Here is a 144179-nt window from a genome sequence, read left to right as displayed (position 1 = left end):
CATTTTTCCAAATTTACAAATTGCTAAAGATGTTGTCTATAGGATTTAGGTTCAGTAAGTGGTGTGGCTGTAAAAAAGAACAACTTATCATGAGCTAACTTGTAAATCATGTTTTATAATAAAATTGTTTTATTATGAAAAATAAAAAAAGGCTGGGTAAAGTAATTCTGTTTATGATTTAAAAAACAAATAACAACAAAAAAGACCGCAGATAAAATTGAGAATACATTTCTGCAGAAGTGCAGATCAGGATGTTAAAACACAGCTCACCCACCACAGAGATCCCACTCAGTTCAGATACCAGGTGTCTGCATGTCTGTCACTGCTTAATGTAAGGCTGGAGCTTATTTGGGAGAATACATCAGAATTAGCTTATAATTATAGAATAGCTAAACATACACAGAAAGAACTTATTTAAAAATAAGTGAAATATTATTCCAATGAATGCAAAGCATCAGCTTTTTTAAACCCCTATGTCAATCATGTCTGTCACTGCTTAATGTAAGGCTGGAGCTTATTTGGGAGAATACATCAGAATTAGCTTATAATTATAGAATAGCTAAACATACACAGAAAGAACTTATTTAAAAATAAGTGAAATATTATTCCAATGAATGCAAAGCATCAGCTTTTTTAAACCCCTATGTCAATCAGTTAACGTGCACTGAGGGACTAACTAAAAGCTTGGACTGCCTAAACACCCTTGTGTTCAAACTGTATTTTTTAAACAAATAAAAGCCTGTATTACAATACTAAAACTGACCAAGGAGAAAAAATGCAAACAGAGACTGGGTAAAGAAAGAAACCGTGGCACCTCTGACCCTGACTGGCTGTACTTGTACTACTTTAAAATTGTAATTTGATTACATTACTAACTATTACAGTACATGTGAAAAAGTAATCAGATTACTAATTACTTTAAGTTGATTCAAATAAACAAAAAAACTAAAGTAATCAAATAAACATAAAATGTAAAAAACTACAAAGTGACTACAAACTACAAAGTATGAAAACTGCAACTTAATTTAAAGATGTAATCGATCTCTAGAACTAAAACGAAACATTCTTGATATAAACCTGCCTAGCGATGAAAATTGTATTATCTTTAATGTGTCTGTACTATATATTATATTTATACAACATTGTTTGCTAGGGTGTATGCATATGCTATATCTTTACTGTTTGTGAACATTAAAGACAAAAAACAGATATTGATACCATTTCCAAAATTTTAAGCTGAAGCGCTTAGTAATTTGCACAAAAATACTTTATGTTGTAAATAATAATGTACAATATCATGTAGTATAAAGTTCATGCTCTATCTCAGCATAACACTTATCTAAGTACCTTGCAAATGTCTTTCTGTCCTGCAAGGACGACCTGTCCATCACGAATACCAACAAAAGTACTGTATGTCTCTGAATGACTGCGATTCCACAGTGGACTAGGGCAGCATTTCATCTACGACGTATGCTCTCACACTCCTTTTCATTTGTTCAGAAGTTATTTTCCTTCAGATCCTGAACAAAAATCCAGTTTAGCCTGTTTAAGCTTGGTTGGGCTGCTTTCTTCTTGGGCGCGGGCATCCTCCATGGCGACGGGTTTTGTCGTGGATTGCTCTTTGTTTAAGCGCGTGCTTTAATTGCTCGTGGAGGTAAGAGTGGTGCTGCACACTTTACTTTTTAACACGTTACACCCAACACTGGTTATAATCACTTAAGAACTTTTTATATTTTAATAAATGAAGCAGTTGACTTAAATAAGAAGCGAAATCACACTCTGGCTTTTCACATACTAGTGCCTTTATATGATGCTCACTTACAGAGAAGAGCATCTCTTCTACAGATGCAGTGTCCTGTAACAAAGCAAATGAAGTAACAAATGATAAGTGCACATCAAACAAGGTGAGAAATCACATTTTTGTGTGATATTCTTAGACCCAATATGACCAAAGTAACAGATTTCCAGTGTAATAAATATATCTGACAATGTTGGAGGTTGTCCAATCCAGTTGACTGGTCATTTAAATTCAGTGTTTCTAATCCAAACCTCACTATGAGGTGTATAAATAAAGTCAAGTTGAATCTTTAATCTGCAATTTAAATACAGTGAAACTTTGGATTGCGAGTAACGCGGTTTGCGAGTGTTTCGCAAGACGAGCAAATATTTTTTATCAATTTTGACTTGGAAAATGAACAAGTCTTGGTTTAAAAATACAGAGTATCACTCATGTGCTTTTTGTTTTGAAACCGAGCGTCACATAATCACAACTGAGCCAATAGTTTTTCTCTCTCTTGTGCTGCAGAATTGTGGGTAATCGTCTCCCCTGCTGGGTCTTAGTGCGCGTCTCTTACTGGTATTATCAACATCCGTGCACGTGTGTACTGTTTACTATAACACTGAGATCATGTGTGTGTGTGCATAAAACATATTTTATTTTGTGTCTGTATGCGTGTGTGTACAGCGCGTGTGTAAAGCAAAAGCAAGTCTCAATAGAGAGGTTAAAAATCCATTTACTCTCTTTGTATCAGCCTTCTCTTTGTGTCTGTGTGCGCGCGCATGTCATTGGACACCGTGCTACACACACACAGTCCCCTCCTACTTTTACTGCTCTGCCGTGATTCTTTTCAAAGGTAAAGTGCAGGTAAATTTTTTTTATTTTTACTTTACATTACATGTGTCGCTCAATTGAGTGTCATTAGAGAGATTTCTTGTTTATTTTTCTGATAAAACAGTGTTTCCGTTGTGTGTGTGGGTGGGTATGAAAAGAGTGGAGTAAGGGTAACTGTGTAATACAAAAAGGGGGAGAGGGGAGCTTACTTTAGATTCACACACAAACACTTACACACATGCACAGCGCCTGCGCGCACAAACGGAAAACACTTATCTGTCGGTTTTCTTTAAAAGGTAAAGTGCAGGTTAGTTGGTTTTATTTTTACTTAGTTTTTTTATGTTAATTATTTTTATGTATTAATTTTTTATTAATTTGAGTTTCCATTATTTCTCATGGGAAAATTACATTTGGTTTACAAGTGTTCCGGAACGAATTATGCTCCAAGGTAATCCAAGGTTCCATTGTAGGCTAATAAAAAAAATTGCTTTAAATATAATACAAAGTGCCTCCATTTATATACAATTTAATATCAAAATGGTTTAAAGTCAGGCCCATATATTTTGGAACAGAGAAATTGTAGACCACCACATTAAATTAAGCTTTAATTCAATGGGTTTGACAAAAGTGTGGCATTAACCATTTAGAAATTATAGCCATAGACAGGTGAGTTTTATTTTTTTAGTGTTGGAGCTGAAATCTGCAGGACTGCTGCTCTCTACGACCGAACTTGACTAACCCTGCCCTAGGAGGAGTACATCAAGACTTCCTGTTAAATAGAGCCCATGACATGCGAAAGTTGTTCAGCTCAATGAGCGATAAAGGTGTACCAGGTTTCATGTGCATACATGCAAGTATGTAGGAACTATTCAGTAAAATCTTGTGTGAGCACCCTGTGTCACACCTGGGGCCCAGATGGCAGCAGACTCCAAACTGTCTGACAATTTACTTGACTTTTTGATTATGTTTAGACCCCAAAAGTCCTGGATGCTGGAAAAAAAAATTCTTTCTCTCGCTTTCTCTCTCTCTCTCTCTCTTGCTTATCAGCCAGATTTCTGACCCTCAAAGACCAGTTATTTTTATTTTGAATAGTCCATTGGCTTCTTACGGAGACACTCCTTGCTTTTACTGGCTGTGTGCTTTGGGTCATTGTCATGTTGAAAGACCCAGCCACGACCCATCTTTAATGCTCTGACTGAGGGAAGGAGGTTTATGCCCAATATATCGCCCCGTTCATCCTCTCCTCAATACAGTGCGGTTGTTCTGTCCCCTGAGCAGAAAAACACCCCCAGAGTATGACGCTTCCAGCCCCATGCTTCACTGTAGGTATGGTATTATTGGGATGATACTCATCATTCGTCTTCCTCCAAACACGGCGAATGGAGTTAAGACCAAAAAGTTCTACTTTGGTCTCATCTGACCACAAGACTTTCTCCCATGACTCCTCTGGATTATTCAGATAGTCCTTGGCAAACTTCAGACGGCCTGGACATGGGCTGACTTAAGCAGGGGAACCTTCCGTGCAATGCAAGATTTTAAACCATGACGTCTTAAGCCCTATTCGGACGGGACTAGTTTTCCAAATGACGTTTGAGTTTACATTTTTTTTCAGACGACGCCTGTCGATTCATGTATGCATTCGGACGGGACTTACATCTCCGTGTTTATTACGGAGGTAGGAGTATCTGTGTTTTACATGTGGGCGTTGCACATCATCACATGTCCACATCTACAACCATTATTGGTGTGAATACCGGCGCGCTAGTGATAGTACGGTAGTTCACGTTGACCAAAACACTAAAGAAAACGCGTTTTGAAAAAAAAAAAAACGGCAATCAAAGACATTTGCATTCGGACAAGATTAGATTTCTCAGAGGACCTTCGAGTTTGCTGAAAAAACAGTAGGTACTTTGCTCTGGAATTTTTACAGAGGTCGTGTGAGAGAAAGACAGACATGGCAGATTCGGACGGGATCAAAATCACAAAGTACGTCAGTGAAACAGAAATTTCTCTAACAATCCCCTGTAAAACTAGTCCCGTCCGAATTGGGCTTTAGTGTATTACTGATGCTAGCCTTGGAAACGATGGTCCCAACTCTTTTCACGGCATTGACCAGATCCTCCTGTGTAGTTCTGGGCTGATTTTTCACTATTCTTAGCATAATTGATACCCCATTTATCCACTTAGACTTTGGCTGATTGTGGGGTGCACAGGTGTCTTTTTGACAGCTAATGACCTTAAACAGGTGCTACTAATTTAGAATCATGAGTAGAGTGTAGCTGGACTATTTAAAAGCAAAATAACAGGTCTTTGAGGGTCAGAAATCTGGCTGATAAGCAAGTGATCAAATACTAATTTGACACAGTAACTCACAAATAAATAATTAAAAAATCATACAATGTGATTTCTGGATTTTTCTTTTTAGATTCTGTCTCTCACAGTGGAAATGTACCTATGCTGAAAATTGTAGACCCCTCCATGATTTTTAAGTAAGAGAACTTGCAAAATCACAGGGTGATCAAATACTTATTGACCTCACTGTAAGTGGTGGAACAAACTTCCTCTAGATGTCCATACAGATATTTAAATGACAACTCAAGACGTCTCAGTTTCTTCAATACTTCGACTAACCCCCACTTAAAAAAAAATCTTTCAAACTGTGCTGATGGCATTTATACTAGTTAGTAACCTTAACCCGGTGTAAGTATCTACCCAGTGACATAAACTTTATAGCACTTTTTGTAAGTCCCTCTGAATAAGAGCGTCTACCAAATGCATAAATATAAAGTTATGTTGACATGGTTCAAATATCGCCAAGATGTTTAAGTTTTTGTTCTTTAAAAGACAGGGGATGAAATATTCAGTGAACATCTGGTTAATGATGTAGAATGGGCATACCACAACGTGCAAGGTGAAGCCATAAATGTAAAAAATCATAAGTAGAAAGCAGCTGTAACTCATTGACTGTGTCTTCCTTTGCCCAGTGTGCAGTTATTTTGTCATGAAAGACAAAACATTATGTAACACTAAAAGTGATAAGACCTGATTATGCCACCTATAGGTTGTTTCTCTACCCAGGAATATACAGTAAAAACCAGAGAGATGAAAATACATTTATACGATTTATTTCACACAAATATATGTTTTAAAAAATAACTCTTACAGTTTGCCAAGTAAATATCCACAGAAACCACAATACTTTGATAGCAATAGAAGGGACAAAAATCACACTACAAACCAACACAAAATCTCTTAAAGCAAATAAACCAAAGAAAGAAACAAAGAAAAAATAATCATACACTCCCTTCCATTAAGCTTCAGTATCACAGCTACTGTAATTAGACATTAACATGTGGACAAATGCTCTTAAAAAAAAAGCCTAACAAACAGTCAACAAGAAAAAAAAAAACACCACATTTAGATAAAAATTAGTCTTAAAAATAATTTATGCTTGCCTCAATGATCCTGAATATAGACGAGGTAAATTGGATATAATAGCGCAAATAAACAAACAGTGTGCAGTACCCTATCACACATATACAATACAATAGGGTAAAATAGCTCGGTGGCTGAGAAGTGCAAAACAAAATAACAAAACTGAAAACACAATGATATATCACATTCTTACATCAGTAAAAATGAACAAGCCAAAAGGTAGGTGTGGTTTGTGAATTATATTTTTACCACTGACTGGACGAGACATCTGCCACTAAAGATCAACGATAATTCAAATTCAAATAATTTTTTTTTTTTGCAAACCACTTCTCAGTCTACCATGAAATAGCACCCAGCACTCTCAAGACGCACTTGACACGCAAATATAAAAAAAAAAAAAAAAAACACCCCACCCACAAATCTTACGATCAATACGATTTCCCCCTTTCCAAAAAAAGAGACAATCCCCGAAATAAACCCTTACCAGTAAAACTCCACCATAGCAAGCTTTCTGCTACCAGCACTTGGCACCCATGCACACACTTACCTAATGACAAAGGCATATTTAAATTGTGACTTGTGACTATATGAAAAACGAATACTCATCGAAAACAAAACGCAAAAGAAGAGAAAAAAGCAGTCAGGTGTGCTCAATTTCCTGATGCCAGTTCACTGCCAATAGGCCTATCTTTCCACGAGACATACAACAGCATTACAAACAGAAAAAAAACTCCAAAGCTCTTAAGCCAATAAAAATAGCAAACAATACCCAACTGGTTACAATTACATGACCTTTAGCTTTGATGTGCACAGTTTCTTCATGTGATAGCTGGCTTTGTCCTCTGATGAAGGACCCAGTGTCTGTCTTCTCCTCTTGTGCAGCTTTACATTGATACATGCCCTGATCTTCAGCCCTGACTGGTTGGATAGTGAGGATGAAGATTCTATCCCCCTTCTTTACAGTTCTTAGTTCACCATCATTCTCTCTTCTCATGTATGTGTTACCTACAGACACCACACCAGTGGGACCAATTTGAGACACTTCTATGTTGTTTTTTAGCCAAGTCATGGAAAAGAAACGCCCTGGAAGATTCTGAGCTTCTATGCTGCACTGGATCTTCATCACTCCTCCTTCCTCAAGGGCCGGATTCAGAACACGGATTTGAGGAACAAAAGTTCCTACTTCATCAACTGTGTCTAAAACATGTAAAAATCAAACAATAAAATATTTTTTTATGTTCCATGTTTAAGGATAATCGTTGATACAACTGCCTGATACAAGCACAGTAAAAGTACAATACAAGTGTCTTCATTCAAATAGTAGAAAATTATATAAAAAATACCTAGAGCTTTGACTTCTATGTTGGAGCTTGTGGTGTTCCTGTGGCAAATCCTAAACCAAGAGCGATCTGGGTCTTGGATCCACTCCTCAGCCTGGCAGTAGATCTCACCACGGTCAGACTGCTGTACCTGACTTATCTTAAGTCTGTAGGTGGTGTCTTCTATCTTCTCTATAGCTATGAGCCCTAAGCTGTATCTGTCTAAAAATTCCGTTCCAGGCCTCACAACTAAATCTCGGTCCAAACTGATGATGGGCCGAGTGTCAGTGGTACCACGTAGATACCATGTGACAGAAAGATGAGTATGTTGGAAGGTCTGACTGGAAACTTGGCATTCTAGTTGAAGAGATTCACCTTCAGAGATGCTATAGGATGCAGGCCCAGAGTAGGAAGCCATCAGAGTATCCTCAATCACTGTGAGACGTACAGAATTAATCACACTTGGTTTTACAGCTTGTTTAGTGTCACGCTAGGAGGGAAAATGCTTTACGAAGTATTTTACATTTTTAGAAAAATTACTGGCCCAAGACACACATTCTCACATTTGTTAACAAAAAAAGCAGTAATAAAACAAGTTACCATTCATTGTTGTTTCTGCATTGTAGGTTCCAAAATAAGTGCTATATGTATTTGGAGTGTGACAGTCATATTTTCCAGAATCATCCTCTTTTACAGACTTAATGTGGAAGCGAACTGATGTCCATGACAGCCTTTCAATCAGAATGTCATTCTCAAGCACTCTTTTAGAGTACACTGCATAAGGATAACCTGGGTCCTTAGTGCTAATAATTTGGATTTGATTTGATTTCTGTGGTTTAGTGACTAAAAACTCAAATTCTTGTTCCCTTGAATCCTTAAGGCCACTGACATTGCATGAGATGGACATTGGAAATCCTTTCACACGGTACAGTGGACCTTCCTGGATCTGTACTGAATGCTGACCTCCACAAACATCTGCAAGGGAAAGCCAAGCATTGTTTAGTAAACGACATTCATTTATTTTAATGTTGCTTTTGTAGTTATTACAAGATTATATAGAAAAAATTTAAAGAATTCTTGTGTTGTTATAAAAATTTTACATATTCATTAACAAAAGTTCCAATTATGTCATCAAGTTCTTTGTTCTAAGTACCCTTCTTCCACTGAGATGATTCTTCTCTTTCCACATTCTTTTTTACTGTACAGTGGTTATAAGAAACAGGTTTTGTGCAGTCATTTAATGCAAAGACATTGTGTATTTTTTTCTGCTTAAAAATACTTAAGTAGGTACACCTGTTCAGCTGCTCATCAAGTCACATATCGATCTAATCAGCCAATCAATGCATTTAGGCATGCAGACATGGTCAAGTCGACTTCCTGTAATTTAAACTGAGAATCCAAGTAACCAAGTAACCAAGTAAGGTGATTTTGACCTTGGTATGGTTGTTGGTATCAGATTATTTGAGTAGTTCCAAAACTGCTCAACCACTGGGATTTTCACACATAATGCCTGTTCTCATGGCAAAAATACCTTGTTGATGCCAGAGGTCAGATGAGAATGCCTACACTGGTTCGAGCTGATAAAAAGGCAACAGTAGCTTAGATATCATCATGTTACAAGTGAGTTAAGCCAAAGTGCATTTCTAATAACACAACACATCAAACCTTGAAGCAGAGAAGCTACAGCAAAAGGTGATCACACCAGGTTCCACTCCTCTCAGGTAGGAATAGGAAACTGAGGAAACATGAGCTCTTTGAAATTGGACGATAGAAGTTTGGAAAAACATCACATAGCCTAATGAGTCTTGATTTCTGCTGTGACATTTGGTTGATAAAATTGGAATTTGGCATAAAACTCTGTTTGAAAGAATGGATCCATCCTGCCCAGGGTAAATCTGGAGGAGCTGAAGAAATAAATAGCTCAGGTGAGAGAAACTCTCCACAGAACAACTATTAGTCGTGCATTCCAAAAATCTGGCCTTTATAAAAAAAAAATGGCAAGAAGAAAGTTATTGGTAAAATAAAGCCATAAGACGAGATGAGACAAAAACGCTAAAACCAAAACGCTATGTACTAACGATAAATTATCACTATGCATGGTGGTGGCAGCATCATGTTGTGGTGATGCTTTTCTGCAGCAGGGACAGGGAAGCTGGTCAGAGTTTATGGCAAGATGGATGGAGCCAAATACAGGGCAATCTTGAAAGAAAACATGTTAGAGTTTACAAAAGACTTGAGACAGGGGCAGAGGTCCTGACTCTTAACTAGACAATGACTCTAAGCATACAGCCAGAGCTACAATGGAACGGTTTAGATCAAAACATATTCATATGTTAGAATGGCCCAGTCAAAGTCCAGACCTAAATCCAATCGAGAATCTGTGGCAAGATCTGAAAACTGCTGTTCACAAACGCTGTCCATCTGACTGACCTAGAGCTGTTTTGCAAAGAAGAATGGGCAAGGATTTCAGTCTCTAGATGTGCAGAGCTGGTAGAGACAGACCCTAAAAGACTGGCAGCTGTAATTGCAGCAAAAGGTGGTTCTACAAAGTATTGACTCAGGGGTCTAAATAATTACGCACACCCCACTTTGCAGTTATCATGTATGATTTTCGTTCCACCTCTCACGTGTACACCACTTTGTATTGGTCTTTCATGTGGATTTCATTGATTCATTTTCCATTTTTTATATATATATATATATATATCATTCCTGTTACCTTCCTGGTGCTGTTACTTCCTTGCTGGTGCTTGGTTGTGACATTTTGCTTAAATCTTGAGTCTCTACCATGGACATCTTCGTCTACTTATCACAACCTTATCAACCGAAAATGCTATTTTATTCAAACGTCCTTGCTGGAGTGTGTGACCTCATGTGCAGGTGCGATGGATCGCGTACCAACCAATAGGGTGTCGGAATGGTATGTTTATACTTCTCATCCAACCACAATTAAATTCGCTCCATCCAGATGTCGCGATTTATCTGGATGCTTTTTTTTGTTTGTTTTTTGAATGACAAGCTGAAATAAAATAGGAGTAACGAGGCTATTTTTAAAATTTAGAAAGTACAGATAATTGCATGAAAATGTAAGGAGTAGAAATAAAAAGTCAGCTAAAAAATAATTACTCCATTAAAGTATAGATACGGTAAGTAAGTAACAAAGTATTTGTACTTCGTTACTTGACACCTCTGTGTGTATGTTATGTTTTATGTGTTATGTTATGTAATGATATGCTATAAAAACAATCTGTCTCCTGTCTCCACTGACCTCTGCCATCAACAAGGTATTTTAACCCAGATAACTGCTGCTCACTGGATATTTTCTTACTTTCTGCCCATTTTCTGTAAACCCTAGATATGCTTGAACTTCAGCAGATTCTCTTCACCATGTCTACATGCCTAAATGCATTTGGTTGCTTTAATGCCATTTGCTTACAGCAAAGCAGATGAGGTTAGAGGATGAGGTATAGAAGGTGCAACTGGTTCTTAACATGACAAACATATTCAAATAAAAAGTAGGACCAGGTGGGAGTGTTGTATATAATGCTTGTATCAAATGTCATATTAATGACATGTTATGTAATGTAATATTACACAACAAACTTGTACAAAAAAACTCTGAGAAACAACAAACTCTGTATGCACAAGCAATACTATATTGTAGTATACTACATACTATAGAGAGTGTTAGAGGTAGCAGTATAGGAGGGGCAGACTCATTCTTAAGAAGACAAACATATTTAAATGAAACTCTGGCCACATTATGTGTATGTTGAGGAATGTATCATATGAAACTAACGTAAAGTAGACCAAAACACTTTTCACATTTCATTTAGTACTTGGGTTAGTAGCATTAGTATACTATAGATGTGATCTTACCAGTCTGAAGGAGTCCTCCAAGGCACATCAGCAGTAGGAGCCGCCACAGTTGAGGCTGACAATGAACCATTTTAATCTCCACAGGCTCAGTTTGTCACCATAAGATCATTAATACATTTGTGTATAAATTAGAAGTTATTTCAAAGCTTTACGCACAATTTCTGTTGCGCAAAATGTATTTATGAAGTATCTGAAAACCTTACACGTCAAGATAAAATCAGAAAGATGTGAGTTTCCGGGGGTTTATCTTGTGCATGCTAGATTTATAAGTTACTGACCTTCTTTAATCAAATCATGTGTGACGCATTGAAGCACTAGTTTAAAAGAAACTAGAACGTTTAACAGAACATGTGGGTTTTTTTGTTGAAAAAAAATGTGATTGCCTAACTGCTTTCTACCACAGTAACAGGACACAATAGCAGACAGTAATTATTACACCACACAAGTTCATACAGTAAGAAGTTCTACACTATTGTTGTAATCATCTGAATTGTAACCTGCTGCAGTAACTTGATGTCATTCAGCCTTAGTTTCACATCCTTACTGCAGAATATATTATGTCAGAATATATTATATGCATGTTTGCAAATGGAGATAACCGTAAACATTTGTAATAAATAAATATATTTTTTTTAATTGATACGGTTACAGAATAGGACAAACCTGTCCAATGGCCACTGCACACATTATAGTGTGGAATAGATTTTATACAAATCAAAATGTTTTACATAACATTTTGAGTTATATTATGTCGCCATCTAGTTTTAAAAGGACTTTATTTAAAAAGAAAAAAGAAAAATGCAATGTTGGACTTCCTTGTCTGTCTTAGGTTAGGTATGTTAGCTTTGCCATGTTGGATGCTCATTTTTCCAAATTTCCAAATTGCTAAATATGTTGTCTATAGGAATATAGACACAAAAAATAAATAAAAAAACTTTTGAGCTAACTCGTAAGTCATGTTTTATCATAAAACATGTAAATCATGTTTTATCACCCCTGGGGGTCAGAGGTAGCTCAGTGGTTAAGGCATTGGACCACGGTTCAGAAGGTTCAAAACCCCACAACCACCAAGTTGCCACTATTGAGCCCTTGAGTAAGGCCCTTAACCCTTAACTGCTCAGATGTATAATGAGATAAAAAAGTCGCTCTGGATAAGAGCGTCTGCCAAATGCCTAAATGTAAATAAAAAAAATGATTATGAAAAGGCTGGGTTAAGTAATTCTGTGTATGATTGCAAATAAAATTGAGATCACATTTAAAAATAAACAGACAGAGTGTGTTTGTGTGTCTGTGTGTGAGCACGGTGTCAAATTACGCGCACACACACACACACACACTCTTTCTCGCTTTTACAGCTCCCCACCATCCCCTCCTCCTCTCGGCTTCCCAAACACACACACACTCTCTCTGCCTTACACGGAAACTCTGCTCTGTTGCGATTCTTTTCAAAGGTAAAGTGAGATACGACAGACTGATACAGAGAGAAAAAATGGATCTTTACCCTCTAATGAGACTTGCTTTTGCTTTATACGTGCGCACACACACACGCACGCTGTACAAATACGCTTACAAACACAAAATAAAATATGTTTCACACACACACACACACACGTAGTCACAGTGTTGTAGTAAACAGTACCCGCGTGCACGGATGTTGATTATACCAGTAAGAGACGAGCACTAAAACCCAGCAGGGGAGACGATTACCCACAATTCCGCAGCCCAAGAGGGAGAAAAACCATTGGCTCAGTTGTGATCACGTGACGCTCGGCAACAAAAAACAAGAAGCGCATGCGTGAAACATGATACTGAAGCATTCAATAATTTGCACAAAAATACTTTACATCATAAATAATAATATACAATGTCATGCAGTATAAAGTCCATGATCCATCTTAGCATAACATTTATCTAAGTACCTTGCAAATGTCTTTCAGTCCTGCAAGGGAGATCTGTCCATGACGGGTACCATCGCAGAAGTATGTCTCTGAATGACTGCGATTCCACAGTGGACAAGGGCAGCATTTCTTCCATGACGTACGCTCCTATTCAGTTGTTCTGAAGTTATTTTCCTTCAGATCCTGAACAAAAATCCAGTTTCATTTTAGCTTTCTGATGATTGATCAAATGCATGCTCGTTAACTGATGTTGCCGCACAAAAAGTGTTTTTTTTTATACATTTGTAATGCTAGCAATATTGTTGACATTGGTAACTATAATTAAATTACATTAAAAATGTAATTTGTGCCATTACTGCATTATCAGAAAAAAAAATAAAGTAACGTGTTTTATTGTATACAATAATGCATTATACTCAACTCAATGCAGGTGGGCCATAATATACACTAACATGAATAGTTCTTGCACATTGAGTCCAAATACAAATGCACCTCATCAATTAAATTACAAGCATGCGTTAAAATAACATGGGGCAGGGGTAAGAGGAGCTGGAGAGATAGAGGTCTAAGTGGCATTATCAATAACAGCATTTGAACAGCATTGATCACTACATGTCAGAGAAGGGCAACTTACTGCTCAATGGTTCTCAAGTTAAAGTTAAAACAAATACAGTGGTGTGAAAAACTATTTGCCCCCTTCCTGATTTCTTATTCTTTTGCATGTTTGTCACACAAAATGTTTCTGATCATCAAACACATTTAACTATTAGTCAAAGATAACACAAGTAAACACAAAATGCAGTTTTTAAATAATGGTTTTTATTATTTAGGGAGAAAAAAACTCCAAAAACTCTAAATAATAAAAACCATCATTTAAAAACTGCATTTTGTGTTTACTTGTGTTATCTTTGACTAATAGTTAAATGTGTTTGATGATCAGAAACATTCAATTCAATTCAATTCAATTTTATTTATATAGCGCTTTTAACAATGGCCATTGTCCCAAAGCAGCTTCACAAAAAAAAAATTTAAGGTTTTTTTTTTTTTTTTTTAAGAAAAGAAAAGAAAAGAAAATATTTGGAAGTGTGTATGTGTGAGAAAAATGTGTCTAGATAATAATTAAATGAATGAATGATGAATGAAATGTCTCTGATGAGCAAGCCAAGGGTGACGGCGACAGTGGCAAGGAAAAACTCCCTGAGATGGCAATAGGAAGAAACCTTGAGAGGAACCAGACTCAACAGGGAACCCATCCTCATCTGGGTGATAACAGATATAAATAACATCAAGTGTGTTGTGCAGGTGAAAGTTTAATATATCAGAAGTTGTGTAGATTCAGTTCAGCAGTAGGTGCAGAGGGCAGATGGGGTCAGGATCACTGGAAGCACAGGAGCAGGATGTGTAGCTCCAGCCATCATAAAGCAGAATCTAGCTGGAGCAGGTCCTTCTCAAGATGCCTTAGAAACCTCGCAGGGTTGGCCTTTGTCTACTGAAGCTGGCACAATCTCCAGATGTCTCAGGATGGGTAGAGAAATACAGAAAAGATGGAGAGAATTAGCGTAGTTGCCATTCAGGATAGGTGTACTGGAGTATGAGGTTATGGGATGAGTTACGCGTATGCCAGATTAAAGAGATGCGTCTTGAGCCTACTTTTGAATTGGGAAACCGTGTCTGCTCCCTGAACAGTGTCTGGAAGGCATTTTGTGTGACAAACATGCAAAAGAATAAGAAATCAGGAAGGGGGCAAATAGTTTTTCACACCACTGTATATAATTAATATATGTTTGTGTGTGTGTGTGTGTGTGTGTGTGTGTGTGTGTGTGTAAAGATTTCTTGGGAGCAGACACTGATACTGAACACTGAAGGTCTTCATGCACACACCCCAAGATGTACCCGGCTTCTTGAAACACAAGAAAAGTTAGCACCAATATACTTAAAAACAATATAAAAGACAAAAGTTTTGAAATTCTATTATATGGGCTGATGAAACAAAACTTGAGCTTTTTTGCCCTACTGTATGAATCCGCGGTAACTTTGGATTAAAAAGATTGAAGCATGTGCAGAAAAGTACACCGTCCCTAAAGTGAAGCATGGCGGTGGCTTGGTGATAATCTGGGGCTGCTTTTCTTCCTCTGGCACTGGAAACCTGCAGCGTGTAGAGGGCAAGACCGAGTCAATCAAGTATTAGAATATATTTGAAGAAAATCTCATGCCATCTGTGAGGAAGCTGAGACTTCAGCGTCCACCAAGTCCACCAAGGCTTGGTTTCAGATCAAGTCCTGAAGGTTGCTAGAGTGGCCTACACAGTTGACTGACTTGAATCCAATAGAAAATCTTTGATGCTGTTTTAAAAAGAAGTTGCAGCATGCAAGCATCTTACTGAACTAGAGGCCACTGCCCATGAGGAATGGGCTAACATCCCTCAGAAACACTGCCAGAAGCTAGTGTCTGGGTATACATCACATTTGCAGCAGGTCATAATAGCTAAAGAGGACTTTACAAAGTACTGAAGATATTTCCCATTAAGGAGTTGAATTATTTTGATACTGTAGTGGTCATTAAAAGTTGCATTGTGTGTTATCTTCGGGGAAACCACTTATTATTAGTTGTTTTGAGATATTTATAAAATAATTTGAACTGTTTAATTTAAACTGCTGAAAGTTTACATTTTCGTAGTAAACCTAATTTTAAATGAGGGTTAAATAATTTCCTGTGTAACTGTACAATTATACACTGCTTGATGGCTACAACTGGTGTTACCTGGCCCCACCGCCCCCTAATGTAGGCCCATAATGCCAAAGGAAAAGACAGCATGTTTACAGTATCCAACAAAACACTCACACCTGGGGCCCAGACTGTCAGGCATCCTAATGGCAGCAATTTTTATGACTTTTTGATCATGTTACGACCCCCCAAAAGGCCTGGATGCTGAGAAATAAATACTGTGCATATGTATACAGAGGGTATGGAAAGTATTCAGACCCCCTTAAATTTTTCACTCTTTGTTATATTTCAGCTATTTGCTAAAATCATTTAGTTCATTTTTTTTCTCCTCATGTACACATAGCACTCCATATTAACAGAAAAACAAAATTGTTGACATTTTTGCAAATTTTTAAAAAAGAAAAAGTAAAATATTACATGGGCCTAAGTATTTAGACCCTTTGCTGTGACACTCATATATTTAACTTAGGTGCTGTCTATTTCTTCTGATCATCCTTGAGATGGTTCTACACCTTTATTTGAGTCCAGCAGTGTTTGATTATACTGATTGGACTTGATTAGGAAAGCCACACCTCTGTTTATAGAAGACCTTACAGCTCACTGTGCATTCACTTATTGCACTTCATTGCTGTTATTTTAGAGGTAAAATAATAACTAACCTTAGTAAAAATAGTAGGTTTACTTTTTTAAATTCGGACTTACAGACAAATTTTTCTGAGACTGGTTTCGGGTACTTCAATGTATGAAACAAAGATATCATTGAAATTAAAAACAGAAACTGTGGTGTGCTAATAAAAAGCAGCTATGTGAAGTGAGATAAAACAGGACAGGCTTCCGCCGGGCCAGTCTGCCATAAAGCCCCGACTGGTAAAGAGCTTCAGATCTGGCCAAGGTTACAAAAAAATTCTGGTGCACTTAAGGTTCCTAAGAGCACAGTGGCCTCCATAGTCCTTAAGTGGAAGACGTTTGAGACGAACAGAACCCTTCCTAGAGTTTCCGTCCGGCCAAACTGAGCTATCGGGGTAGAAGAGCCTTGGTGAGAGAGGTAAAGAAGAACCCAAAGATCACTGTGGCTGAGTACCAGAGATGCAGTCGGGAGATAGGAGAAAGTTGTAGAAAGTCAACCATCACTGAAGCCCCTTTACTAGTCGGGGCTTTATGGCAGAATGGCCCGACGGAAGTCTGTCCTCAGTGCAAGACTCATTAAAAAACACCCTAAAGGACTGGCACATAACACTGGGCTCTCGGTTCAGGAGTTTTATATGTCCTCACCTCGGCCTGCTGAGGATAGGTTTGCTCTAATGACCCTTGTTTTATCTCATAGTGGCACTTCACATAGCTGCTTTTTATTAGCACACCACAGTTTCTGTTTTTAATTTCAATGATATCTTTATGTTTCATACATTGGAGTACCCGAAACCAGTCTCAGAAAAATTTGTCTGTAAGTCCGAATTTAAAAAAGTAAACTTACTATTTTTACTGAGGTTAGTTAATATTATTACCTTTGAAATAACAGCAATGAAGTGCGATAAGTGAATTTTAACATGCTGGAATTGCTTAAAAAACAAAATGTATTTATTATCTGTGATTCAGTTTCTAATTACCAAACAAAGAGTGTATTTGACCGATGAAGTAGTATGTAAGAAGTAGTAGTAGTAAACAAGGTTTAATGTATTCAATTTTTATAAAATGTATTTTAGAGAGTTCTGCCATACTGAAAGACAGGCAGACATGTACTTAGGCTTCAACCTAAAATAATAATATCACTGATTATATTAAAGCTGATCAGCTTATTTTATATCTTTAACCTTTATACCATTTTCTAAAAACTCTACTCACTACTACTCACACTAGTTAGTAAAAGAAAAAGCACTACAGTAGGTGCTTTGACGTGATCTGGCACATATCTGCTCATAACTTCAGGCAATTATCTAAGTACTGCTAAAGTTTTATAAAATTCTATCCAGCCAGTCTTGCGTGATGATGTGATGAAATTTGGCTGGACAGACATACATAAATAGATACATACAGACAGACACAGAAAATTGGTTTGTGTCCTCCAATATACGCTTTATTGCCAAAAGTAAACACTTGTGTAAAGCCTTCCAAGAAGAGTTAAAGGTATTATAGTTGCAAAGGGTCGGCCATAATAAACCCTATGGATTAAGAACTAGACATCTAATAGCTCAAGCTCATATGCGTGTGGAAGCAGGCAAACGGATACGTTTGACAATATACTGTATAAAATAAATTAGATACCTCAAACATCTAAACAGAGATTTGTTGATGGAAATGTAGGAGACTTTTCCATAAAGGTAAGAGAAGAGGCCATTGCACAAGCAAGGACAATGATATAAAAAAAAATAGCAAAGGCTCCAAATCTTTTTAGAAGTACAGTTTGAAGTTGAAGTTTGCAAGTTTAAAGGTAAAGAAACAGTGACTACACTACCTGAACGTGGCACAAAGAGGACATCATCACAGTGTTGAATGAAAATATACAGATATTTTTCTTTATGATTATTCATATTCTTTTTGCTGAAATATTCATGTTTGGAAATCTGAATTTTTTAATATTGACTCAATAATGAATTTATAAAATAAACAATTTTGTGCAATACACCCACTTCCCTCTGAATGAGAATATTTTCCCCAAAGTCTTGGCGATAATCAAAATGTTTTTTGGCAAATGTGAGAATCAACATTCTTAAGGGACAAACCATAAAAAAATGCAAGTGGAATATCATTAGTAAAACAGAATCTTGAATCTTTTTGGTCAGTAGTGGCTTTTGCCTTGGACGTCTTCGATGGATTCTATTTTTGCCCAGTGTCTTTATTAGTTTTCAAAGTCATTTAAATCACCTTTCTTCCCCATGCCGATGCTCGATTTGAACTTGAGCAGATTGACTTGCCTAAGTGTATTAAAGTTGTATAAAGACAGAAGTTCTCTGATGACTGCAGCCACTCAAGAGTTAAAGACTAAAATTCCTACAAACAGGTCGCCCTTGGCTTGTTCATCAGGGACAAACTGATCGTTTTGGCTTAAACATATTTTCTTACAGATTTCATACTTATTTTCCTAATTTTCTTTTGATCCTGTGAAGCTGGAGGTGGCAAGGTGGCTTAGAGGTTAGCACTGTCACTTTGCACCTGGGTTTGATTCCCGACCAGGTTTGATTGGTGTGCTTGGTTGGTTTCTACCAGGTACTTTGGTTTCCATCTCACACACCAAAGACTAGGCTAATTGGCATTCTCCAAATTGCCTGTAGTATGTGTGTATATGTGTGTGTACCCTGCCTCGTGCCTCAAGTCTCCTGAGATTGGCTCCAGGCCCCCCACAACCCTGTACAGGATAAAGCGGTATAGTTGATGAGTAAGTGTAAAGTTGTTTTGCGAAAGTGAACATTAACATAAGTGGTATATGAAAAACTTTATTTTACATTAAAGATATTTGTGCTAATGAACAACTGTGCCAATGTATACATTCAGTTATGAACAAATATGATTGAGTCAATCCACCGCATGCAAGGTAGGAGGTAACCAGAGAACCCAAGGACAATCCATGTGCACAAGCTTTTGTTCAGGATTAAACCAGGGAGGGATGAGAAAACAGAAATTTATGCAGCATCACAGTCCTGCCCAATTTTATTTTCCTAATTACTAAATGTATTCAATTATTCATACATTTACATTATGTGTATGCTGTTGAGAAATGTGTCAGGGTATATAAATGTAGCACAAAGTAGACCAAAAAGTCCTCCAAGGGACATCAGCAGAAGGAGCTGTCACAGCTGACAAAGAACGATCTTAGTCTCCACTGGCTCAATTTGTTATACCATAAGACTATTGATACACTTTTGCAGAAGGTGTTCATGAATTATCTCAAAAACTGATGCTTATCAAGTGGAAGTGAGAAAAGACACGCGTTTCATGACATCTAGACTTGGACTTAATTTCGTTAAATCATGTGTGAAGCATTGATGCATGACTTTCACAGAAGCAAGGGCATATCTTAAAAAATGGGTTGATTGCCTAACTGCTTTCTACCATCGTAGCAGGACACAGTAAGAAGACAGTCATTATTAAACCACACAAGTTTATACAGAGAGACATTCTACACTGTCGTTGTAATTATATAATATATTATTACCAAATAGGACAACCCTAAAACCCTATCCAGTAGCCACTGTACACATTGTAGTGTGGAATTGCTTTTATACAAATCACAATGTTTTATACAAACTTATTTTGCTAACCAACATTGCCATCTAGTGGGACTAAAAGAACTTAAAAAATGTTTGCAATTTTGGACTTAATTTTCTATCTTAGGTTAGACATATTAACATTGCCATGTTGATTGGAAACATTGGAAGAATAAGCAAACTGCTAAAGTTGTTGTCTATAGGAATTACGTTCAGTAAGTGGTATGGCAATATTGCAAAGCAGACTCAGTAGTGACACTCATCGCCTGAGAAGTTGTTTGTCTTTTCCCAGCTAAGTTTTGCTCTAATGGCAAGGTACTATCATCGCCTGAGAAGTTGTTTGTCTTTTCCCAGCTAAGTTTTGCTCTAATGGCAAGGTACTAATTCTAACTTTTAATAAATTATCTACTTGATAGAGAGTGGCACGATTGTGTAGTCGTTATCACTGTTGCCTTTCAACTCCAGAGTCTGGGTTCTATTCCCGGTCAGACTGGATTCACGTCTCTGTGTGCATGGAGTTTGCATGTTCTACACGTGCTTTGTGGGTTTCCTCCCACAGTATAAAGATCTGCAGATTAGGCTAATTGGTGTTCGCAAATGGCCCATAGTGTGTGTGAGTGTATGCTCATTACCCTGCTGGTGGTGGCTTACAGACAAACTGTTTGTTGAAAAGACCAATGACTTTATGACGGAACATAAAGCAAATTGATTAGTGTTACATTATACTGGCTGCTACCTAGCCTGATAGGGCCTTTGATGCAGTGTTCAATAAAGAAAGCAAAGTAAGAACAGCAAATAAGGTGTGAAATCGCATTCTCATATGGTATTCTTAAACACAATAGAACCAAAGTATTAAATTTCCAGTGTAACAAAATATTCAACAATATTGAAGGTTTTCCAATCCAATTCATTGGTCATGTAGTCCCCTTAAATCTCAGAGCATTTTCGCCATTATTTTTTTCCCTTTAAAAAATAAATAAATAAATAAATACAGTGGTGTTTAAAATAATAGCTGTCCAACATCAGTAAACAGATCAATAATTGTTTTTGGGAGAAATTATATTTTTCATGGTAAATATTTTACTTGTAAGTGTAGTGGAGTAATAGAAAACAACAGACCCAACAGTCATGACTTGCATGCACCAGATTCTGTGTAAATGAATCATTAATTAAAAAAGGGGCATGTTCAAAATAATAGCAGTGTGGAGTTCAATTAGAGAGGTAAATTATTCTGTGAAAAACAGGTGTCAAACAAATTCAAGGATTAAAAAAATAAATGCAGAAAAGGTTGTCCTGTGCATTTCTCTCTGAAAATAAAATGGGTCATTGCAGACATTGTTCAGCAGAACAGCTTATTTTGATTTAAAAGTTGATTAGAGATGGTAAAACATACAAATAAGTGCAGAAAATGATAGGCTGCTCTGCTAAAATTATATCAAATGCTTGAAATGGAGACCAAAACCAGAAAGCTATTAGCTGGAAGCCCCTGCAAAGTCTCGTTGTTGAAAAAAAGACGTGCTGAAGAACACATTGACTGGCCTAAAGAGAAATGGTGTAATATTATGTGGACTGATGAAAGCAAAATTGTTCTTTTTGGATCTAGAGGCCGCAGACAGTTTGTCAGGCCCCCAAACATTGAATTCAGGCCACAGTACACTGTGAATTAAGTTAAGCATGGAGGCACAAGCGTCATGATATGGGGATGCTTCTCGTACTATGTTGTTGGGCCTATTTATCACATTCCGAGTATCATGGATCAATTTGAGTACATCAGAATACTTAAAGAGGTCACGTTGCCTTATACCGAAGAGGAAATGCCCTTGAAATGGGTGTTTCAACAAGACAACGACCCCAAACACACCAGTAAGCGAGCAGCATCTTGGTTTCAGACCAACAAGATTAAATGTTATGGAGTGATCAGCCCAATCCTCAGACCCTAATCCAATAAAAAAAACTTGTGGCCTTGCATTAAAAATGTCTTGGGCTGGAATATCTGTTTAAAGGTGCCAGAAGTTGGTTGACTCCATGCAGCACAGATGTGAAGCCATGGTTATACAACTAAATATTAGTTCAGAGATGCGCAAGAAAGATTAAACTTCAAGCATTTTTGTTTAAACTATAAATTCATCACTTTGTAAAGATGAATGATTATTTTTTATATTTGTTTTTCTTCAATTCCTGTAAACTAATAATACATTTAGCCCATTTTTCTTCATGTTGTGATTTAGAATAAAATGTGCAGGGTGTCCAGTGTATTTGTGTAATTTAAACGAAAAGTTCATATATGGATATGGAGCTTTACTTACTTTTTTCAACACACTGCTATTATTTTGAGCACAACTGTATATAGGGCTCAGGATTGTGCAGCACAGAGTGATATATCCTTTTTTTTCCAGCACAAAATTGGCAATATTATTAACTGAAACTACCCAAACATGGCAAAGAAATAGCATAATGCAACCACAGGGGGGCACAATCCAGTGCCTTGTGCCAGTCCTGAGTCTGGATAAATGCAGACAGTTGTGGCAGGACGGGCATTCAACGTAAAACATTTGCCAAATCAATTATGCAAATTATTAACAGGACTTCCATACCGGATTGGTCGTGGCCCTGGTTAACAACAACAGCAAACAGTGCTGTTAACCTACAGGGTGCTGGTGGAAATAAGTTTGAATCACTAAATTTGAAATTAAACACTTAACATGTGAGGGAATTCAAGACTATTAGCTTTAATTTACTAGATTTGACAAAAGTGTGACATTAACAAAATTCTGAATTTACAGACATTTGCTTACAAACAGACCCATTTTGGGGGCTAATAAATAATGGAACAAATGCCTGACAAGCAGGTGTGACCTATTCCCTCAGTCCAGGAAGAGGCTCCGACTGAGACATTTACATTTGGTAGCTGTTTACTTAAACTCTCACCATAAGGGCTGAAAAAATAAATAAATAAACCCATCAGACATATACCAAGAACAGTGGAAATGGCAATACAACAATTTGTAAAATTCAAAAGATGGAATTTCAGGAAAGAAAAAGTGGAAGACCACAGAAGTCTGTCCAAACTGATGAAGAACCGTTTTACAACATCTAGCCAAGTTAAGAACACTCTTGAGGAAACTGATTTGGTCCTGTCCATGGGTTGCAGACTTCAGGCAGTCATTGACTGCATAGAATTTTCAGATTATTAAAGATAAACCCTATGTGTATAAGAATGTTAGTTTATGTTATTTATGAGCCCCTAAGTGGAGTGGTTGTGTGTATAAAAAATAAAAAATAAAAAAATAAAAAAAAATCACTCATTCCTGATTAGTAGTGCCACACTTTTGTCAAGTCTTGACTTCGTGTCTTAAAGGTTTCATTTAATGTGGTGGTGTAAAAGGGCCAAATCCCTAAAAACCTTTTTATGTGGGAAGAAAAAACATGAATAAAAAGTCCACAAACAAAAACCACAGTGCACTTTTCTCCTTACCCTGACGCTCCTATTGCTCCAGAATAAGGGGAGTCTGAACCCAGACCACATCATGATCTTCCATTGTTTTAAAGTCCAACATTTATGCTCCTTAACAAACTGAATTTATTTTTTCAACCACACAGCTGTTGAGTCCCTGTTCTTGGTGAATATTGAATGTGGAAATGCTCTTATTTCAATATTAAATGTAGTTGTGGTTTCTATTAATGTTTTTACAATACAACGTCAAGTGTTTAAGTGATCTTCGATCTTTATTTTCTTTGCTTGATGCAGGCCAATAACTTGACTCTTGTGAAACAGATTAACATATTTCCATGTCGAAGGGATACATCTTTCAACATGGTTGCTTAAGCAATGAGTAGCTACTAATATTAATTTACTCAGTCAATGCAGAACACGTTCTGAGGAGCTAAGGAAAGATTAAAAAATTTTATTCACCTTGTAATTGTTAAAAACCTTTATTACGGTATAAAGTTTTGGAGGAATTATTTCCTGATTTATGTATTAATCATTGTTTACAAACCATTTAATGAAAATACAGGAAAGTGCAAAGCTGCACTCAGTTGAGTATCAATTTAACATAAACCCCCAAAATGCTACTTAAAACAGAAATAAAAAAATAAAAAAATCCTAAAAGTGAGTTTCCACAATGCAGCAATATAGTGCAGAATGTTGTGTTCTGGGGTCGGCTTCATCCTAAATAACTCTCTTTACCAACAAATACATAATCTTACTTTAAATCAATAAAGCAAATATCAACCTGTAGACGTTTTCTCAGTCACATAATGGAGGACTGCAGGACAACAGCAGCTGCTTTTAAAGGAGACACTGCTTGTAATGGACAAGAGAGCAGTTGAGTGCAGTTTGAGGGCAATGACAGTGCAGCTGTCCTATTTTCTGAGAAAATAAATTTTGCATTTTAAAATTAGTGGTTGTGTGTGTGTGTGTACATGCATTGTGTGTGCATTGTGTGAAGAAAGGGAGCATTTGTGAGCATAAAGTGGAGGATGATTTATAAGGGCTTTATGCAAAGCCACCGTGTTGAATACTAGCAGAGCAAGCAAGACACCCTTTCTCTCCTAAAGTGCACAGTTCTAGTAACTGATAGCAATCAGGACAATGGGCTCTAGATTTTAGCCAAGCATACCCCAATAGATAGCAGTGTGTGCACAAGAGAGAGGGGTGCATTGTGGAAGCAGATCGGGAAACCATGCCCCTGGCCATTAGTGACGGTCAGCTGGACTCCTGAATAGCACTCTTTCGAACAGCAGGACTCTGACTGACAGGCAGGCTGGTTAGATGCTGGACATGCAGGGCTGATGTCGTGAATTGACGGGGGCTGAATCTGGAGTGAGACTGGGGTAATGAATTGAGAAAGTAATGCTTCCCTACTTGTCCCATGTGTCTTGTCCTATGTGCTTTCACAGCTCTCACAAGTATCCTTCATACTTGAATAAAAATCTGCTCCTCATTATGTAGGGTTGATAGGCACAATGCAATTTTATGTCTTAAAGAAGTTCAAAATGTTATTCCTGATGAAGTGTCTCCAAAAACATTGAAACTCAGGACAGGGTCTGAGAACAGTAGTTAAGGTGGATGGGGCCACTGTTTGCAAATAAATCCTGAGATACGCCAACTGCATCTCCCTGTAGTGACCACACCCTCCTGTGTGCACATAAGTAGTAAAGATTCTCCTTTTCTTCCTTTAAACAGTGCACTTAACATATCTAAATACTTGTGGCTCAATACAATTTTAAGGGACATTAGCAGCCATGCTATCTTGAAGTGGGTTAAAGTAAAATGAGGTCTCGTTAGCAGGAGCACGTGGCTCAGTCCATCTCCATGTCCATGAGCTTGCTGCGTGGTGTGTGCATAGGGTTTCTGGAAAAGCAGCAGCGGGAAGTAATAAGTCCAAGAACAATGGACAGCAGGCCAACAAGTAAAGCTGCTGCAAGGCCATAAAGCACTGGGTTCTTGATGGAGTCCCACACTGGAGAGAGACAAAAAAAGTTGTTGTTTTTTTATAAAGACACAACACATTTGCATTTTTTTTCTAAATATTATATATAAAGCTGCAGCATGGAAAATAATCCTTACATGCCAAGTTGATGGAGAGAAAGACTGGAGTAGATGTAAGTTGCTTTCCCTCATTCCAAAGTCCAGTGTCAGAAGAAAAATGCCAGAGCTTGGCCGTGCAGTAGTACTCGCCCATGTCCCGGTCCTGAACATGGTAAACACTGAGCACAAATGTGTCCCTGTCTGTTCGCTCTATACTACACTGTGTGCTCTCATTTCCTTTGCTCTTCTTCACCACTCCCCACCGGTCCATGCTGATGAGGAGCACAACACCATTTTTGAGTGCCTGTGTTGGACTCCGGGACCACTGCACATCATACGCCACTTCATAAGAGAGACAGGGAAAGAAAAAAAATTACCATTAAAATGGGGGGGACTTTCAAATGTACTCAACACCTTTAAGAGAAAGAGTGCAAACTTCTTTAGGATCCAAATCCTGCGAGTCTGTCAGACAGGCCCCTGCACGCATGCCCTCTGCTATGAGTGGAATCTCCACAAAGATCATGGTGTAATGCTAAGGGTTGAGCTGCCACACCTCTGTGTATCTACCAGAGACAAGTCATTTTTGACACTACACAGAGTTATAAGCTACATAAGGTTATATGCGTATCTGCCTCCAAAAGTATCGGAACAGCAAGGCCAGTTACTTAGTTATTCCTATTCATTGGTTTTCATTGACATTTGTGTTTGAGATCAAGGATCAAAATTTTAACATTAATTTCCTGATATTTATATCTAGATCTCCTAAATAGCTTAGAACATGTTAAGTTTAGTTTTAACCCACCCATCAAGTGATTAAAAAAATACTGGAAAAGATAAAATAGATTTTTTCTCTTGTTGTCCAGGTGTGCCCTGTTAAATTTATGTTGCACGGAGTGTCTCCAACAACAATCATTTGAAGCTAAGAAAAAAGGGAATATTTATCATAGCCTCACTAAAACATTGGGCATTGCCAGTACAATGTGGAATGTCTTTGGGGAGGGGAAGTAAACCACCGCTGTACTCACAACCAGACATCTGGTCGCCCAAATAAAACTGCAGTAGTTCATAACAGCTCTCACAATGTTTCTGTCATAAAAAACCCAACACAACAGGAAGTGAAATCAACAACACACAAAATATAGAGGTCATACCACAAGACAAAACAAAACAAACAAAAAAAAACATTAAGGACAGTGAGAATCAGAGGGTCTGATTGGAATTTAATAGAAATAGTTTATCAAGAGGACAAAAATTTTACCTCTACCAAAGTGATGGCAAGCCCAGTGTGTGAAGGTAAAAAAGGATCTGCTCATGACGTAAAACATATAAGGCCATGGATCACATATAGTACTTTCAAAAGTCTACAGAAATGTTCACTCATTGCCTTGCCTTTACCACTTCATCTTGTATACAGGGTGCTAATACTATGCATAATCCATGAGATATGTTTTACATCATGGGCAGATCCCAGGAGGGGTACACTCAATTTGGAATTTGCCTTTGGAATGTGGGAGCTGAAAACTAAAACTGGAGCACACGGAGGAAACCCACCAAGCATGAGAAGAACATGCAAACTTAAATCAAAGCAAGATCTTGGTGTCCAAGGTGACAGCACTAACCCCTAATCCACTGTGCTGCCTATAGAAAGATATTTTTCTATAAATAGGCAGACATTTCTCTTACCTTAACACTAAATGGCCTGCGTCCAATGGGGATATGTTTACTGTAACGCCTATATATACTGTAGATGTAAATACCTGGAAATTAAAGCTGAAATTCTGATCCATTGTCTCAATCAGCTTTTGAACTCTAATCCATGTTATTTATAATTTTTCCCCTTCAGAATGTAAAACTTGGCCAGGTGAAAAAAATCTATTTTATAACACTTTTGGTCTAAACTCATTCCATCATACTATTTGAAGGCAAATGTATATGGATCACTTCCTATTGGTAAAAGTACCGGTTTCTTAGATCTTTGAAATGTTGTTACTGTAACTAAGCAGTAGGAGACCACAATCAGTGGTTTGAAAGTACAGAAGGCCTTGACTGACCAAGTTAAAACACAGAAAATTACTCTACTGCCTTATGTACAGGAAATGATATTAAAATCACAAAGCAACATTACAACATTGCCCTACTATAATGCACAGAATATGATTTTTCAATATGGCTGTTAAAGTATTATTTCACGTTATTCTGCAATTTTAGTTTTATGGAGTGGTGAGCTCACTTATTTCCATTACAATGTACAGTCCTAGTAACTGAGTGGGAGCGAGTATGGTGATGACAGCAGGGCAGAGCACTTAGACAGGAATAGCAAGCGCTTTCTATGAACCAAAGATAATTTCAGGGCCTTAGGGGAGAACAATGGCCCTTATTCTCAAACCATGAATAACAACTAGGCCAATACTAGCCTTGAAATAAGTGTGCAATTCTTTATAGAGTGCACCTGAAAAAAGATATACACATGTACAGTATATGCATACAGAATATATACATTTAGATCTAAATTAATGTATTACACTCCACAGCAGACATTTACAATTTTCCAAGTAAATAACTAAATAATGCAAATAGGTTCCATCATATGTTAAAGCTGCGAATTGTGTAATGCTAATATCATAAGCCCTGCCCCCCCACCCAAAAAAAGAAAGGAGGGATAAAAATGACTTGTGAGTTTACACACCTGGTGACACAAAGATTGATGCAAAGAAGGAACATTGCCTTGTATTACCTAGCAACGCAATATCCTTACAACAATGAACCTTCTGCAAACACATTCTAACAGCTGGCTAAGGCAACAGGACGTGGAACAGGAGCCCTGAAAATTACTCCATGCTATTTAGCTATAGGACTAAAACTGCAAAGGGTAGACAAGATGCCTTTTATATATATAAAAAAACAAAAAAACAAACAGCCTAATGATATGGTGTTATATGAAAAGATTTGGATACGCAATATTCTATTCTATCCATCGTTCATTCATTGTTTTTTTTTTTTATTCTGCTCACAAGACACAACACAGTACAGTTATAGAGTCAACATCACTCACTGTATTTAAGATTGTATCTCTATATCAGGTCTACTCACCATGTCCACTAAAATACAAATGGCAGACTACTTGCCTGTGTTTGATGTAGCCCCCTGTACATCCATAATGCACTTCATTTTGACTGTGTCCCCAGGCTTAAGCTGACTGCTGTCTGAGTAAATAGACACATTGAATACTGGACCTGTGAGGAAAAGGGACACACACACACACACACACACACACACAGGATTTTAAGGCCACATGCTTTCATATTGACCTTCCTTAAGGAAATTAAACAGTCAGATCAGTGATGCAGTGAAGAAAATTGTAGACTGGTATGTCTAAATGAATAAGAGAGCGACTGAAAGCCTATATAAGCTGCAGTAGCAATTTGCCCTGAGGGAGTTCCTATCTAGAGATAATCAGGGCAATGCAACTGACAATGAACTATATAAGCTATAAATACCAGTAACACTAAGGCAGGCTCTAAACTGTTCTATATGTAAAACAAATTTGTAAAATGATACCTGTGTCTATAAAGGCAAGCTGTATTTTATTTGATTCAGCACTGATTTCGCTGTTCCATGTGTTGCTCTGATCACGAGTCCAAGCGGTCACATGACAGTAGTAGGAACCTTGGTCAGAGACTTGAGCTCCATTTAAACGGAAGCGGTACTCTTGTGGACCCGTCTTCTCCAGAGCCACACTACCAGCGCGACTGGGCACCACTCCCTCCTCCTGCTTCAGAATGGAGTCCGCACTCAGAGACAGAAGCTTCTGTGACTCTCCACCTGCCGTCTTTTCAAAGTGGATGAGCACTGAATAGCTGGGGTTTTGTATGTTCTGACCAGTCACCAGACACATCATCTCAAAAGTAGAGCCGACTGTCGAAGCCACATTTTCTTGTTTGGCTGCCACACTGAGGACTGGTGCTGCAAATAAAGGTCTACACATTAACTCCAATACGTTCCATTTATTTTCTACTCTGAAGTACACTGAAGTTTTTTTTTTTTTTTAAGATTATTATTATTATTATTTATTACCTTTATTCTTTATTACCTTTTCTTAGTTAACAACTGTGAGCACCTGTAACCGAGCATAAGCAATTTCCCTTTGGGATTACCGTAATAAAGTTATTTGAATCTTGAATTGAATCTTGAATCTTAAAACCAAACCTACTACCAACACGACAAAAAGCCAGCAGTAATTAACAATGGCACTCCATAGCACTGAAATTGGAAGCTTATTAAAATGAGCAGTACACACTTTCCACTCTAACAGAAAGATCTTTGTGTGTATAAACTGTTGTGAAAAAGACCTAATTATTACAGCAATTAAAAGCCACTTATTCATGTCTGTATTATGAAACAAAAGTCACATTCATGCATCATCTGCTGTCCTGTCAATGACTGCGACCTTGGGGATGTGACTAAATTTGCTGCACTGAGTAACTACCCAAAATGTGGGAATATCTCATTCATGTATTTTAAGATCTCATTCTGCAAAAATTTAACCTTGGCTGTATTTTGCGTCGCCACGTGAAGCTATTTCGGCATACGAATGATCAAACCAGATGCACTTAATTCTGGCAGTCTAAAAACTATACTCAATATACCAAATCCAAATGTGTATTATACAAAACAGACACTGTAGTGACTTTGACATGAAGTACTTTAAGATGGTTCAGTTGGAAATAATCAACTACACAGAAAGAAAAAAAAAAGTTGCTTACTCTTTGAGGACCACTGTACTGTGACTGGAGTAGACTTAAGCTCTTTGGCTTTGTTCCAGTCTCCCTGGCGGCCACGGGTCCAGACAGCCACACTGCAGGAGTAGAAGCCCATGTCTTTGTCCCGAGTATGCAGCAGTTGTAGCCCGAATTTGTTCAGACCACTGCGCGTCACTGCAATATTTCCAGTAGCCAGCAACTGCTGATACAAATCTCCTGGAACGAGTACCCCAAGATTATCTAGGGAAGCAATGGTTACAGGCTGAGATGTGCCTGCTTGCATGCTTGCATAGTACCAGGTTACACTCAGACGACCATCCTGCATGTTCAGTAGATTGGTCACCTCACAGAGCAGCTCGGTGGGGTCGTTTATGAACTGAGGGATTTGACGGGCTGTGAGACCCAGTTGAAAATCTGGTTCTGTGATACAGAGAAGGAAAAAAACAACAACAATATTTATTTAATGTCATTATAAAGCATTAACCTTAAGCAAGTTCATATTTTGACACAAGTCCATATCTGCTTTTCCTACTTGCCACTGCAATAAGAAAGGAATGCAGTGTCATACACTCGACCTATGATCAAACAGAACTATATTAAAGGAACAAATGAAAGGATTTACATTCCTTCTTTCTTGTTCCCAACTGCTGTTCAGGCTTTGCACACTCACAGGCACACCAATTATAGATGATTTAAGCCACAAGAAGTGTTGTATTCTCAGAATAAATTGAAATTCTGCTGTTGGTGGGTAAACAAACTAATTTGTGTTTCGTACATTTGAAAAGCACATTAAACTAAATAAGCACAGTCAATCAGCTTTAAAACAATCACTAGTTATACAACAGGTATTTACTAAAAAGGGCTCAACAGGGTGGCTCAAACATCTGGACCAATAGGCAAATAAGCAAGCGCTGTGAAATTTGGCAGTGACTTCTATGCAAGGAATCTTGTCTTGACATGAGAACGAGTTCAAGTCAATCTTCTTATTGTTCGTTTATAAGCCGCCTTGGGTCTGGAATAAAAAGAACATTACATAAGACAAAATGCCTATGGATCTAGATTCTTGGGCCACGCTGCAAATCTAGTGCCCAAACACAATAAAGACTAAGCACACAGACAATCATAGAGCATTTAACACACACACACAGATACTGATAAAAACTTTGAAAGGGGACTAATACAGTAAAGAGCTTGTCAGCACAGAACACTTCCTTCTATAGACAGATAGAGAAACCAAACCACTGAAACAGCAGACAGTTGTACTCTTTGTTCCTCTAACCTTCATCACAGGTGTACAGGAAAAAGAAAAGCACACAGTAAAGGTCCATTAGGACAGGGATCACAGACAGAGAACAGCGGATTAGTGTAGAATAAACAGCAAGTATTTATAACAGCAAAAGGTAGGAATTACATTTTTGTTACCATCTATTATAAAATAAAGGAGTTGTGTGACTTTTGAAACTTAAAGAGTGCTATGCCATTACTTGTTTATTGGCCAACTTCCAGCAAGGGCAGAGATAGCACCATATCCAAACCAAAAAGCACAAACAAAAAAAAGATACAGTATAATTAAACAGCATACTAAGCAGAATAATTAATTGTTAAACTTTAAAAAAGTTCTTTTGCACTGTAAATAATAAAAAAAAAATGTCAAAAGTAAATCCCATATTTCCTACACCAAACCACATAATGTGTCATGCAATCTGACTCTTTCAGGAGTACAGGTGAATTATTCAGCAATACAAACAGAATGCTAAATAATGTTTAAAAAGCATACAACAAAATGCTCCACAGGGTAGGCATTATAACAGTTAGTCTGTGGGAAAATAAAAGGAAGTTCTTGGTCATGTTTGGGACTTTCTACAGCCTCTGGCAGTTTTGCTGCCTGATGACGTATGAATAACTTTGGCTAGTTTTTTTAGGTGTTCAAAAACAAAACAAGGTAAATCATATCCAAGACCTTCACACTGCTGATGCATGGTAACAACAAACAGCAAACCGTTTTATACAAATTATGATATCTTAATCATAATCACCTGCTCACAGTTTTGTAATCCTCAAGAAGACTAACAGGTTTTTTCAGAATGACGATCATACAAAACATTGGTGAGGCTTGTCTGAACACTTCCTACTACATGCACACAGTGTTTCAACGTTCAAGCTGCAAAAGTAAAACTGTATGTGAAAAGGTGGCTGTGGATGAGGTAAACACTTGACTCAACAGTGCTCTAGGAAAAATGCCAGGAGCGAGAAAAATAAGCAGGCAGGAAAGAGAGTGGGAGGAGAGAACTGATTAAAAAAAAATGTTATAAAATCTTCTTACCCAGCTGTGTGACCTGGACTTGGACAGGATCAGAGGTTTTCTCAGCTGCCTGATACCATCCTCCATTGCCCTGTGGCAACCAGAACTTCACCTTGCATGAGTACAGGCCGGAATCTGAAGGCTGCACTTCGGAGAGGAGAAGCCTGAACATGCCTGGTTGAACCCTGCTCATGCTCACCAGCTCAGAGCCAGTCAGCACTTGGCCATCACGTCCAACGTGGAGCAGTACTCGCTGGTTGTTAGCGTTGTTAAGTTCCTTGACCAACCATATCACCTCTATACCCAGAGAACGCAGGCTCTTTGCAGCAACTGAGCAGGTCAAGTTCAGCGTATTCTCCACACTGAGAGTAACGTTTTTCTCCACAGAAACCATCAGTGACTCGGCTAAAACAACAGAGATGCATCTCCATCACAAAATGCTTAACTGGAGAAGAAAATAGTGCCTAAATAAGAGTTAATGCCTTAAATCAATTTATTAAATCAAGGCCATATTTTCAAGAATTCTCTATTATTTTTTTTTATATACTTGCTGGTTTTGTACCGCATAGAATCCCTGTTAATAAAGGGCTAATTTTAATAAAATGCTATGAGGTCATGTAGCTTCCTTGTGCACTTTGATTTCATAGTGCTTGATTAAAGACATGATTTGCAAAGAGCTCCTAGTTGAAATTGAGAAGTCATTTAACATTTAAATATCATAAAACACTGAACAGCAGGACACAGCAATACTTAAAGACAATCAATAAACAAAGCCTAAAGTTAAATTTTTTCAACAATAACTACAACATATAAAGACTATTTTAACAGTGGTTATTAGTATATTTTATTCAACTAATGACTCAGATACAACAGTAAGTAAAAAAAAAAAAAAATTAACTGAAGAAGAAAGAAAAAAACATTGCGTTACTCACCTAAGGGTGTGACTGTAATTCTCCCCATGTCTTCACTTCTTTCTAGAATATTCTGCCAGCCCTTCCCTCCCGCAGGCTGCTTCGTCCATTCCCTTCCTGTGCATACATACACACCCTGATCCTTTGGTTTCACCCCTTTTAGAATCAATCCATAACTTCCACCACCAGGGAGCACCATGATGAGTTCACCATCTGCGTAACGCTGGGCAAATGCTTGTCCCACTTTCATCCCATCATCTGGTCCAAATGTCAAGATCTCTTCCAGTGAGCTAGACCCTGTTCTAATAGACCAAGTGACTGACAGGGAAGTGTGAGCTGTGAAGGCTCGACTGATGTTGCACAGCAGGTTTACCGATTCGCCTTCTGAAACTGTTGGCTGAGAAATGACTGGAGCCACTTTTAGAGAATCGCCAATAACTGTGCAAAAAGAAGAACAATTAATTTATAGCTTCAAATTAATTATTTATAGAAACTTAAAGTTAGAAACTTAGTTAGTAACATTTACTGATTAAATACTTTACTACTTAATTAATTAAGCAACAATAATAAAGTTCATATTACTGTTTATGATAATCTTGATTTTCCATGTTTATCAAAAAACGTAAACCAAATATAACAGCATTTCTTTTCTTTTCTAGAGTTCCACAGATGTTGCTAAAAAGTATTCTGGGATGTCATGTCACAATGTACAGTGAAACCTTGGATCGCAAATAAAGTTTGCGAGTTTTCCGCAAGACGAGCAAAGATTTTTAATACATTTTGACTTGGAAAACAAACAAGTTTTGATTTATGAGTACAAAGTATCATGTATCACTCATGCACTTCTTGTTTTGAAGCCGAGCGTCACATGATCCCAACTGAGCTAACGGTTTTTCTTTCTCTTGCGCTGCAGGATTATGGGTAATCATCTCCCAATCATCTGCTGGGTCTTAGTGCGCATCTCTTACTGGTATAATCAACATCCGTGCACGCGTGTACTGTTTACTATAACACAGTGACCACATGTGTGTGCGTAAAACAATTTTATTTTGTGTCTGTATGCGTGTGTGTACAGTGCGCATTATGAATAAAGCAAAAGCAAGTCTCATTACAGGGATTAAAAATCTATTTTCTCTCTCTGCTCAAGGCTTGCCTGCTCTGTGTGCGTGCGCATTATTGGACACTGTGACCCCCCCCAAACACACACACACAGACCCCTCCCTACTTTCGCCTTCACAAACACTTTTTCTCTGCTCTGTCGCGATGCTTTTCAAAGGTAAAGCGCAGGTTAATTTGTTTTATTTTAACTTTACAGCAGTGATTCTGTTAGTGTGTCGCTCAAGTGTCAGAGAGATTTCTTGTTTATTTTTTATTTTTTAAAGTGTTTCCGTTGTGTGCGCGTTTTATTTTTACTTAATATTTTGTGTTAATTATACTTATGTATTTATTTATTTGGGCTGTGGAATGAATAATTTGAGTTTCCATTATTTTTTATGGGAAAATTAAATTTGGTTAACGAGTGTTTTAGAATACGAGCCCGCTTCTGAAACTTAAAAGATTGGCTGCTGCATAACTCAGTACTTTAACCAATCCCGTCATTCCACTCTTCTGATTGGCTACAGCACATCTCAGTACTTTGACCAATCCCCGCGTTGGTTTGACAACCATATGCAACATCAGAACTTTTATTTACACTTTGCATAATTACACTTTGCATGATCACTTTAAGTGCTACCCTTCTTACCCTGACATCCCCATTGCTCTGAAATAGGGTAACTCAGGAGTCCTCAGACTACATGACCTCTTCCCTTGTTCCAAGGTCAAATCCTTATGATCCCTAACAAGCTGAAGGCTGTCTCGTTCATATGTTGGGACATATGTTGGGATTCTGTGCTGTAAGAATACTTTAGAGCACACCACCAGCAGGATTATAGAAGAACCGCAACATTTTATAACCTTAAATGCAAACATATGTAAACTAAAACTGAACTAAAATTTATGATTCTGCAGTCAGTGTGGTGATATATGAATTGCCACACACAAACACACACACCAAAGAAAATAATCTCTATTAAGCATAGATGTGATGAACTTTAAGCCACCAAGTCATCTCCAGTCATGGTCATTAAGGAATTTTACCAACCACAATTCTGCCACAAAAGGTTTAGCACTATGCTTCCAGGTATTAACAATGCCTTGGACAACACAGTCTCATTAGTTATTTACTTTGCTTGATGCAGTGCAGTAGTTTGAACCTTTTGAAAGTAACATCTTTTTCATGACTACTAGACGCTTCCTTCGACATAATTTAATAAATTGTACTAAAGCTACTTGCTGCCTCAGTTAGAGATAAAGAAATTGGTGCCAGCTAAAACATTAATAATAATCTTAATTAAAATCTTAATTGTAGTTTGTTTATAACTGAATTGTGACTTTTTATTTTGGGCCAGGAAGTACATATTACAAGTAAAATAAACACACAACATATCTTTAATACAGTAAAGCCACATACAAACGCATCCGCCCGCCCCACCAATCATTGAGCTAGAATGAACTCTTCATGCCATTTCCTCTTAAACTAAAGTTTCCTCTTGAGGAGGTCAAAGCCCCAAACCCTAGGGCATCACTAAATTAGCAAACAACTTCAACAACAAGTTTACAATAAAAAAAAAACCAAAAAAAAAAAAAAAAAAATTTGCTGTAAATATTACATAATGCTAGTTCCAACAAATTTTTCTTTTTAAATTTTATATAAAATTGTATTATTGTCCCCCCCAATTTCATTTTTGTTTCATGGCACAAAAATAGCCCAATAAAAACATCAGTGTAAGGACAGGAAAACAACCCACCTTTAAGTTCCACATCAGCAAAGTAGTTCCCTTTGACGACTGAATCAGTGCTGGGTGTGCTGCATCGATAGACAGCAGTGTCTGAGGCTCTAACCTTTCTTATAGTCAGCTCTACTGCATCATCTGCCAATTTCTTAACGCTGATATCGCCACTGTTGACCCGGTCCTTCATTGAGGCGTCGGTGTACGTCTGATCAAAAGTTGAAATGAGTGGGACTTTTTCACTCAGGATCAGGCTCCAATCAAAATCCTGTTCAGGTGGCCCTTCATAGTCCGAGACATCACAGCGGATCGACACAGACTGGCCCTCGACACGCACCAGTGGACCAGCGGGCACTTTCACCACTCTGCTCTCACCCTGGAAAGCTGAATCAGAGAAGAAAGGAATTTATTCACATGTATGTCTTTTTTGCCTTTTATCACTCTGCTGCCATCTTTGAGCTGTGTCTACTTATACTAATCCAGTGGTTCTTAAAGTGTCTAGTGAGGAATACAGACATGACAGGTGGGGCGCAATTAACGGGAGGAAATTAGTGAAAAATAATAGAAAGTACCTATTATAATTAATGCTTTTCTTTATTGAAAATAAAGATCGGACACTGGAAACTAAACAATCACACGCAAAGAAATGGCTCATTAATACAAAAAAATTAAGATAACATCAGAGACAAAGTGGAGTCATAGTGCAACAATAACGGTTTAACGTCGGCATGTTAATTGCAGTGGAACTGCAATATAAGGAAACATTCGGTATTATATATGTAATTTCATTTATTTCAATGTGTATGCTGATGTTTCTGTATTTTTGTTAAACATTACTATTTTATCAGGCAGTACTAGTCTGGCATTCCCAGTTTCCAGTGTGGCAACAAAGTAGCTTTTTGATCCTTCAGGCGCTGAACAGAAGGGAAGACCAATATTGTTCTACGCTTTTTGTTGGTGTCCAGCATTTTGCGATGATCCCTAAATTATTCGTTGCGCCGTAGAGAATAATGGTGTTTATGCTTTTAAACATGTATAATTTAAGGTGGATGTAGCTTAAAGACAATGTAGAGAGGAAATATATGAGGGTATCTTATTCGTGGGTTTATTTACGCAGCTATTGAATTCGGAGATGCGAATATAAAACTAACTTTACCGCGGACACAAACCGGTTATGCGCTAAAATGCCCCCCTGCCACGAATTGCACCTCCTACATAATCTTTATCAAATATTATATTGGGACATTCAAAGGTTTATTATTATCAAATATATTATTACTTTTATAATTAACCCTAGGCACGTGACAGCTGTCGAGAAGATTAATACAAATCACCAAAAATGATTAGGCTATTTTATGGCTCATTTATTTTGCAGGGGTTTGTCAATCTACAAATAAAAAATTATTTATCACAAATTACACTATATAAATATTGTTTGTGGTGAAAAATTACAGGAAATAATTTTTATTATAAAATAAGCAATATAAAAATATACATTTTGTATATGAAAAAATATATAATTTATATTGGCCTATTTTCCCCCTATACAACATTTTTTTATATTGCTTATTTTATAATTACATTTGTTTGTTATAATTTGTAATTTGTGAACCATAAACCTATGAATTTAAGTTCTACTATATTATTTGAAAAAGATTATGTAGGGGGGGCAATCCGTGGCAGGGCGGCATTTTAGAGCATAACACCGGGTCAGTAGCGTACTGTATGTAGTGAGCATAATAACGCCAATGGATACATTTGTTACATGGACCACAAAAAAGCAGGTGATTCAGCACTATCAGCCTTATCAACCAAAAATCCAGCCGAAAGGAATACATGATGAAGCCTATGTTGCGCTTGGATTCATGGTGGGGGTGGTGGGACAGAGGAGAGACCCGTGTGTGTTTTGTGTCTTAAAACGCTGGCAGCAGACAGCATGAAACCCAACAAAGTAGGAATACACTAAAAGACAACATACCCAGTCACGTTAATAAGCCACAAGAGGTCTTTGAAAGAAAGCTCTAGATAAGTGACAGTTAGCCTGTTAAGTTCTTTATTACCTTTCTTAGTTAACAACTGTGAGCACCTGTAACCAAGCATAAGCAATTTCCCTCTGGGATTAATAAAGTTATTTGAATCTTGAATCTTATAACTATTGCACATGTATTTTATCTGTTTTGAACTTGGTGTTATTTGATCTTATTGGTTTAGAAATTGATATTTCAATAAATAGTAAAGTTTTTGTTATTATTATGTTGACAAGTGGGGCTTGAAAATTCGCCCACCGCCTTAAGTGGGAAATGACAGAAAATGTTTAAGAACCACTGTACTAATCGCTAGTGATGTGGAAATTTGTTTTTTTTTTAAATTGTGAACATTTACAAGGAAGATGCACTGGTCGTTCAGCCCACGACTGGAATTGCCCATTTTTCAGCTCGATTAGCCATGACTGATCATGTTGGACATAAACGATTCTATGCCAAGTGTACCAGCCTCTAGGTGGTGCAACAGAAAAAAAAAAATTGTTACATTATTAAAAGTCCCTGATCAGCTCTTTTCTCCAAACACTGCAAGCAAATTAGGCTTAAAACCCACTCATTACACTGGTCTTCAAACACCATGTGCTTCAATTTGTCTCGAGATATGCATGTTAGAATCTGCCCGTGGCCATGTAGTCACAATTGCTCAACACATGCTCAAGACTTGAGGTGGTAAATATTCACCATTTCTTTAGAATTTCTTTAGCATCCCGTGAATTATTTGCCAAGCTTGTTTAGATATAATAATTATGACGCCGAACAGCAGGTCAGTAGTTTAATTTAGTTTTAGTGAAATGTTATGCTATTTGCAGATAGTTTGTATTGCTTAAATGGTGCCCTTGGATTTAAATGAGAAAACTATTATGAGTAATGGACTACACATAATTAATCATGTTCCATTCAGTTGTGCAATTCATGATCAACTCAGGAATAAAACTTTTGAGCCATGACAACTTTTTTCTAAAGGTTTAAAGTCCTAAAATAGTAAGAAAATCTGCGGATGTTGTGTTTTTCTACTAAAGGTTTTGTAGATTGTCAGGCAGAGGCTCTGGGCCCCAAACCAGCCTTTTCTCACCACCTCTGACCTTAATAATCCCAAACTCCCTTTAGAGGATGAGACAAACGTATTGTTAAGTTTGTGCCGATTTGTTTTAAAAGAAAGAAAATGGAATGAAATTCCACTTAACTCTCATCAAGCTCCCAACTATCAATACACAACATAAACAGCAAGGCCTTTAGCTGGCACTTTGAAAGTTGGTACCAGACCTGAAAGGCATAGTTTCAACACCACACACAAACACACACCATTTATGGAAGTGTTAATTGTAAGTATCCTTTTTTGGTCCTCATCCTACTTTAATGACTGAATCAAGAAACACACTACTACAATAAATGTTTAGATTTTTCCACTCTATAGTTATAAACAAGTGAAGGCAGCAAGGAAGCCACTGGGTGGAAATTAATAACATTAAATAAATCAAGGACTGAGAAAGATCATGATAATCTGAGGACAAAAAATAAAAAAGGGCAGTGAAACAAAAGCATGCAGAGACAGAATACACGTAAAGGCTTGTCTCCACATGTACTGGAAGCAAGTTTCGAGCCAAAGGGAACAGATAGATCAAGATAAAAAAAAAGGAACAAGCTTTCAGTCAAATAAAGTGGGAGGAATGAGGAAATTATTAAAATATGGAAAAATATAAGAATTTTTATTACTGTAACTAATACAGCTCCCTTTCTCCTAAACAAGTGTTATAACCACAAACACATGCACACGTTTACACACACACACCCAATCCACCCACACATATTAAACTTACTTAAGCAACAGATCATGATTAAAGAACAAAGAAAAACTAGTATAATACAAAACATCGTACCAAAATTCTTTGTAGACTACAACTTGAATCTAACAAATGCAAGTGACAAGTGATGACAAATGTGATGAAATAGATAATGATCAAATAAACTTGTGAACTTTTTTTGTTTGTTGGTTCCCTAGTAAGTGAATACTTTCTCTCAAAGAAGAAGCAGTTTTGCTTAACACAGAATAAAAAAAAAAAAAAAAAAAAAAACATGACAAGGAAACAAATTCTCATTTAAAATATACTGAATTAAATACTAAAACAAATTTACAGTAGAAGTTCTAATAGTGCAAACACAACACACTGGACATTCATGGTTATAATGTGTTAAACATTTGTGCCAAGTTTCCAGCTACTTCAAATCAGTCTGGCTTGTTTCCAAAACATTTCATACTTGCAGTAAGAACTTTCCTGATTTATACATCAAGAAAAAAGGAAATCTATTACACGACTTTAAATTAACATAGAAAAGAGAGACGTTTGTATATCTTGTTGTTGTTGGTAATTATTTTATTGATTAAGGCTGGTTAATCAACACCTAAACAAAGTCGGAGAGAGGTGAGGTCAGGCCAAGATCCCCAACCGGCTTTTTTTTTTTTTTTAACTCAGATACACCCGAGTATCCGTGGTATCAGAATATCGAGAAAGGCGTACTTCAGTCATAAACGATATAACTTACCAAGAGTCATGAACCAAATAAAAAGACCAAAGGCTCGTTTTTCTCTCGGCATCCTGACAAGGCGATTAAAATTTTCCCACGGGATCGCCTTTGTAAAACCAAACCGCGCAAAGATCTGCTTCTGTCCTGCGGGTAAACTCTCCTCAGTCCGCTCAAAGCTTCGAAACTCCTTTTAACTTCTTCCTGAACCGTGGTCCGAAAAACCTTTCTCACAACACAAATGAAAAAGTCCCGTCGACAAAATTTCGCGCATATTTCGTGCGTATTACTTAGACTCGACTACGTGCATGGCGTGGCCGCTCAGCCCGGAAGTTAAGTCTCGGTGCTGTTTTTTAATTGGACGAGATTGGGTTTGAGACAGAGCACTATCCGCCGCAGGTGAATCACCGCGCGCCTCGGGCACAAAACGTTCGCACCAATAGCATGCGCATGCGCAGCACGCAGGCTAATTAGCTCTCCCGAAATAACTCGAAACCTCCGGAGACACTCTTCACGTTGTAGCACCGCTCCAGGTTCTGTTTTCGTTAAGACTAAATGATCCAGTGCTTATTTTTTCTCAAATATTTATTTGAACGTCAAATTTGTTATAAAATGTAGTGCTAAAAAAACGCCAGTCGTTGTAGCAAAAGTCTGGAAGGTCAAGCTTAAATGTTTAACTTAAACGTTTCTAATAATTACTCAAGGTTTCACATTATGAGTCATGTTTCTGCTCATACTTTCGGGATAGTTTCATTTATTTATTCATCCTGAGTAATAGTTTTATCATAGTCAGGGTCTCACAACATCCAAAGCCTCTCCCAGAACTGCTAGGTGTGGTGCAGGACACACCCTGAATTGCCACCATGCACACACGCATTCACAGAGGCTATTTTAGCACAGCTAATCCACCTCTTGGCACGTTTTGTGTATGTCAAAGGAAACCAGATAACCAGAAGAAAACCCACACATGCTAGTGACACAATTTGCAGAAGCTCCACACAGACACCAACCTGAGCTCAGGACTGAACTAATAATACGAGACACCATCACCCAGCAACATAAGTACATCACCACAAATCTTGTCTTACATAATTCAATCATCTGTTTAAGAAGCTAACATATTTGTGGTATTTGTCTTACTGCTGCTGAATACAACCACATTTTTGTTTAAATAAGTGGTGGTTTTTTTTCTTTCTTTCAAACCTTTCCAGCAGACTGTATGCAACAAAAGGACAGCTTGCTTAATTCTGATATGATTACAAAGGACATCATGCATGAGTTTGCGTAAGGGGTAAACATGTGGAATTTAACATGCTGGTGTAACTAATGAGTAATGCTATAGATCATAAAATAAAGGTTGATTAACCTAAAGCATATTGTTAAGCTAAGAGTTATCCTCTAAACTTAGCTCAACAATATACTTCAAGTTAATCAGACTTTACAGATCATGAGTAGCATCTGTAATATTATGACTTTTCATCAAGTTCGCTGAAATTAATAATAAAAAAAGCAATATACAGTACTGATATTTTCTAAAGCATAAAAAGAAAAAAAACTTCACATGATGAGTGAAGCGGATGAACTTATTATGAAAATGATGAAGCTAAAAAAGGAACTTACAATCTGTTCCTGCCACTGAAGTTCTCCTAGCAGTCATTGACTACCCTGATTAGGTGGTATTTCCAACTATTGTACAGGTGCTGATCTTGAGTTGCTGACTCAATGTAAACTGAACTGTTTATATTGTTTTTAATTTTTCTCATAATGTTTAACAATCGTAAAAAAAAAACGTGTGCAACACAAACTCTTTTACTTGTTTCAATTTGCTGCAAGAACACTAAGAAGTGGATTTATAGCATTTTGCAAAATCATAAAGGTCTCACTCATATCAACAAAACAATTAGACATGCAAGTATTTTAGCATTTGTCCCTTTTAACACCATTTTGACCTAAACAAGTCACAGACTAAAATCTATTTTTGCAGTTAAGCCCTTTATGCATATTTCAACACAGAGATATGATTATATAATTAATATTATTGAGGTGTTCAGACACAATATCACACACACACACACACACACACACACAACTGCTCAAAAGTTTTGGATCACTTGCAAATTTTGAAGTGATTCATTTTCTACATTCTTCAACAATAATAGAGATTTTAAAACTAGAAAATAACATGTAATTAGGTAATTATATAACAACAGCAACAACAACAACAGTCAGTTGTTTTTTTAAGACATGGAGGTCGAGCTATCTGTAATATGTCTTGTAAAAACAGTGTTGTCAAGTGCATTTGCCGACCCATTGAGCACCTGATGAAACTGACTCTCATGAAGACCATTACAGGATGGCAAGAGCAAAACTTACCTCTGCTGCAGAGAAGTTCATTTAGAGTCTCAAAGCCTCAAAAATCTCCAATTAACACACCTCAGATTAGAGCCGTTATGCAGTTTTACGGATGAAGAGTAGCAGATATATCTCAACATTAACTGTTCAAAGAAGATTACTGCATATTTCATAACTGTCCTTCTTAAGCTCTTTATTCATTCTGTGTGGATCTGGTGTACAGATGTTTGCCGTGCCCCCTGTCATTTTTTTAAATCTGTCTTTCTTCCATTGAAGTGATGGGTCAAACTTTTCCCAACTGTGACATTATTCTCTTTGCCAGTTGTACAGTGTCCTGTGCTGCTGTTTCGCAATCACACTGAACATATAGTACCACATATAAATCACATTTATTTCTTCTTCTAATATAGAATTATATATATATATATATATATATATATATATATATATGAAAGACTTTAAATTTGTGCTTTAAAAAAAGAGAGTAGCTCCATCTAGCGTCGAAGACTTGTAAACATCTTTAGAACTGCAGCTTTGATCAAGCCACCTTGCTTCCTCTTTAACTCTGTGCTTTGTGGAAAGCTTAAGTGGTGTTACAATTTGAAATGTATCGTAGATTGGATTTACAGTAGTTTACAATTCTACTACACCATTTAACACAACTGATTGAATTAAGTGAGGTCTTCAAGTATATCTTCTCCTCAAGTAGGATTTAAAATAACAACAATAGATAAGATAAGGAATACTGTATGTTTGTCATAATCCTTTGTACAATGACATTTTGCATGACAACTCTATTATAAAGACCAAGAATGATAAATACATGATAATGAAACCGAGATATGTAGAAAAATAGCTGAATCGAGAAAATTTGGAAGGAAATAAGGATAATAAAGAGCAACTTGTAGCAGTCAATGCTAGAAAAACATTTAAAAAATTAAGAGACAAAATGCATTCGGATAATTATATCTGTTCTGCTAACTAACTCCCTATAGGAAAACAAATTAAAAAGTGTAGAGTTGTTTTAAATGCATTGGCATTTGAAATCTGTTGCTGTCAGTATGAGGACCAAAGAGTTGGAATTTCCAGTGAATAAATTCATCAAGCTAAAAAAAGCAAAGCAACTTCATCTAAAAAATAGCAGAAATTAGACATGGCCCAATCCACAGAAGCACGAAAGGAGACATCACACTGCATTTTCCTTTTTCTGTACTGCTGTTCTTATCTAGTTTATCTTTCCAGTCCAATATATTCTTGCTTTCTACATGTTCTTCCATTTAGTCCTTTTAATCTATAAATTACAAATAGTGTCTTTAATTATATGTGGTGGCAGGGACAGAAACAAGAATAATAATGAAAAACAGTAATGTGAGAATTGGTACAACAAAAATGTCATTTCATTTAAAGAGATCCATAGTGTTTAAGGCAATGGCACAGAGTGTGCAATGTCATTAGTAGGGAAAGTTTTCATAGCTATGTTAGTCCTAGAGTGGAAATAATTTTTATTAGGATGTCAGGTGAAATCAACATAAAAGTACCAGAGCTAAAATAAGGTAGGATTTTAATTGTGTAAGCAGAATTTAAGAGGATAAGGTTAACCCTTATAAATGTTTATGCCCCCAGTAATGGTAGTAAGAGTACATCTCTTTAAAATAAAGCACACCCTACAACCGGGCACCAAGAAATTCGTATAGGTAATGGAACTGGAACTGCTCTACAGATTTCACCGTAAACAGATATAAAGAGAAACCTAGGGTTATACCATAGTCTGCTATGCGCTGCGCTCCAGGCGGGTGTCTAGATGAGCTTCTGGGCTGAACCCTTTTAGGCTACAAATACATTTTTACATTGATGATTCTGATGATGGGGGAAGAGAATAATATTATTGCAGTTCTTTTTTGGAGTGACAGTTTTCCTTTGGTAGGTTTGATTTGTCCCACTCAAGAATACTAAAAGAATATTTATTTCAAGAACTTTTAATGACTCACATACCCGCCCCCCCCTCCCCCTAAAAAAGGAAATCCAATGTAATCAGGCCAACAAAGTACTCAGCAATTTTTTTTTTGTCATTTCTGATATCCATAATTTCATATACTTTAGGAAGAAGAGGATCTTGCTACAATTTTGATGAATTTCCAAGATCACCTTTCTGATGACCAGGTGTCCACCACTTGTATCAGGAGAAAAAAAAGCTTCTGGAGAGTGCCATTAAAGCAATCTCCAGAACCAGTTTTTGTTGGACCTATTTAAAATAAACTGAGTTTGTAGGAGAAGATGCAGATGATTTGGGAGACCCACAGTGAGAGTTTTTCAGGTCACAATGACACAAAAAAAATAATTGCTTTAAAGATTACCTTTAATTAATATTACTAACTACAGGTGTTTTAACAAGTGTGTGCATGTTTTCAGGTAACCTGCACAGTAGTACAACTTCATCTATTTCTCTTATTCTAGACTGTTGATCATAGAGGTGCAGACCACTCTTGGTATTTTCGAGAGAAGACTGCCCAGGTCTTTCTTAGTTATGACCAGGCAGCATTAGACCAGGATAAATATTTAAAAGGTGGCAATCTTATCGCTTGGTCGGTTGCACACGGAGATCCGTGTATCAAAGCTCTGGACCCCACTCTCTTCCAGCTGATGTATGGCCAGGAGCCACCGCTGGAGCAGTGTGCTGCCGGACCCAGATGTGCAAAGCAAAGTCAAAAGGGTGCTTATTAACTATCATGTTAAAGGGGTCATACAGGCCTACGTGCACTTTTTTGAGCTGTTTGGACTGAACTGTGTGTTAGGAGAGTGCGTACACAACCACTGTACGATGATAAAGAGCCGCCCAGTGGTTTTCTTTTCATTTATTACAATAACATGCCCCTTCTGAAATCAGGCCAATCGCAAATGCCTGTTACTGTGACGCCACACCACAAGAGGCCGCTTCTACACTAGTTGATTGACACTGGTGTTTTAGTAAAGACCCGCCCCGAGTGAAGCTGAAGAAGCTGTCGGCCATTGTTTTTTGCCACTGGAGCAAAATGGCGCCTAAGCGAGTGTTGTGTACAGTTGTTGGGTGTAATAGCAAACACAGCAGTCGTCATTCACTACCTAGGGTTAGTGACCTAGGGTACCTACCTAGGGTTATGTATCTGAGCCGCTGAGGACGCAGTGGCTGAATTTAGTTTTTGAAGCTAACGTCCCCGCCGATTTACCTAAATGCGTTCATATTTGCGCTAATCATTTTTCACCAGACTGCTTTATAAATGCGGGTCAATATAAAGCAGGTTTTACTAGGAAGCTGCTCCTAAAAATGGATCTGTACTAACGCTTCGTGTTCCTGCTTCATCTTCACCAGGCTCAGTGAGTGTAATTCCTTTTACTATGACTCTTTGCGGATCGCCTTTTCTAATAATCACAATGAATGTGGAGTGTAAGTTAACTTATACCCTCATAGAACATGGTTATGGCTTCTTCTCTATGTACATCCGTCTCTATATAATCCCTAATCGCCCGTTTATAATAAACAATGCATTAAGGTGATTTTCTAGTTGCAAACTGTGTACGTAGTCGGAAAACTATATTATGCTTACCTTTGTTACTTTAGATGGTTTATAACGATGTCTGTCGAAGATTAAGAAGTCATGTAAACACATCAGTAAACACATCGCGTCCGTATCTCTCTCAGTAAGCTTCTCCGCTTTATGTTGTTGTTGCTCGCGGCAGCGCAACAGCCCGTTAATTTATGCCCATGCAGTGATGAGAAAGACAAAACGGGTCGATGCATGTCCATTCTTTTAATGTCTGCGTTGTCAGGCGATATTACAAACTTCCGCGTAGGTTCTGTACTTAAATCAAACCAAAAATGACTGAAGAAAGGCTCAGGCTCCATATTCCAGCGTTTTCCAGTTTGGACTGCATTAACCACAAAGCACTGCGTTGTGGGCAATGCTTTGTGGGTAATGCAGTCCAAAGCATTGCCCGCACTGGACTACACTTCCGTGGCTATACCCCACGTGTGTTGTGAAGACACGCCCCACAGAACTGGGGGGGGGGGGGGGGGCGGGCTCAGCAGAGGTCATGAGCATTTAAATTAGCATGTACTGAAACAGGTTGCTGAGAACAGAGCTAGTTTTTACCAGGTAAAAGTAGTGTTTTTTTTACACAATCCTTTTGAATTTTTAATTAACGTATAGTACAAACTTTTCATTAGGACCCTAAAGATCATATTAACATTTAATGAAAAATGGGATGTGTAGGACCTTTAACACAACTTAAGACAAAGCTACTGTATGTCAAAAAAAAGTCAGTGTCCCGCAGGAATACAGATGTAGATGGGCAGAACTTTAAAGAAAACTGTCTTCCTGCGAGGGACAAGTTTACAATTGCCCTTGGTTTTTACATTGATGACTTTGAAATAGCAAAACCTCCATAGTCAAAGAGTGTGACTATACAAAAGTATTATGCATAGCTCAAAATTTAAAATAATGTTGGTATGATGCTTGCTACAAACACCAAAAAGCAGTAAGTTACCACCTTTACTGTAGCCCATTTTTCAGGTCAACAATGGAGATGGCAAAGCTTACCTCAGTTTTGCTTGCCTCATTCCATTTGCATTTTCAAAGGGAGATTGCTGAAAACATTACAAAGCAAGGGTCAGTTCTTGATCAAGTATCTAGACAAGTACTGGCTCCTGCCCAGGTCTTCCTGAAATGGCTCAGATTAACACTAAAAGCGCCGCACCAGTGTCACCTACTTATAGTATGATTATACTCATAATCATGGTGTTTGCTTCGGTTATGACATAGTTTATTATTATAAATCTCCTTATAAAATATTGCTGATTATCAACGCGGGAATGAATGACAAATTTTCTATATTTCACGGAAGCATATATATATATATATATATATATATATATATATATATATATATATATATATATATGCAGTTTATATATGTTTTAAAAATGTAAGCATGCAGGGTGATTAAGCTCACAGATCTTGGAAAAGTCATAAAAGGAGGGTCCTGGAATTTGAACGAGTGTAAAGTTGTTGTTTTTTTTTCACCCATTGCGGTCAAAATGATCGGTGCTCGGCGCTTCTAGTGTTAAAAAAATTGCTACAGTAAACACAGAAATTCTGTTTGTGGAAGAAGTTCGTCAAGCCCGGGTCACAGAAATGATGAAGATAAAGTCAAATGGTTTCCTAAGAAAGTAATGGATATGACGTTTGCTTTTCGGGATGAAAAGAATTTGTCAAAGACAAGCCTGAAATCAGATGGCCTGGCCCCTGATGTATAAACGTTGCGTATCCCCAAAATGGGCATAGAAATTTGCGTACGCATTTTTCCACGCACCTAGCGATATTTATAAAAAATAAACTTGGTGTAAATAAGTGCGCATTGTAAGGATGCTTTTGACTGTGCTTACTCTCTCTTTTAGAAGAGTATGTGTTTTGGCGACACCAACTGGCCCAAATAGCAATAACTATTTTAAAATGAAAAACTTCTAAATTATCCTATTACATCACCCAATAAATCAAATTGCATCAACCTGAATTATCATTATCAGCATTCTTAACCAGGTGCAAATACTTTGAATTTACAATTTTTTTTTAAATGAATGGGCTATAAAAAGGTATGTGCGTATATAACATATCATCATAATGGATGCTCTAGCACTGTTAGAAGACCTTGGTAATGACGCTTTATGGAGGGAGCGTGTTTTTAGAGACCGTAAAGATTTCCTTGCCCATGATGATTGGCTTATGAGCCGTTTTCGATTCCCAAGAGCCATCCTTTTGGAATTGTGTTCTGAATTACGGCCAGTATTGGAAAGACCCTCGTGGAGAAACCACGCACTGTGTGTTCCTGTAAAAGTATTGACCACATTAGGCCACTTGGCCACTGGTACTTTTCAGCGAGAGTTGGCAGACCGATCAGGTATGTCGCAGTCATCCCTGGGCCGTGTCATGCCATATGTATGGGATGCCATAGTGGGGATGGCACCCTGATACATCCGTTTTCCTTACACACAAGCTGAACAGGCCAACATTAAAATGCAATTTGCAGCAATCGCCGGTTTTCCCAATGTAATCGGTGCTATTGACTGCACTCATGTTGCAATAAAGGCACCATCTGAGAATGAATTAGCTTTTGTTAACCGAAAACATTTTCATTCTTTGAACATGCAGATCATATGTGATGCGCATATGTCTCTGACAAATGTATTTGCGAGATGGCCTGGGTCAACTCATGATTCCTACATTTTGTCCAACAGCAGTGTAGGAAACAGACTGCAAACAGGAGCTGTGCGTGATGGATGGCTTCTTGGTAAGTCGGCAGGAATGCGCATGTAATTGTAATTGAGTAATGATGCAAATGTGTTTAAAGCATACCTTTTAAAATGTTTTTTCTTTTAGGTATAATTATAATCTCCAATGATAAACAAACCCACACTTATTAAATTTTTTTTTTTAAATAAAATTTCACATTAATCAATGCACATTTTCAGGAAACAAAACATGTTTTATAGCATTTAAAAATTAAGTGAAATGTTATATTGAATCAATATTGCCGTGGAATAAACAAAAAGCTATCTGTAGCCTATTTTACAAGCATGTACTTTCTTTAAAGTATTCTTATAATATTGTTTATAATTGTTACCTCTGCCTAGCACTTGAAATGTTATATTAATTGTCCCATTGTATTTACATTCATTGTTTTGTTATAATTTCTTTAAAAAAAAATAGAAAATGCTTTACCTCTCAGGAGGCAGTGGTTATCCCCTTAGAACGTGGCTGCTAACTCCACTAACTAGACCCCAAACCGAACAAAAACGGCGTTATAACGAGAAGCATTGCCGGACGCGTTCAGTGTTCGAACGCACTATTGGTCTGCTAAAAGGATGCTGGAGGTGCTTGGATACGTCTGGTGGCACAGTATTGTACACCCCTACAAAGGTTTGCCGCATTGTGGTGGCTTGCGCAGTGTTGCACAACATTGCTCAAAAGAATGGTATACCTGTTCCATCGAACGCCCATACTGAAGATAATGAACCCGACCCTGGCCCTCCTAATGCAGTGCATAATGCTATGGCAATACAGCAGCGTATAAAGCTAATAAATGGAATGTAAAAAGGCAAGTGAATTCAAACTTTTTATTTTTTTAAAAGTTCTTTAAGTGAACCACTTATTTCTGACAAAATAGTTTTTATTTCTTTCAGTTCAGAACACACTGCATTAACAGCATGAACCATGTGACGTTGGGTCTGCATGACTTCTTCCGTCAGTACACGCCTTGAGTTACCAGCGCTCGGTGGTGGCACAAAGGATGATGATGATGCACTGGATTGCGCACAGGATGGGGTTGCTTGGGCATTTGATGATGGCGGCACACTGGCTGTTGGTGAAGGCACACAAGATGCCGGTGGTGGCACACAGGATGGTGGTGGAGGCACACAAGATGCCGGTGGTGGCACACAGGATGGTGGTGGAGACAAACAAGATGCCGGTGGTGGCACACAGGATGGTGGTGGAGACACACAAGATGCCGGTGGTGGCACACAGCATGGTGGTGGAGGCACACAGGATGGCGGCGGTGGCACGTACGATCTAAGCCTACATCCCTTGTCTACCCCACTTGGACCACTCACCGGGCTTGAAGGCATTCCAGGATTAACTTTTTCTTTAATCATTAAAAAATGTTTAATTAAATCAAGGTTGTATTGCATAACTGTAAATGTGTGAAATAAAATGTGCACTTGCTTTTGTCTTTTTAAGTTAGATTTTTTTGCCTATGAATAAACAGGAAAATCGACTATTTTAATAAACGTATATCTTAAGGGCAGCTGCATCTATTGCTAGATTTGTCACTTGGATATTTTAGGACTTTCCACTTCCACAGAATTTGAATTGGTTGATTTAAATTATCCACAATAAAAAAGCTGAATTTTAAACAGACAAAAACTTATATAATGTGTAGATAAATCAATTACTTACTATGGTCACCGCAAATCACATCCGTATCACCTTGGAATTCTGGAAGAACTCCACTTAATCCTGTTTCCCCTATAATCGCACCCACCCTTGCATCAAAGGCTGAGAGGTCAGTGATTCCTTGACCACCACCAGTTGTTATGACACTGCGCCTGTGTCAGATCATTTTTTTTTTGTCTCTTGGACTGTTGGAGGCACCAAGGTAACAGCATCGACTGCTTCTGTTACTTGCTCCCATTCTGATTTCTTTCTTTTATTTGAAATGCCCGCAGAGAGCCCACCAAATAAAGCTTTTTTTCGGCCCTCCACCTCAGACAGCAGTACCTCCATCTCGCAGTTGGTGAAGTTTCTTTTTTTTGCTTTTCGTTTCTGTTCTTTCATCGGTTCTTTTATCGAAACAGATCGATAACAATTATCAGTCGTATTAATATGCAGGGAGATCATACATATTCATAATAGGCGGTCTTAACCTCCAAATATGGTTATTTTGGGAGGAGATAGGGGTAAGCTATAAGCACGTGCATCTGACAATCACAATATTCAGATAATTGTGATTTATAAAGTGAACCTTGCGCAGGTTCTGGCATAAGGCAGAATTTGCGTACGCACAAAAGTTTTCAGATTTATAAAACCGTACGTACGCAAATTCTGCCTTATGTGCGTATGCACACTTTAAGGATGAAATCTACGCAAAGTTTTATACATGAGGCCCCTGTTTTTTTTTACAGAGACCCAGGTTTGTATGATTGTCGGGAGTATTTACTAAATATAAGCAATATTAAGTATTGGGAGTGTGTTTTAAATATGATGTTAAAACTTTTTAATTAAGGTTTTTTTTTTGACTGCTTTGCTATCTGATTTTAAAAGATGGCTCTGCCATGCTATTACTTGCATGCATCACTCCCATAGCCTTAGCGTGTCATCAAGGACAATGAAAAGAGCACAGAGGCAACTTTTAAAACTGAATAATAAAGCAGGCACACATACTTTCCCATCTGTAGAAAGTATTTGACTATTTGTGTCTTCCTGGATAATTGTCACGCCTCCAAAATTACATCAAATGTTTACACCCATGTGGTCCAAAAACATACAACACCTGGAAAATAGGTATATATGGCCAGCTGAGTGTGGTTAACATGACGTAACCAGAAGTGTTGAGGGTCACAGATTTTGATCATTTGACCATGGGCTTATACTTGTTTGCTGTGGTTTGTGCTTCAGGTTTATTACGAGTTCAACAGGGTGCTGGGGAAAAATCTCAGAGAGAGACTTCTTTGATGCACTTGACCGTTTTTTTCCAAGCCTGATGGACCTGTTTAGGGAAAAGTGAGGCCTCACTGCAAGCTTTTTCACTGGGCTTTTATGTCAGACAAAGGTGGGTTGACTTGTCTATATTAATCAACTCTCTTTTTCTCTACATACTTTTTCCTTTCTTCTCTCTCCTTTCTGCTCTTCTGTTCCTTCCTCGCCATTCTTTACCCTTCTGTCTTCTCCATTTCTCAGTTTATATTATACCATGCTTTTCATTATAAAAAGGTGAAGGTAAATAGAGGTACAGTACTTTTTTTGTTGGACAAGACCGCATTATCTAATTGTATAATTATATCTTCTCTTTGTCAATCTGTTTTTTCTCTCTTATGATGTAACTAATAAGGACTTGTACAGTAAAACTCCAGTGGAAATTTTCTGCATAGATTAAAAAAAATCAGGTTTCTGAGTAGTTCCAAATATCAGTGATTAGTTTGTAATATTGGACTTTAGAAATAGGATTTAAAAAATTTGCTATTTAACAGCTATTGCTATTTCAGGTGTTTTACAATGTTTATGGTATGTTTTATATCCTGTTTATGTCCTGTTGGCAGTAGCATCATAATGTCATTTGTTAAAAAAAAAAAACCCATAAAAATATAATTTTGTCGCATTTCCATACAAGTGGAGCACGGTCTCTGAGTTAAAAAAATGTCTCCTATCATACCAGAGTTTTAATGTGATTTGTTGTGATTCTACGATACGGACTGTAATCAATCAGTTGAGCATTACCTGCTGTAATAATTCACAAGGTAAAGCACCAGTAAGATCAGTCCTTAAAATTATGTTGCTAGACTTTCAGGTTGTTTTATGTAAAATATGTTCTGAGGACATGACTTACAGCTTTTGCAGCAGACCAAACATGTCATTTAAGAAAAAAATACTTAAACAAGAGTTTTTACACTGTAACTTGTCCACCATGCACTTACATTTGATTACAAAGTGCTAGTAGTTTAATTGCTAATGATTAAACCTCTGTTTAAATAATAATAAACACAAAAAAGGTTTATAAGACATTTTCTAGAATTCTATTTTTTAAATAAAAAAAACAAAAAAAGAATATACTGTGTTGCCTTTTTATTTTTATAATGTAAATGCTTTAATTAAATGAGTTTGTTAGAAATAAAATGTTACTCACTTTAGCTTAAGATATTAAGTGGTATGATTGGGTAAAGCAATTGATATTGCAAATGATTTTAAGTTAAATCAACTTGAAATTTAGTGAATTGAACTTTAAGTTTCTAAGCGGAATAACTGGGCAATGAGATTGAACATGGGAGACGATTACTCATAATCCCCCAGTGCGAGAGAGAGAAGAATTATTGGCTCAGTTATGATCATGTGATACTCAGCAAACAAAGCATATGCATATTACTCTTCTTGCAAAATGCTCCCAGACCAAGTTACTCGCAGTTCAGGGTTTCACTTTGCAAGATTAGTAATTATAATTCATAATAAATAAAAGAGCATAATTATTCATTAAATTGTTAAGTAAAAAAAGCAGAAACCAGGATAAAACTGCAGATATTTTTTTTACATTTCTTGTTTAAAAAATAAAACAGGCAACAGGATAAAACTGCAAAGATTTTATTACATTTCTCCTTGAAAAGTAAAAAAAAAAGCAACAGGATAAAACTGCAGAGATTTTATTACATTTCTTGAAATTAGAAAATGAAAATGCAATCACACGATTAATTAATGACTTTGTAAAACACAATCTTGCGCCGTAAAGAATACTTCTAAAAATTTCTTTTAAAACTACTCTTTTTCCACTATCTCACAAATCATAATGATTTTGCTATTGCTCAACTGAACAGATGTGGGAGAGGATCAGGTCAATCATGTTTTTGATGATGGGTCTAGGTGGATGCAAGTCATGTGGGAGGTGATGGGCCAGTGTCATCTCCCAGGCATCCAACAGGAGCACATTAAGTCCTCGGAACATAGCACGTAGTACAGCATCAACCTGCAGAGAGAACCAGTCACTGCCAAACAGACAGTTTTTTTCATTCAACCTCTGTGGGTTAGGAGTGCGGATAACTACCAAAGTAGCCGGCTCACGGTTCAGCAGGCGCACCACTGCCATCCGGATGTGCCTGAGGCGCTGTATGTACACTTCAATAGGGAAAGTGGTAAAATGAGCCCACACACTCAAAATAACTACCGTGTCTGGCCCACCCTGGATTCTGTCCAGCTCATTCGCTATATAGCGCAGCTTGGAGGAAAACACAGGGCTGGAACGAATGGGGGGCCCATGAAGGCGAAACTGTATCAGTATGTTGTTTTCCCTGTCCAAAGCGATGAACGGCCCCACTTTTTTAGCGCTGTGAATGTTGAACTCTGCAGTTGGCATGACAAAAGAAAAATAGGTAATGCATAAAAAATAGGCAAAATGTGTTGAAGGGAAATAGTTTTGTTTAATAATCTACTCTTACCAGGAACAAATGCAGTGAGGTACTCAAACCACTGCCGTACTGTTGAATCTCCAAACATGTATACAAGCTTCCCTCTGAGACAATGTGTTATGGCTGCTGAATCATTAAACTGATGCATAATTGTGCCATTCAGAGGCCTCCAGGTATTATGATAGTAATATCCAGCAGCAGTGTAATTTAATTGAATTTGTCCTTTGAGAGAAAAGAAAATTCAAAACACTATACCAATAGATTGAGTTTGTTAGTCACATTCAATATTTTAAAATACAATTTAAAGTATTAAAATATAAATGTGTTATTCATAAAAGACATAACTGTGCAAAACACTTTACTGTGCATTACATAAGTACTCTTTGCTATTCCAGTTGCTTACAATTGCAGTGTAGCTACAATTAATTTTCTTTCAATTATGGTTTCTTTCCTTCCTTTCATAATTACAGCATAGCTACAATTAAGTTTTGATTGATTGATTTAATTTCTCTTTCTTTCTCTCTCTCTCTCTGTTGGAAGGTTGCCACACAATAAATAGTACAAAGGTACCATAAAATTTACCCTGTTCAATAATCTATGACCTACAAATGAAATAAAAAATACCTTTTTCTGCAGGTAATATAATCACCTTTTCCATCCCAGATGCAGGTATTGGAACTTTGATATTTACGCCACTATAAAGCACACAACAATGTAGATACTTTTATGCTTTGTAGCATTTCAGTTTCTGTCTTTTTAAATATTACTACTTGTATACAGTGGGTATAGAAAAGAATCATCCACCTTTAAAATAATCACACTTTGTTGCTTTGTAACCTGGAATAAAGGCAGACAGCATTTGTTTTATGCAGCTGAACATCTAAGTGAAACATAACACCAACATGTCAGAATAAACTAGAAAAAAACTGAATCACTGAGTTGGAAAAGGATTAGCCCTTGTGTCAGTATTTCGTTGAACCACCTTTGCTTTAATTATAGCCTTTAGTCTGTTGGGATATGTCTCTACATTTAGATTTTATTTGCCCACTCTTCAGTGCAGACCTGCTCAGATTGAGCTAAATTTGATGTTAATTCATGATATTGTTGTTACATGCACACAATGAATGCTGTCATAAATTCCTGTAATGCCTCTTGATAGCCTCTTTGACCAGTTTCCTCCTGCCGCTTTCATTCAGTTTGGAGTGACATCCTGATCCATTGAGGGTCTGTCAAATTCTCTTGAAGAAGTTCTTCTACTTCTTAATAATAGACTTAGATGGTTTTGTGTTGTATTGGGTACGTGATGAGCTTCACCTGATTGAGTGTACAAATAATTTTTAGATGGGGGTGATCTTTTTCCAACTTAGTAATGTTAGGGTATTTTCCCTTTTTTTTAATTTTTTTTTATTTAAAGTTGGTGTTCTATTCTACATTTGGTTGTTAAAAGTAACAACAGGAAACTGCCGGTTTTCATTTCAGACTGAAAAACAACAAAATGTGATTATTTTAAAGTGAGGTTCTATACTCACGATTTATATATATCGGTCATTCTTGAGAACTGGAACAAAGTATGTTTTTAATTTGGAAAAAAATAGATTTCTTATTTTAAAAAACCTTACTACCGTGTAGGTATATTGTTAAAAAGTGAAGTGTGGGTTATCAAAGCCCAGTTTGGACCAACCTCTATGTTGTAATATTTTTTTTTACAAATAAACCTTTCAGTGCATTACACACACTAATTCAAATTCAAATGTTATTTGTCACATACACAGTCATACATAGTACGAGATGCAGTGAAATGCTTAGACAACTGCACGTGACCTTAAAATAAAAGACTATGAATGTAAGGATTAACCCCTAGAGGGCGCCTAACGCCCAAGAACTATGTTTATGTTTTGTTGTAATTTAGTTTGAGTTGAACTGCATGTCCCTGACTGCACCTTGGTCAGGTGAGGGGAGCACTCACCTGAACCAAGGAGAGTAATTAAGTTAATTATTATAAATAGCCTGACTGAAGTTCAGTCAGGCGTCTAGCATTTGTTTTTATAGTTTTGGTTTGTTGTGTTGATTGTTTTCTTTAAAGAGAGTTGTCATATTAAAGTTTACTTGGTGCTCTGGAAGAAGAGCTTATGTTTCTGTTTCGACTTTAAAGACAACAGTAAAAATAAAGAACTTCTTAAAAACACTCGTCTCAGCCTCTGCAGTTATGCCATGCCGCACGCATAGAACGTAACAATGAATAGGAAATAAATTTAATAAAGAAAATAAAAAGTACATTTAAATTTAACTAAGGAAGAATAAAATAATATAAAATAAAATAACTGTACAGTAACAAATATACAATATAAGAAACATGAAGAAATATAAAAAAATAAGAAAAACAGCTGTACAATGTAGAAATATAGAATTTATGCATTTTTTTGTGTGGGAATGATATTGAATGTAAATAGAAATGTCCAAGGGGTGTGCAACTGTGCCTGAAAGTGTACTGATTCACATATCCACATATCTAAAGTGACTTTGTGCATCAGGGAAACAGAACTTTTAAGGGGTGTGCAAATATGCTTAAAAGTGACTTATTTAAAGTGACTTGTGATAAAGTAATTAATTAATGTCCACGAATGTGCAGTTGTGCAGTGGACACTAGTTTAAGTGAATGTCCAGAACGTCCAGAGTGAGTGCAAGAAACATGTGTGGATGTGCAAAATGGATCAGTACTGTGTGGTGTACTGACTAAGAGACCATATCGCCTGTGGGAAGAAGCTCCTGCTCAGTCTCTCTACAGAAACAACCCAGCATTTTTAGATGTTAGATGTTAAACACATTGTTGGGGTGTTTATTCTGGGTCAAAATTCTGGGTTATTTCTTTAAACACACTGTTGGGTTGGTCCATGTTGGGCCAAATATGATGTAGTGGGTCATTTACAAATAAAAACCTGTTTGGGTTATTTTGACGCAACAACTGGTTTAGTCTTTATTCTCTGGTTTCTCAAATGGCAGCCTGCAAAATGTTAAAAATATTACTGTTATTGTGTCACAAAGTGTTGTTTTAACAGTTGTTTAAGTGAGAATGTATGTGTATACAGCTCAAAACGTCCATATGTTATTGAAGATAGTGTCTATTTAAAAAAATTGCCACAATGATTTTGGAGATTTAAGCTCCAGGCAGGCAATCCAGGTGCTCTGCGCTCATGTAGCCGCCCAACGCTGCCTTACCTCGGCAAGAACTCCTAAAAACTACTGCTGGCTGTGATGTCTCTGCAGTGGTTAACGGCGGATTTATCTCATTTTGTGTATTTCTAATAGAGTTTGAAAAGGGGGGAATGTTTCATATTAAATCCAGACGGCGCACCGTGTCCTGTTATCACTCACATATTAAATAGTGAGGTACATTAGACAGAAATACACACTAAATTCATGTCCACATTATATATTTACAATATTTTTTTTGTCTTTGATGTTAACTACACAAAGCAGTGTCTTCCTATCTGGGAGTTTCTCCAGCATACTGTAGATTAATGGACACGAGTTCAGTTGTTAAACTTTTGAGGACAGTTTTTTTGGCCCACATTTAATCAATATTTTTTAATGGTTTTGTTTTTGTTCTATTTTTGTCATTTTTAAGGAAATTAAATAGTAATAGTTAAATAACTAATAGTTCAAATAAATAGTTAAAATATTGAGATGGGGAATGTTTGATGTCATGTTGGCATTATAATATTTGTATTGAAAACTTCTATATAAAAAGTGTTTAAACATTGTATTAAATGCCAAATAAATGCATTTTTTTACAGAGTATGTTTTGTAGCACTCACCGCTATAGGAACCACACCACAAGTACAACAATACAGTTGTATTAACTCAACTGTTGTCAGCCACAAAACAAAAACAACAGAACCGTAACAATATCCTGCCTCTCAAAACTCAGAACCGGACTTGAGTCACACACAGAAAACTCTTGCGCATGCGTCTCCCCATACACAGACCCCCACACGCATACACCACACATACAAAATTGGTCTCTTTCTCTCTCTGCTCTACCCTTTTTCACAAACTGTGCAGTGATAGCCATACTTATAACTATACTCCTCTGCTACACTACTCCTCCTTGTTGAAGTCCTCGAACCCAAGGACAAAGTCTTTAAATCTTAAGGGGGCTCTTCACTGTCTCTTTGATTGAACATTGTTCTTTGTAGCTCTTACTGGATCCCCCTCCCCCGTAGATGTATCAGGCATATATAGGCATGGGCGATTGGGGCAGCTGCCCAGGGTGGCATTTTTTCATGACACGTTGGGGCGGCACACGAACTTGGAGGAAAAAATTATAATTTTGGAAACGTCTGGCATATTCCGGCCCAGCATGAGTAGCTGGTGTATCTGGGGAATGCCATAATTCCCTGCCTAACATAAGGAGTGCTGGAGTGCATAAGGTGGAGTCTTGAACTGCGGAGTGGCAGGACATGAGAACCAAGTGTAAGTGCAAGTTCAGCTGATGTTTTGATGTAATAATAGATAACTGCTCAGGTACAGTGCGGTTAAATCTTTTAACCAAGTCATCGCGCCAGTGTCACCTACTTATAACGCGGTTCAGCGGTCATTTGACCGCCTATTGTTTTGAATGGGAAGCTGTTGCTGACACACAATGATCACTAGATGGCGCTTTCACCCAAAGCAAATAGTTTAGCTCCAAGATCAACTTGCAATGCGCCATTCATTCCTGCGTTGATAATCAGCGATATATAGAGTCTCTAAGGGGACAAAGGAAGAGGAAAAAATGGCAGAAGAAAAAAAAAACAAGTCATGTTTTGCATTATAACCCAAAGTTTTTGGCATTACTTTTTTCTCCCAATTTTTCTCCTCCTTTGACCATCTAGGGGCTTCGTACTATAACAAAAAGGAAAGCTCTACTTAATTTTATATCGTATGGAGAAAATTTTTTAGTTTGTTCATTCTATTTAAAGCTTCTGAACGTCTCGGATGGAGCAGGAGCAGCAATTTAGTTCTAAACTCGCTTCCGGAAAATTATCGCTAAAACAATATTAAATTTGAATAAATCAGATCTACCACAGCAGATAATAAACTAGGCTATGTCATAACCAACGCAAACACCATGATTATGCCTCGTTTCGTTCAGTGTTGTTAGGCAACGGACCACGTGCCTAATCGGCGGGAACATGGTTCACTTGGCTGCGGTGTATTATAAATCTGCAAAATATTTCACTGTTTATGCTCACATACGAATCATTTAATAAAAGTGAGGGAAATGTGGAAGTGATGTGTGGCCACTTAATGAGAACTGAACCAAAGATTTCGGTAACTACACTGAGTGTAACATCTGCATAGTGACACTTAACAGCTAAACAATGTCCCTTTCCCGTTTACCTCTGAAAAGAAAAAAATGATTATGTTTGTTTATATTTAGAATTTTTATAACAGTACAAGAAGTACATGCACCCACGCACACACACACACACACACACCTTTCCTGAGCCCTAGGTTAACATTAAATCACCTTCACCGAATTTGACAGACAGAAGACAAATTACTGTTGTCTGACAGACCCCTATGTAAAGCCTATAGTGTTACTGTATATGTTTAATAAAAATAACCTGAGCGATATAGACAGCATGAACATGACGTATTTATTAATAACCTCCAGCAGCCAACCTGACCAACAACTCGAGCACAAGTGAGGGCCCCCAGGGAGAGGCGGGCCCCTTTTTTAAAGAGCACAACACATCTAAAGTGCAACACATCAGGATGTATTAATTATAATAAGCTAAGAGAGATTATTCGCTGCAATAATCTACATCCCCTTCCTTTAGCTGAAACCTCCTAAAACTGAAAGAAGAACATTTGGCAATAAACGTATTTGCTGCATGACATTAACTTAATCGACAACCAGGAATGTTAATGGCTTCTCATAAATCAATATAACTGTCACAATGAGAAACTGAACCATTATATACGCAAAAGACTATCTCTGCTTTAAGAAAACACATTAACAAATAATAGTATTGGCAATATAGAAATAGCCATAATAAACATTACTTTAGTAGGTACTTAAGAAAATAAACAAAGTGTCACTTATTTGGTCATTAGTAAAGTTCACTGTTCATATCTTGGGTTAGGCCTGCAAATGCGACCTGAACGTGTTCTGTAAGGTGTGTTGCCGGCCTTGGTAGGTGACTGTATTGTGTGTTTTGGCAAGTCAGCAGGTGTGGATTCAGGCTGTGGGAGGTGTATGTGTGATGTGTGTGGTGCAGCAGAAACATAGTTCGGTGTACGTGCAGTGGTATTTTGAACGTCAGTGTCCTCAGGTGTGAGCCCTAATGGAGGGGGCTCTGCAACAGGAAGGATGTGTCGTCGGTTTCTCCTGTATGTTCTCCCATTGCATTGTATTGTGTAAGATCGAGGTTCCTTGTTTACCTCCTTCACCACGCCGAGACTGTTGTATCCTTTTGGGGTTTGCATTCTGACAACTTGGCCCTTTGCCAATGGTTGTAGTGGACGACTTGAGGCATCATAATGTCTCTTTTGGGTCATTCTCTTATGGAAGAGTTGTGCAGTTACTTTCTGGGTGTGTTTAGGAGCTGGTTCTAATAATTTTGAGTTAATGGGAATGGTTGACCGTGTCTGTCGTGACAACAACCGTTGTGCAGGTGAACCTAATGTTGGGTCACGAGGAATGTTTCTCAAATTTAACAGATTGAGGAACACGTCTGTCCCGTCCCTGTGAGATTTCTCCATCAGCTGTTTGGCACTGCGGACCGCTCTTTCTGCCAGGCCGTTTGACTGCGGGAAATTTGGGCTACTGGTGACATGGGTAAAGTCCCACTGTTTGGCAAAGTCTCTGAACTGTTGACTTGTATACTGCCTAGCGTTATCAGAAATGAGTGTGTGTGGTGTGCCATGCACAGAGAAATGTCTCTTTAATTTTGTGATTACAGCTGACGATGTCATGTTATGAAGAAGATCAATCTCATACCAACCGGAGAATGAGTCTACTAGCACCAGGTAGTTTTGCCCGCGCCATTCAAACATATCTGTTGCCACGGTAGACCAGGGCAAGTCTGGAACTGGATAGAGTTTCAGTGGTTCTTTCTGTTGATGCGGCTTTGTGCTGTTACAGACTGAGCATGTGAGGATTTCTGCGGTGATATTAGCTGTCATCGTTGGCCAGAAGATTATACTTCTTGCTCTGTGCTTGGTAGCATCCAGACCAGGGTGGCCTCTGTGAGCTATTGTGATATATTCTCTCTGTAGTGAACGAGGAATTACTGTTTTGTGGCCTTTCATAACAATTCCATCCTCTATAGCTAGTTCGTCTCTATAGGGAAAGTATGGACGCACAGCGGGACACAGGCTGTGTTCTTTGCTTGGCCAGCCTCGTTGAATCACCGAGCTGAGAACCCGTAGCACCTCATCCTCAGCCGTTTGCTTTCTGAGTTCCTCCAGCCGAGTAGTGGAAATGTAACTGACGGACATGACCTCGAATGTGTCATTTTCAGTGTTTGGAGGAACTTCTGTGTTTGGAGCGCGTGATAGGGTATCTGCAAGATACATGTGTTTACCCTACTTGTACACCAGAGTGATGTCGTAGCACTGTAATCTAAGCATCATTCTCTGTAAACGTGCAGGGGCTGTGTGAATAGGCTTCTTCAAAATTGTCACAAGAGGCTGGTGGTCTGTTTCGACAACTGTTGATTTCCCATACACATAATCCCTGAACTTAGTGCAGGCAAATACAACTGCCAGCAGCTCCTTTTCTATCTGTGCATATCGCGTCTCTGTATCTGTGAGTGTGCGGGACGCATATGCAACCGGTCTGCCGTCCTGCATACATGCAGCACCGAGTCCAAAACATGAGGCATCACAGGTTAATGTGACTGGTTTTTTTACATCATAGTATGATAATACAGGTGGGGTGGTCGGACACGCTTTGAGGGTGTCAAATGCATGTTGATGCTGCTGATACCAGCACCATGCAGTTTCTCTGTGTGTCAGCTTCCTTAAGGGTGCAGCAACATCACTGAAGTTTGGTATGAATTTCCCCAGGTAATTTACCATTCCCAGAAAGCGCTGCAATGTAGGAACATCCCTAGGAGCCGGCATTTCAGAGATTGCTTTTGTTTTTGAGGGATCTGCCTTTAAGCCTTCGCTAGTGAATATATGACCCACATAGCTAACCTGGTCAAGGCGGAATTTACATTTGGCGGAATTTAGTTTAAGCTTTACCTCCCGTGCCCGATTCAGCACTCTTTTCAGATTGATGTCATGTTCTGCACGATTACGGCCTCCGATGATGATATCATCAACAATGATTGCACAGGGGTATCCTGAAAACAGCTGCTCCATTGAGCGCTGGAATACTTCACTTGCTGAGTTTATGCCAAACGGCATACGCAGGAACCTGTAGCGCCCAAATGGAGTGCTGAATGTAGTCATCATAGAAGATTTGCGGTCTAGGCGTATCTGCCAGAAAGAGCTCTTTGCATCCAACACTGAAAATACAGTTGCCCCCGACATCTGGGACGCTACTTCTTCTACACTGCGCATTGGGTGATGAGGTCTCTTTAAGGCATTGTTGAGATCTTTAGGGTTTATGCATAGTCTGATTTCTTGTCCATCCTTTTTGTGTGTCACGACCATGGACGAGACCCAGTCTGTTGGCTCGGAGACTGGTGTTATGACACCCAAACTCTGCATGCGGTCCAGTTCTGTTTTGACACGGTCCTGCATCGCCAGTGGAATGCGATGTGCAGGGCGAACTACAGGCTGCACGCTTAGGTCAAGTGTCATGGAGTAAGTGATTGGGAGTTCCCCAAATTCATCAGTGAACAAATCTTTGTATTCTTGAAGAATTTGTTCGGTGTTGTTCTCCACATTGACCAAATGAACATGTGGGCTCATTGTGACAATCCCCATGTCTAAACATGCACGAAATCCTAACAGTGGTTGGACATCTTTATCCACCAAGAAAAAAGGGAGTGAGTGGCTTTGTCTTTCAAGGCTACACAGCAGTGTAACTGATCCTTTCGTCTCAATTTTGCCTCCACCATAAGCCACTAGATTAGGCGTACTTTCCTGCTTTATTGGTTGTTCATTTTTTGCAACTTTCTTGAAGATCGTTTGTGACATCACGTTACACTTCACTCCAGTGTCAACTTTCACCTCGATTGGAGTACTGTTTATGTGCAAAGTGACGAATCCTTCTTCATGCTCGGCCATGGAAGGGTTAACAGTATCAACACACATGTCAAGTCCAATGCCATTGACGTAGAAAGTGTCATCATAAACAGGAAGGTTGTCCACTTCAAGTTCATGTACTGTCTTTTTGTAGTTTGTTTTCTTTGAAACACGTTGGTAATGTGTTCTGCAACATTTTTTAAAATGATTCATTTTCTTGCAACTGTGGCAAATCTGTCCAAACGCTGGGCATTTTTCTTTCTTTGCCACATGACTGTTCCCACAATTTTTGCAATTGGCAATGGTGAGTGAATCATTCTGTTCATTTCTAGGCTTTTGCCTTGTGTGCTGGAAACTGGGTATATTGCATCCACATTAGTGGGTGTTTGAGGCATCGCCAAAGTTTTATTGTTTTCCTCGGTCATTTCATGAATGCGACATATTGAGATGGCTTTTGTAAGAGTTAAGTCACTGTCCCTTAACAGCGCTTTCCTTAAGCCTTCACTTTTGATACCACATACTATCCTGTCACATATTAGCTCGTCAGTCAGCTCCCCAAAGTGGCATGCTTTTGCTTTAATCCTGAGATCACTGATAAATGACTCAATGGTCTCACCTTGTTTCTGGTTTCTGGAGTGGAACTTGTGCCTCTCCATTGTTTTGTTTTGCTGTGGATTGCAAATTTCACGAAATTTCCTTTTTAAGCATTCGGGATCCTCTCTTGTTTCGGCGGGAGTTATGACAGCACCATTTTCACCTGGCGCGCGCACCTCTGCTGCATAGACAAACGAACGCTCTCGTTCTATGGCCTCCGGTCCTGCGAGATTGAGGAGGATATATGCCCTTGTCTTGGCAGGCTTGTCGTGGTGGGCCGCTGCGATGAAAATGTCATACTCCTGCTCAAAGATTCGCCAGTTGTCGGCAACATTCCCTTCGAAAGAGAGCGGCTCGGGTCTCCGAAAACAATCCGCCATTGGCACTCAGTGCTCAACACGCTTGGATGAGAAAAAAAAAGTTAAACGAGTAGTTTGTTCACTACGAAAACTATTTACTCGTAGGCGAAAAGTTCGTGCCGTATTCTGACACCATGTTATATGTTTAATAAAAATAACCTAAGCGATATAGACAGCATGAACATGACGTATTTATTAATAACCTCCAGCAGCCAACCTGACCAACAACTCGAGCACAAGTGAGGGCCCCCAGGGAGAGGCGGGCCCCTTTTTTAAAGAGCACAACACATCTAAAGTGCAACACATCAGGATGTATTAATTATAATAAGCTAAGAGAGATTATTCGCTGCAATGATCTACATATAGTAAAAGCCTAAGTCCGTGGTTCTCAAAGTGTGGGGCGCGCAGGGGAATACAGATATTCTATAAAAGTGACGAAGTAAGCCTGTTATAACAATACCACGTGTATTTTATCTGTTTTGAACCTGGTGTTATCTGATCTTATTAGTTAAGAAATTGATATTTCAATAAATAGTAAACTTGGCCGATTTCGTTATCATTTTGTTGACAAGTGGGGCTTGGAAATTTGCTCACCTTCTTAAGTGGGGAATGACAGAAAATGTTTGAGAACCACTGGCCTAGGTTAATGAATATAGTCAAATTTACCTCGTGTTTTATACCATAAGATTATCATAAGCCAAATCTAAGCTAAGCGTTACATTTTTAAGTTCGTGTCCTGTTGGCAGGAATCCACTATAGTAAAAGCCTACAGTAAATTTGACTATATTCATCTACTTACTGTAGAGCTGTTCATTTACAGCCCTATAGCCCATTTGCTTTAACTTAGTGTGTTAACTTAATGAGTGGCTCTCTATGTGAGGAGGTTTTTCACAAATCAACTTCAGTTTCTGTGCATGAGCAAAACTTGAAATTCATATATAGAACATATCTCACCCCTGTACGCCTCCACAAAATGTATCCAAATGTATCTCAGCTGTGTTTTAAATGTAATTACATTGATGCATCTATTCTGGGAGTGTAAGAAAATTAAAACTTTTTGGTATAAAGTGCAAGATCTGGTTGAAAAAATACTGGCTAGAAAATTTCAAAAAATCCAATTATATACCTGTTAAATTGTAAAATATCACAGATCTTTCTTCTGATTTAAATTGTTTATTAAATTTCATTACTTATCTGGCAAAGAAATGTATACTTATCTTATGGTCATCATCTCGTGTACCAACTGTAAAGATGTGTTTGGCACAAGTGGGTAATCTTTTACTATTGGAAATACTTACATATGACTAACCGAACAAATCCGAACTATTCTGGCGGATATGGGCCCCTTTGTGGGATCTACTTAAACAATCATGACTCTGTCTTTCTGTTATGTTTTCTTTTACTGAACTGTTTTGCCCATGAGTGTTTCCATGTTCACTCATATTAACAAATTATTGTTTGTTTAAATGTTTGCTGTGGGTGTCGGTTGTATATTGTTCTGGCTCTGCTTTTTTGTTGTTGTTAAATATCAATAAAAACATAATAAAATAAAAAAAACTGAGTTTACCAGGTAAATTTTGTGAAGAATCTTAAAATTAACATCCTTTATTTTGTTAGAGATGCAGTATTTATTAGGCAAAAGCCAGGCTTTATGCCATTTAATATCCGAGAGGGAAATTTTATTGGAGATCTTACATTCCAGAGTTGGTTGGTTGGAAGCACGTTTGAAGGAGAAGATAATCGTCATATCGTCAATCTAAAATTCATTCATCGGCGTGTTTAAACCGACAGCCTTAACAAAAGGCAGTGTTTTGATCAAAAGAATGATAAATGCGTGTGAAACATTCAGACATGAAGGACTATACTCGACAAGAATATAGAGAATAAGAATCATGTTTATAATAAGATATATAATTAAATAATAAAATTGTATCAAATAAGAATTTTATCTAAAATTCTTTAGGAAGAATTTCTAAAACCTTCCTAAAGCCAGACCAACCAAATTTCTCATTCACTGCTGAAGTAGTTAAATATGCTTATACTGAAGATATGTAGATTACATTTTAAAATATGAATAAAACAGTATTACACACAAATATATGATATGGTTGTTAGAGTTATTTTATATATAAAGGAGTAATTTCTAATTTCTTGCTCTCTTCCTCATAGATCTGATATTAATGTGTTAAATCTTTCCTGCTGCTATCTTCCTGTCTCCTCTTGTACAGTATCTGCTCTTTAAGGTGTGAACGCTCCCACGCTCACCTTCCCATTCTCTCTTTATGTCTCTCTCCCCCTCTGTCTCCTTCCCCCTCTCCCCCTAACTCGAGCCAACATCTTGTGATCTGTTTCTGGATGGACACCTCTCTATCTTCCTCTCATTTGATTCTTCAGGATCTCACCAGCACATTTACAATGGTTCATGTTCTTTGTAGTAACATATGTCTATGGTACAGGCGTTTGGTCAAACATATATAAACCCCATCTTTGGCTGTTAATAAACAGACAACAGACAACGTGTGTGTGTGTTTGACTGAGTCTCTCCTGGCCAGAGAAGCTTACCGAAGCACAGTGGACAGAGCGAGCAACTTACCTCTCCTACTACGTAACTTTAGAAAAACTTTACAATGGTTGTATATATGCAATGAAAAAGCTACTGAGCACATGAGTGCTCAAATGTATAGCAAACGCAATTATTAATTTATTGTGTATATTTACCTTCATTCAGCCGTTTACGTTATATGAAAAATAACGTGCCTACCAGCCCACTATTATTTTCTGTTCAAATTTAAAGATGCCCGTCTGTGTGACAAAGAATACAAAAGTGTATAATATTTAATAAAGTTAGGCTAATACAATATTGTTTCCAATGCTGAAGCAAACATGATTTTGTTTTAGACTATTTTTTGAATACAACACGACAGCGCGCTTCGAAGTGAAGCGTACCCACACAGTTACTGTAATCCTCCATCTTACCTTTCATTCATGATAGGTGTGAAGTAATCAAACCGGTTTCGCTGCTGGGGGAATTCGCAGAATTGGGGGTTTTCAAACAAATTAACAAGACCGAGCAGACTTCTCTGCCTAAAATGTATTTTATGCACGCACACACGTGTGTTATAAGAAACAGTACACGCGCTGTACACACGCGCTTCCGAACACAAAATAAAATATGTTTCACACACACGTAGTCACAGTGTTATAGTAAACAGTACACGCGTGCACAGATGTTGATTATACCAGTAATAGATGAGCACTAAGACCCAGCAGGGGAGACAATTCCGCAGCGCAAGAGAGAGAAAAACCATTGGCTCAGTTGTGATCACGTGACGCTTGACGTCAAAACAAGAAGCGCATGCGTGAAACATGATACTCGATGCTCCTGCTCGTAAACCAAGACAATACTCGTTTTTCAAGTTAAATTTTTCTTAAAGATCTTTACCCGTCTTGCGGAACACTTGTAAATCGCGTTACTCATAATCCGAGGTTCCAGTGTATCCTGAACATGGGGTCAATGACGATAATACAAATGCTCCAGGTAAGATGAATAGGTATCATCTACTAATTCCTTCTATTTTCACCATTTGTTTAGTGCATAAACACATTTTTCTACAATTTCTGCTCACTTTTTTAGTACAAGCGTGGGTTGTACCCGAAGATAACATCAATCAAGAGGATCCTAATCAACTGCGGCTTAGGGACGCACTTAGAGACTTCTATCAAGAATTTCAGGTTTTATTTGTAAGCTTTAATAACCTTCATAATTCATTGGAACAAAACTCTAGTAGGGAGTGTGTTTCATCTTTGTGTGATATTCGTGACAACTTGAATAGCTGTGTTTCGTTGAATACAAGTTTATTATTTAAGATTATTTTACGATATATATGGCGCAGAAACATTCTTTTAACGCGTCAGCTTCAGAAGCTGAAAGAAATAAAAATGAAAGTAATCCGTCATCACCTTATGATTTCTGCTTCGGTGAAAACTCATCTTTTTTTAAAATAGTCTGTTACATCGTGAATCGTGCACCTCCGATTGCACCCTCAATCCGTATTTAACTGATGTAATCAACCATCTTAACAAAAGTTTAAGACTACCGCACCAGCTTGTTATTCAGACCCCTAGCTCGGGTTACAGCGTAACTACTGCATCTCCGACTCAACACGACATATTCTCAGAACTAAATCTGTCACACACACCCGTTCTGCGACCGGCACTAGGACCCGGAAGTAGTACGGTCGACAAACAGGAAGCATAAAAGGAGCCAAGATGGCGCTTTACATTGCTCAGTCATTGAGTTTCGCCCATGTCGGTTCAGATCATCCGTCTGCCATTACGTGAGTACTCACTTTCTTGGGTTTACTTTCTGATTCGAGTGTGTGTTTATAGGGCGCGGGTCGAATTTGTGTTCTTCCCTTGCTCTCCCTCCGAGAGAGTCCTTAGACTAATTCGCGTGGTTATCCTGCCTACTCGCTAGCTTCCGCGTTTGGGTTTACCATCCACGCTACAAAGGGCTAACCGCTAATCGCTAAGTCTTCTGTTCAATCCGGGTTAGTTCATGACAAAATCAGAGTCTGTTAACATTACAGAATACGCTATCTGATTATTACCACCCCACTCAATTAAATCCGGTTTTATTATATGCGGTAAATCATTTGAATTAGAATCTGAGAAGTTCAGACCTAATCATTAGTCAAAATGAAAATCTCAGCCAAAATTCCGGTCAAAACGTAATATATGCGCAGACACAAACGCATGATATATTCCATGAGTTAAATCAGAGTCTGTTAGGGTTGCAAAATAGTCTAAATCAACGAAGTGATTCTGTAGAGTTAAATCCAGCACTATTAGACACGGTAAATCAGCTGAATGAAAGTTTGGCCATAACTACAGAACGAAACATTAATATTCTCTCACCCCCAGAAACCGATTATGTCAGGAGCTGGTCACGGAAAGGCGTGATGTCCGTCGGTGCGTAGAGGCGGATCCAGATGCAGGTGCAGGAACGAGGCGTTGACTGGTTGAGGATGAGTGAGAGCGTGCAGAGCAGAGAAATCCGCCAGCGCTGAATGGACAACTGATGACGCGTCGCAGCTGGGATACGTGGAAAGTGGGGTGAATCCGTCGCATGGACAAGGGGAGAAGAAGTCGGACAGCGCATGGGTTGATTATCCTGGTTATCGTAAAAGGACCGACAAAACGGGGGGAGTGTTTGCGTGAGAGAGTCTTCAAGGGGATGTCCTTTGTGGCGAGCATGACTCGGTCTCCCACACGGTACTTGGGGGCTTTGATGCGGTGGCGGTCCGCCTGTTTCTTGTAAGAGGAGATGGCACGTAGTAAGGTTCGTCTAGCGCGTAGCCACGTTTGCCTGCAGCGGCGGACGAAGTGTTGGGCTGACGGGGTCTCCACCTCTATTTCTTGGACTGGGAAGAGTGGGGGTTGGTAGCCTAAGCAGCACTGGAACGGGGACAAGCCTGTCGAAGCGGAGGGCAGAGAGTTGTGGGCATATTCGACCCAAGGGAGAAACTTGCTCCAGGTGGTAGAGTCCCGGGTCGTCATGCAGCGGAGAGAGACCTCTAACACTTGGTTCATACGCTCAGTCTGTCCATTGGACTGGGGATGGAAACCTGACGATAGGCTGGGAGTGGCTCCGACGAGACTGCAGAACGCACCCCAAAACCGCGAGGTGAACTGAGGACCCCGGTCTGACATGTCTGACATGTCTGTGGGGAGGCCATGAAGCCGAAATACATGGAGGACGAGTAGTTCTGCGGTCTCCTTGGCAGATGGCAACTTCGGAAGGGGCACGAGGTGCACCGATTTGGAGAAGCGGTCCACGATGGTCATGATAGAGTTGTGCCCGTCGGAACAAAATCCACCGCAATGTGGGACCAAGGGCGTCGGGGAGCCGGTAGAGGTCTGAGAAGGCCAGCAGTCGGCCGGTTGTCCTTCTTACAACGGGTGCAGATGTCTCAGGCTGCCACGAATCTGGGCATGTCCCTCCTCAACGTAGACCACCAGAATCGTTGCTGGACGATGAAGAGAGTTCGAGCAGTGCCTGGGTGACAAGATAGCTTGGATCCGTGGGCCCACTCCAGAACTTGTGAGCGCAGGCGAGGGGGAACGAAGAGACGGTTGGGTGGGACATCATTAGGTCCGGGCTCCTGGGTCAGGGCCTGCCGAACCTTCCAGTCCAGTTCCATGGCAGCGACGAGGCAGTGGGACGGGAGGATAGTATCTTCCGACGTGGGTTCCTGGGAGGATGAAAACTGGCGTGAGAGGGCATCTGCCTTGGAATTCCTTAAGCCTGGCCGGTAGGACAGGGTGAAATTAAACCTGGAGAAAAATAGTGACCATCTGGCTTGGCGAGCATTGAGTCTCTTGGCTGTGCATAGATACTCCAGGTTTTTATGGTCGGTCCACACTAGAAATGGGAGCTCAGTCCCCTCTAGCCAGTGTCTCCACTCCTCCAGGGCTAGCTTGATGGCCAAGAGTTCTCAGTCTCCCACGTCATAGTTTTTCTCAGTTGGGGTTAGCCGACGGGAGTAGAATGCGCATGGGTGCATCTTGTTGTCTTGGGTGGACCTTTTGGAGAAGATCCCACCAACCCGGTATTGAAGGCATCAACCTCCACCACAAACTGAAGAGATGGGTCAGGGATAGTGAGGATGGGGGCAGAGGTGAATCTTTGCTTGAGCCTAGCAAAGGCTTAATCAGCTTCCTTATCCCAGCGGAACCGGGTCTTTGTGGAGGTTAGCGAGGTCAGGGGAGCGGCGATGGTGCTGAACCCTCGTATGAAGCGGCGGTAGAAGTTGGCAAACCCCAGGAACCGTAGGAGGTCTCGCCGTGAGGTTGGTGTGGGCCAGCTAGTGACAACCTGGACCTTGGCTGGTTCCATCTCCAACATGGACGGAGAGATGACGAACCCCAGGAAGGTGGTGGAGGATGTGTGGAACTCACACTTCTCCACTTTGACATAGAGGTTGTTCTCTAAGAGTCTCTGGAGGACCTGACGAACCTGGTGACGATGTTCCTTCAGTCCTTGGGAAAAAATTAAAATGTCGTCCAGGTAAACAAATACAAAGGAGTTGAGGAAGTCGCGGAGAACATCATTAATGAGAGATTGGAAGACGGCGGGAGCGTTAGTGAGGCCAAAGGGGACCACCAGATATTCATAATGTCCCGTAGGGGTGTTAAAGGCTGTCTTCCACTCGTCTCCCTCACGGATACGAACAAGGTGGTAAACATTTCGTAGGTCAAGTTTCGTAAACGTGTCGGCCCCCTGGAGCAGTTCGAAGGTGGTCGCCATGAGTGGAAGTGGATAGCGGTTCCTGACGGTAATTTCGTTGAGGCCCCTGTAATCTATGCATGGACGAAGGGACCCGTCTTTTTTTTCACGAAGAAAAAGCCTGCCCCCGCAGGGGAGGAGGATGGGCGGATGATTCCGGCAGCGAGGGCCTCTGTGATGTAAGTGTTCATGGATTCTTTCTCTTGGCGAGACAAGGAGTACAGTCGGCCTTTGGGTGGAGAGGTGCCGGGGAGAAGGTCGATGGGGCAGTCGTACGGGCAATGAGGAGGAAGCGACATGGCTTGGGTCTTGCTGAAGACCTGCTGGAGGTCGGGATAATGAGCAGGGACGTTGGCGATATCTGGGGTGTACTCGGCCTTGGCGGTGGTAGGAAGTGTAGGGAGTGCAGAGTGAACATGACGTGGCGCAAGAGGGGCTCCAACCCATGGTTACATGTTTGATCCAGTCAATCTGGGGACCGTGAAGAGCTAGCCATGGAAGACCGAGGACTAAGGCGGCGTGGGACTTGTTAATACCGAAGAAGGAGATCTCCTCAGAGTGGTTCCCAGATGTTCTTAGGGTGAGTGGAAGGGTTCTGTGAGTGATGGCTGGAAGGGGGCTTCCATCTAGAGTTTGGACGGACAGGGGATGATCCAGCGGTGTGCAGGGGACCCATAACGCCTTGGTCGTCGCAGAGTTGATCAGATTCCGATCAGAGCCGGAGTCGATGAACGCCTGGATGGGATGAGGCTGGCCACTGATGACTAGTGTTACCGAGAGCAGTGGGCGTGGTTCTGGGGGGAGCGCCCTCTAGGGCTCCCAGTCTGACTAGAGGGTGCCTCCTTTTAACAGACAGTCCCTCAGCATGTGACCTGAGCCCATGCAGTAGAAGCAGTCTCTTTCTAGGCGGCGGCGACGTCTCACCTCATCGGAGATGTGGGTTCTGCCCAGCTGCATAGGCTCCTCCTGATTAATCTGCGCGCAAGGAGAGGAGGGACGGGGCGCCCTGGGGGGGCGAAGGTCTTCTGGTGGGTGGTGACCTCCGGGTTGGCTGCCTTGAGCGAAGGCGCGAGTCAATCCTCCCAGCGAGATCCATGAGCTCGTGGAGGTCAGAAGGAAGTTCACGAGAAACTAACTCATCCTTGAGTGCCTCCGACAGACCTTCCAGGAAGACGTCGGCGAGTGCTCTGGCGTTCCATCCGCTTGAGGCAGCTAAGGTCCGAAACTCGATGGCATAGTCATAAGCGGAACGCGACCCCTGGTGGAGGCGTAGTAGCTTTGTGCCTGCCTCTCTGCCGACGTAAGATCGATCAAAAACCCTTTTCATCTCTCCAGAAAAGTCAGCAAAAGTGTCACAGCATGGGTCATGTGCATCCCAGAGGGCGGGGCTCCACTCCCGGGCCCTACCTGTGAGAAGAGTGATCACGTAGGCAACCCTGGATCTCTCCAAAGAGAAGGTGGAGGACTGTAGTTTAAAAATCAGAGAACATTGTGACAGGAAGGACCTGCATGTACCTGACTCTCCGCCGTAAGTGGGAGGGGATGGCAGGCGTGGCTCTTGTGGAGGGTCCGTGGACCGTGCTACAGGCATCTGAAGACGTTGCATTTGGGCGGTGACGTCAGCGAGTGTCTGTCTGGTAGTGACCAGTTCCTCCTGATGTTTTCCAAGAAGAGCGCCTTGATTCTCCAGTGCCTGCCTCATCCTGTCTAATTCTGCTGGATCCAAAGTATGGCCAGATTATTCTGTCAGGAGCTGGTCACGGAAAGGCGTGATGTCCGTCGGTGCGTAGAGGCAGATCCAGATGCAGGTGCAGGAACGAGGCGTTGACTGGTTGAGGATGAGTGAAAACGTGCAGAGCAGAGAAATCCGCCGGTGCTGAAATCGTGCTGCGAGCGTGACGCTGGGTCGAAGTCAGAGAGAGAGCGCGTTGAATGGTGAATCAGAAAATCTGTCGGCGTGGTGTTTGTGCTGGAACGTGAAGATAAGCCGTAGTCGTGGAAACGCGCGTTGGGTCGTGAGCCGTGAAGTCCGTCAGCGTGGTGACTGTGCTGAAACGTGAAGATAAGCCGTGGTCGTGGAGGCGCGCGTTGGGTCGTGAGCCGTGAAGTCCGTCAGCGTGGTGTCTGTGCCGAGACGTGAAGATAAGCCGTAGTCAAGAGAAACAAACTTGGCAACGTGAGGGCTATCAAAGTAAACGCGAGAAAACTGGTATGAGAGACACAATAATCTGGCAAAAATCCAGTTCGCTGCGCTTATAAGCACAGAGAAATCAGCGCTGAATGAGAAACCGGTGTGCAGACGGGGCGGAGGGGGGGCGTGGAAGTGACATGACAGCGTGGGAAAATAAGGGCGCGTGATGAGGAGCTTGACAGCGTGAGAACAGAAATGTCAACTGACAGGAGCGGTCTTAGATCAGCGCGGAGCGCTGAGAGCATGACAGATTACTAACATAGGTCATTATCTCCTACAGATATGTTTTACAATCTTCACGTCCCTGAAATGTCAAACCCTCAAATAGATGTTGATGAGAATGTACCATCTCCTAATGTTTAAAATGTACAAATAGATGTCGATAAAGAGAATGTTCCATCTCCTTATGTTCAAAATGTCCAAATAGATGTCGATGAGGAGAATGTACCATCTCCTAATGTTCAAAATGTACAATTCGTTAATGGAGTAGATCCTAATATTAGTATAATTAACCGTGATCAATTCAATAACACTGAGATTAGAAGAAGAGTGAATTTTTCTTGATCGCTTATGTCAACAGCTTTGCTGAGTTTTATAATTATGTTTAAGAGGTGTTAAACAGTCTGATAGATGTGGCAAATGAAATGATTTCACCCAAAGATGCTGTGTTTGTAGTAATTAGAGGTGTTACGCTCAATTTGTCATCCTGCACTTAATTAGTCAATGGGTCCATCGATTTACAGTCTTTTCTTAGCATTCTTGAAAATGCCATTCAAAGTAAACGAGAAATTTTTACAGACGATACGCTTGAATTAGTGATCCAAATAGCACGACCTAGGGTGTGTGTACCTCGCGGTGGTACAGCTAAAAGAAAAAATAGATTCAATCTTTAGTTCAGAAGCTATTCGGAAAAAAATGAGACATCTATACATATTTCCCAATAAAGACATGTGCTTTGCTTTGTGTGTTACACAACTTTTGAATCAATAAAAGTTTTCAAATAAAAAGGATCGCTAAGCAAATCCAGAATGATGTAGGGTTAAACGAAGACACAGCAGTCACCTTCGCTGATGTATCAAAATTTGAGGCGCGTTTGAACTGTAAAATAATAACCACCTACAGTTCAGTCAACAAGGCCGGCTACTCTTTCTTTCAAACCAACAAGACACCGCATGAAAATACATTGTGCTTGTTTTTACACGACAACCACTATTACGGGGTTAAAAGCATCACAGGGCTTTTGGGTTTTGGTCACATCTGTCATTTCTGTCACTCACAAACATGCTCAAAACGTAAGTTAATTAAGTGTCCAGATTGCTCAAGGCTATTTAGGTCGGAATTCTATTTTGACGTGCATAAAGCAAAGCTTTAGTCGAGCGATGGTGAATTTTCTCAGTGTAAAGTGGGTTTCTACTGTAGTAACTGCAATAGTGTAATACATTAAACGTGTAATACAATACAAAAAACACGTGCTCTGAGAGGAAGTGTAAACTCTGTGGTGAAAAACTTGATACAGATACTGAACATAGCTGTTTTATACAACCGATAAACAAGGAGTCCATGAATAGTCATTGCATATTTTATGACTTTAAGACTAGACAGGAAACAAGAACTCATAAAGCTAATTACTTATGCTGTATTGATTTTCATGGAGAGGAGTGGGTGTGCGAAGGTTGTAAGTTTTTCAAGACGTTCCGGCGTAACAAATACAAAGGGTATACCTTTATAGCACATAATGCTAGAGGGTTTGATTGCTACCTTTTGTTAAATCATTTACTGAAAGAGGAAATAATGCCCAATATCATTGCGCAAGGCGGTAAAATTCTTTGTTTCAACGATTCCGAGTTCCGTCAGGTCTACATCGATAGCCTATCTTTCTTACCCATAAAGCTTAGCAGCCTACCTAAAGCCATGGGATTTTCAGGAAAAAAAAGGTTATTTTCCACATTTTTGTTGATACAATGTTAATATTTTGAAAGGGGTGTTTAGCTTTTAGAAATGAGATACTCCAGAGTACAAAGGTCGACCCTTTTAAATGCATAACTATCGCTTCTATCGTTTGCATGAAAATCTTTAGAACCATGTTTCTACCTAAAAACACTCCATCCAGTGGTTCGAATACATTTCAGTCACACAAAATCTATCCATTCATTGAACTTGGGTGAAGCTAGGTTTAGTCAATATTTTGTCGATGGTTATTGTGAAGTAGGTCAGATGCGAAAGGCTTTTGAGTTTCTTGGTTGTTTTTACCATGGTTGTGAAAAGTGTTTTCCGTCAATGACCCCACATCCTCTTAGCTCTAAAGGTTAGCTTTGGAGATGTCCGTCAAAAATCATTGGAAAAAATCAGGAATTTGCAAGAATTGAGGGCAATTTACATGTCACAAAAATATGGGAACATGAGTGGAGTGAAATGAAGGAAAGCGACAGTGACGTGATAAACTTTATAAAAGAGTTTGACTTTCCGGAGCACTTAAACCCTCGTGATGCCCTTTATGGTGGTCGAACAAATGCTTTACATTTACATTACATAGCTTACCCTGGTGAGAGAATTGATTATTTTGACTTTACATCTCTTTACCTATATGTAAACAAGACAAAGACGTACCCGATCGGTCATCCCATCATCATTTGTCGCGACTTTGAGCCTCGGTATTATTATTAGAATTATTTCGGTATAATCAAGCTAAAGTATTACTGCCTATGGGTTTGCGGGCACTCGTTCTTCCATACTGCATAAAAAGCAAACTCCTCTTCCCTCTATGTAGAACATGTTGCAAACAGCAACAACAACAGCGATGCAACCATGCAGAGCAGGCCAGAGCTCTGACAGGTACATGGGCCTCTATCGAAATAGCTAAAGCCATCCAAAAAGGCTACAAAATATTAAAAGTGTTTGAGGTCTGGCACTTTCCTCAAAAGTCCGACAATCTTTTTAAAGAGTACATTAAAATGTTTCTCAAGACCAAACAGGAAAGTTCAGGATATCTGTCCTGGGTAGTGGATGAAACCGCTAAACATGAATATATTCAAAGATACAAAGATAACGAGGGAATCGAGCTAGATCCAAAATGTATTGACATTAACCCCGCCAAAAGATCAGTGGCTAAACTCGCTCTTAATTCATTGTGGGGAAAGATGTGTCAAAAACCGGACAGATCAAACACATCTCTGATCAAGGATCTAGCTGAGTTTTTACATTTCATATTCTCTGATATGTACAACATTAGCCAGTTCTCCTTTTTGAATGATGAAGTCACACTCACACAGTGGCGTTATGCTGATGATAGAATGATTAAACTCGGGAATGCTAATGTATTCATCTGTATTTTCACTACAGCATATGCTAGACTTGAACTGTATAATTTGATGGGCCGATGAAATTGATCAAATTTTAAAGTTTGTAAGTGCAGGACCTAAATCCTACGGTTACAAAACTCTAAAAGAAAAAACAACATTGAAAGGTAATTAAAAGGTATTACGCTAAATTATACCAACTTTGAAATTATCAATTTGAAATCTCTGACAGAGCTGGTAAAATTTAGCGTAATACCTTATTAGCTATATGAGTTTCTATTTCCTGTCCAGTCTCAAAGTCATAAAATATGTAATGACTATTCATGGACTTCTTGTTTATCGGTTGTATAAAACAGCTATGTTCAGTATCTGTATCAAGTTTTTCACCACAGAGTTTACACTGAGAAAATTCACCATCGCTGAACTGAAGCTTTGCTTTATGCACGTCAAAACAGAATTCCGACATACATAGCCTCGAGCAATCTGGACACTTAATTAAGATTTGAGCATGTTTGTAACGATCCGCATCATGGCAAACATTGCAGGTAAATTCACATCAATGTTTTCGTGAATCTTTAAAACCTGAGTGACAGAAACGACAGATGTGACCAAAACCCAAAAGCCCTGTGATGCTTTTAACCCCGTAATAGTGGTTGTCTTGTAAAAACAAGTACAATGTATTTTCATGCGGTGTCTTGTGGGTTTGAAAGAAAGAGTAGCCGGCCTTGTTGACTGAAATTTAGGTGGTTACAATTTTACAGTTCAAACGCACCTCAAATTTTGATACATCAGCGAAGGTGAAGGCTGTGTCTTCGATTAACCCTACATCATTCTGGATTTGCTTAGCGATCTTTTTTATTTGAAAACTGGATTTTATTTGAGGATTCAAAAGTTGTGTAACACACAAAGCAAAGCACATGTTGTCTTTTTTGGGGAATATGTATAGATGTCTCATTTTCTTCCGAATAGCTTCGGAACTAAAGATTAAATCTATTTTTCTTCTAGCTGTACCACCGCAAGGTTAATTGTACTAATATTAGGATCTACTCCGTTACTGAATTGTACATTTTGAACATTAGGAGATGGAACATTCTCCTCATTGACATCTATTTGAGGGTTTGACGTTTCAGGGACACTGCGAAACACTGGATGGGTAATCAAATAAGTAAATTAGTCATTTAACAATATAAGACTATGATTAAGATTGTGAAACATATATGTAGGAGATAATGACCTACAGTAGTTGATCAATTGGAATGGTTATTACCGTCGCGCTCACCGCCGCGTAAAAACGTCAGCGGCCAAAATAAATCAGTTGCATTTCAAAGTCATTCGTAAAATGGCCGCCAGGTGGCGCAAAGTGACATTTTCGCTCGTTGCCGTAAATACAACAGTGACCGTTATACAGCGTATCTCTGTATCGGTTTATTGTTATTTAAGTTCTGGATTATTTCAGGTACTTTAAACACATTGTTGGGTTGCTCATGTTGGCTCATATGAGATGTAGTTTACAAATGAACACCTGGTTGGGTTATTTTGACCCAACAACTGGTTTATTCATTATTCTTTCCTTTCTCCAAATATCAGCCTGCAGAATGTTTGAAATATTACTGTTTATTGTGTTACAGGTGTAGTTTTAAGAGTTGTTTAGGCAGGAATGCGTGTGTATACAGCTCAAAACCTCCATCAGTTATTAAAGATAGCGGCTATTTAGAAAACATGCCCCAGTGATTTCTGAGCTTCAGGAAATCTCCCGGCGCTCTGCGCATAACACCGGGCCAACTCATGCCGGAAAGAATTTATAAACGGTTTCTAAACGTGGGCTATTGTTTTTTTACTTATAATATTTGTTACATTTAATTTAAATGAGGTTTGGGCTCAGGACTTTGATTCGGCATCGTGATTCTCCTCTTTAATTTACTCCATAGTTTTAATCAGCGCTCAGCCGCATGCATGGAGTTTTCCAGAGCGCACCGGCAGGAGTAGACTAATGATTATGGATGCGTCGGGAAAACAGCAAGCAGACTGACTCTGACCATTTAAAAAAACGTGTTGCGTTTTTCTGACGCGCTCAAGTTCACCAAAAACAATACAGAGCAGCGCAGCTTACAACACTTACAAAATCACAACACTTACAAAATCACAACGTTTTTTCGTTATTGTGAGTGCGTTTAAATAAAAGTTGAGTCTTATAAAGTCCATGTAGTCTTATATAGTTTTATTATATAGTTTTTGCACATTAATCTAACACAGTTTTTTCAGCCTGTCACGGTGTGCGCCCAAATCAATATCGCTCCTCGCTCACTAGTTAGGCGGCCTCCCCTTCAGACATGCGAAGCAGCGGGACCGCAGAATTACACATGACTGGTGAGCTATCGTTGCTCGGGCTTGCACCCCGCGCTATAAAATACTCGGGGTTTGTTGGGCTACAGTGGATTTTACTACGCGCTGTGTATGCAGCGCGCGTGCAACAACGCGGAAGTGCGGCATGCAAGCAGGGCAAACAAGAACGCGCCCCACGGACTTCAAAGGAGCGAGAGGTGGGAGGGGCCGGGCCGGCCACCTGCGGAGAGCAGAGTCAGCGCGAGCAGACGGATGGCCATTGCACTCACACCGCATAGTAAAATCCACTGTAACCCAACAAACCCCAATCATCACCAGCCGTGCCTTATTCCGTCATGTCATGTGGGCATTATAAGCTTTGTATTGAAAACTTCTAACTAAAAAGTGGCAGCTGGCACGCCTAAAAATAGACGCAGGTTATTTTTTTAATAGTCTAAATAAAAACCCTCCGATTTAATTTTCTATAGTCTAAAAAGCGTCAACCGCACGCATAGTTTTCCCGAGCGCGAGGAATTTTTTTGTGCTAAATAATGTTTATGCAGTATAAGAATTACTATTAATCCTGGGTTGTTCTTTTAGTGTCACTATAGTGCTTTACAATGCCAGACAACATTCAAATACAAATGATTCACCCTCCCCAGGTGTGAATCGGCTGTACCACCGCTCGGAAAACCTTATGAAATACAAGTTTAGGACAATTATGATAATCTGCCACCGCGTGCGCGTGTGATGGGTGTACGCCCAAATCTACTATAACTACTTCCTCACTCTGTAGGCTCCCTGAATAGGCAGCAAAGGGGACGGGGCCGCCTATTTGTGCCGGCTGGCGATAATTAACGTTAATATGATCTCGGGCTTGCTCCGCATTATAAAAGCAAGGCGCGGAGGTTCTCACCCATACATTCAGAGGAACTGAAATGCACTTCTCCCCACTTTAAAAACCTCTTGAATCTGAGGCTCTTTTGGAGACTTTCAGTGATTTAAATTTGTGTAATTTTAATCTCCTGGATTCTAGATTCTAAAGTTGACATTGTTACCTTTTTTAATCATTGGAATCAAAGAACTTGTTATTTTCCTTATGATAGCATAAATTGCATTGTTTTTAATCAGTCTATACACAATAATATTATTTGGTATTTATTTATTTGTTTATTTTTTAAACGGGTATGGGTGCTATCTTGGTTCATTAATCTCCGTGCCTGGTTTAGGTTTAGTATTCAGTGCGCATCTGTTATATTACAACTATCATAACACTCAAATACCTTTTATTGGGGGTTAAGTGACTGATGTGCCTAACATTTTTCAGCTGAGCCTTTGTTTCACTGAAAATGACCGGGACACCCCTCTCTCTCTCTCTCACACACACACACACACAGCCGACCAAATCATTAGCACGTCCCTCCCCCAAACAGCACAGACATTTACTTTCTATCCATTTACTTACACCTGAACTGAGTTGTTTGAGTAACATGGGTCGAACCCGTTACAAATCATAACAGTCTACTGCATTTCATTCTTATAATAACGCAAAAACACAAGCGGGGCTGAAAGACCGACATCTGCTGACGCAGTAGAACGTCCGAACACTGTTTTAATTTTATGGTAATTTATTTCAGTTTATAAATCTACTATAAATTTAAAGAACACAAGAAATAAGATGACACAAATCCATACACGCTTTTTTTCTAATTACAAGTGATAAAATTAAAAGGCTCACTGTGTTAACATTTATTGTGCTAAAATTTGATCCTAATAAGATTTGATTTAATTTGAATTCTAGAACAGTGGCAGCTGGAACACCTAAAATAGATGCAGGATTATTTTTTTATAATCTAAATAAAAATGCTTTTTTTAAACGTGGGCTATTGTTATTTACATGCAATATTTGTTAATTTAATTTAAATGGGGTTTGGTCTCCGGAATGTTGAGCATCAGGATCCTCTTCTTTACTTTCCTACGTAGAATCAGCGCTTAATCGCACGCATTAAGTTTTGTAAATTCGTTTAATGTTTAATAGTAAATAATGACCCCCGTTGCGCTGTACCACCGCTCGGAAAACCTTATGAAATACAAGTTTAGGACAATTATGATAATCTGCCACCGCGTGCGCGTGTGATGGGTGTACGCCCAAATCTACTATAACTACTCCCTCACTCTGTAGGCTCCCTGAATAGGCAGCAAAGGGGACGGGGCCGCCTATTTGTGCCGGCTGGCGATAATTAACGTTAATATGATCTCGGGCTTGCTCCGCATTATAAAAGCAAGGCGCGGAGGTTTGTTTGAGGTCTGGGAACTTCGTGATGTAATGGAGAATATAAAAAAAGCATGTCAGTGGGGAGATGTGAAGCGGCCCAGGGACTTTAAACAAGGACACTAAAATTCCGCCCTTTGATCTCCGCGCTGAGGACAGCGCGAGAAAGAGCTACGCGAGCTCCCGCGGCATCTACACTCCCGCACCGTGCCCGCCCTCGCAGCCCCGCTGCCGAAAAGGAAAAGTGTGATTAGGTTTTTGCGTCAGCGAGAACTCGCGCCGGCCATCGACAGCGGGAGAAGCGCCGTCACGAGGGAGCGTGCAGGAGCGCTGCCTCCGCGTGCTCAGTTCTGCCACTCGCACCAACACTTAGCATCAGCTGTGTGCCCGCATGCCAGTGTGGCACAGCCCCCGGAACTGCACATGCACAACCTTTATCCCTTTCTTTCCTTTCTCCCTCCTTCAACACTTTCCTTCCCCATTTTACCTAAATAAATTACCCTTTTCCCGTAAGACCTCGCCTCGTGTCCGTGCTTTATGGTGCCGCCCGTGCAACATGGGTCGAATCCGTTACAGATCATAACAGTCTACTGCATTTCATTCTTATAATAACGCACAAACACAAGCGGGGCTGAATGACCAACATCAGCTGACGCAGTAGAACGTCCTAACACTGTTATAATTTTTATGGTCATTTATTTTAGTTAATAAATCTACTATAAATTTAAAGAACACAAGATATAAGACGACACAAAACCCTACACGCGTCTTTTCTAATTACACGTGATAAAATTTAAAGGCTCACTGTGTTAACATTTATTTTGTTTAAATTTGATCCTAATAAGATTTAATTTAATTAAAATTCTACATTTGTATCGTCATTTTAGTTCTGTGATTATAAATTTGTTTAACTACAATGTTTTACTTGATTTTATCCGCTACTACGTGCAGTTCTAAAACTCTCTCACTGTCTCATTAATCCAGCAGAGAATGAACTAAGGCATGAGGCGTCAGCCTGTAGTTATATAGCGCCACTCAACGGTAAAAGCCAGCAAACGCACAAAGCCAAACGTTACCGCCGGACCGCGGCGACGGTAGGACCTACATTCCGATTGATTAACCACTGTAGATCTGAACTTCTCAGATTTTCATTCAAATAATTTACCGCATCTTTTTTTGATTTACCGGATTTAATTGAGTCGGGTGGTACTCTAATAATCAGATAGGGTGTTCTGTAATCTTAGCAGACTCTGATTTAGGTCTGAGAATATGTCGTGTTGAGTCGGAAATGCAGTAGTTACGCTGTAACCCGAGCTAGGGGTCTGAATAACAAGCTGGTGCAGTAGTCTTAAACTTTTGTTTAGATGGTTGTTTGCATCAGTTAAATACGGATTGAGGGTGCAATCGGAGGTGCACGATTCACGATGTAACAGACTATTTTAAAAAAAGATGAGTTTTCACCGAAGCAGAAATCATGAGGTGATAACGGATTACTTTCAATTCTATTTTATTAGCTTCTGAAGCTGACACATTTAAAAAACGTTTCTGCACCATATATACTCAGCAAAAAAAGAAATGTCCTCTGACTTTCAACTGTTTTTACTTTCAATAAACTTAATGTGTAAATATTTGTATGAACACTAAAAGAGTCAACACCATAAGACATAAACTAAAAATGTTTCACAATGTGTCGCTGAATGAAGGGAGGCTCAAAATCTAAAGTACCAGTCAGTATCTGGTGTGGCCACCAGCTGCTTCAAGTTCTGCAGTACATCTCCTCCTCATAGACTGCCTATTGCGGACAGTCTGAGCACTGATGGAGGAATTGTTTGTTCCTGGTGTGACTCGGGCAGTTGTTGTGGCCATCCTGTTCCTTGTCACGCAGGTGTGATATTCGAATGTACCGATCCTGTGCAGGTGTTGTTACACGTGGTCTTCCACTGCCAGGCTGATCAGCTGTCCTTCCTGTCTCCCTGTAGCGCTGTCTTAGGTGTCTCACAGTGCGGACATGGCAATTTTTTGCCATGTCCTCATGCCTCTCTGCAGCATGCCTAATGCACGTTCACGCAGATGAGCAGGGACCCTGGGCATCTTTCTTTGGGTGTTTTTCACAGTCGGTAGACAAGTCTCTTTAGTGTCCTGCGTTTTTAGAACTGTGACCTTAAATGCCTACTTTCTGTAAGCTGTTAAGGTCTTAACGACCATTCCACAGGTGCATGTTAAATAATTGATTATGGTTAATTGAACATGCATGGAAAACATTGTTTAAACCCTTTACAATGAAAATTTGTTATTTGGATTTTAACAACATTATTGTTGAAATACACAGTCCTGAAAAAGGGACGTTTCTTTTTTTGCTGAGTATATATCGTAAAATAATTTTAACAAACTTGTATTCAATGAAACACAGCTATTCAAGTTGTCACGAATATCACACAAAGATGAGACACACTCCCTACTAGAGTTTTGTTCCAATAAATTATTAAGGTTATTAAAGCTTTCAAAGAAAACCTGAAATTCTTGATAGAAGTCTCTAAGTGCGTCCCTGAGCCGCAGTTGATTAGGATCCTCTTGATTGATGTAATCTTCAGGTACAACCCACGCTTATACTTCCGCTTTGTCACTCACAACTAAAAAAGTGAGCAGAAATGATAGAAAAATGTGTTTATGCACTAAACAGATGGTGAAAACAGAATGAAATAGTAGATGATACCTATTCATCTTACCTGTAGCATTTGTATTATCGTCATTGACCGTGTGTTCAGGATATATTATAACCCCTGTTTGTTGTGCTGGTCTTGGTTGTGGAGCTTCTACAGCTATTGGTCTTGCACAAGATTCCGGGTGTAGGTCTTGCACGGGTGTGTCAAGTAATTCATTGCCCGAAATAATCAGAATGTCATTGACTATAATCGGAAAAAACATGTATGTGTGTACATGCTATTATGACACATTAGCTGTAGCTTTTATGACAAAATTCTTTTAAATATTACATTAGAATTTAAATATTACTTTAGACTCTAATATAAATATATTAGTGAAGTAATGTAAACATTTACAAGCCAAGTTCTTTCCCGATGAGAAGTCCATGATCTTTCTTTTGGATGAAAAAGCGATGTCACCACTGACGAGTTTCAAAGCTGTAATATCACTTGGCAGACTTCCAGAATGACAAACTTTTTGGAAGTTCTTGCTTTTATAGGGGTGTTTCTGGGGTGTGTCTGCGGGAGGGCGTCAAGGGTCAGATGGATTGTCTGACCATAGCTAATGTATAAATGTCGGGATAGCGGGCATGGGGGTTTATGTGGTCGACGGTATGGTATCTTTTTAAACCAGAACCGGTCACGTCATTGTCCAAGGTAGTGAGTAGTGTAAAAATAAGGTCTGAATTCCTGAGCCATATTGTTTGCTGATGCTCAAAAGGTTTAACTCGAATTATGTACACAGTCTCATTTATACAACGCTAGAGCGGAGTCTTCAGGAAGGGGTGAGAGGGGGGGTGCAAAGGTTGGGGTTTCCGCTCAGGGAGAGATCAGAAAAAATCATCTAGTTTTACTCTTATTTTATCTGCTTCTTTGTTTTTTACCGCATCGTCAAATAATGTGTCGATTTGATTAAAGTAGCATTGCAGAACGTACGAACTGGTTCTGTCATACCTCACTTCACAGTTCTCTTTGTTTTCAGATGCGCAGTTATCAACAGTAGTACCAGAAAAGTGCAGAGAAAACTTGTTCCTCTGAGAAAATTGTGCCTTTGATGTGATATATCTGTTGCGGAGATGTACTATTTTTCCATTTTCCCATGTAGGCCTCTGATGAAAAGAAACCCATTTGAACAATGTAGTCAAACTCCTTGCACCATTTGCGAAACTTTTTCCAACCACACTGATCAAAAGATACGGTCTCACTAGCGCTGCTCTAGTGCATGTGACCAGGTCCTGATAACCTGAACAGCAGTACGACAGCTGAATCTGCATTAAAAAAGGTGGCTTTGATAATGACCAATACTGAATATTTGCACACTCTAAACTTTTTGAACATCTTGGCAGAGTAGTTAGGACAAACGACCATAGTTGTGCATGCAAAGATATTCTTCTCAATATTTAAAATTTTCCAAGAGAATAGAGCAAATTATTTGAATAGGGTGTGTGTGAGTTTGTACCGAATCAGCGTGTAGGGTGGTGGTGATGGGGGTGGGAGTCTGACCATAATTCTGGTCAGCTAATTGTTAACATATTGTGGTGTAGGCGGGGCTTCGGCTGGCGACCATCATGCCTTGCGGGAGGGGTTTGTTCTATGCGTTCACCCTGTTGGGGAAGGGTGTTTGGATTAGTGGCTTCGGCCAGGTTTGGGGAGTTAGAGTGTGTAACCTGTTGAATGTGCTCTGGTTCATGCTAAGGCTGAATTGGGTGTAGGTTCTTGTATGAATGTGCTGTTCATGCTATACAGGGACTGGACTGTGTTGTTAAGTAAAGTGCTCCCAGCCATTGTATTGGGCAGCAATTAAGCTCACCGAAGCAGAGCGGCAAAAGGAAGATTCTGACACTGAATCTCAGAACGGACTCATCGAGAGTCCCAGCACCAGAGCAAGCTACAGCTCCATGCGGCGTCCGCCGGTAAGGCGAGCTCCAGCTGCGCCTTCTTTGCTCAAGTGAAAACAGTCGTCAGAGTAGCACTCTCGCTGGAGCGACGTGCTCCGGGCGCTGGAAGACCTCAGGGCCGATGAGCAGAAGAACTGGGTAAAGCTAAGGGAGTCGCTCCACTTCCGGTTCGGCGCCGGTGACCGTAAGGAGGCAGCGTGTGAGGAGCTGGCGGTCCGTGAGCGGCGCGCTTCTAAGAGCAAAGCAACCTCCCACAGCTCGGGGCCGCTTGGTGGGTAAACCTAGCCGGGGACAGGGCAACCCATCGCGGCTAGGCAACGAGCAAGCCTCCGAGTTTTTGCAGCGACGCCCGGGATTGCAGGATTACTGCTGCAACGTTTTCAGGCCTGGAGGACAGCTTACCCCAGCAGCCGTTAAACTAGGTCCGTGGGGCACTGAGGGGAAGCCGCCTCCCACAGCCGTCCCTGTTCCCCCAACTTGTGGATTTAACGTCCAGTCGGGACATGTAGTGTTGTTGTAGTTGTGTGGTCTACCTGGACGATTTATTGGTGCACGGGAAAGAGTTTGAGGGCGCATTAGCTAGCCTACGAGAGGTATTCCTGGCTATTCACCGGGCAAATTTGCAGCTTAATCCCAAAAAGTGGCAGCTGTTGCGGCGAGAGACCACTTTTAAAGAGCCCAAAGGGGCAGTTAGCGCGCTGGCTCGAGCCAACAAGGCTGTCGAGGACAACAATTTCACCGTTCAACACCGGGCGGGAAACTTACACGCTTACGCAGATGCTTTATCCCGCCAGCCGTGCAGCAAAGTGCGTTGTCGGTACTGCGAGTGGGTTAAGAGCGTGTGGGTGGTGGCGATGAAGACCACTTCCCAAAACCATCGGCCCAGAATATTCCCCCTGCGCAGTCCTCCGGACTCCCCGTCGGTAATCAGCCGTCCGTGCATCACCTAGAGCATCACCCGTAGTCGCTTCGCCTGTGTCACAGCTGGACTGTGATCAGCTTATTGCTGAGCAGGAGAAGGATCCGGTTCTGTATAGGGTGCTAGGTTGGGTTAAAGAGGGCCTGAGACCAGATTACACCGCAGTCGCTCATCTAGGGCTGGAGGTAAAAGCTCTCCACTCGCAGTTTACTCACCTCACGCTTAAAGAAGGTTTACTCTACCGCCGCTGGGAACGGCCGTGCGGCGCGGGTGAATGCTTCCAGCTGCTGGTGCCATGGGCTTTGCGGATGTGTGTACTGGGTTTGGTGCATGGACATTCCGGTTCGGGACACTTCGGGGTGACTAAAACGCTGCAGCGGTTGCACGCTCGGTTCTACTGGCCGGGCAGTGAAGTCTTTGTCCACCGATGCGACCTCTGCACGGCAGAGAAGAGCCCCTGCGACCTCTGCATGGCAGAGAAGGGCCCCACCCAGTGCTCGCGGGCACCGCTGCAGGACTTTTGGGTATTAGGCGTATGGGCGCGGACATTCTAGGCCTGTTTCCTGTTTCCGATCGCGTTAACCGGTATGTGCTGGTAGTTGTGGATTACTTCACGAAATGCCCGGAGGCGTTTGCTGTTCCAGACCATAGCACTCCTACCACGGATCAATGAGATGTTCAGCCGATTTGGCGCCCCGGAGCAGTAATACAGCGATCAGGGGCGAAATTTCAAGGCGGAGGTGTGCGAGTAAATAAAGTACTCCCTTGAGCAGCAATTAAGCTCACTCGTCTCTCTAAGGTCCTACTGGCGGTAAAACTTTACAATATGTATGTTGAGGCGAGTGTGTGAGAGAGAGGGTGGGGTGGGGGATATTGCCCTCCAGGCATTAATTTCTACAATTGTCAAGAGAGGACTTTTGGGGACAATGTATGTATGTATGTATGTATGTATGTGTGCTTTTGTGTGTGTGTGTGTGGGGGGGGGGGGGGTATGGTTTAAGGGATGTGGATGTGTGTGTGTGTGTGTGTGTGTCAGGGACACACAAGATCATTTAACATTATTACAATCTTTAATCATACACCCTGTTCAGAAAATGGCAACAAAGTTACAATTAAATAATTATATCATTAATTCTTTTTTAAATACGCTGACCTAGATTTGTCAGCATATTTATTAATTACTTGTCAGTATAATTATCAAAATTATCAAAATGCTGACCTAGATTTGTCAGCATATTTATCAATTACTTGTCAGCATGTTTCTTAATTACTTCCTTAATTACTCGTAAACATTTTTCACAAATTACGATGACCTTTGACCTAGACATGTCAGCATATTATTTAGGGTATAATTACCCTTGACCTTTTTGACCTTTGAGCAATCAATCAAAATTATCCTACTTTTGACAGAATATACTCTCCATTTCACTCTAAGGATGATTGAAGAGGTTTCCAAACGGACAGGAAAAAGGGGAAGCACAGACCACTGACACAGATAAACTGTCCCATACCTTTCACCACACTAACATAGTTCGGTCCTTCTAGGAAGATATATTCAGTTATTTTATTTACTTTTGTAAACAAACACCTAATCACCCTCCTCTGGCTGCACTGCTCGGCCCAACCTCTAGTAGAGAGAAATTGCTCCACACATGTGCCACTGGTTTAGTTGCTTTGTGTCCTTGTGGCCCTATCTCTTTGTGTTTGTCTTTTTACCCTGTGTTTTTCACCCTCTTTTATCACCTTAACCAAGCTTGAGTCCAGCTCCCCAAAATCAGGTTGACTCTTTCCACCCAAAGTGGAAGTAAATCGTTGTCAATCAATGGAAACAACCCGATATGAGATAAAGCCTAGACAAAAGCACCCCACGTCATTTTAAGTGTTCTTAACCAAACCATACGAGTTAACTAGGTTATGCATCATGATTCAGTTGGTGATGGAGTTGTTGTTTGTGTATTGTGTGTGTGCCTGTTCTCTCACTTTGCTTTTTCTTCCAGTGCCTGTTGACGTTCACAACGGGAACCTCACCGAGCAAAAGGGGGATATGTAGCGAATAAAAGGGCTTCCAAAGAGATAGCAGTCAATTGATCAGATTCCAGTCCCCGCTCCAAGCGTGCATGTCGCTATCCCGATAATCTTATCTGATCAGCGATCATCATCAAGTGTCTGTAAAATGAAGCTGCCATCTTATCTGGTCCGCGGTCATAAAGGACGCCTGTAAGACGAAGCTGCAGGAGACTTCACACAGCATAAGACCAGACGCCTTGAAGTAAACCTCAAAACCAGGGGTGTAAATCGGCAATCCGGCAAAAAGGCGGACAGTTTTACAGCTTCACCCCGAGCTGAGGGGGGGACCACCAAGTCACACCTGGACACTCTCTTGACCTCCAGAGCACATGCATTTCAATGAACAAAGGCATACAGCATGGACACTATTTTAAACATCTTGAAAGTATGCCAGTAGGGGAAAACATATTTACATATTGTAGTGTTTTACCACCAAAAAGAATGGTGGAAAGATGAGTGAGCTTTAGTTGCTGCCCAATGCAATGGCTGGGAGTACTTTATTTTACATCGCACAGTACAGCATGAGCAGCACATTCACACGAGACCCAGACCCAATTCAGCCTTAGCATGAACTAGAGCCCATTCAACAGGTCACACACACTTGGCCGAAACCACCAGCCCAAACAACCTTACCCAACAGGGTGAACACACAGAAAACCCCCGCAAGGCATTACGGTCATCAGCCGCCGCCCCGCCCACGCCACAATATATTTACTCAGTATCTTTTATTCTTGTGTATATGTTTGATTATTTTGCATAACTTTTAAAGTATAATCAGCATTTACAAACCCCTTTTATTATATAAGGGAAAGAAGGAGTTCCCGCCCTTGCAGAGCTACGTCGCCGCTGCTGGCGTCGTCCGCTCTTCAAGAACTCTCAACAGGACTTTGTGCCAAAACTCCAAAGTCCAGCAACGAAGAAACCCTCAGGAGATGTTCCAGAGTGCAGCCATCAGTAACCAGGTAACCAACAGACGTCATCTCCAAATGTAAATCATTTACTCCAATTAGTAAATGACATCCTATTTAGTAAATGACATCCTATTGGCCTCTGATCAGGGTTGTGTAACTATGCTTGTATTACTCAACCTCAGTGCAGCTTTTGACACCGTTGATCATGCTATTCTTCTTCACAGATTAGAAAATGTAGTAGGAATTAAGGGTATAGCCCTCTCCTGGCTCAGATCCTATCTGACCCATCGTTATCAGTATGTAGACTTAAATGGTGATTATTCTGCATGTTCTCTAGTGGAGTTTGGCGTTCCGCAGGGTTCAGTTTTAGGTCCACTGCTTTTTTCCCTTTACATGCTTCCTCTGGGCAACATAATCCGTAAGCATTGTATTAGTTTTCATTGTTATGCTGACGATACACAGTTATATGTCTCAGCAAAACCTGATGAGAAAAAACAGCTTACTAAAATTGAGCAATGTGTGCAGGACATAAGAAATTGGATGCTAATTAACTTCCTTCTGCTAAATCCGGATAAGACAGAAGTTCTAGTCATAGGACCGCAGACAGCTAGGAGTAAAATTTTAGATCACACCTTAACTTTAGATGGCCTTTCTGTTCCATCAAATGCAACAGTGAAAGACCTTGGTGTGATTATTGATTCCAGCCTTTCATTTGAAGCTTATGTAGATAATATTACCAGGATAGCATTCTTTCACCTCAGAAATATTGCCAAGATAAGAAATTTATTGTCGCTAAACGATGCAGAAAAACTAGTTCATGCTTTTATCACCTCTAGGTTGGACTATTGTAATGCCTTACTGTCTGGTTGTTCAGCTAGATGCATAAATAAGCTTCAGCTAGTCCAGAATGCAGCAGCGAGAGTCCTCACTAGAACCAGAAGATATGAGCACATCACCCCTATCTTATCTTCACTGCATTGGCTCCCTGTGAAATTTCGCATTGATTTTAAAATACTACTCTTGACATATAAAGCATTAAATGGTCTTGCGCCGCAGTACCTGAGCAAACTGCTAGTGTCTTACGATCCGCCACGCCTACTTCGATCAAAGGATGCAGGCTGCTTGTCAGTACCGCGTATTATGAAAAATACAGCTGGGGGCAGAGCTTTTTCTTACAAAGCCCCAAAATTATGGAATAGTCTTTCAAATAGTATTCGGGACTCAGACACAGTCTCAGTGTTTAAGTCCAGGCTAAAAACCTATTTATTTAGCCAAGCATTTTTATAAATAGATTTGCCATAGGTAAAGGAACAGATCTGGGGGACTCATGGACGTAGAGTATTATGGTGAACTGGTATGTTTGGATGCTGTCTTCCTCACTCTCATTGATCACTCAGGTTTGCTGACGGTGAGGTGATTGTTTGCTTTACATCTCAGGAAGCCCTCATGTTTGTGTTTCCTTCTGGCTCTTCCTTTTAGTTATGCTGTCATAGTTAGTCCTGCCGGAGTCTCTGCTTGCACTCTACAGTTAATATACATTCACACTATACATTGTGTGACTGTGACCATACCTAACTGCCATGTCTCCTCTTCTTCTCTTCCCCCCCCCTCTTTTTCTTTCCTCTCTCCTCCTGTCTCCCCCTTTCACTCTTTCTCTCTCTCTGTCGAGCTACACATGTCGTTCTCGAGCTGCCAGTGATCCAGACTCCCTCTGCCCTCCAGACCTGTCTGACCCATCCTGGTGCCCCGCTTCTGGCTGAAGATCTCGTCCCATGGATGCCCCGTGTGTCTCTCTGGGATGCGTCTGGTGTCTGGGGATGATTCTCTCTATCTAGAAAATGGTTCTGGCCTTGACTGGTGTTGGCAACTGTTTCTCTGGGGACTTGACAGTTCGATAGTTCAGGACTGGAACTTCTTACAAGTCTACCTGGGTCTTCAATAACTACCTGGACTCCATATTAACATCAATTAACATCAGCTATTATAGCTGAACTGCCTCCCACCCTACACACTGTATAAATGCAGATCATTTACTGCTTTCTGTTTCACCCAAATGAGGATGGGTTCCCTGTTGAGTCTGGTTCCTCTCAAGGTTTCTTCCTATTACCATCTCAGGGAGTTTTTCCTTGCCACTGTCGCCCTCGGCTTGCTCACCAGGGACAAACTGACCATTTTGATTCATACAAATTCACATTTCATACAAACTTAAATAATTCTTTTGACTGTGTAAAGCTGCTTTGCGCCAATGAAAATTGCAAAAAGCGCTATACAAATAAAATTGAATTGAATTGAATTGAATCTCTACAACAGCGTACCAACCAATCAGCAACGCCATGATTCCCTTCACTAGAGGTGAACCAACGGATGGGAATGAAACATAACGCAAGTAAACAAACAAAGCTGCATACCTTGCTGAAGTTGGTGCTTGATTTATAATTAAACTTTAAGATTAAAGTCAAGACTCTGCTCTTGTGACTTTCGTTGATCTAGTTAACAGTACTAGAATAATTTCATATTTTCACCTTACAAACTGCTTGTATATGTGTGTGTGTATGTGTGCGTGCATGTGTTTAAGTAGCGTAGTTTCATGTATCATAGATTAGTCAAATTAATTCTTATTTCTTTATAAAAAACTGTTGTCTTACATTGTTATCAACATTACATATTAATGGTGAAGAATGTGTTGGCGTTGTGTCCACATTCAAATGTCTACATTTATTGGTGGAGAATGCGACACCATTCGTTGTCATTATTATGTAAACCGTATAATGATCAATATTAAAAAAAGCCAGAAGAACTTTGAATATTAAACATTTAGCAGTTTCATCATTCCGTTGTGCCGTTAATTAAAAGGCTGAAACAACGTGTGTAGCCTTTATATTTGTTTGTTGCATTTCTGGTAGAATATGTCTGCAGTTTTATCAATAAATCTGCACATATATTTACACGTGTTTATCCGCCTTACATATACACACACATTCATCAAGAAAGATATATTGTAAAACAAAATCATGTTTCCTTTGGAAAACAATATTGGAAACAATATTGTTTTAGGCTAACTTTATTAATAATTATTCACGTTTGTATTCTCCTTTAAATTAAATCTAATTAAATCAGACTGTCAGGGATAACCCCTAGAGGGCGCCCAGAGACTCCTCTATTATGTTCCCTTTCAATAGGTACACTCGATGCTGCGTGAAAACGCTATGGGAACGCTCTATGTGCGACCGGTTGTTGAAGCGTGTGTGTCAAACACGGCAAAACTTTTGGCTTATATAACCTCGGTCAGGTGACGTGCTTTGATTAGGTGCACCTGGGGGTTATAAATAGGCATGAACCGGAAACCTCCTCAGCTCTTTTTATCTTCATGGACCGCATTGTGTGTGTGTGTGTGTGTGTGTGTGTGCGCGCAAGTGTGGGTTTTTCTTTAAATACTGTACACCCGGCTCGCGTTTTTTAAATTTAAATCTTGAGCTGCCGCGCCCTTCTGGGGATCGCGTCCCTTTTCTCTCGAGCCTTTGCCGGATTGCCAGACTCTTGCATCTTCTTCCCAAGCGCGCTTGTAAGGGCCATATTTCATTCTTGTGATTTGTTGTTGTGTTTATTTCATTTCATATTTATTGGTTAAGCATTAAGTCTGTTAAGCATTTTACATTAAGTCCATTAAGTTTATCAGTTTAAGAATTTAGTATTATACTCGTAAGTTGTATTATGACATCATTTTATAAGTTGTTCTGTGACATCATCCGACAGTTGTGTAGCTGCATGTCTATCACGCACATTAGTTGTTCAGTTGTTGTTAAGACACGGAAGGATACAGAAAGCTTTTGACCGTAATATCGTAATCTACCTTAAGCTACAGAACACAGCAAACGACTTGTCGTGACTACAGTGGTTTTATGCAAGAAACTGTAAAAACCGTTGTACTTTGATGTTGAAAATGAAACGAGACAATGAAATCAACGGATGTCTGAAGTCGTGAGTAACCATGTGTAATGAGAAAGATATGCGTCAGAACTTGTGAATAACATGCATGTACATGTAAAGTCAAAAGCTGTTGGCTTTTGGGGTTGTGAGGAACGACAGACTGTACTTTCTCGAGCAGTATACTACAGGAGGGCCTAGAGATCTCGTAAGAAGCTGCCAGCACATGCCAGAACCTTGTGGCTACGCAGAAGCAATGAGACTGTTACATGATAAGTTTGGAAATAAACAAATAATCGCAACAACGCTGATGCAAAAGGCACTCAAGTGGCTGGAAATAAAGTCAAAGGACAGAGACTCGTTGACTACGTTTTACCTGTTTCTGGTAAACTGTTACAATACTATGTCAAACATACCTTATGGACCCAGGTAGTTCTGCTTCTTTTTGTACAGATTCATTAGCAAGGCGGTTAAATGTACAGGGTAAAAAAAAATGACATTATGTTTGCGAGGAAACAAGTAGAAAGTTATGTGCTAGTTCTGTAATATTTATTGGTTGTCTTGCATGCACAGCTCTTTTAAGATCTACCCACAAATTTTTTAATGATGTTTAAATTAGTGGACTGTGATGGCCATTCCAAAACCTTTGTCTAGCGTCTCTTAGGTATTTCATAGTGGATTTTGAGGTATGATTAGGATCATTGTCCTGTTTTGGAAGCCATCCTCTTTTCATCTTCAGCTTTTTTACATATCATGTGATGTTTGCTTCCAGAATTTGCTGGTATTTAGTGGAATCCATTCTTCCCTCCACCCTGCAATGTTTCCTGTGCCACTGGCTACAACACAACCCCAAAGCATGATAGATCCACCCACATGCTTAATAGTTGTTAAGGTGTTCTTTTTATGAGATGCTGCTCCTTTTTTTCCCCAAACATGTCTTTGCTGATTTGTGGCCAAAGTGTTCTGGAAGAGCTATATTTCATTTTTAGGATTTTGTTGTTGTGTTCATTTAAAGTTTATTATTTAAGCATTAATTTATGTCAATCGTAAGTTGTTCTGAGACGTCATTCCATAATTGCGCAGTTGCATGTCTATTACGCACGGTAGAAGTTTTTTAGGATACGGAAGTTGTGGAGAACACAAGCTTTTGACCGTAATTAAAAAGCCGTAATAAGATACAGCAAATAAGTTGTTGTAACCATAGTGGATTTATGCAAGAAAACTGTAAGAAGTGTTGAACGTTTGACATTAAAAAATAAACGAAGAGTAAAAGAATTCATGGACGTCCGAGTTGTGATTAATTCAGTTCAATAAGAAAGATACGCGTCAGAACTTGTGGAATAACATGCCCGTACACGTAAAGTCAAAAGCTTGTTCTGTCGTTCAAGCGAAGACAAGTGACTTAAAAGTGCACCTTACCTGCATGTGAAATCTCGGAAGAACACGCAGGGAGTGATAAGTAATTGAAATCGAAAGTAAGGAGAGCCTGCTTTGAAATTCGCTATGGCAACGATGACAACGCTGCCTTTACTGAGTCTGAGTGCGTGAAGGCGCTTGTCTACAAAGGTTTCGAAGGGAAGCTTCATGAAATGATAAACACCAGAGAAGGCAAGTGGAGTCAACTGACTGCAAAATCAAAGAAATAGAGTTGCTTATGCCTGCAATTTGAATGATGTTGAAACTAAATTTCATAAGAACTACAAAAGGCTGTTAGAAGAGTTTGTTGAAAGCAATGCGAATGTGCTAAATAACTTAAATAGAGAAGAACATGAACCCGATCAGGACCTCTGGTATCAGCCTAAATTGCTGTGCTGCACAGAATTCATGGCAAAAGTGGAGTGGTGGATTACCGACACTAAGAACCGCTTTAAGATGTCTCACACATTCAACGCTGAAGTTTCACCAATGGACAGCCTGTCAATGGTGGAGTCTAAGACACTCGCTTCTAATAAGCCTGGAAGTGTAGCTACAGCAGTATCCAAAAGGTCCTCAACATCTGCAGCATCATCAGCTCGTCTTAAAGAAGAAGCTAACAGAGCAGCCTTGTTGGTTAAAGCAGCGACCCTAGAAGAACAGCAGGCGTTAGAAATGGAGAAAGCACAATTAAAGACACAATTAAAAACTAAGGAAGCACAATTAAAGGCTAAAATGGAAAAGCTGGAAAACGAAACGGCGCTTGCAATGTCTGATGCTAAATTAAATGTGTATCAGGATTGTGAAGAACGACAACATCCTGCAAGACAGAGTGTGATCATCGAATCAAATGGTGCATATGTTCCCAAATCGGAACATGATGAACATGACAAGTACAGCGTGTCATCAAAATATGGCAGAATGTCATCACGTCGTGAGGCAGCCCATTCAAGTGTGCCCATAAGTGTCAGACCTAAGAAGACAAGTACTTTGAAGGAACGGTTTACCCATTACAATGAATATTCACTCCATAACATTGATACAGTAGAGCTTCACAGATATCACAGAAATGCTTGCGAATAGTCAAAGGCAATATTCTTTACCTCAGCGCGACATTCCTTTGTTCCATTCCGCTTGAGTTCAGGTCTTTTATGAAGGCGTTTGTACATGTTCTTGAATCTAGAGCCGATACTGTAGTGATGCTGATAAGTAATACTTTCTTAAGCAGTACACTAGAGGAGAGCCTAGAGACCTTGTGAAGAGCTGCCAGCATATGCCAGATGATTGTGGTTAACAGAAGCAATGAAACTGTTACACGACAGGTTTGGAAATAAGCTAAAAATTGCAACAGCGCTGATGCAAAAGGCATTCAAATGGCCCGAAATAAAGTCAAAGGATGGAAAGTCTTTAAGCGCTTTCTCCATGTTTCTGGTAACTTGCCGCAATAATATGGAAGACATTTAATACATAAATGAGTTAAATAATCCTACCATCCTGAGAATTATTATCTCAAAACTGCCCTACAAATTGCGTGAAAGATGGAGGGCACATGCATACTGTAAGGAATCGAATAGTTATCCTCACAGTGCATTGAAAAACAAAGACAACTCAGTCGGACTTGGACAAAATGATGCTGTCTTTCGTTTATTTACTGAAGACACTATATACCAATCACCTATTGGCTGATCATTACATACCCCCCCCACTTAAAATGAGGGCTGTCCTCAGACCGGAAAAAAAAACTTAACACCGTACAAGTGTTTGTACAGCAGCAGTAAGAAACAGGTTTACATAAAGTAAGAAAAGGTACAAAAGTAAAACCACAGTACTGCCACCAAGTAGTACATTTGCCTGCTCTACCTGACTATAATTCAACAATTCAAAACAGCAGTCTTTCATATGTAACATATCAAACATTTTCCACACTTTAACTTATTCAGAATATAATGTCATAAAGGAACTTAGAGGCATATCGCCTGAAGAACAAACCAGGTCACTATAAAACTTGAACACTTTCAATAATATCTACATTAAAAATTCAAACAACTTATGAAACCAATTCTGAAATTCAAAACAGACCTTCGGAATAGGAAGGCAATCATACCTTGGAAAATAACATTATAAAACAAAATAACGCTTTAGTATTGTAAATTATGAGCAAGGTAAGAATTTGCACACCTACGTACATCCCAGCAACAGGTAACCCTTGGCGTGTGTCTAGGGCGTAGGAAGTATAAGTGTTGTCCAGCGTTAACAGTCTGAGTATGTTGTGGGTGCGAAACACCTGCGCATTCAGGAAAGAGAGGACATGAGTGTGAACTGACATAAGTGTGCTGCAGGTGTGTGACTTTTGCATCTCCCTCACGTCTTGGACGAAGTGAGTATGAGTGCCTTTGCCAGGGCACCAGCTGAGGGCATGAAAACTGAGTCTCCGTGTGGGGCAAGCGTGAATTCCCAGAGGGCATGGCAGCAGGCCTATCAGTTAAGGTTTTCTGACTGGTGCCGTCCAAGTACTGGTCCTGTGACCCAGCTTCTCCAAAAATAAGGTCAAATCCATACTCCTCTTCTCTATTATCCTCTACCTGGTACCCTGGGTCCCTTGTTCCCAACAAAAAAAAAAATAATAAGACAGTGGTCTGGAAGAAAGCACCTTTGTTGAACTCCCCAAAGTGTTCACACAAAAGACCATCCCAGTCTCAGTGGAAAACATTCCACAACAGCACGACATTGATAAGTGGTCATACCTCAGCGTCAGATTATTGCTAGAGTCTAAATTCTCATAGGTAATAAAAAGCGTAGGCTCCTAGAACCATGGAAAGTAATTAACAGCAGGCACAATGGGACATATGCAGTAAAGACCGCTCTTGGAGGGACCATAAATGAACCTCTTCGAGAGTCGGTCGAGGAAGGCACGTGTGACAATGAGCAAGCGAACGTTGCAGTCAACAGAGTTTCTATCGAAAGTGTAGAACAAAGGCTGATACAACAGTACAACTGTGATTTTCCTGAACGGAATTGTGATGACAAAGCTGAGTTGTCACGAAAGGACTATCAGTTTTTAGACTCTGTAACTAACTCTCTGCAGTTTACCAATAATCATTTCTACATCAGCCTCCCATTTAAGAAAGCAGCTATTTAAATGCCCAATAACCGAAGTGCAGCCATGCAAAGCGCACTGAACCTCAAAAGGAAGTTTAAGAATAACCGCTCTTTTCATGAGGAGTATTCAAACTTCATAAATCACATGTTTGAAAAGGATCATGCAGTTAAGGTCCCTACACCTCACCTAAGTCGACAAGACGGGCAAGTGTGGTATATACCTCACCATGGTGTATATCATCCTCAAAAGAAAAAGCTAAGGGTAGTCTTCGACTGTGCTGCTAGCTATCAGGGAATATCATTAAATAGTGAGCTCCTACGGGGACCTGACCTGACAAACTCACTCATTGGCGTGCTTACACGCTTTAGACAAGAGGAAGTTGCCATGATGGCAGATGTGGAAGCCATGTACTCTCAGGTTAGAGTTCCGGAAAAGGACACAGTTTCCTATGGTGGCCAAATGGAGATGTGAGTCAGGACTTGGTCGAGTATAAAATAGTCGTTCATTTGTTTGGTGCAAAATCATCTTCAAGTGTAGCTACAGATGTTACTCATGCGGTATTCTGGTTTTACCATCATGCCTCACGGTGGCGGCATTTGGGTTTGTGCGTTTACTGGCTTCTACCGCTGAGTGGCGCTATATAACTATAGACTGACGCCTCGGGCATCAGTTCATTCTCTCAAGAATTAATGAGCCGCGCGCCGTTAGAGCTGCACATAGTAGCAGATAAAATCAAGTGAAACGTTGTAGTTAAACAAATTCATAATCACAGTATTAAAATTACAGTACAAATGTAGAATTTAAATTAAATTAAATCTTATTAGGATCAAATTTAAGCAAAGTAAACATTAACACAGTGAGCCTTTAGATTTTATCATGTGTAATTATAAAAGCTACGCATGTATGTTTTTCGTTATTTTATATTTTGTGTTCTTTAAATTTGTAGTAGATTTATTAACTGAAAAAAAAAAAACGAAAATTAATTACTATAAAAATTAAAACATTGTCAGGCCGTGCTACTGCGTCAGCAGATGTTGATGTGTTTTTGCGTTATTATAAGAATTAAATGCAGTAGGCTGTTATGATCATCATAATGTTCTTTAATAAATAATAAAAACATTTTAACAAATTACATTTTCACATCCCAGCACCCCCGTTGCGCTCTACCACCGCCGGCGAAAACCTTATAAAATACAAGTAAAACATTAAACGAATTTATCATTACAGTACTGAAATTACAGTACAAATTTAGAACTTAAATATGCAGTAGGGGTTTCTTAGTTCCATCGAATTTAAGCAAAGTAAATGTTAACACAGTGAGCCTTTATATTTTATCATGTGTAACACTCGCGTAGCCAGAAAACTCTGGCTGTGTGTATCAGAAAACGTGGGTGAGTCACAGGTCAGATTAATGGGCAAAAACTATATAATAAACCTATATAAGCTACATAGCCTTTATAAGACTTTACTTTTACTTAAGTGCATGCACATTGATGACAAAATGTTATGATGTTGTAAAATAATGAAAGCAAACAGGGATACAGCGCTATTCTGTATCGGTTTCTGTGAACTTGAGCGCGGCAGAAAATAACCCGAAACTCCGTGTATACTCTCCTCACAGACATGAAAAATACTTACAGTATACTTACAGAAAGCAAAATGCCTGCTTTCATATAAACTAATGGGGAAAAAAATCAGCTTATATAATTTGTATGAAAGGTGGATTAGTACAGCGCATCCACTCACAGCCGAAACGAAAAGACATCAACTTATCAATGAATTATTAAAATGGCCAGTCAGTTTCCTTGCTGTTTTCTCCGATGCATTCATAATCATTAGTCTAGTTCTGCTGGTGCAGTGTTTCTTATCCCCACCCCCGTTAAAACGGCGTATTCAGAGGCTCGCCCGCGAGAGGTTGTGCGCGCGCGGTCCACTACACGGCTAAAACATATTTCTATATTATGACTGAGATAGGAAGGTGGCTCACATCGGCGTGCGTTTCGCACAGCGCCGCAAAGACAGCGCTTATTTAACACGTATAAATGTGTGTTTGTTATATTTCTGGGAAAGAGAAATCTCTTATAAATCTTTCATATCGGCGCGCGCGTTCATCTGACATCAAAACTCGGCAAAGTGAAAGAGCACACGCACACGTCGCGGGTTCACGCGAACATTTTACATTCACTAAAAGATTTATTCACAACCACATTTCGGCCATTCACACACATGCATTGTGCTATGTTGTTTGTAGACACTTTTACTTTTCCCCTTCTAATCTAGCCTTTGATCGAAATGCTCCCGATATGAGCCCACACGAGCTCATATCGTTTTATAAAGAGAGGCGACATATACTTTATTAAATATACTAGATTAAACACTGCAAAGCGCGCGCGATATGAGCAGCTTTAATTATTGATAATTAAATAATTATTAAATGGTGGACATAAACAGCAAAAAGTGTTACTTTTGATTATTATCATGTTATTGAATGATTGTTTGAACCTGAAGCCCTTCGTGTAGATTCATGCCACGAGTCATTTTATCATACAAAGATTATTACGTTGTGCTCGGACCACTAAGCGTCTGTGGATGGTCTGTGTTTTTTAATCACTGGAATGGAAGACATAGAAAGTTTCCTTATCATAACTCGCCTTGTATTGTTTTTAAGCGCTCGATACACAACCCATAATTTTTCATGCTTTTTTACAAAGGAAAAAATACAAATGGAATATATATATATTTTTTTTTTATAAAATCTAAAATAAAAAACATTGTAAAGTAATTAAAAACAGTGTAGAGTGATTAAAAACATGCATGTTATAATAAGAAAAATCTCATTCCAGGGATTAAAAACGGTAACAATGTCAATTTTAGAATGTAGAATCCAGAAGATTTAAAATTTACACAAATTTAAGAAGAGGCCTCAAGCAAGATCCAAGATCCTTCACTTTGCTGAAACCATGCACAGTGAGAAGAGGTGCATTTTAGTTTCTCCGAGTGTAAAGGTGAGAACAGCCGATTCACACCTGGGGAGGGTGTATTATTTGCATTTTAATGTGTCTGACGTTGCAAAGCACAGTCAGTGACACTGCAGGAACAACCTAAAGTAAATAGAAATAAGAGGTCCTGATTATACTGGATAAATATTTAGTACAACAAAATTCCAGCCGTGATATACTATATACTATACTATAACCATATTATACAAATAATAGAAGTGTATATTTAAGTTATTTAAATGTTCTATTCTGTAGGTCTATTTTCCCAGTTTTTTTGTAATTAAATTTTTATGTCTTTAAATGCATTTTTTTAATAATAACAATAAACCGATACAAACAGAAGCTATATAACAGTTCATTCTTTGTACAAATAAAATCGTTAGTTAGTGAACTTAATTAGCTAGTCTATATATATATATATATATATATATATATATATATATATATATATTATTATTATTATTATTATTATTTATTTTTTTTACAAGCCCTTGAGCTGTTGTTAGTGCTTGTTTGGCCAGTCAGTTTCCTTGCTGTTTTCTCCGATGCATTCATAATCATTAGTCTAGTTCTGCCGGTGCGATGTTTCTTATCCCCACCCCCGTTAAAACGGTGTATTTAGAGGCTCACCCGCAAGAGGTTGCGCGCGCGGACTACTACACAGCTAAAACATATTTGTATATTTATATTATGACTGAGATAAGGCGGCTCACAGCGGCGTGCGTTTCGCACAGCGCCGGAAAGACAGCGCTTATTTAACACGTATAAATGTGTTTGTTATATTTCTGGGAAAGAGAAATCTCTTAAATCTCTCAGCGTGTTTACGGAAGCGGTTGTGGGATTCATCGGGAAACTAGCGGATTATACCGTGGAAAAAAAGATTATCAAAACGTTTCCCAACCAGAAGCCGTGGGTGGATAAAACCATCCGCGACGCTCTGAGATCTCGCACCACTGCCTACAACACGGGACTCGCGTCTGGGAACATGGAACCGTACAAGGCTGCGTCATACAGCGTCCGGAAGGCGGTGAAAGAGGCGAAGCAGCGCTACGGGAGAAAACTAGAGTCACAGCTCCAACAGAGTGACTCTAGGAGCCTGTGGCAGGGATTAAGGACAATTACGGACTATAAAGCACCAACAACCGGTATGACGAACGCGGACGTGACTCTGGCAGACGAGCTGAACACTTTCTATGCTCACTTCGAGGCTGCAGCTAAAGACGCTAGCGATGCTTAAGCTAGCGGCGCTAACGGCTGCAGACAGGAAGTCACTGCCAGCGCTGGAAGCGCGTTCATCATCACCGAGCATGACGTGAGGAGAGCCTTCAAGAGAGTGAACACCAGGAAAGCAGCAGGACCAGACGGCATCTCAGGCCGTATCCTCAGAGCCTGCGCAGACCAGCTAGCACCTGTGTTCACTGAGATATTCAACATCTCTTTATCTCAGGCGGTTATCCCCACATGCTTCAAAGAGTCCATGAGGAGGAGCTTCTTCCCGCAGGCGATAAGGTCTCTCAACCACACCACTATGCAGAATTAACACAATATTTTCACAATTTTCACAATCAATCAATCAATCAATCAATCAATCTTTATACATACATGGGCACTATGGACAACTACACGCACATCTACACTACATGTTTACATTTATATTCTGGACCATTGCACAAAGACACTTTAATAACCTTGGCACAAAGTGTCATGATCTCTGTTCAGAATAATTGGACGCAAAATGCAGGTATAAGTTGCAAACACACGTGAGTCTTTTATTTTCAGTCTTTTTGGGGAAAAAAGCCTTCCCACAGTTCTCTTCTTATGAAAAAAGAAACAAACCAAAATAAACATAAAACATAAACGAACAAAAGACAGCCTCCTCAGGCTGGGTCTGCAGGCGGGCACAAAACACTACTATAAATTAACAACACTGTCACACGGGTCCTGCGCTGCGCTTGGCTGGCAACTTAACCGTGACCTTGGCCTGGCTGCCGGTTCACTACCGGCCTTACCCCGTTCCTGCAGACTCGGCTTATTCCTGAGGAGGAGATAGGAGAGGGCGGTGAGGTGTGAGCAGCACGTAGAAAACAAACATGTGAACAACAGTGAACGGACAAGACACTACGGGTTCGGCTGGTTTAAATAAGGACACACAGGGGAGAGACACAAGTGTACATGATTTGTGATTAAGTGAAGACATACCAACGTAGACACACTAGGGGGAGATAAAGCTTCGGCTCAATAATCCGGGGAACCGGATCTCACTCCCCCGGACTGTGGTGGCACAGATGTGACAGTACCCCCCCCCCTCAGGACCGGCCTCCCGAGGGAGGCGAGGGCGACCCCGTCGCCTGGGCGGCGGGAGGGGGGCCCTGTTGACTGGGTGGGTTGGTCGCTGAGCTTCCTGTGGAAAGTTGTAACTAGTTCGAGGCTTAAGATGTCCTTAGCTGGCACCCAACTCCTCTCCTCCGGGCCATATCCCTCCCAGTCGACAAGATATTGGAGAGACCCCCCTCTCCTCCGTGAGTCCAATAACCTAGTTACCTTAAACGCTGGGGCGCCCTCTATCTCCACAGCCCCAGGGAGCGAGGGTTCGCTCGTGCCCTCGTCGAGGGGTCCCCGGACCACCGGCCTTAGTAGAGAAAGGTGAAAAACAGGGTTAATGTGCATGTGGTTTGGGAGTTTGAGTTTAAACGAAACGGGGTTAACCTGGGCGACTATAGGGAAGGGGCCGATATATCTTGGGGTGAGCTTGCGGCACGGGAGGTGAAGATGGAGGTCCCGTGTCGAGAGCCATACCCGATCGCCTACCTGGAGCGGAGGGCCTTCCTTCCTTCGTCTGTCAGCAAATTCTTTGAAGCGGGCCACTGCTCGGGAGATTTGCGTGTGTGCGTTCTCCCAAACTCTTTCCGCTTTTTTGAACCATTCGTCCACCATGGGTACTTCGGTGGGAGTGGCATCCCAAGGACAAAGCGGAGGTTGATAACCTAGCACACACTGGAACGGCGTTAGACCGGTTGAGGAGTGGGTTAACGAATTTTGGGCGTATTCTGCCCATAGCAGGCTGAGAGCCCAGTCGTGCTGTTGACTGCTACAATATGCTCGAAGATATCTGCCGAGTTCTTGGACAGTCCGCTCTGCCTGCCCATTAGACTCAGAGTGGTAGCCCGACGTTAGGCTCACAGTGGTTCCCAATTTCTGGAAGAACGCTTTCCAGACTTTAGCGATAAATTGGGGACCACGATCAGAAACTATATCTTCGGGTATGCCGTAGTATCGGAACACATATTCAAAAAGGGCTTCGGCCACTTGAATTGCTGACGGAAGAGAGCCAAACGGAATGAAACGACACCCTTTCGAGAACCGATCTACTACGACCAGGATAGTAGTGTACCCGTTTGACACCGGCAGGTCCGTCACAAAGTCCACTGCAATGTGTGACCACGGTCTGTTCGGCGTCGGAAGGGGCATTAATTTACCAACCGGTAGACTGCGCGGACTTTTTGTGCTCGCGCAGATGGCACAAGATAAAACTACTGTCTTTACGGTTTCCTTCATACGCGGCCACCAGTATTTCGGTACGAGTATTTTATGCGTACGGGCTACGCCTGGATGCCCTGAGGATCGATTAACGTGAGCTTCGATCGTGAGCCGCTCGCGTAACGCTTCGGGGACATAAGTGCGCCCTGGAGGGCACCCACCGGGCACGGAGTTGTGTCGTGCCCACTGAGTGATCTCCGCGTCCACGTCCCACATCACCGGAGCGACCACGAGCGGCGCGGGTAAAATGGGTTCAGGGTTCTCAACGGGCATTAATGCCGGATAGTACCGAGACAATGCATCTGCTTTTTTATTTTTAGATCCCGGCCGATGCGTGATATGAAAGCGGAAACGCGTAAAAAACAGTGCCCAGCGGGCTTGTCTAGTGTTTAACCTCTTTGCCTGTTGGATGTATTCTAAATTTCGGTGGTCGGTAAGCACTACGAAAGGGTGTTTGGCTCCCTCTAGCCAGTGTCTCCACTCCCCTAACGCCGCTTTCACTGCCAGCAGTTCCGTATTGCCAATATCATAATTTTGTTCGGCAGGTGTCAGTTTGCGTGAAAAAAACGCGCAAGGATGGAGCTTCTCGGGTTGACCGTGGCGCTGCGACAGCACCGCCCCTATCCATACCTCGGAAGCGTCCACTTCGACTACAAACGGCTTCTCTGGATCGGGAAGCCGTAAGACAGGAGCTGTGGTGAAAGCTGTTTTGAGCTTTAGGAATGTGCTCTCTGCTTCTGCGGAGAGCGCGCTGAGTCTCTTAGGTTTGCCTTTAAGCAACGCAGTGAGCGGCGCCGCTACCGCGCTAAAGTTTCTAATGAAACGCCGGTAAAAGTTGGCGAACCCGAGAAAACTTTGTAGCGCCTTTACTGACCTCGGTACTGGCCATTGGGTTACCGCCTCCACCTTGGCCTTCTCCATCCTGACCCCCTGTGGCCCTATGCGATAGCCCAGAAATGCGATCTCACGTTGGTGAAATTCGCATTTCTCCGCCTTCGCATAGAGCCCGTGTGCGCGTAGACGATGTAGGACGGCGATCACATGCTTAACATGCTCAGAATATGACCGTGAGTATATCAGAATGTCATCTAAATATACTATGACACAACGGTTAAACATATCCTGAAACACGTCATTCATGAATCCCTAAAACACTGAAACACCGCAGGTGCGTTTACCAGCCCATATGACATTACGTTGTACTGATAATGACCAGATGAGGTGCTAAACGCCGTCTTCCACTCATCGCCCTTGCGCACACGAACGAGATTGTAAGCGATGCAGAGGTCGAGCTTAGTAAAGATGGAGGCACCTCGGAGTTGGTCGATAGCGGCCGGAACCAGTGGCAGGGGGTGCTTATACTTTATTGTGACTGCATTGAGTCCCCTATAATCAATACAGGGTCTTAATCCTCCGCCTTTTTTTTCAATAAAAAAGAAACCTGCCGAAGCCGGCGACGTGGACCTGCTGATAAGTCCCTGCTTGAGAGCCTCATCCACGTATTCCTCCATTGCCCTGGTTTCGTCCAGGGACAACGGATAAATACGTGAGTAAGGCGGTGTTTTCCCCGGCAATAACTCTATCGCACAGTCCCACAGACGATGGGGAGGAAGTCTCGCTGCTGCCCTGACACTAAACACATCCTTAAATTCCGCGTACTCTGGCGGCACACTGCAGGACACTTTATGACTCGGGCTCTCAATAGTAGTAGTTTGGCCCGTTAAAGCTAACGTTTTACAATGTGTGGCGCATCGTGGGGACCAAGAGAGGATGCGCGTATTCGCCCAATCAAAATTAGGATTGTGAAAACTGAGCCATGGCAGACCCAGCACGACGGAATGGTCCGTCTGAGGAAGCACGAAAAATTTTATCTCCTCAGAGTGACCGGGGAAAGTTAAACGGAGGGGCGCTGTAATTAGTTTAAGAGGAGAGTGGGTGAGGGCATGACCGTCCAGAGCTTTAATAGATATCGGGCACGGAAGCTTCGACACGGGAGCTTGCAGCGAGGAAAGGACAGAAGCTGAGATGAAATTACCAGCCGACCCGGAATCTATTAGGGGAAAAACAGACAAAGTGTTATTATTAAATGAAATTTGTGCTGGCAAACAAAAAGGTGTGTGTGTGCGCGGAGGGGTGCGGCAAGTTACTTTCAGCAGCGGGCAGGAGCTGACTCGATGTTTCCCCCCCCCCCAGTACAAACACAGCCCCGCAGTCAGTCGCCGGGTTTTCTCGGATGCGGGGAGACGTGATGAATCCACGTCCATGGCCTCAGTGGAGGACCCTTCGCGCTCCGTTGGCTGCAGCTGATAGAGGCTCTCTTTGCGGCGCGGCTCTGGACGTTTTGGTAGTCGGAGTAGCGGCCGGCGCTGCTGGCTGCGCAGGTGTTGGTCCAGCTTGATAGCTAGCGTGATGCATTCTTCAAGCGACAAGTCAGTGTCTCGACATGCCAGTTCTAGCTGGATATCTGGTGCGAGTCCGTCTCGAAATCTTGCCAGCAAGCTCTTTTCACACCACCCGCTTTCAGCCGCTAACACCTGAAACTTTACCGCATATTCCGTCACCGGTGTGTTTCCCTGCCTGAGCCTCAGTAGCTGCTGCTCACCAGTCTTTCCCTGGTCGGGGTGATCGAAGACGGCGCGAAGGGCCTCGACGTAGCGGTGGTAGCGAGTGGTGATGGTGCCTCCGGTGCTCCATATGGCTGTAGCCCAGTCGAGTGCGCGCCCTGTGAGATGCTGAGTGACGAAGCTCACCTTTTGCGGATCCGTCAGGTTTGGAAAGTCCGCTAAGTACAACTCGCAGGCGAGCAGAAACCGTCGGCAGCCTTCTGGATCTCCTCCATACCTCTCCGGAGGAGCGGGGCGCGGGAGCGATGATGCTACAGGTGGCTGAGGAGCAGCCGGGGGCACTCTCGCCGTTGCCAGCTGGCTAACGCTGCACGCGAGGTCATGGACGGCGCGTGCCAGGCTTCCGATTTCCTGCTGCTGGTCTCGCAGGTAGCTATGCAGGCGTGCGTTTTCGTCTGGCAGGGGAACTCCTGCTGCGTCCGGACGGGTCCGTTCATCTGTCATGATCTCTGTTCAGAATAATTGGACGCAAAATGCAGGTATAAGTTGCAAACACACGTGAGTCTTTTATTTTCAGTCTTTTTGGGGAAAAAAGCCTTCCCACAGTTCTCTTCTTATGAAAAAAGAAACAAACCAAAATAAACATAAAACATAAACGAACAAAAGACAGCCTCCTCAGGCTGGGTCTGCAGGCGGGCACAAAACACTACTATAAATTAACAACACTGTCACACGGGTCCTGCGCTGCGCTTGGCTGGCGACTTAACCGTGACCTTGGCCTGGCTGCCAGTTCACTACCGGCCTTACCCCGTTCCTGCAGACTCGGCTTATTCCTGAGGAGGAGATAGGAGAGGGCGGTGAGGTGTGAGCAGCACGTAGAAAACAAACATGTGAACAACAGTGAACGGACAAGACACTACGGGTTCGGCTGGTTTAAATAAGGACACACAGGGGAGAGACACAGGTGTACATGATTTGTGATTAAGTGAAGACATACCAACGTAGACACACTAGGGGGAGATAAAGCTTCGGCTCAATAATCCGGGGAACCGGATCTCACTCCCCCGGACTGTGGTGGCACAGATGTGACACAAAGTCACTTTTTCTATGCATATTTGCACACCATTATATTTCTATTTGTACAGTACATTTCTATTTTCAGTTTCTATTTTTAGTTCTATTTTTCCTAGTTAAATTTTATTTATTTTATTTTTTAATTAAAATTTTCTATCGTATTTCTTTTATTCATATGTATCACTATTATAAGCTTTAATTCTCTTTTTAAGGTCACTGGCGGTCGTGTAAGCATTTCACTACATTTCGTACTGTGTATGACTGTGTATGTGACAAATAAAAATTTGAATTTAAATTTGAATGTAAAGAAAGACTTGCTTGGGATGATGACATTCCCGAACAGTTTTTAAAAAGATGGAAGACCTGGCTACAAGAGTTGCATCAATTGTCTGGGTTTAGTGTAGTAAGATGCGTAAAACAAGTTGACTTTGGAGTTACAACTACAGCACAACTTCACCACTTTTCAAATGCAAGTGAGATGGGATATGGAGTTGTCTCATACCTTAAGTGGGTAAATGCTGATGGACTCACACACTGTGCATTTATGATGGGGAATTCTCGCGTAGCGCCCTTGAAACAAACCACTATCCCCCGAATGGAATTGACAGCGGCAGTGGTTGCTGTGAGCAGCGACAAAATGTTGAAAGGTCAACTGGAAATAGAACTGCTAGACTCTATGTTTTGGACCGACAGTACAAATGTCTTGTCTAAGATTAAACATTTAGCTTCAGTGAATCTCGCAAAGATTACAGAGAGCACAGATGCCGTGATTAAATTGATTAACTATTACTCTGACTGGTACAAGTTGAAAAGATCCGTTGCCTGGATTATTTGTGTTAAGGACATGCTTAAACAAAGAGCAAAAAGGATTAAGGGACAGGTAAATAACTCAATAACAGAAAACCACAGGCCTCTGACAATTCAGGATTTAACAAGAGCAGAAAACGAAATTATTAAGTACCTACAAAACCAAAAATTCAAAGATGAAATTTCCATGTTTCAAAAGGGTAATGTATCCGTAAAAGAGAATAGTTGTCTCTCCAAACTAGACCCAGTACTGCAGGATGGAGTGCTAAGAGTTGGAGGACATCTCAGTAAGTCTGTAATGCCCGAGCACGTAAAACATCCAGTCATTTTACCTAAAGACTCACATCACAACCTTAATCTTAAAGGTGTCATACAGGCCTACATGCACTTTTTTAAGCTGTTTGGACTGAACTGTGTGTTAGGAGAGTGCGTACACAACCACTCTACGATGATAAAGAGGCGCCCAGTGGTTTTCTTTTCATTTATTACAATAACATGCCCCTTCTGAAATCAGGCCAATTACAAATGCCTGTCGATGTGACGCCACACCACAAGAGGCCGCTCCTACACTAGTTGATTGACACTGGTGTTTTAGCAAAGACCCGCCCCGAGTGAGAAGAAGCTGTCGGCCATTGTTTTTCGCCGCTGGAGCAAAATGGCGCCTAAGCGAGTGTTGTGTACAGTTGTTGGGTGTAATAGCGAACACAGCAGTTGTCATTCACTACCTAGGGTTAGTGACCTAGGGTACCTACCTAGGGTTAGGTATCTGAGCCACTGAGGACGCAGTGGCTGAATTTAGTTTTTGAAGCTAACGTCCCTGCCGATTTACCTAAATGCGTTCATGTTTGCGATAATCATTTTTCACCAGACTGCTTTATAAACGCGGGTCAATAAAAAGCAGGTTTTACTAGGAAGCTGCTCCTAAAAAATGGATCTGTACTAACGCTTCGTGTTCCTGCTTCATCTTCACCAGGCTCGGTGGTTGTAATTCGTTTTCCTATGAATCTTTGCAGATCGCCTTTTCTAATAATCACGATGAATGCGGAGTGTAAGTTAACTTATACTCTCAAAGAACATGGTTATGGCTTCTTCTCTATGTACATCCGTCTCTATATAATCCCTAATCGCCCGTTTATAATAAACAATGCATTAAGGTGATTGTCTAGTTGCAAACTGTGTGGGTAGTCAAAAAACTATATTATGCTTACCTTTGTTACGTTAGATGGTTTATAACGATGTCTGTCGAAGATTAAGAAGTCATGTAAACACATCAGTAAACACATCGCGTCCGTATCTCTCTCAGTAAGCTTCTCCGCTTTATGTTGTTGTTGCTCACGGCAGCGTAACAGCCCGTTATTTCATGCCCATGCAGTGATGAGAAAGACAAATCGAGTCGATGCATGTCCATTCTTTTAATTTCTGCATTGTCAGGCGATATTACAAACTTCCGCGTAGGTTTCGTACTTAAATCAAACCAAAAACGACTGTAGAAAACAGGCTCAGGCTCTATATTTCAGCGTTTTTTTCAGTTTGGACTGCATTACCCACAAAGCACTGCGTTGATGTGGCACACCTGTCCCGGGGGGGCTCAGCAGAGGTCATGAGCATCTAAAATTAGCATGTACTGAAACAGGTTGCTGAGAACAGAGCTAGTTTTTACCAGGTAAAAGTAGTGTTTTTTTTACACAATCCTTTTGAAATTTTAATTAACATATAATACAAACTTTTCATTAGGACCCTAAAGATCATATTAACATTTAATGAAAAACGGGATGTGTAGGACCTTTAAGAGACATTTACGAACAGGTCGGACATTGTGGAAGGAATTATATGCTTTCAAAATTGCAGCAGTAACATTGGATTCCGACTGCTAATTCCCTTGTCAGAAAGTTTCTTTCCAGTTGTGTGACATGTAGAAAGATCAGAGCAAAGACTAGTGAACAAAAAATGTCAGAACTGCCACGTGATAGAATAACACCAGATCACCCACCGTTCACTAACGTAGTGGTAGACTATTTTGGACCCTTCGAGGTCAAACAAGGTAGAAGTAATGTTAAAAGATATTGCGTATTGTTTACTTGTCTGACAACAAGAGCTATGCACATTGAGGTTGCGCAGTCTCTAGATACAGACCCATGCTTAAATGCTATTCGACGCTTTATTTACATTTACATTTAGGCATTTGGCAGACGCTCTTATCCAGAGCGACTTACATTTTTATCCCATTATACATCTGGGCAATTGAGGGTTAAGGGCCTTGCTCAAGGGCCCAACAGTGGCAACTTGGTGGTTGTGGGGTTTGAACCTGGGATCTTCCGAACCATAGTCCAATACCTTAACCATTGAGCTACCCCTGTATAACCCCTATATAAACGCAACACCTTTGTTTCTGCTCCGATTTTTCATGAGATGGACTTAAAGATCTAAAATTCATTCCAGATACACAATATTACCATTTCTATCAAACATTGTTCGCAAATCAGTCTAAATGTGTGATAGTGAGCACTTCTGCTTTGCTGAGATAATCCATCCCACCTCACAGGTGTGCCACATCAAGATGCTGATCTGACATCATGAGTAGTGCACAGGTGTACCTTATACTGCCCACAATAAAAGGCCACCCTGGAATGTGCAGTTTTTTGCTTTATTGGGGGTCTGAGGACTCGGTCAGTATCCGGTGTGACCACCATTTGCCTCATGCAGTGCAACACATCTTCTTCGCATAGAGTTTATCAGATTGTTAATTGTGGCCTGTGGAATGTTGGTCCACTCCTCTTCAATGGCTGTGCGAAGTTGTTGGATATTAGTGGGAACTGGTAGACGCTGTCGTATACGCCGGTCAAGCACATCCCAAACATACTCAACAGGTGACATGTCCGGTGAGTATGCTGGCCATGCAAGAACTGGGACATTTTCAGCTTCCAAGAACTGTGTACAGACCCTTGCAACATGGGGCCGTGCATTATCTTGCTGAAACATGAGGTGATGTTCATGGATGTATAGCACAACAATGGGCCTCAGGATCTCATCACGGTATCTCTGTGCATTCAAAATGCCATCAATAAAATGTACCTGTGTTCTTCGTCCATAACAGATGCCTGCCCATACCATAACCCCACCACCACCATGGGCCACTCGATCCAGCAGATCGATATGGCACACCTGTGAGGTGGGATGGATTATCTCAGCAAAGCAGAAGTGCTCACAATCACACATTTAGACTGACTTGTGAACAATGTTTGAGAGAAATGGTAATATCTTATATCTGGAATGAATTTTAGATCTTCAAGTCCATCTCATAAAAAAATCGGAGCAGAAACAAAGGTGTTGCGTTTATATTTTTGTTGAGTGTAGAACAAACTTTATAGGTGCTGAGATTGAATTGCGCAAAGCTATCCAAGAGTGGAATCAGTCAAAAATTGACTCATGCAAAATGGGATACAATGGATATTCAATCCTCCTGCTGGGTCTCATTTCGTGGAATATGGGAAAGGCAAATAAGATCAGTCAGAAAGATCCTGAGTTCCTTATTAAAAGAACAAACACTAAACGATGAGAGCTTGCATACATTCCTGTGTAAGGTAGAAGCAATAATGAATGACCGTCCCCTTACCACTGCTACGGATGATCCCACAGACCTGAAGCCCCTGACAGCTAACCACCTGCTGCTGATGAAAAAACAGCCTAACTTGCCTCCTGGGCTTTTCAAAAAAGAGGACATTTATGCACGTCGCAAGTGGAAGCAAATTCAATACCTTGCTGACTTATTCTGGAAGCGATGGGTGCGTGAATACTTGCCCTTGTTTCAGGAGCGCCAAAAATGGTCTCAAGTGAGAAAAACCTCTCGATTGGAGACGTAGTTCTAATAATTGATGAGTCTTCTTCAAGAAATTCATGGGTCGTCGGATGGATCACGAAAGTGTTCCTTGATAAAAAAGGACTTGTGAGACATGTGCTGGTCAAAACTAAAACCAGAACACTGGAAAGACCCATTGATAAGCTGCGCCTCATATATGAAATGGACTGTTAATTATCTTATAAGTAGTTATGTTCCTTTCATTTGGTACGCAACGATATGAATACCTTAAGTTAAACCGTAAACAAAAAGGTTTAAAATGTTAAAAAAAAGTGGCCCTATTGTAAAAAAAATAATAAATAAAAAAATGTGTGTAATTGTCAGTCTCCCTGCCTGTCAAAGGGGCTGGAAATGTAAGGGCCATATTTCATTCTTGTGATTTGTTGTTGTGTTTATTTCATTTCATAATTATTGGTTAAGCATTAAGCATTAAGTCTGTTAGTTAAGCATTTTACATTAACTCCATTAAGTTTATCAGTTTAAGCATTTAGTATTATACTCGTAAGTTGTATTGTGACATCATTTTATAAGTTGTTCTGTGACATCATCCCACAGTTGTGTAGCTGCATGTTTATCACACATGTTAGTTGTTCAGTTGTTGTTAAGACACGGAAGAATATGGAAAGATATGGAGAACACAAGCTACAGAACACAGCAACACTTGTCGTGACTACAGTGGATTTATGTAAGAAACTGTAACAACTGTTGTACTTTGATGTTGAAATTAAAACAAGAGACAAAGAAATCAACAGACGTCTGGAGTCGTGAGTAACCATGTGTAACGAGAAAGATTCGCATCAGAACTTGTGAATAACATGCACGTACAGCGCTTGTGCTTTTTCTGATCTGGCGGAAGAGACCTCTTTTCTTGCTTTCGCTGAGATGAAAATTGCCACCTCAGAATGGTCCTCTCGTGATGAACGAGCATACCAGGAGTTATTTGAGGTGATAACTAAGGCGGTTAAACGCCTACACTTCGACTGGCCAAGACAGGAGCAAGAGACCTCCAAACTCTCAAAGCTAGACGACAGGTTTATGTCGGGTGGCTGGGTGAAGGGACCTCTCTGAAGGTCTCTCCCCTTCTTTGGCGACCTCTATGACGAGATGACTTGGTCTTGGAATAAACCTTATTCCTCCCGTGTCTTTGTGCCTTCAACATCGACTATCATTGATGCAAAGGCACGGGGCTATATGATGATGACCCAAATTGGAAACACGCTTGCAAGCTATCTCTTTCCTCACATCTTAAAAAAAATAAAATTAAAATAAACAAATAAATAAATTAAAGTAAATAAAATTAAAAAAGCCCACTCTCCCACCAAGCCATGTAGACTAACATCTTCGCTGGTGGAAAAGGTTTTTCAAGCAGTGGGTCAGGCTGGTGCTGCCCTGCTCACCATGGCATTTTGTAGGCATACCAGGCTGTCCTGCTGAAGAACTTGAGCACTGGTGGGTCCATCGACGCAGAGCTGCACCGAGCCACGGATTTGTCTCTCCGTGCCAACAAGCAGACAGCCTGTGCCTTTGGCCGTTCTACAGATGGAGCCACGCCAAATAGCCGCGGCCGTGTGAATTGCGTACAAATGGCGTACGGCTGCCCTATGCACGCCGTAATCCCCCCTCCTTTTTCTTCGAGAAAGGCGTGTCAAGATTTCACAGTAAACACGCCCATTCAAGCCCTATTTATGCATTTACCTGGTTCCACCACTAGATGGCGCTTCGTTCTCAAGGACACGTTAACACAAGCCAGCAATTTAGCTGCGCTGAGTTGCAATCACGTGATTTTAACAACCCGCTCCCACCCCCGCCGAACTGACGCTGCCAAACTGCACTAGAGATGAAGATGGCGGCTTAATGGACTATTCGCGGTAAGTGGTGTTTTAATTTATAAAATTTGTTTGGGATTAGTTTAAAGTTTATTTCCCAGTTTAGTTTTTTTATCGGCCATTTTGAAAATCACTGGCAGCACCAGCAGCGGTCAGATGTAACTTTATATAACTTAATGATCTGTTTACCAGGTCTGGAGTTAACATTACAGCTTACTGTCAGTGTCACAAACTCACAATGTCACTCCTCTTCAACTAAAAAGACACTAAAGCTTCGAAAATACTCTTAATGTCCCTATTACAAAAGCTGCACTACCGGATGAAGAGTGTTTGTGCTCTATAAAAATGCCTTTAGAATCTGACCGCGTGCTGTCTGGATAAATTCAGCATTTATTTATTCTTTGGGTAAGAGTTAATCTGCAGGTTATATCTGTGAATATAATGTGATGCAGTTCATGAAGGACACAAGCTGAGGATAGATGTACAGGAGCTCGCGAGCTAAACGCTCATAACCCGGTTTATATATTTTTCTCAGTTTGGCCGTGACTTTGCGCAATAGCGCGAGCGCTTAGTTACCGAGATGGATAAAAACTCTGAAGTGTTTATCAGTTAAGGAGTGTGAGGAGGGGGAGGTGTGTGTGTGGGGAGGTGTGTGAGGAGGTGTGGGGGGCTTCAGTACTGGGTAAGTTATAGTTTGGCTTCAGAGATGAACTAATATATACGAGTGTTATATCGCCTAACTTATTTGTATGAAAAGCGCATTTTAATTTAATGCAGACGATAATAAAGACAGACCGGGGTTAACACTAACAAAGTTCAATGGTTAAAGTTATCCCAGTTTATTTACATTCCAGAATTCCCCAAAACAGTATTTCACCCACTCTGTGGTGTAGGTTTACTAATATCTTTTATATTTATTACAACTAGATATTCTGTAACGTTTATTTATCTTTGTCTTTACTAAATTCTCCTGTTGTCTTTAAGCAGAGCTCCGCCGTGGAGGACTGGGGGGTCAGACGGATGACAGTTGGCCTTTTGGAGCTACTGGAGGAGCCTGAACAAGCTGTTGAGGGAGCTGTAGGAGGGATGACGTCACAGTGCAACAGCTTTAGAATGATGTTTGGTCAGGTCTACTGTATGTTCTGAACATAGAATTGCAAAACGTCTGATACTTTAGGGGAAAAACAAAGAATTAAACAGTTCCATCTTTAATATATATATATATATATATATATATATATTTTTAATGATATTTTAATATAAAAGAACCAGATAGAGACTGATAAGCAGCTGGTGTTATCCGGGTATTTTAATGACCTTTAAGCAAAAATTTAACATGTTTTTACCTGTTTTATACAAATTATTGTTTTACCTTTGACTAGTTTTGGAAGAATAAATTTTATTTTTAAAGTCATGTGTGCGTGTTTTAATTGTTGGGGGATTGTTTGTGTATTTAAAAATGCATTTATTAAAACCAACAACTTCAATGTGCAAAAATGGGACCCGACGTTGTTTTAAATAGTCAAAGAGTTAGGCTAATAATAATAATAATAATAATTATTATTATTATTATTACTGGTTATAGAAACAAATTAAAACAACAGTTAAACACTTGATCATATGTATCTGTGCTAGTTTGTGACTATGTGACCCATAATAATTTTTTCTCAGTATAAAAGTTTTGGGTTTTTTTAAGAACTCCATTAAAAGAGCAAAGACAAACTTAGAAGGAGTGGAAGGTAAGAAACCTCAGTGGAGAATACTGACTGTGACATGGTGCTAATTGCTCTCTCTCTCTGTGTGTGTGTGTGTGTGTGTGTGTGTGTGTGTTTGGCGGGGGGAGGGGTACTTCAGACTTACTTGTCTCTGCCCAAATGTTTGTGTTAAAGCAACGGAGAAATGCCGGAGCGCGCGCACACACACACCTCTCATCCACAAACGCTTTAACTGTTGTCTTGTAAATCGTTGATTAAACCTATGAACACAGCTGTTCAGCATCAGTCCTAAACACAAGCGCAGGGTCTGTTTTTGTCCTTAATTAAAAGACACCATTATGTTAATAATTTACACAATGATAACATGTTGTTTATGTTTAATGTTTATTTTGCGGGAAAAGGTAATAAGCAATATTTAAAATAAAACAAACCAGGAAGTAAGTGTTTCATACATTAAGGTGCTGTGTATAACCAAGTGCCCCAACAGACATAGCAACAGTGTGGAGAGTGTGTGCGCTGTGGGGGATTGGAAGGTGAACGAAGATAATCATTTACAAGACAAAAGACGTTCAGAGGTGTGTTATGCCCTAAACCCCAACCCCCCGGCACGGATTGCCCCCCATTACGCAATCGCTATCTTCAAAGAAAAGCCGCCGCCCCTTTTCATTCAAACGCGTTAGCGAGTGTTTTTTCTTTCCCTCCGCTCGGTTTTGTGAACACAGTTGCGTTCAGTAACACGATGGAACCAATTACCTAAACAGCAGCAACAACAACCATTATGATCACACTTTGTTGAATTTATATTTATATTGCTTAAATATTTCGCAGCTCTGTCCTCTTTGCATTGCTACGTGTTTATTTATTTCCTTCTCGCATCGCACGTATAATGCACTCTAAAATCGACACTATCAAACTTGGAAATGATATAACATCCAATCAAACATCACGTTATTAAAATTAACGAATTTGTCACTACTCTTCTCTTATGCAGCACGGCTAAAAAGATAATAAAAATTACACCAAAGTGCTGCAGGTTTGGTGTTCGTGAGCTTTTCCTAATCAGAGTTATGGACGGGGGGCATTTTGTGGCTGCTCCAGTTACACTCTACTTAGATATTACACAGAGGGGAGTTAATTTTTGTTTTCTTCATCCTAGCTTAATTTTATCTCATGAAATAATAGTAAGTTTTGGAGTTTTGGTATGAGTTCATCTCCCCAGCCAGTGTTGGGACAGGGTAGCATCATGGCAGGATTGGTGTAACTTTTCTTATCTTTTTAGCCATGCTGCGTGAGAGAAGAGTAGTGACAAATTCATTACTTTCGTTACTAGACATGGTCTATTTTGTCTGCAAGTGAAATACATTGATACGTTAATAATTTACACCACGATAACATTACTGCAGAAGGATCTAGAGACGTGACTTTGAGACGTTCACAGTATATTCGAACCGTAGACAGTGTTTATTTTGCAGAACATTACAAAACAGCCATGTCCAATAAAACAGTGCATCTTTAATAAGCCGCATTGGTTTCGAGTCAGTAGTAAAATTAACGAAAGACTGAGAAGCCCCGTAAACTTGACCCTGACAATAATAGTCGATCTTATATATATATATATATATAAATATATATATTTTTTTAAATGTTCGAATTAACGTTTCAGGGTAGCCTTGGTCATATAAGCCCTCTCTCACGCACGCTCTCTCTCTCTCTCTCTCACACACACACACGTACACACACGAACAAGTAAAACATGAAATCGCGTAAAACCAAATGAAACTATGGCAAAAATATATAAGCAGTAAAAATTACAGTAGTATCCTGTAGGTGATCCCTGTCCTGATAACAGGCGCTGACCCTCTGGACCTGTTTAGTTCTGTTAGTATTGTGTTCAAGTGTGAATGTTTATGGGGATTTAGTCTGTCACTGCTGCCGCATCTATTCACCGTAGTGATAAGTGATTAATGTCCCATCAGATCTTTGGTGGGGGAACGTTATGCTGGTTAAAGACATACTGATCCGTATGAACAGATATTTGTTCCAGATATTATGCGCCATTAATCGATTTGTTATGCCAATTTTTGACTATCAGCGAAAAAAACATCAGCGAAAACATCAAAAATATAACGAAAACAAACTCAAGCAGAAGTTAAATTTCAAGCTTTACTTTGCAGTAAAATATGATCTACCAGTCTATTAAACGGAAATAGATTAAAACACCGTAATGTAAAATACTGTACATAGCCCGCATTTGTATTTCGTACCTATAACGACTGGTATAGATAAATTACAGATTTTACCGTCTTTAAGTATTATTAAGGATGCCGTGAAAAATATTGCAATAAGTAGTTTTATTAATTGATTTACTCATTAATTAAAATAGCATAAGCATCATGGATTGTGTATTGAGTGATTTAAATCTGTTTTATGAATCGTTTTTTATCCCTCTTTTTTACCACATCATCTATTTATGAAACTATGTTGACGTAAGTTATGATATATATATATTTAATATAGTAACCGGCTGCTTGGACACTGCAGTTAACTGAAGCAGTCAATGCTCCATCTGGCGGAATTATACAGCATTGCAACCATCTTTTTAGAAAGCGCATGGGGGCGTTTATGGGGTGGGGCATCGTTAACTACGTCATCGCGGGGGATCACATTCCGTGCACGGATCGATCATGGTCCTGTCACGGTCCTGTCATGGACCTATCATGCTCCAAGCGGCTGTTTGACGTGGCTCCCACTGTATGGCTGCCATGGTTCCCGCGGAGTTTGATTTCGGGAGGCAAAACGCTACAAGGAAGCGTTTGTGTGGTTTCTTCCCCGCCATGCTCAAAAGTTGAGGCCGTCGGCCACCCGGTCCCGACCAGGTCCAGTTCCTTTGAGGCGTGAAGCACAAAAAGAGGTAGTATTCCAACAGAGAATAACAACTCCTACCTGGCACCCTCAGGAGGCCATTGCCCAATCTCCGCCACAACTGGTGATTCAGGAAATAGTGGTCTTCAGCAAAATGTTAGGTGTTTGGTTGCCTCCTGCCATGTTTCAGGATACCAAACTCCTAACACCACCCCCCTTGGTTCCCAAGAAAAAATGGGGGGGTTGCGTTCAATTCTAAATCCGCACGGGTGGAACCGCTATCTAAATGTTTCAAAATGTTGATGGTCAAGACAATTGTTTCACAAATCCAATCAGAAGATTGGTTTGTGACAATCGACCTGAAGGACGCATATTTTATATAGAAATAATGCCACAACACAGGTGGTTCCTAAGTTTATTTTTCGAGGGCAAAGCTTACCTGTATCAGGTCCTTCCATCTGGCCTAGCAACCCGCACATATACAGAAGATACGGATGCAGCTTTGGTTCCTATACGGTTCCAGGGCATCCATAATCTGAAATATATACACAAGGTCCGCGTTGTCATTGCAAGATGCTAATGACAGACGCTTTCCTTATGGGTTGGGGTGCGGCCTTAGATAGCCATCCAGCCCAAGTGATCTAAAGAGGTCATCTTCTCGCATGGCACATCAATTGCCTCAAATGATGGCTCTATTTCTGGCCCTGAAATACTTCCTCCAGCAGTGGAGAGGCTACCATGTCCTAGTGCGGGTGGACAACACTACGGTAGTCTCTTACATAAATCGCCAGGCCGGATTGCGTTTGTGCTGCTTGAACAAGCTAGCACAGCAGATTCTGCTTTGGGCACAGAACAAGTTCTTGGCCCTAGGGGCGATTTACATTCCGGTGCATATGAATATGGGAGCAGACTTGCTGTCCAAACAAGCTGTGACACACAGGGAATGGAAACCCCACCCCAAAGTAGTCATTAAAATCTGGTAGAGATTTTAGGTAGCAGAGGTGGACGTCTTTGTTTCGCAGGTCATGACACAATGGCCCCTTTACTACTCACTGAATTCTCCGATACCTCTGCTCCCCAGAGTCCTAGCAAAGGTCCGTCAACAGGGATGTCACCTCTTATTGATAGCACTTCATTGGCCAACCAGAATATGGTTCTCAGATCTAATATCCTTCCTTAACAGCTCATCATGAGCAATTCTAGTTAGGAGGGATCTTCTGCCTCAGACGTAGGGAACAATGTTTCTTCCCCGGCCTGAGCTCGGAAACCTTCACGTTTGGCCCCTGAGGGGGCCCAATTAAGACATGCTGGTCTTCTAGCCAACATAATAGAAACTTTTCTTTGTGTTAGGCTCCCTCTACTAGAAGAACCTATGCCCTCAGATGGAATGGTTGGGAAAATTGGTGTATGGCAAACCATATAGACCTAGTCCACTGCCAGATTGTTTCAGTGCTGGAGTTTCTGCAGGAGAAACATAGGCATATGTCCTAGCACTCTCAGAACATATGTAGCCGCCAGGGCGGCTTACCATGCTCTGATTGATGGGGTTTCTGTGGGAAAGCCCCCGTAAGTTGCCCGCTTTATTCGTGGAGCTAAACGGTTGGGGCCGCCCACTAGAACAACAGTCCCTTCATGGGACCTAGCTATTGTGCTTGAAGGTTTGGCTGAGACCCCTTTTCGAACCTCTAGAGACAGCGCCTGTTGGGGTTCTGACCCTTAAGATGGTTTCTCTAATAGCCATTAAAAATTGGAATTTGTCGTCAACCTGCCTAGACATGACACTTTGACACTGGTCAAAGCTATTCTGCATCATCACCCGAATTATCTTCCGAAAGTTCCATTCTCGACCATGCACCCAGTTGTTCTCGAAGCCTTCTGTCCTCCGCCAGTTACTGCTCAGGAAAAGCAGGAAAGATTCCACTTACTGTGTTCAGTACGTGCTCTACAGATCTATGTCCACTGCACAAGTCAGTGGTGCAAATCGGAGCAGCTCCTTTTAGGTCACGGGGGGACCACAACCAAGGGGGCAGCTCCCCCATGGTTGTGAGGGATGCTATTGTCCTAGCCTATGAGGTGCGTGGTCACACTTCATCTCTAGGAATTAGAGCTCATTCAACCAAGGGTTTTGCAAAGTATCCCTTTGCAGCAGGTGTGTGTGATGCGGTAGGTTGGTCCTGTCCGCACACATCTATCAGATTTTATAGTTTGGATGTCCATGCTACTCTAGGCTCACGAGTATTAGAGTCAGCATCCTACAATCAGGTCTAGACCTCTTTGATTATTGTGCGCACATCCTACAGAACTCTGGGGTCCAGACACTTCCAGCATGCACCTCGGTCAGGTGATGAGAACGCGCACCTGAACCGAGGTAGCTCATTAGTTCCATTATAAATAGTCCTGTGTTTAGTTGATCGTGGTCGTGCGTCTGTTCTGGTAAAGTGCTGTTTAAGTTAAATGCGTGTTGTGCTTTTCTCAGTGTCTGTTTGCGTCATTTCGGTTTTCATAGTTCCTGATCTATTCAGTTAAGTCGCTTAACTGCCTTAATGTTATGCTCCATGTTTTGTTTTGTTATAGGTTCATGTTCTTTTTGTTTTAAAAAATAGTCTGTTCAGTTTAGTTATGATGTTGTGTTTGTTCTGCTGTTTGTACATCTATTAGCTCTGTGATTCTTCCTGTTATTCAGCTGACCTGTTAGCTCCGTGATTATTTCTGCTGTTTTGTTAACTAGCTGTTCTGTTTTGTGTCTAGACACGTGTTCCTGCAACATGCTGATAACCTTCATTCCCGATTGCTAATCTAATGAAGTACTGCTGTTTTGGGTTTGTTATAAGTTCATAGTCAGTTCTTTCAAAGTCCTTTTTTATATTTTGTTTGTTTCTGTGTTGGTTTCTTCATTAAAGACTTTACAAAGAAATCACCTCTGTGCTTATGCCTCCTCCAAAGCCCTCTCCTGAAACTGTGGCATGTTTGGTGGACTGAAATGTTTTGGCAGCTGGACTGAAAAGGGTCGTAGCTGGCTATTCGGGACATGCCCCCAAGGACTTAGGACAACAGAGCCAGGGGTAAGGAGAAACCCCAGTCGGAGTGTCATCAGAGGGTGGAAAGCGAGGAGCATCAACAGCGAAGGCTAGTGCTCCAACAGCTAGCTGGTGAGCTCATCCAGCATGCAAACCCTGCTTGACATGGGTGCATTGTTCCAGGACCAACTCGCCCAGCTTGACAGATGCAGAGAACGCCAAGTCAGACTGGAGATGCCCAATCAATCTCCAGTCAGCCTCAGAGGCGGGCCCAGAATCTCCAGTCAGCCTTAGGGTTAGTCCACACAAAGCCGGTGCGTTCCCTATCCAATAATTTTTTTCCCTCCTTTTAAAAAAAAATTGCGTAAACACGAAACCACTGAAAACGGTGTAGTATATATGCCAGACCAGTATGGGGCGCTGTAATTCTGCCATAGAGATACACTATACACGGAGAAGAAGACTTTGAGCATGCGCATAACCTTCGCACTGTATAAGAACCAAGATGGTGTTGTCCATTATCGCTTGTTGCTCATAACAGTTGTATAGAAACAATAGATTTTGCTGTAATAAAGCTAGTAGGCTTTGTAGCAACCCGAACACAATCATGTAGTCCGCCATTATTTTTGTTGCTGTTACGTGTGACGCAGCCGACACGTGATGTGATGACATCATCGTTTCACAAAATATATACGGATTGGCTGTACACACGAAACCGCATGGGTGTCGTTTTCAGATTTATCCACTTTGGGACCCGGTTTCAAAAAATAGCGGTTTCAGTCTCCTGAAACGTCGGATCCGTGTGGACGAAATGCCAATACGATAAAAAATTTATACGTATACAGCGAAACGCGTCTCCGTGTGGACAGGCCCGTGAGGCAGGCCCAGAATCTCCAGTCAGCCTCAGAGACGGGCCCAGAATCTCCAGTTAGCCTCAGAGGAGGGCCAAGCCAGAGAGCCCAGTTGATGGCCATCCTAGCCAGAGAGCACCGAAAGGCATAAACCAGCTCCGTCTCTGCCTTGCTTTGACAATGTCCTGCTCCTTCCTCCGCCGCCCGGCTTCAGCAATGACCCAGTTCAGTACTCCTTGCTCCGCCGCCCCGCTTTGGCGGCAATCCAGTGCTCGCTCCACCCGCTGACTTCATCCACCCAGTGCCTGCTCTGCCGCCCAGCTTCAGCGGTAACCCTGTCTCGCTCACACTGCCCAGTGGAGGACAGACCTAGGACCTTGCAGAGGGTGTCCGGGGCCTCTGTTGGCGCTCTAGTGTAGCGCCTTTTGGGGGATTGATGTCAGGGATAACCCCTAGAGGGTGGCATGCGCCTGGAGTCTCCTCTGTTGAGTTTTTTTCGTAGTTTTGGTTCTGGACTCCAGTTCCGAAAATGCACCTCGGTCAGGTGACGAGAATGCACACCTAAACCGAGGTAGATCATTAGTTCCATTATAAATAATCCTGTGTTTAGTTGATTTTGGTCGTGCATCTGTTTTGTTAAAGTGCTGTTTAAGTTAAATGGTGATTGTGCCTTCCTCTGTGTCTGACTGCGTCATGCCGGTTTTCATAGTTCCTGATCTATTCAGTTAAGTTACTGTTATGCTCCATGTTTTGTTTTAGTTTCATGTTTTTTGTTTCTGATTATAGTCTGTTCAGTTTAGTTATGATATTGTGTTTGTTCCACTGTCTGTATATCTATTGGCTCCGTGATTCTTCCTGTTATTCAGCTGTTATTCTGTTAACCAGTTAGCTCTGTAATTATTTCTGCTGTTTTGTTAACTAGCTGTTCTGATTTGTGTCTAGACAAGTGTTTCTGCGTCATGCTGATAACCTTAGTTCCTGATTGCTAATCTAATAAAGTACTGCTGTTTTGGGTCATCATAAATTTATAGTTAGTTCTTTCAAATTCCTTGTTTATACTTTGTTTGTTTTTGTCTTGGTTTCCTTATTAAAGACTTTCCAAATAAATCACTTATGCCTCTTCCAAAGCCCACACACAGCACCTGTGACACAGACTAGTTGGATACCATTCTTTTTATTTACTATAGGGTCAGTTGTATTAAGCTTTCTTTGGAGAATAAACAAACCTGGTAGATTGTCTTGGGCAGTGGCAGAGTGGAGCACCATGAAACATTCATTGAAATGCAATTCTTATGCACACAAAAATAAACTACACAGCAAAAATGTTATAATATAATTTAAATAAATGGCTCACATCAGAGCACACTGTCTTGTTGAAAGCATTTATCTAGCGAGTAGCCTCTATAAATTTTTTTTTTTATATAGTTTATCAGCCTTTTGATCAAAATGCTGCCTTTTGTAAAGTGAAAGTATGAGCTGCGGGTTTCCGCACAGCGGAGAAGAGCTTAATTTAGTTAAATTCACAATCCAGCTATTATTTCCAGTCGTGGTCAAAACAATGGATAAAATATATATTCAATGCTGGACACAATCATTAAAAAAACATTATTTTTATAAAAGCCTGAAGCATTTCGCGTTCATATAAGAATATTTACTTAACCAAGGCTTTGCCATGTCTTTCATTGTTTTGTCCCTGTTAAAACATTGCAAAGACTATTTAAGAAACTTATCAGTTTTAAATCATGATTTTGGGCATTTCATTTCTTAATTATAAAAATAATATGAAGCACATATACACACATTCATTATGAAAGATCTATTGTAAAACAAAATAAAATTCATGTTTGCTTCAGCATTGAAAACAATATTGTTTTAGGCCAACCAATTATACACAATTCTTCATTTTAGATAAAGTCCATGCACCATCTGGCGGATATTCAGTGAAGCACAACACATATATTTAAATTCCTAAATGTTGCTTGTGGGATTTCGCGGCACGGCATGAATTGCATTTCGCTGGGGAAAAAAACGTGCATTCTTAATGGCCACATCTGTATACAAGTTGATTCTCTCTTCCCGTCCAAAGCTTTTGCTTGTACTGTTGGCCTAGTGTTAACATGTATATGACAATAAACTAAACTAATTAATGCAAAATTAAAAAAAAATTATACAGGTGTAGGTTACCTATACTATAAATGTCAGTAGTAAACATCAGCAGATTGTAAACTACTGGAAAAATAATTGTTACTTTTTAATAATTAATCATGCTTTAAAGTAAAACAATAAATTAATATCAACTGGAAATAAACAGAAACTTATGGTTTGCTTAAGAAAGTGTAAAAAGTATTTTAGGTCATTTATAAAACACAATTTAAATTAATTTGTCTGAAATGTATATGGGAGCCAGTTTGATTTACCTAGATACATATAGTTTTAATTTCCTAGATACATATTTAATGTGCTTGAAATTCATTAATTTTACTAAACATTACCCAAGATTTTATATAATTTAAGAGATATGGTGTTGACATTTTATAGCTGTGACCACAGCAGTAACAATGTCAAATATTTAAAATATAAAAAATTGGCAAACTTACAAAAATCTAAGCCAATGACAAGTTATAAAACAAACATTTTATAGAGGGGTCCTTGGGGTTCCAGTTGAACACAAGATTTATTTTTTAGAACTGTCTGATGGTGTTGACAGAAACTCCAGACACAAATTTTACAAATTTAAAATTGGAGTTAAAAATGTAATGAATTCATTTTTAATGACCATTAATTTATTAATACATACTTATTTTACTAAGCACACAATATAAAATGTTTTAGCAATTAAAAAAATATGAACTCTTGTTCTGGACAAGGACTTTTTCAAGTCTAGTGGGGACACTAAAAATTATAATTAAAATATCAGTTATTATGTATATTATGTGATGAACATGCTCTGTCCCAGTTCTCAAAAATGGTATATATAAATTAAAAGTAAAACTATATTACTATATATTATATACAGGTGCATCAATTTGATTTATTTCAGTAATTTAAAAGTGAAACTTTTCACACAAAGTGATATATTTCAAGTATTTCTTTTATTTTGATGATTATGGCTAGTAGCAGATGAAAACTCAAAATTCAGTATCTCAGATAATTAGAATATTGTGAAAAGGTTAAATATAGGAGACTCATGTTGTCATACTCTAATTTAAACAGACAAATCAAGTACAAAGACAAGAACAGTCGCATTCATTGTGTCACGCCACTCTTAAACCAGGGACAACATTAGAGAGGTAAAGACATAAAGTACTGGACTGTTGTTTAGTGGGCCAGTCCTCTTTTCAGAGGAAAGTAAAATTTGCATTCCATTTGGAAATCAAGGTCCCAAATTCTAGAGTCCAAGTTGCTTGGGGTCCAGTGTAAAATTTGCATTCAGTGGTGGTTCTGGGAGCCATTGACATCTGCTGGTGTTGGTCCACTGTATTTTATTGGGAGCGCAATGTATTTTAGTGCAGCTGACTACCAGGAAGTTTTAGAGCACTTCATGCTTCCCTCTGCTGACCAGCTTTATTGAGATGATGATTTTATTTTACAGCAGGACTTGGCACCTTCATACACTACTACAAGTACTAATACCTGGTTTAAAGACCACAGTATCCCTGCAATGGATTGGCTGGCAAACTTGCCCGTCCTAAACCCCATAGAGAATCCAAGGAGTATTGTGAGGGGAGAAAAGTGAAACATCAGACCTGACAATTCAGAAGCGCTATCAGAGCAACCTGCCCTTACATAACACTTAAGCAGGGCAACAGACTGATCGCCGTTATGCCACACTGCATTGCTGTAGTAATTCATGCAAAGGAAGCCCCAAACAAGTATTTAGTGTTGTACATGTTCATACCTTTCAGTAGTCCAACATTTTTTGTTAAAAAAAAAAAATAATAATACACACACACACACACTGTATATTAATTTATTATTTTATTTCTTAAATAATATTGTAATGTTCTGAGACACTGAATTCTGCCTTTTTATTAGCTGTATTCCATAATCTAATGTATTGGGGTTGAACCTATATATATAATTTTATAGATAGAGGAAATGAAAAATTTTCTCGAACGCCCACATTCCAGCTCACCTCTTGAAAAACTGCTGTTCATATTTCGTAATGAGATTGCTTCTATATCCACCCATGAAATGAGTAACTCGTGTGTTACATGCTAGCATTTCAGGCTTATAGCAGTACCATGGCTCACCAGTTAAAGGGTCAGTGTAGTTGCAAAGTGGCTTTTGGTTAAATGGCAGGCACAGGTTACACTCTGTGGTTTGTGAAACATCACCAGAGTGAAATTGGCTTTTAAAAAACACTCTGTCAGGTTTCTCTTTCTGCAGCCTCTGAAGCACCACCACTGCCTCATTCGGGTGTACCATGGTGATTTGCACCTGTACTTCTCCAGCCCACAACAGTGGAAACAGAACTGTATAGTTCCCGTCTTGGTGATCATAGACTTTTCCTGCGACTCCAGCACCCAGCTTAGGTGAATGCAGCCGTGCTATCAAAAAATCTCCACCATATTTCTTAGGCAGGCCCAAGAAGTTATGCACATGGACAACAACCACAAGCTGTCCACCTACAGCTTGTTTTGGTGGCCCGTGGATCAGAAAGTAACTCTTGGCAGGGTTACTGCTGAGCTCTACAGAGAAGCCTTGTACCAAGGGACCTGGCCATGCAATGGAATTCAGCAGAAACGTCTCTTCTTTTGCTTCTTCTGCAGTGGGCTCCTGGTTCAAATGTGCACAATATATGTCATTTAATTCAGGTGGCCACAAATTTTTTGTCTCAAAGTGTAATTCGATGTTCTTTTTACTTTGGTTTAAGGCAAATGTTAAATTTCCAGGTATATTCTAAAAAAAAAAAATAAAAATTGAATAAATGAAAAACATTGAGATGGCACCTACAATAAATTAGCATTCACAAAATTTTAAAAAACAACCTTTTTTTAAAGTATAAATAAGATCCTCTAATATTTAAAAAAATTCCACAAAAGTTAAGCTACTATTATTCTTTTTTTTTTTTGGATTCTCTCTCAATTTAGTCATGTCCAATTCTTCCCCGTCACTAGGGGCTCCCACATTAAGGCTACTACTACCACTCAGTCGGGAGGGCCAAAGACTATCACGTGTTTCCTCTGAACCACGTGATGTCAGCCGACCACATCTTTTCGAACTGCTTGCTCATGCACCGTTGGGGGCGGTGTAACACACTTGGAATACAGCGCTATCCGCTCCTTCTGCGTGCCTGAGCTCACAGATGCCCCTGACTGACTGTACAGCCATGATTAATGTGGGAGCACTAAGTACCTCTCATCTCTCCCCTCTGAGAGAGCTCAACCAATCAGCTCTTGCTAAACATCTGGCTGCGAGAGGTTACAGCCTCACCCGGGCTTTGAACTCGTGACCACCTCGCCACTCGGAGGCCCAGCTACTGATATTCATTAAGTAACAATCGAAAAATCTGTTGCAGAATGATCCACGAGGTGCCACACACCAAAGAGCAATAAGTATGAAATGGACCACAATTATCTCCATTCCTATACCCCTCATACTGTACCTGTGAGAGGTCACAATAAAAAAATGTGGTTTAAGAGATGTACTTACCTCCAGAGATATGATGTTGTGGACAAGCAGCACAAACCCTGCCACTGCCAGCAGAATAAAGATGATCAATGACTTTGGCATGTGTCTATCCATGGTTATGATCTCTATAATTAAAGGAAACAGTTCCATTTAGCAAAAAAAAAAAAAAGAGGACGGAATACACACACACATACACTGAGGTTTTGTACAGTAGTTTATCAATTGGAATGGTTATTACCGTCGCGCATTCTTTCCATTCTTCCTCCTTCAACACTTTCCTTCCCCATTTTACCTAAATAAATTACCCTTTTCCCGTAAGACCTCGCCTCGTGTCCGTGCTTTATGGTGCCAAGACATAAGACGACACAAAACCCTACACGCGTCTTTTCTAATTACACGTGATAAAATCCAAAGGCTCACTGTATTAACATTTATTTTGTTTAAATTTTATCCTAATAAGATTTAATTTAATTTGAATTCTACATTTGTACTGTCATTTTAGTTCTGTGATTATAAATTTGTTTAACTACAATGTTTTACTTGATTTTATCCGCTACTACGTGCAGTTCTAAAACTCTGTGTCTCATTAATCCAGCAGAGAATGAACTAAGGCATAAGGCATCAGCCTGTAGTTATATAGCGCCACTTAGCGGTAAAAGCCAGCAAACGCACAAAGCCAAACGGTACCGCCGAGCACGGCGACGGTAGAACCTACATTCCAATTGAGTAACCACTGTATATAAACTACTGCTCAAAAGTTTGGAATTACTTTCTAACTCTATGGGATTTCCTGATATTAATTTCTATCTAAATTGTAAAGCAAGCTTGAAGATGTATAAATGTATAAAAAATGTAGTAGGAATTAAGGGTACAGCCCTCTCCTGGCTCAGATCCTAATTTACCGATCGTTATAAGTATGTAGACTTAAATGGTGATTATTCTGCATGCTCTCTAGTGAAGTTTGGTGTTCCACAAGGTTCAGTTTTAGGCCCACTGCTTTTTTCCCTTTACATGCTTCCTCTGGGCAACATAATCCGTAAGCATGGTATTAGTTTTCATTGTTATGCTGACGATACACAGTTATATGTCTCAGCAAAACCAGATAAGAAAAAACAGCTCAACAAGTTAAGCAATGTGTGCAGGATATAAGAAATTGGATGCTGATTAACTTCCTTCAGCTTAATTCTGATAAGACAGAAGTTCTAGTCATAGAACCGCATTTAACTAGAAGTAAGATTTTAGATCACACTGTAACTTTAAAAGGCCTTTCTGTTCCATCAAGTGCAACAGTAAAAGACCTTGGTGTGATTATACACTCAACAAAAATATAAACGCAACACCTTTGTTTCTGCTCCGATTTTTCATGAGATGGACTTAAAGATCTAAAATTCATTCCAAATACACAATATTACCATTTCTCTCAAACATTCTTCACAAATCAGTCTAAATGTGTGATAATGAGCACTTCTGCTTTGCTGAGATAATCCATCCCACCTCACAGGTGTGCCACATCAAGATGCTGATCTGACATCATGAGTAGTGCACAGGTGTACCTTATACTGCCCACAATAAAAGGCCACCCTGGAATGTGCAGTTTTGTCTCACAGCAAAATGCCACAGATACCACAAGCATTGAGGGAGCGTGCAATTGGCATGCTGACAGCAGGAATGTCAACCATATCGGTTGCTCGTGCATTGAATGTTCGTTTCTCCACCATTAGCCGTCTCCAAAGGCGTTTCAGAGAATATGGCAGTACATCCAACCAGCCTCACAACCGCAGACCACGTGTAACCACACCAGCCCAGGACCTCCACATCCAGCAGGTTCACCTCCAAGATCATCTGAGACCAGCCACTCACACAGCTGCTGAAACAATTGGTTTGCATAACCAAACAATTTCTGCACAAACTGTCAGAAACCGTCTCAGGGAAGCTCAACTGCATGCTCGTCGTCCTCATCGACCTAAACTGAAGTCACCTGTGTCTACCTCCTGTGTCACACGTCTGGTCACTGTTATGCACGTTGTCTTGTCTCTCATTGTTATATGTGTTTTTTTCTCTCCCAAGACTGAGTGACGTCTGCAGGACGAGGCTCTTAGGGGAAAGGGCCTTCCTTAAGGTCACGCTAATTCTCGGAAGGTCATTCAGCTCTATGGTTCATCTCCAGTGAAAGAAGTGAGCTAAAGCATTCTCAGTTGTTCTTTAGATAGCCCCCTGCGGAACCAGCCTGGGAAAGTGGCTAGAGAGCCGTGCCGTGTGTTTTGTGTTCTGTTCTTGTTTTCTTTTGTGCTTTGTGTTAACTCAGTGATAATAAATCTCAGTTTTCCCCAAACCTGCACCTGCATTTGTGTCCTCCCTATGGAAGTCATGACAGATGACCAGACCTTCCAGAACGCAGCAGGGACCCCCCTCCCAGAAGATGAAGTCCCCATACTCGATTACATCCGCCGGCAACAGGGGCAAATGGACAGCCTAGCGTGGGCAGTGAGCGATTTAGCTCGCAGTGTTCGAGACATCGCTGTCAACCAGACTGCCCCTTTCTCTCCTCCAGAGCGCTCCACACTATCACCACCTAGGGTCACCCCCCCGGACCGATACGCTGGAGATCCGGAGGGGTGCAAAAAATTCCTCATGGCCTGTGAGCTGTACCTCGCGGACTACCCAGACTTATCCGATCAGAAAAAGATCAGCTTTACCATCCAACAGCTCACTGGGCCAGCGATGGACTGGGCCACCGGCGTGTTTAGCGCAGGTGGGATGGTGACGTCCCATTATGGCCGGTTCCTCCACGCCTTTCGCACAGTCTTTTAACATTCAGATCACGGTAAGACGGGGGAACAACAATTGTTGAGGCTGAAACAAGGACACTTCACGGTGGCAGATTACGCCATCAAGTTCAGGGTCCTCGCCGAGGAGAGTGGCTGGTGTGAGAAGAGTTTACTCGCGCGCTTCCAGGATGGATTACAGCCGGAAATCCAGCTTGAGCTAGCCTGTCGAGACGCGGAATTCGACCTGGACGAGATCATCAAGCTAGCGATTAAACTAGACCAGCACCTCCGGGGATGACGCACCCCAGGGACAGCCTCAACAAAACCCCCGTCGAACCGCGCGAGGGGAACTCGGCCGAACCCATGGACGTCAGCACATCTCGCCTGTCAGCCCAGGAGAGGCGCCGGAGGATCTCATCGAGACTTTGTCTATACTGCGGGGGGGGTGCTCATTAGAGACTGTCCCCTCATATGAGTAACTGCGCATACACCACCACGAGCACATCATGCTTTTTGTTTACGTGCTTCACTGCCTTATCATAACCACTCTGTTTCTGTTTTCCTTCTAATAGATTCCAGGTCGGCTAGGAATTTCATTTCATCCTCTCTTCTTTCCTCGCTGCGAACTCCCGTGTCGAAGCTTTCAGACCCGATCCAAATCAAACTCTAAATGGCAAACCCTTAACACAATCGCCAGTTAAACTTCTTTCCGTGCCCCTGCAATTAACCTTCCCTGGTCACTCTGAGGAATTAAAATTCTTTGTGATTTCTCGGATGGACCAAGCCGTCGTGCTCAGCTCTCACAATCCAAATTTTGATTGGGCAGGTTCACGCATCATTTCCTGGTCCCCCAGGTGCGCAAAATTCTGTAAACCATCCATGTTGAAGGTCCAAACTACCACTATTAAAAGCCCTAGCGCCCTAGTGTCTACCACCGTGCCATCTGAGTACGATAGTTTCAACAACGTGTTTAGTATTAGGGTAGCAGCACGACTTCCTCCTCACCCTTCGTGGGACTGTGCGATTGAGCTCCTGTCGGGGAAAATACCACCTTGCTCGCGCATTTATCCGTTGTCCGTGGCAGAAACCCGGGCAATGGAGGAATACGTGAGTGAAGCTCTCTGGCAGGGACTCATCAGCAGGTCCACGACTCCAGCGTCGGCAGGATTTTTTTTATTGAGAAAAAAGGGGAGGGGGTCTTCAGCCTTGTATTGATTATCGGGGACTCAATACTATTACAATAAAATATAAGCACCCACTGCCCTTGGTACCGGCTGCTATCGACCAGCTCCGCGGCGCGTCCATCTTTACGAAACTAGACCTCCGCAGTGCCTATAACCTCGTTCGTGTTCGCAAGGGCGACGAATGGAAGACTGCGTTTAGCACGACATCAGGTCATTACCAATACAACGTAATGGCTTATGGACTGGTTAACGCACCTGCGGTGTTTTAGGGGTTCATGAATGACGTGTTTCGGCATATGTTAAACCGGTTTGTTATAGTATACTTGGATGATATCTTGGTATACTCTCGGTCATGTGCTGAACACGTCCATCATGTAACCGCCGTTCTACGTCGGCTGCGCGAACATGGGCTCTATGCGAAAGCAGAGAAATGTGAGTTCCACAAGAAGGAGATTGCATTTCTCGGCTATCGCATAGGACCACAGGGGGTTGAAATGGACGCAGCCAAGGTAACGGCGGTGCAGTTATGGCCAGAACCCACATCAGTGAAGACGCTACAGAGCTTCCTTGGGTCCGCCATCTTTGATCAGCGCTTCATTCGGGGCTTTAGTATATTGGCAGAGCCGCTCACTAACTTATTAAAGGGGAAACCCCAAAGGTTGGGTGCGCTCACCGCATTCCAGCGTTTAAAAAAAAAGAGCTTTTACCTCCACGCCTATCTTAAAACTGCCCGACTCTACCAACCCCTTCATAGTTGAGGTCAATGCGTCGGAGGTAGGACTTTGACTGCTCCAAGTCCTACCTCCGACGCATTGACCTCAACTATGAAGGGGTTGGTAGTGCTGTCAGAGCGCCATGGCCACCCAGAGAAACTCCACCCCTGTGCCTTCTTTTCGCGTAAACTAACACCTGCCGAGCGCAACTATGATATCGGAAATCGTGAACGGCTAGCAATAAAAGCGGCGTTAGAGGAGTGGAGGCATTGGTTGGAGGGAGCAGAACATCCATTTACGGTACTGACAGATCACCGAAATCACGAGTACCTCCAACAAGCAAAAAGACTAAACACTTGTCAAGCCCGATGGGTGCTGTTTTTCACGCGTTTCCACTTTATCATCACCTATCGTCCCGGTTCTAAAAATTCCCGCTGTTTTCCGACGCCGAGAACACGATCCGGAACCAGTTGTCACTAGTAGTGTCTCTGATCGTATGGGACATCGACTCGGAGATCGCGCAGGTTACACCAGAGGTGTGGACTCGAGTCATGTGACTTGGACTCAAGTCAGACTCGAGTCATGAATTTGATGACTTTAGACTCGACTTGACAAAATATAAAAAGACTTGCAACTCGACTTGGACTTTAACATAAATAACTCGGACTTTCACTTGGACTTGCGCCTATTGACTTGTAAAGACTTGCTACTTCCCATAAAAAGCACAAAGATAAAAAGTATGTTGACACGGACCGCTCTATCTCTGTTTATGTGTCTGTGCGCGTGTGTGTGACAAAGCGCATGCGCGCATTCGGCACGACATCCAATCAAAGTACCGTAGATTCTTTTAATTCGACAGCGTCCAACACGTGACAACAACGTGCACGCACCAGTTCGCGAAATGATACCGAAGGTAGTTTCGTTTGGCTATAAAAAATTGGCTATATGCACGGACCACTGAGCTTCTACGGAACGCAGTAAAGGCCAAAAAGGAAATTGTTAGCGTTTTTTAATCCTCTGACGAACTCTAGCCATCAGGATGTGTTTCCCTTGTTATCTTGGACATATTTAGAATGATGAACCTCGGCTGAGTCACTTGTAGGCTGTAAACATGTCAGTACATGCGTTGTATTGTTTATATTTAATCACTGGTATACACTACCCATGATTTGCTGATTTCTTTCATATGCAGTTTGGGTTTATTCAAATAATGTGACCTAGTGAATTGACATCACATGGATAAAATGCTAATTATCTCGCATAATAATAATAATTATTATTATTATTATTAATAATAATACTTATTATTATTAATATTATAATATATAATATTTAATTATATTATTATTATTATATAATATATAATATTTAATTATATAATAATAATAATAATTATTATTATTATTATAATTATTATTAATTTATATATAATAATTATTATTACTATTATTATTAATGTCTTAAGACTGTATCTGACGGGTCTCTATTTTGGCATTATGGTTTTGCTGAAAAGGCATATTTGATATGAAATATCAGACAAAATACTGACATGTTTACAGCCTACAAGTGACTGAGCCGAGGTTCATAATTTTAAATATGTCCAAGATAACAAGGGAAACACATCCTGTTGGCTAGAGTTCGTCAGGGACACTAACTTTTTATTCTTTACCGCGCTCTGTAGAATCTCAGTGGTCCACACATAACCCTTCGCGGGCGAGCCTTCTCCTAAATGCGCGTTCCCTGTGCCCTTTTCACGGGGGTGGGGCTAAAAAAACGCATCCTGATGGGAAAACCAACTTCGACACAGCACCGGATTGTTTGTATGAAGTAGCCTACGTGAGTGTATTACACAAGGTAGGGAGCAAAGTTCTTTAATGTTATGTGAAGAAAACAACGTTATTGTTTGTATGAAGTAGCCTACTTCATTGAGAATATGTGCTACCATTTTACATTGCTACTAGCATTTACTAACATTTGTATTTTTATGTATCTGAGCAATGTTCTTTTATAAAAAAAAAGGTTTGTTTAATAAATACAGATCTTACAACCATACATAATCTGTATACATTTTATTTTTCTGCTAAAAAGACTTGAAAAGACTCGAAAGTCAAACCGTAGGACTTTGGACTTGACTTGAGACTTGTTGCCTTTGACTTGGGACTTGACTCGGGACTTGCCTGTCTTGACTCGGGACTTGACTCGGGACTTGAGGGCAATGAATTGAGACTTACTTGTGACTTGCCAAACAATGACTTTGTCCCACCTCTGGGTTACACTGTCCCAAACCGTGCCGCCTGGCTTCCCTCCGGGTCAAACATAAGGGCTGTTGGTTCATCCCGTTTCGCTTCCTTCCAACCGCCCTCCAGGTGGCAAAAACCCTATTCGCTAAAGTGTTTCGCTACTACGGCATCCCGGAGGACATTGTTTCTGACCGTGGTCCCCAATTTATTGCAAGGGTCTGGAAAGCTTTCTTCCAGAAGTTGGAGACCACTGTTGGCCTAACGTCGGACTATAACCCCGCGTCTAATGGGCAGGCAGAGCGGACTGTTCAGGACCTCGGGAGGTACCTCCGCGCATGCTGTAGTAGTCGGCAGCATGAATGGGCAGACTGTTTATTCTGGGCGAAGTATGCGCAAAACTCACTACAACACTCCTCAACCGGCTTAACGCTGTTTCAATGTATGCTCGGACACCAACCTCCGCTCTGTCCCTGGGATGCCACTTTCACCCATATCCCCATGGTGGATCAGTGGTTCAAAAGAGCGGAGAAAGTATGGGAGAATGCACATACCAACATCTCCCAAGCAGTTCGCCGATTTAAAAAATTCGCCGATAGACGGCGAGGAGAAAGTCCTCCACTCCAGGTAGGAGATCGAGTTTGGCTCTCGGCAAAGGATCTCTCCCTTAATCTCCCCTGTCGTAAGTTATCCCCTAAATACATCGGCCCTTTACCCATTATTGCACAAGTCAACCCCGTCTCCTTTAAATTACAACTGCCAAATCACATGCGTGTTAACCTTGTCTTCCATATTTCTCTTCTCAGGCCAGTAGTCCGGGGGCCCCTAGACGGGGGTGTCACAAACCTGTCGCTCCCTGGGGCTGTGGAAATAGCGGGCGCCTCTGCATTCAGAGTCCAACAACTACTGGACTCCCGGAGGAGAGGAGGGGGGGGGGGGATACTGACCCATCTCAGCCACCTCAGTCCTGGGGAGTAAGATCTGGCTCACCGGATCACTGAGCTGTGGCTTAGTCTCCCCCTAGTGTGTCTATGTCAGTATTGTTCCCCATTAAGTTAATTTATCACTAAACTGAAGTCACCTGTGTCTACCTCCTGTGTCACACTATTTAACGCAACCGAACCCATACCACCTTGTCTGGTCACTGTTATGCACGTTGTCTTGTCTCTCATTGTTATATGTGTTTCTCTCTCTCCCAGGACTGAGTGGCGTCTGCAGGACGAGGCTCTTAGGGGAAAGGGCCTTCCTTAAGGTCACGCTAATTCTCGGAAAGTCATTCAGCTCTATGGTTCATCTCCAGTAAAAGAAGTGAGCTAAAGCATTCCCAGTTGTTCTTTAGATACCCCCTGTAGACTCAGCCTGGGAAAGTGGCTAAAGAGCCGTGCCATGTGTTTTGTGTTCTGTTCAAATATGCACATTCTTGCAGGAAAACAACATCCTAGAAGAATTTCAGTCAGGTTTCAGGCCCACTAGTTAAGATTGCAAACGACTTGTTTTTAGCTTCAGACCAAGGCTGCATCTCAATACTAGTCTTACTTGATCTAAGTGCTGCATTCGACACCATAGATCATAATATTCTCATAGACCGCCTACAAAATCATATAGGTATTCAGGGGCAGGCATTAAAATTGTTTAGATCATACCTGTCTGATCGATACCATTTTGTAGATCTAAATGAAGTACCGTCTGATGTAATGCCAGTGAAATATGGGGTCCCACAAGGGTCAGTTTTAGGACCTCTCCTGTTCTCAATTTACATGCTTCCCCTGGGAAACATCATTAGAAGGCATGGGATTAGTTTCCATTGTTATGCTGATGATACCCAATTATACATCTCAACAAAACCAGATGAAATACCCAAGTTGTCTAGATTAACAGAGTGTGTCCAGGACATAAAAGATTGGATGACCAATAACTTTCTTTTACTAAATTCAGATAAGACAGAGATATTGCTCATCGGCCCAAAAACCAGCACACAACAGCTTTCACAATTTAGCCTGCGTTTAGAAGGATGTACTGTTACTACTAGCTCAACAGTAAAAGACCTGGACGTGATATTAGACAGTAACTTGTCTTTTGAAAATCATATTTCCAATATCACAAAAACAGCCTTTTTCCATCTTAGAAATATTGCCAAACTTAGGAGTATCCTATCCGTATCTGATGCAGAAAAGCTAGTTCATGCATTCATGACCTCCAGACTGGACTATTGTAATGCATTACTAGGTGCTTGTCCTGCATCCTCAATAAACAAGCTACAGTTAGTCCAAAATGCAGCCGCCAGGGTTCTCACTAGATCCAGAAAATATGATCATATAACACCTATATTATCATCCCTGCACTGGCTACCTGTTCAATTTAGAATTAATTACAAAATAGTACTACTTACATACAAGGCTTTAAATGGTTTAGCTCATCATACCTAACCAGTCTTTTGATACGCTATAATCCACCACGTCCCTTAAGATCACAAAACTCCGGACTTCTGGTAATTCCCAGAATTTTAAAATCTACAAAAGGGGGCAGGGCATTTTCATATTTGGCTCAAAAGCTTTGGAATAGCCTTCCAGACACTGTTCGGGGAGCAGACACAATTTCCCAATTCAAAAGTAGGCTCAAGACGCATCTCTTTAATCTGGCATACGCGTAACTCATCCCATAACCTCATACTCCAGTACACCTATCCTGAATGGCAACTACGCTAATTCTCTCCATCTTTTCTGTATTTTTCTACCCATCCTGAGACATCTGGAGATTGTGCCAGCTTCAGTAGACAAAGGCCAACCCTGCGAGGTTTCTAAGGCATCTTGAGAAGGACCTGCTCCAGCTAGATTCTGCTTTATGATGGCTGGAGCTACACATCCTGCTCCTGTGCTTTCAGTGATCCTGACCCCATCTGCCCTCTGCACCTACTGCTGAACTGAATCTACACAACTTCTGATATATTGAACTTTCACCTGCACAACACACTTGATGTTATTTCTATCTGTTATCACCCAGATGAGGATGGGTTCCCTGTTGAGTCTGGTTCCTCTCAAGGTTTCTTCCTATTGCCATCTCAGGGAGTTTTTCCTTGCCACTGTCGCCGTCACCCTTGGCTTGCTCATCAGAGACATTTCATTCATCATTCATTCATTTCATTATTATCTAGACACATTTTTCTCACACATACACACTTCCAAATATTTTCTTTTCTTTTTTTTTCTAAAAAAAAAAAAAAATCTTAAAATTTTTTTTTTTTTTTGTGAAGCTGCTTTGGGACAATGACCATTGTTAAAAGCGCTATATAAATAAAATTGAATTGAATTGAATTGAATTCTTGTTTTCTTTTGTGTTTTGTGTTGAGACTTCTGCGTTCGTCTCCTCCCTATGGAAGTCATGACAACCACTGCAGAAATCTCCACAACAACATTGTGCAATAGTGAGGACTTCATAAAATTTTTTTATATTAAAATTGTAAATATCAGGCATAAAATTGTAAAAGAAAAATGTCAGATCGGAACCTCGAACACTTTACTCCCTTTGAAGAGAACTAATTTCACTCAACATTTTAGCAAATTCATCAACCTGTATATTAGATCCTATACCGACACATTTTCTTACCAGCAATAACAGAACCCCTGTCGAGAATAATTAATTCCTCACTCAGCATTGGGTATGTTCCAAAATCTTTTAAATTAGCAGTTATTAATCCGATAATTAAGAAACCTGACCTCAACCTTTGTCAACAGGCCAATATTAAACCTTTCCTATATTTCTAAGATTTAGGAATAGATCTTAGCGGATGGTATTAGTTTTCATTGATATCTTGTCGTCACACAGTTATATGTCTCAGCAGAACCTGATAAGAAAAAACAGTTTAATTTGAAAATTCACATTTCACTTCATCTCGAACGCCTAATTGACATCCTAGGACCGGGGATTCACCTTGCCACCTCAACACCGAAGATAAAAGAACTAAAATCGAGTGGTAAGGAAATTATTTAATAAGTTGTCATTAATTGAGTAAGAAGTGCGCTTTCTCACAGTGACTGAGATAGATTTAGACTTGGATCTATAACACGAGTCTGGGATTCGTGAAGTACCCAAAAGTGCAAGGTGCATGAAAAGAGAGAGTGGGTACTGGTTTCGCCGGTTTACGAAAACCTGGCCCTGCAGCGGACGCGCTTGGTGTAAGAACCTCCGGAGGTAAATCAAGTCAGAGTGCAAGGTGCACTGGTAGCAGTTAAGAGCTGTGAGAGTTTACTGTGAGTTAGTGGCACGCGTAAATTGACAAGTAAAAATCATGGGTAACAGCAAAACTAAAACTAAAGAAAAGATTATCTTTTATGATAAACCTAACATCCAATTTATGCTTAGAAATTATGGCCCTGAGGGTGTGGCCCAAGTAGAAATGTGGATTAAGGAGTGTGACTTTCCTTAAGCAGGGAGTTTTAGCCGGCGCCAGATAGAATTATTGAAGGCAAGATTGCAACAAAAAGAGATTCTCTATCTGTATCGTGATAAAAAAAAGAAAAGCAAAGTAAACATTAATTGGGTATGATTTAATATGTGGAAAACAGAAGCAGAACTTACGACACGCACACAACCTAAATGCAAGCACAAGACATTGATTTCTTTCAGTGTGTTAAGTCTGTTTCAGATCGCGACCTGGACGGTTGCCCCCTGCGACCCCCGGCTCTTAAACAGATAGCCCCTTCGGCAGATCCAGTAAGACAGGATGGACAAGAGACTTCTCAGCAGGCCCCAGGCCCCAGCACAGCAAGCACAGCTCCGTCTCCAATTTCGGCACATACTCAAACCAAGGTTCAGCTGAAAAGGAAAAAGGCTGATCGACCGCCACAGACAGCCTGATGACAGCAAGGATAAGAGAGAGGAACACTCAGGAGCTACGGGAGATGTTTATCAAGTGATCACCGCTCCAATGGTGGAAGTAGCAGGGGGGGATGGCACAGCGATGCTCGTTCACCGACCATGGACAATAAAGGATATCGAAAGTGCACATGGACAGCTCCCAGATGGGAGAGAGGTGGGAGGACAGAAATTCGGTGATGAAATGAGCAGATTTTGTGCAGAATTTCGTCAGACAAATAATGAAATGCAACGACTTTTGGGGAGAAAACTGGGTGTGGATTTTGAGAAGATTAAGTATTCCTGGCCAACGGACAATGTTTTCGCACGGCGAGCTCAGGCTGATCACGAAGAAAACCAAGCATTTAATGGTTTTGTGGTGTGCCTTGCAGCGGAATGCAAAGAAGCGTTCCCAGTAAAAATGGATATGACTAAAATATCAATGTGCAAACAATAACCAGGAGAGAGCGTGTCACACTATCTCACCCGCCTCACTGAGGTACATGATGCAAACAGCAGGTTGGAGAGGCTCGCAGACATGTCTGTGGCAGCAATGGATGAAGGACATTGCTCAGAAGGTGTAAAACCCATGCGTTGACTGGGACACTGGAAAACTTAGTCTCATTAAACAACATACACGCAGAAAAGCTGGTATCACAAGAAAAAGATATGCGCAATAAGAAGAGAAAAGACCAGAGTCACAATGCTCAGCTGGCCGTGTTGCAAATGGTAAAACAAACTGCGGGAATACAGTATAGGAGACGCGGAAGAGGACGAGGTAGCCAGGGACGCGGTCGTGGGAGAACCAATGGCTGTTATGCATGCCGAAGTGAAGAGGAGAGGAATTAGGTAGTAAGGATTAGAGTGGAAATTGACAGAAAAAGGCCGGGGACCCGAAGAAGAGGGTGAGTGAGCAAATGCCTGTGTATATGCTGAATGTTGATGGAGAAAAGCTTATGTTTCTGGTAGATTCTGGAGCAGGAAACTCTGTGATAAGATACAGTCAGTTAAGTACACCAGTAAAAATGAGTGGACAGTACCTAAACTCAGTAGGGGCATCTGGTGTCATGGTAAAAGAAAAAATTTCGACACCCCTCAAGTGTGAAACTAATCAAGGACAAAAATTCAAATTAGCATTTTTGCTTTCTAGTTGTTGTTCTATTAATCTCCTGGGGTGTGATTTAATAAACAAATTGGGATTGAGTTCGATTAGCACCCCAGGAGGGCTAAAGGTAGTGGAGAAAGATAAAGTAAAAATTTAGAGGTGAAATATGACACCAGCCCATTGATGTACGTGTATGAGTGGATATGGGCTCAATCTATCGCGTGTTTAGTGAACCACACGCTTATGAAAGCAACACATGACCGCATTAACACTACTAAAACAAGCTTTATGTCTGAACATAAGTTGCACTACACTGCACACATTCATTTTGAAGGGCCTGATAATGAGTATGAGAGTGAATGGTTTAGAGAACTGCAAAACCCAGACATGCTGTTGTTTCAAGATCTATATTGGGACCAATACAGATGCGCTGTGTCTATAGACATCTCTAGAGTAAGTGTAAGAACTGGCATGCCACACCTATTTACCATAGAAGGGTCACATCCTCATGTGTTATTATCCAAAAATAGTAAAGATGAATAGCAAAAATTGGGATCTTGGGTGTTGAATAACCTTGGCGTTAATGATTGGGTTTGTGTAGGAGACACAGAGACTTGGTATGGCAAAACAATAAACACATACAAGGTCGGTCTGAACTGGTTGGTAGAAGCTAAGAGAGCTGTAGAGATAATTCCGGTGTCAACAATAAATCACAAGAGAGTGAATTGGAGCTTCCCACAGATAGAGATAAGTAACCCAAGGCTAAAAACAGTGCCAGAGAGCCTTTGGGCAAGGGGAAAACATGATGTGGGACTCGTATGTGATGTTGAACCAGTAAGAATTAGACCAAAGTCAGATTATAGGCCTTGTAAGACATAGAACCCACTGAAAACTGAGGAAATAGAATGCATCACTCCCATGCTGTTTGTAAATGTGAAGCTCACACAAAGAAAAATGACCCAATTTCACTGGGATACGTCTCGGGTTACTTTGCTGTAACCCTGTTCCCTGAAAAAGCGGGAACGAGATGCTGCACAAAAGCACTATGAAAAATGTTTCCTCGTGACCGCCCTTTTTTTTGCCGCCCTTCCCCAGTCACGGATATCACTACTATTCCTCT

General features: G+C 40.6%; 3 protein-coding genes across 3 annotated transcripts; all 3 read right to left on the bottom strand.

Moving 5' to 3' along the window:
• Positions 1-6744: 6744 nt before the first annotated feature.
• Positions 6745-11381, bottom strand: LOC128524693 (immunoglobulin superfamily member 3-like). The gene is made up of 4 exons (XM_053497409.1): positions 11245-11381; positions 7966-8340; positions 7390-7800; positions 6745-7243 (listed from the first exon to the last, which is right to left on the bottom strand). Exons 1-4 carry the CDS (start codon positions 11312-11314, stop codon positions 6759-6761), a joined length of 1341 nt encoding a protein of 446 aa, XP_053353384.1. The 5' UTR covers positions 11315-11381; the 3' UTR covers positions 6745-6758.
• Positions 11382-23372: 11991 nt separating this feature from the next.
• LOC128524641 (prostaglandin F2 receptor negative regulator-like) lies at positions 23373-41364 on the bottom strand. The gene is made up of 9 exons (XM_053497310.1): positions 40986-41364; positions 36421-36786; positions 33593-34009; positions 32682-33065; positions 30362-30778; positions 29157-29561; positions 28724-28831; positions 25638-25940; positions 23373-25530 (listed from the first exon to the last, which is right to left on the bottom strand). The coding sequence occupies exons 1-9, from the start codon at positions 41035-41037 to the stop codon at positions 25370-25372; spliced, it is 2613 nt and encodes an 870-aa protein (XP_053353285.1). The 5' UTR covers positions 41038-41364; the 3' UTR covers positions 23373-25369.
• Positions 41365-54407: 13043 nt separating this feature from the next.
• LOC128524029 (NXPE family member 3-like) lies at positions 54408-130315 on the bottom strand. The gene is made up of 5 exons (XM_053496302.1): positions 130223-130315; positions 128703-129469; positions 55639-55709; positions 55045-55236; positions 54408-54949 (listed from the first exon to the last, which is right to left on the bottom strand). Exons 1-5 carry the CDS (start codon positions 130313-130315, stop codon positions 54408-54410), a joined length of 1665 nt encoding a protein of 554 aa, XP_053352277.1.
• Between the last annotated feature and the right edge of the window lie 13864 nt (positions 130316-144179).

Source organism: Clarias gariepinus, chromosome 5 (assembly GCF_024256425.1).
Source record: "Clarias gariepinus isolate MV-2021 ecotype Netherlands chromosome 5, CGAR_prim_01v2, whole genome shotgun sequence".
Classification (NCBI taxonomy): Eukaryota; Metazoa; Chordata; class Actinopteri; order Siluriformes; family Clariidae; genus Clarias; species Clarias gariepinus.
Note: the sequence above shows the minus strand (reverse complement) of the source record. Positions and strands in the feature narration are given on the sequence as shown.

What these genes read in the sequence shown, in the direction of transcription:
- LOC128524693 (XM_053497409.1), bottom strand. Translation starts at nt 11,314, where the DNA reads ATGGTTCATTGTCAGCCTCAACTGTGGCGGCTCCTACTGCTGATGTGC. An exon ending in TGGAGGACTCCTTCAGACTG is followed by an intron (nt 8,341 to 11,244) that starts GTAAGATCACAT and finishes TTTCCCTTGCAG; the next exon opens with ATGTTTGTGGAGGTCAGCAT. An exon ending in TGCAGAAACAACAATGAATG is followed by an intron (nt 7,801 to 7,965) that starts GTAACTTGTTTT and finishes TACGTCTCACAG; the next exon opens with TGATTGAGGATACTCTGATG.
- LOC128524641 (XM_053497310.1), bottom strand. Translation starts at nt 41,037, where the DNA reads ATGCCGAGAGAAAAACGAGCCTTTGGTCTTTTTATTTGGTTCATGACT. An exon ending in TGCTGATGTGGAACTTAAAG is followed by an intron (nt 34,010 to 36,420) that starts GTGGGTTGTTTT and finishes CTTTTTGCACAG; the next exon opens with TTATTGGCGATTCTCTAAAA. An exon ending in AATTACAGTCACACCCTTAG is followed by an intron (nt 33,066 to 33,592) that starts GTGAGTAACGCA and finishes CTGTTGTTTTAG; the next exon opens with CCGAGTCACTGATGGTTTCT.
- LOC128524029 (XM_053496302.1), bottom strand. Translation starts at nt 130,315, where the DNA reads ATGGATAGACACATGCCAAAGTCATTGATCATCTTTATTCTGCTGGCA. An exon ending in GAACAGCAGTTTTTCAAGAG is followed by an intron (nt 55,710 to 128,702) that starts GTGAGCTGGAAT and finishes TGTGCTTTATAG; the next exon opens with TGGCGTAAATATCAAAGTTC. An exon ending in CCTCACTGCATTTGTTCCTG is followed by an intron (nt 54,950 to 55,044) that starts GTAAGAGTAGAT and finishes TGCCAACTGCAG; the next exon opens with AGTTCAACATTCACAGCGCT.